This window comes from Abramis brama (assembly GCF_963993115.1).
Source record: "Abramis brama genome assembly, chromosome: 5".
NCBI lineage: Eukaryota > Metazoa > Chordata > Actinopteri > Cypriniformes > Leuciscidae > Abramis > Abramis brama.
Window position 1 is genome coordinate 7,588,560 of NC_139967.1, and position 121,896 is coordinate 7,710,455.

General features: G+C 36.6%; 4 protein-coding genes across 5 annotated transcripts in view; all 4 read right to left on the minus strand.

Moving 5' to 3' along the window:
• castor1 (cytosolic arginine sensor for mTORC1 subunit 1) overlaps positions 1 to 16,398 on the minus strand; it is a 20,442-nt gene extending 4,044 nt beyond the window's left edge. Inside the window, exons 1-8 of the mRNA XM_084115455.1 lie at positions 16,107 to 16,398; positions 9,219 to 9,289; positions 6,464 to 6,657; positions 4,590 to 4,725; positions 3,358 to 3,481; positions 2,217 to 2,327; positions 2,043 to 2,125; positions 848 to 942 (exon numbers count right to left, since the gene is read on the minus strand). Of these exons, the coding sequence (XP_083971581.1) occupies positions 848 to 942; positions 2,043 to 2,125; positions 2,217 to 2,327; positions 3,358 to 3,481; positions 4,590 to 4,725; positions 6,464 to 6,657; positions 9,219 to 9,289; positions 16,107 to 16,219 (927 nt within the window). The 5' untranslated portion in view covers positions 16,220 to 16,398. The remainder of the gene's footprint in view (positions 1 to 847; positions 943 to 2,042; positions 2,126 to 2,216; positions 2,328 to 3,357; positions 3,482 to 4,589; positions 4,726 to 6,463; positions 6,658 to 9,218; positions 9,290 to 16,106) is intronic.
• Positions 16,399 to 19,686: 3,288 nt separating this feature from the next.
• nipsnap1 (nipsnap homolog 1 (C. elegans)) lies at positions 19,687 to 28,292 on the minus strand. Its single transcript, XM_084115692.1, has 10 exons — positions 28,100 to 28,292; positions 26,986 to 27,113; positions 26,539 to 26,584; positions 25,957 to 26,051; positions 24,629 to 24,699; positions 24,402 to 24,542; positions 24,260 to 24,291; positions 24,085 to 24,179; positions 23,915 to 23,998; positions 19,687 to 20,222 (listed from the first exon to the last, which is right to left on the minus strand). The coding sequence occupies exons 1-10, from the start codon at positions 28,177 to 28,179 to the stop codon at positions 20,158 to 20,160; spliced, it is 837 nt and encodes a 278-aa protein (XP_083971818.1). The 5' UTR covers positions 28,180 to 28,292; the 3' UTR covers positions 19,687 to 20,157.
• A 272-nt stretch (positions 28,293 to 28,564) lies between these two features.
• Positions 28,565 to 47,295, minus strand: lrrc74b (leucine rich repeat containing 74B). 2 transcript variants are annotated; one of them, XM_084113801.1, is made up of 12 exons: positions 47,156 to 47,295; positions 46,650 to 46,839; positions 46,331 to 46,434; positions 43,187 to 43,373; positions 40,591 to 40,733; positions 39,623 to 39,755; positions 38,184 to 38,390; positions 31,112 to 31,221; positions 30,244 to 30,359; positions 29,838 to 29,916; positions 29,582 to 29,677; positions 28,565 to 29,502 (listed from the first exon to the last, which is right to left on the minus strand). In XM_084113801.1, the coding sequence occupies exons 4-12, from the start codon at positions 43,332 to 43,334 to the stop codon at positions 29,407 to 29,409; spliced, it is 1,128 nt and encodes a 375-aa protein (XP_083969927.1). In that variant the 5' UTR covers positions 43,335 to 43,373; positions 46,331 to 46,434; positions 46,650 to 46,839; positions 47,156 to 47,295; the 3' UTR covers positions 28,565 to 29,406. The 2 variants fall into 2 exon arrangements, with proteins under 2 accessions (XP_083969927.1, XP_083969926.1); XM_084113800.1 differs by lacking the exon at positions 47,156 to 47,295 and having other exon boundaries at positions 46,331 to 46,677.
• Positions 47,296 to 49,298: 2,003 nt separating this feature from the next.
• On the minus strand, positions 49,299 to 117,437 carry nos1 (nitric oxide synthase 1 (neuronal)). The gene is made up of 29 exons (XM_084113589.1): positions 117,301 to 117,437; positions 114,259 to 114,992; positions 110,808 to 110,934; positions 96,882 to 97,019; positions 85,309 to 85,454; positions 84,904 to 85,066; positions 84,453 to 84,544; positions 82,500 to 82,641; positions 81,946 to 82,085; positions 80,105 to 80,279; positions 79,242 to 79,343; positions 77,198 to 77,392; positions 76,093 to 76,178; positions 74,946 to 75,090; positions 70,143 to 70,247; positions 69,816 to 69,874; positions 69,457 to 69,573; positions 68,149 to 68,323; positions 66,750 to 66,888; positions 66,208 to 66,286; positions 65,483 to 65,676; positions 62,387 to 62,556; positions 61,008 to 61,218; positions 56,353 to 56,440; positions 56,141 to 56,262; positions 54,135 to 54,283; positions 52,950 to 53,144; positions 52,675 to 52,793; positions 49,299 to 51,411 (listed from the first exon to the last, which is right to left on the minus strand). Exons 2-29 carry the CDS (start codon positions 114,963 to 114,965, stop codon positions 51,396 to 51,398), a joined length of 4,296 nt encoding a protein of 1,431 aa, XP_083969715.1. The 5' UTR covers positions 114,966 to 114,992; positions 117,301 to 117,437; the 3' UTR covers positions 49,299 to 51,395.
• Between the last annotated feature and the right edge of the window lie 4,459 nt (positions 117,438 to 121,896).

Consider the following 121,896-nt stretch of genomic DNA (forward strand, 5'->3'; position numbering starts at 1 on the left):
AGTAGTTGGGTAAACTTCTATAGCGGTGAATGGGAGACAACAGAAAACAAACATATTTTGTATTTGCATTAGCAAAAGAAAAAAAAAATCTGTGATACCATTTCCACGACTTTCCAGAAGAGGAAAAAAAAAAAAAGAATGGAGAGAGAGTCATGTCAAATTTTCCGTCACTCCCTCAGCCATTGTAATAGAAACACCCTAAAAATGTTGACAATTTTTTTTTTTACATTTACAGCCAAGGTAATATAACACGAAGTATAGCGTTATAAATGTGGACACAATTTTTTTTATTTTTTAAATATTAAAAACTTTGCTAGATTTGTAATGTTGATAATCACAGTCTGTGAAAAGGGTCCATGCAATACATTTTAATATCAGATGATATAGCTGATGATGAGTAAGAATGACCTGTGACCAATAGGGAACCAGACACAGTTTCTGCTGAAATTCTTATGGCATTCTTATGAAAATGATTTAACACGTGACATAATGGAAATAAACAGAGGCGGTGTTGCAGAAATCGTCTAGTCAGAGCAGATTCTGAAATTCTTCTGTTTGCTGATTATTAGGCAACCACTTGTCCTCCCGTTGGTCAATGTCACGTAAATATCAAAAATTATTAAAATATACTAAATATAAATGCACTAAACTATGCATTCTAGACCTCCACAGACTGTAATGTCAGTAATCACAAAATAAACACAAATTAATAATGCACTTATTTTGTATTATATTGAACATTGGGCACCCTGATCTCTAGATGTGTAGAAAACCCACATCGGTTGACTATTACATAGAGCTCAAACATTATGTGTAACAAAAAAGAGAGAGAAAATATAAAACTTACCAGAGCATGATCAAAGCTGAAGGTGCTGATGTAATACGCTGATATATCACTGTCTGCAAGAGGCTGAGAGATCTGAGCAACTATCCCACATTCATCTGCAAAAGGAGACAGAGAGTGAGATAACAGTCAATATTTGGAATAAATCAAACTTTCTGATTTTATCTATTCTTCTATCGCCCAGCTAAACAAATTTTGCTATTGTCTGGACTAGTGATTGGATCAGAAGGAAAACCATTACATTTATATACATAGGCATCCTAACTAAAAACTTTTTATATTCATTGTAAAATAATCCTGGAACATATGCATCACAGTTTCCACACAAATATTAAGTGACTGATTTACAGTTTCCACACAAATATTAAGTGACTGATTTTGAATGCTCGTCATAGTCAGCAATTATGTGTCATACAAAACGTTAACTACGTGTGAAATGCATGAGAGACTCACAATTTTAGACCGGAGATTCCCAAACTTTTGTTGTCAGCTTAACACCTTTGCCGTCAAATTTTGACTTAATATAATATTTCAATATTTTAATAACACATTTGCAGATTCACAATTCTCTAATGCTGGTTATAGTCACATGACATGCATGTACACAAATATTTAATGGCTTGGTTTCACAGACAGGGTTTAGATTAAGACAGAATTATTGGACTTGGCCTCGAATTGATACGGTAAAACCAACGCCATCGTAACTGTCCATATCACTGTGCAATCAAGTGCTGAGGAAGATCCAGAGCTGAAATTCATATATGGTAATGGGTGTTTGGTTTTCGAAATGCACTGTAAGCGGTAGACCAATAACACCAGACTGGGCCATCTGACCAATCAGAGCAGAGTAAGAGTGGTTTAGAGAGACCGAATCCTTTATAGAAGCGTCTGAGAAAAGAGGTGATGCTGCAATGTATGTTGTGAGGTCATTAAGAGTGTTTTTTGACCTTGGATGCATGTAAACCTATCATAAGAAACTCCAAAACAATATTAGGAACCTTTAAAAACAGCATATATAGGGACACTTTTTCAATTATTAGAATAAAAATAAAATAAAAATTATTCAAATGTGAATTTTTATATTGACACCTTACAATACTGAATTAATTTTTTTCTTTTCTTTTACTGAGCTAACTGTAATGCATTGTGGGATTGTTGATTACATGGTGTCTTTGAATGTGTCTAAAAGAAAGCTCACCGAAGCCGAGAGGCTGCCCTCCTATTCTCACCATCCTCCAGAGCTCACCAGAGGAGCTGGTGAAGAGAAGATCAGCTGGGAATCTGACACAAACACACATTGTTTATTTTTTATTAAAATGTGCAACTAAAAAAGCTTTGATATCACCCATTCATGACTCTGTGAGCGTCTTACTGTCTCTGTGCTTCTGTGTCCATCACTAAGGAGACGTATCCGTCAATCAGAGAGAAGGAGAAGAACTTGATACATTCTATGTCCTGATCAACACTGGCGCCCTCTTTAGGACTGCAGGAGAAAATACATGAAAAAAACTCAATGAAAACAGCACACACATAAAAATGCTAATTTTTGTTATTTCAATAAATGGATCACTTTGGAATGGGATTTTATATGTATATGTATATGTATATATATATATATATATATATATATATATATATATATATATATATATATATATATGATTGTTTTTGAAATGTAACTCGATTACATATTTCACATAATTCAACTTATCCCTTGACATGAAACAGGCAATAATGTTTTTTGGGAGAATTCTTTTTGGCTCACTTTTCTATGTCTTTGTGTTGCAGGTCTTATCTAAAATATAGAACCATTTTACTCAAGATACCTTCAAAGGAGCGAGCAAAGATGAGCATAACTAATGTCCCTCGCATTTCCAGATTATTATCTAAAAGGTTTTTGGTAACACTTTATTTTACAGTGTCCTTGTTACATATGTTACATGTACTTACTATAGTAATAACAGTAAATTATGCATAATTACATGCAACTAACCCTCAACCAAACCCTAATCCTACCCTAATCCTATAGTAAGTACATGTGGTTAATTAATATTACTCAGTACTTAAATATATAATTACACTGTAACAATGACACCTTAAAATAAAGTGTAACCGTTTTTTTTATTTTTCTTCACAATAAATATTTTGATATTAAATCAAAGAAAATGCCAACAAAAAAAAATAACTCTGTAGGTTAGCTGATTATCTTAAAAGTCCATAGATATCGCTGTCAGTTCATACTGCTGTTAACACTTTATTCGACAAGCATTTGTGATGAGACCAGTTTCAGGTTTGGTCATGTGACGTTCGACATATACCCCATTAGACAACTTACAGTATGTAAGTTATACAAGCAGGCAAATTGTGTGATAAACTGAAATTAGTAAAAGACGCCTCTTGGTGGCAGTAAATACCAATCAATTTGGGCCTGGTATTGTTGGTGCCAATCAGGTGGAAATGAAATACAAAATTCAAAGCAGTGAAAACAGCATCACTCACAACATGTTTCATACCTGTTCGAGTAAAACAGAACATCTATGAGGGTGGTGGCGATCGCTGGCAGAGTATCCGGATCCAAACTCATTACGCAAAACTGATTCTCAGGAATCAGCACTGGATGAACCGTTGCATGCGGAACTGAACACACACAAAATAACACTTGAAAATGTCAAAAACAATACTACCACTTGGAATACTAACACTTGTTTAAATGTACTAGGCTGATATTGATAAAGAACGAAAATAAAGAACAGATGCAGTCGGATCATTTCCATAATGACCAACACAATCTACCAAGAGCAGCGCAAATTAGCATCTGGTTTCAGACATGCTTTTTTGGGGCGGTAAATAATGGTGCAGATATCAGTAAATTGACGAGCGCAAGCCTTATTAAATCACCTTGCATGATTCATTTAAATACTTTCCTCCCATACATTTTGCGTCTGAAAGGGAAACTCCTACAAATGCATTTGCAATGCGGTCAGCCGCTAAATGAACCCTGTCCGCACCTTTTCAGTGCTAATTCTTCACTGCGTGTCTTTAGTAAATCCTGACAGTAGTTTTTTTAAAGATGTTGGTAAATCTGCCCCCCAGATCTTTTTATACCAGGGAGGAAGTTTTGAAATATTAAAGCTACAGTATGTTTCCATAGTATAATGAACTATTCTTAAAAAGATACATTTTACAATTTCACATTATTTGTCCTCTTCAAAACAAAACAAAACCAAAAAAAAGGGCAAGGACAAGATGTGTGAATACACTACAATTCAAAAGCTTGGGGCCAGTATGATTTTATTTAGTACTTTTATTCATCAAGGATGCATTAAATTGACCAAAAGGCACAGTAAAGGCATTTACGTTACAAAATATTCCTATTTTAAATAAATGCTGTACTTTTGTACTTTCTACTAGTCAAAGAATACTAGAAAAAAAAATATTACTGTCTCCATAACAAATTAGGCAGCACAAGGGTTTTCAACATTGATAATAATATGATTATAAATGAAGAAATCATCATATTAGAATGATTTCTGAAGGATCATGCGACAATACAAATTGAATACATTTAATTTTAAAATATATTCAAAGTCATTTTTAAAATTGTACTAATATTACACAATAATACAGTTTTTCTGTATTTTTGATCAAATATATGCAGCCTTGGTAAGCATAAGAGACTACTGTCATCATACCAACCCCAAACTTTGAACAAAAGTATATATGCCTTTCCTTTATGCGCTCTCACCCTCTCTTCCGTTTCGCTGAAGGCCGTTGCAGGCGTCCTGACTGTGGACAGGCACTGACTCTCCCCCCTCTTCTCTGAAAATATTAAACTCCTCCACTAGAGTCTCCACCACCACCGACAGGTCTTTCTCTCGCACCTAAAACACAAACATCCAGTTCAGTAAGTTGATCAAATACATTTTTATATAAAAATCCTAACAGCACTCCCTGAGGTGGCCATGTTTCTTTTGTACTTTTTGTAGTTTCTTTTTGTAGTTTTAGCATGTGTTAGCACTTGTTAAAAAAAGGCAAAACTTTATTTTAGAGTGTCCTTGTTAAAGATGTTACAGTACATGTAGTTACTATAATAATAACTATAAATTATGCATAACCCTAAACCAAAACCTAATCATAACACTATAATAAGTGCATGTAGTTAATTCATATTCATATATAGTATAATTCATATATACAAGGACACCTTTAAAGTTGTTGTTGTAGCACCCCCCGGTGGGTGACTATTTGGTGGGAGTCTTCTAAATGTTTTCTTTCTTTTTTTTGGAAATCAAGGTCAAGGATTCAGAAAAAAGAAAAGACAAAAAGAATTCTGATTCTAGCACATACATGTCCAGACATCATCACTTTCATTACACATCTACCAACTTATTAAAAACAAAAGGGGGTCATAAAATTGTAAAACATTTACAACAAGCAGGTGTGTTAGATGTTAGAGCATGTTTCCTTAATACTTCATTTATTAACACTGTTCTGTGTCTCTGGGTTCAGCCAAATGTCCGCCAGCTCCACTTCTGTGTTTGTTGCTTTCTTTGCTTAGTAAATCACATTCACAGCACAAAACTATTTTTCCCCAACAACAAATAAGCAATAAATAAATAAATAAAGTTCACATTTACATTTAAGTTGGAAAGTTTATGGAAGCTCCAACTTCTCCTACTTGAGGGTTGTGACATGTAAAGAATATGTCATATGACATGACAAGAATAAATATGAAGGATAGTCACTGACACAAAACTTCCAGCCTAAACTCATCCAATTATTTCTAGGAAAGTTGCTGATAGGCTTGAATAAGAAATGTGTGTGTTATACGCAAATTTAACTTGTGCACAAAATTGGAATATTGCATAAAACATTTGCGAATAAAGTTCCCATCCCATGTGTTCAAGAGAACAAAACGGTAACTTCCTGTGGCTATTTTATCCTACGTCATAAATGACTTGCATCTCAGAACGCGCAGACGCGCTAAAAAACGCAGAAAATCAAACCTGATCCGATTTTTTTTATGACGGACGAAAGTTTCGGAGGCAGTGTGTAAGCGTGATTGACATAAGGTGAGGTCGTATTTATTTTTTAACGTGCGAAAATTTCGGACTCCGTGTGCAAGGCCTTTACTCTTATCTGTATGACTAAAAATAACGGAGTATTTCAAGTTGTTTCCGCTGTTATAATGAGTGCCAATTTGTGTCGTGGAAGTTCAGTGAAGAAATATGCGAGTCCTAGAAATGGAAACCTCAGTGACTTCTGTGTACCATTACACCCTTGGAATTCAATCATGTGAAACACTTCGGGGAGGGAACTAAACCAAATCAAACTAAATTTTCAGATGCTGTGCAATGAAACTGATCCACTGGTAAGTCCAGTTATCCAATCACATCCACTCTTGAGGAAAAGTCACATGAGTGTTGTGTTGCGCATTCCGTGATTTATTAGGTAAATGTGTTTCCATCGTAGTTTAGGAGCATGTCTTATCTGATAAATATTTAGAATTTATGCGCACCTTGGCGTTTCCAAAATAATTGGCGATAATCCAAAATTTGCAGAAAAATAGGTGGATGGAAACATAGCCAATGATCTCAAAGACACAACACACTCGCTTACCAGAATAAAGTCGGTCTGATATGTAGAGAGCATGAACACGGACACATGCTGCTCAGCCAATGGAGCGATAACGGACTTGGCGATCTTGGTGACACCCACGGCCTGTGAGCTGCTGGAGGCGTTGCCATTGGAGACGACATTGAGCGGGAGCCAAGTAGAGCCCTCCACCTGTAAGTGCTCGGACAGCTGTAGCTCTGGAAGAACAGGATGATGGATCAGTCCGTATCTATCAAATATACCAGGTTTACATTCATTTCCTTAACAATCCAAACACATTTTACAACATTTGTAGAGAAAACACCATCTTTTTAGTGGAGAACTTCATTGAGAAACTCATTCTGCACCGAATCATAGGGTGATTTTTACTTGGTGGATGATAATGCCTTGCATTGAAAGAAGGATTGAGCGATACATTACAGTTTAAAAGTTTGTGGTCAGTAAGATTTTTTTGTTGTTGGAAAGAATTTAATACTTTTATTCAGAAAGGATGCATTAAACTGATCAAAAGTGAGAGTAAAAACATTTAAAACATAACAAATCATTACTATTTAAAGGTAGGGTATGGGATTTGCAAAACGGCCGGCAGATTTTGAAAATACACAACTCAAATGGTCCTACCTTCTTTCCTCCAACGCTGGCCCTGACTCCACCCATTACTCTCTCTCTCTGTCTCTCGCGGTCACGCACGCGAGGGGGGAGGGGGGATGGTACGACCGTTTGATTGACGAACTTACTGTCCAATGATTCTAGGTGGTCTTGGAAATGATTGGCTGGAGTTTTTCGAGTCCTGCCCGTTCCACAGATGATTAAATTGCTTAATTTTCATTTCAGTGCTTCTCACTCAGTGGGTTAGGAATAGGATTTCAAGTGATTTTGAAAAAATGGACAAAAAAGAGAATCACATACCCCACCTTTAAAATAAATGCTCTAATAATAATATATACATAGCAGTAGCAAATCAGCATATTAGAATGATTTCTGCAGGATCATGTGACACTGAAGACTGGAGTAATGATGCTGAAAATTCACAGGAATAAATATATTTCACAATAATATGATGCTTTTTTGATCAAACAAATGCAGTCTTGATGAACAAAAGACTTTTCCAAAAAAAAAAAAACCTTACTGACCCCAAACTTGTGAACAGTAGTGCATCTTGGGATCTTTTTGGACCTTTACCAATAAGCAAACAAACTCTAGCATCATGACAGAGTTTTGCACAAGCAAACAGCACTCACATTTTCTTCAGATAAATGTAAAAATATAGTTGCATTACCCTATGCAATGAAACTAGTCTACATAATTACAGTATGACAGACTGAACCACAGAGCACAATAGGAAGTTATTTCTCAAATACTGAATGTGTTAACACTTTAACCAATCCAGAGTCTATAATTATTCACACAATTACAGCAGGAAGTTGCAAATGTCTTTGTGGGCAGGCATGCACTTTTGACAGTTTAAGAGATCAGAAATGAACAGGGTGATTCTGTAACCCATTAACACCTTGCACAGGATTATACGTTTTAGACATGCAGACGTCTCAAAATGAAAGAAAACATCTCGCTCTCGTATCAGAACACCTGCAAACAAACACTGCCTCCGAAACTTTGTTCCTATATAGTCGTTTTTGCCTTCCTGTAGATTATGAGAAGAGGAAAAGGTTTTTGCTGTAGAGTCGCAGGGGTTTGTCAGCACAGAGGAAACAGCTGTTTGGATCAGAGGCAAAGGACAGGGTTACAGAGGGGCTCGATAATAACAGCCAAGAACTCGGTGTACTGGTCACCTGTTCACTGACCAATGCTCCAGAGTCAATAGAGATCATTTGAGGCATTGAGAATCCTTTCAGGGATCAACAACAACCAGGATATTTTTCTGCTGGTCCAATTGGGTCAGTAGTTCAGATTTGCATTTGCCCTGCTAATAATGATTAATAGATAGATAGATAGATATAATATCATTTTGATCAAAGAAATGTAGCCTTGGTGAGCATGAGAGTTCTTTCAATATATTTATAATTTATAAATATAGATTTAGCAACATATTTTATACATAGTAGAAAGTAATGATAATTATCAATATTTCATGTTTTCTATTAATATTTCATGAAATGAATGATTAGTGTGTGCTGCTAATAGAGCAGATTTTGATCTTACTTAATCAAGAACTGATATTGTTTTGTTCTTTTGAATAATACTTCAAATACAAACAGCATCATTTTGAATAATGAACCTTTTTATCTGCCAAGTAAATCATGGAAAGCATTATTCTGTCCATCTTGTTCAAGCATGTCACATTTCCATCACATTCTTCACGTCAATGCAAGTAATGAATCAAATAAAGACTGATTTTAACTTGAATTTAGTCAAAAAATAGATTAAGTATTTAAATACTGAATATGCTAGCTGAATATTTTTGCCGCTGTATTTATCCAACCATGCTGTTCACACTGCATTTATGCAAATAATAAGAATGTTAACCCACGGTTTAGAAATGTACAGAGTGAAATGTCAGATTATGAATCCCCAGGATCAAATGTTGACAACATATAATCACCACAAACACAGAATTAACAAAGAAATGATATAATTCTCAGTACATTCCATGGCAATGAGTGTCATCATCAACTGAACACAAGAGAATTAGGAGAGCAGTTTGTGTGTGTGTGTGTGTGTGTGTGTGTGTGTGTGTGTGTGTGTGTGTGTGTGTGTGTGTGTGTGTGTGTGTGTGTGTGTGTGTGTGTGTGTGTGTTACCTTTAAATCCCTCCTCATCAAGGACAACGGTGTAATTTTCCGGAGTTTCTGTGAGGCTGAAAAATTTGCATCTGTGAGAGAAAGAGAAAAGCCACAGGAGAGAGGGAAAACAAATAAAGGGAGAGAGAAAGAAAAACAAAAAACAGACAGATCAGACATTGCATAAACAGACAAAAACAATGGCAGACTGTTGTAAAGAGTGTTCCAGCAGGGAGGCGTGGGATGGAGAGAGAAACCACATCAGAACCCGTCGCAGAAAAAGTTAAAGCTGTTTTTTCTCTCACTTAAAGTTAGAGCAAACATCTGAAATTCATTCATCCGATTCTGCACTTCGGCTGATGCTGAACTGGTTTGTTGCGATTGATAAATTTGAGGTGAAGAGTTCTGCAAGATTGTGTTCGTGTGAATTGCTTTCTTCACGATGGGGTTTGACCCAAATATTTTAGGGGCCGGTCCAGGAACCCAGAACAACGTGCTCCACTTCATTCAGTCGTCTATTGTCTAAGAGCCACAGAGCTGAGAAGCAGCTGGGAATCATGAAAAAAAAAAAAAACTCTTGAGCTGTTGAATTGTGCAAATGAAATCTAGACTGTGTCATGAATTTTAACTGAAAACAGAGATAAAATGCAGTAATATTGATTAGTTATGTACAGCAGTCATGTACTCTAATGACGTTAATTTATTAAGTTTAATTTCAGAAGTTTGGGGTCTGTAAGATTTTTTACTTTTTTGCTCACTGTGGCTGCATTTATTTGATAAAAAATACACACACACACACAAAAAAACTGTAATATTGTGAAATATTATTACAATTGAAAATAACTTTTCTATTTTAATACATTTCAAAGTTGAGAAGTCTTCAGTGTCACACGATCCTTCAGAAATCATTCTAAAATTCTGATTTGCTGCTCAAAAACATCTTATTATCAATGTTGAAAACAGCCGTGCTGCTTAATATTCTTTTGGAAATCATGATAAAAACAAATTTCAGGATTCTTGATGAATAGAAAGCTCAACATATTTTTTTTTTTTTAAATATTAATCTTTTGAAACATTATAAATGTCTTCACTGTCATTTTTAATCTATTTAATTCACCCTTGGTTTCTTCACAAAAATAAATTAATTAATTGCTGACCACAAACTTTTAAAAGGTGATACCTTTATACATTTACACTCAACAAAGGTAAACAAAAAGATTGAATAGTTAGGCTAATGAATAATATTATAATTTTTTCTCCATTTTTTTTATCATACTACTTTTGTGACCTCACAACACCCTTAAAGTTCACTCAAAAATAAATTCTAGCATATTTTACTAACCTTCAAACCTATATGACTTTTCCCTGTGCAATGACAATGAATAATGACTTAAAGTGCTTGCAAACATTAGTTTTGTGTAGCAATTTTATTTATTTTTGCAATAGAAACCACTAAGAATCTTTGCTTTGACGTCAGTTCAGTCCGCTAACATGGTGCACTGCACTGTTTAACTTTCACATTAACTACTGCAGTTAAAGAAGACTGAAACACTATCAGATTCAGACCACCAGTGCACCAGCCCATGTTTGAATGAAGAGCTGCTATACACGACCCACAGGCCCAGTGCAGCTGATTCCTGTGCTGTCTGCAACTCAGCAGAATACAATCCGGACCCCAATGACTAAGCACATCAATCCAGGGGCCAAACAGAAGGAAAATAATACATCCCCACCCTCAGGGCTAACTCAGCACAGCAGCATTGTGTCAGCTAGTCTCACACTTCCTAACAACATTTAGAGCTCCCAGGGTTCAACTTCCTGTACGAGTTCCATAACCTTCTGGAAAAAAGAGAAAACATAGGAGTGGTATTAAACCAACATCCTCCAGAACGGTGAGAAGAGAGAGGGAACTATGTATGTTTTCTATATTGGTGCACTCTATTCAAAGAAAATAGATGTTAAATCCTTATTTTACCCTAGTTCTCCTATGCACGTTCATGAGAAAAGTAACAATGGGTATCATTCACTAATAATTATGTGAATTATTTGTATGCGTGTAATTTTACGAATACAGTTACTTACTGCAGAGTGGGGTGTAACAGTTCAAATTACTCACAGTTTGTTATCACGGTTTTAGGGTCACGGTTTCGGTTCGGTATGTGCTATGTTATTTGACTACTGTCAAATAAAAATAAAGAAAATAAGAACAAAATCAAATTACAAGCAACAGCACAAATAAAGAAAATAGAGCAAAGATACAAATAAAATAAACCATGCTTTTCAGGTTATTTAGGTATCTAACAGTAGCTTTCGGGTACAGATATTCAATAAAGTAATCAAATGTAAAACAACACCGCACATAATCTTCACTGTATTTAATTAAAGATTAATCAATATAAAACGTACAAAAGCTATTCAGTCAAGAGTAGTGAGTGATTTTCTCATCTTTTGTTGTTTGATTAATATTAAAAACAGACCGCAGGAATATTAGGCTGCTGTCACTTTAAGAAATAATGCATGGATCCAGTACACGGATACAGATACACATACATTGTCTTTTTTTTTTTTTTTTTACAAAAATTGCGATTTAAAATTCGATTCAACAAAATTCCAGGTTTGCTGTACTTGTTTGTAGGGCTACACAATTTGGCCAAAATTTTGTGATTATATATCAATATGGCTATATCATAAGGTAACACTTTATTTTAAGGCAGTGGTTCTCAAACTTTTTTTGTCACGCCACCCTTTAAACCTTTAAAAAAAAAAAAACCGTTAACCGCTATTCACACACTTGAATGCTGTTGCAACTGCTGTTTATTTTAGTTTTTTCTGCTGATCTCCTGCGCCCCCCCTGCATCCCAACACTTTGAGAACCACTGTTTTAAGGTAAAGCAGTTACACGTGACTACATGTACTTACTATAGTAATAACAGTAAATGATGCATAATTACAAGTAACTAAACCAAACCCCAACCCTAACAGTAACTCTATAGTAAGTAGATATAGTTCATTTATATTACTCAGTACTTATTTGAGTAAGTACAATGAAACTACGTCACCTTAAAATAGTGCAACCATCATTATAATAATAAATATAGCTGCAAGCAGCAATGAAGGGGCCAAGCACAAAGAAAGCATGATAAGTAATGACTGCATGGCTGGGAGCATCAGACAGAAATTACAATTACTATTGTAATATTTCACTGTAAAATAAAATTGCATATTGAAGAAAAAAATTATAATAATCATTTATTGAAGTTAAACCATCAAAGATTTATTTTGATAGAAAACCGCTGGGAGCCCCGGCCTAAAGCTTCTCTTTTGTTGAAAAATGCTCCTCATTTCTAGTTTGGAAAGATGTTGTATTCCCAAATGCATGTTAAAGCGATCCAAAATTTAGAGCTAATTATTTACCACGCCATTTACTGCATCTGCTAATTTACTACAGAGCCAAGGCGCTTTGAACCGCTGCAAACACTGGCGGATGTGTGTAAGAGCACAGAGTCGAGCTTCACTCTGCAAAATATGCATATATTTAATTAAATCAGAGCCCTTGCAATTTGATAATTGCAACAAAGCCATAACCGCAATTTCATTTTATTTCAATTAATCATGTACAGCTGTGGCCAAAAGTATTGTCAATGACCTAAATTTTATGTTTGTAGATTATTTTTCACGTTTATATGGTATACTGGAAATCAATGATTTGTATTTCATAAGTTTTAAAGGCTTTTATTGGCAAAAAAACAAACAAAAAAACATTCAATATATGCAAAAAGTTTGCAATTTGCTCTGGCATGCTGGATATCAGCTTCTGGGACAAACCCTGACTGATGGTGATGCATTCTTGCTTTATTAGTGCCTGGAGTTGATCACAATTTGTGGACTTCTGTTTGTCCCATCGCTATTTGAGGATTGACCACAAGCTCTTAATGGGATTAAGATCCTGGTAGTTGCCTGGCCATGGATCCAAAATGTCAAAGTTATGATCTCCGAGCCAATTCATAATCCCTCTTCCCTTATGACATCATGCTGGTAAATACATGGATCATCACCAAATTGCTCCTGGGTTGTTGGGAGAAGTTGTTCTGCAGGACGTTTTGATACCATTTCTAAGGGTTTTTGGGCAGAACTGTGAGAGAGCCCACTCCCTTGGATGAAAAATCAAACCCACACATGGATGGTCTCAGGATGCTTCACAGTTGGCACGACACAGGACCCATGGTAGCGTTCACCTTTTCTTCTCCAAACAATCAATTTTCCAGATGTCCCAAACAGTCAGAAGGGGGCTTCATCAGAGAAAATAACTTTGCACCAGTCTTCTGCTGTCCCATCCTTGTACCACCTGCAGAATTTCAGGCTGATGTTTGTTTCCTTTGAGAGAAGTGGCATCTTTGCAGCCCTTTTTGACATGCTTATATTAATATTGAGCAGCTCTGCACTGGTGCTGACACGATTCTGTAGCGACTCCTCAGGAGGAGACGTCCTGGCGCTTGCTAGACACTCTGGGACGTCCTGAAGCCTTCTTAACTGCAGGTGAACCTCTCCGCTTGAAGTTCTTGATGATCCGGAAAACGGGTTTCAAAGTGCTAGTTTTTGAAAATGGTCTCCGTGTAAACAACAAAAAGGCGAATCTCTGAAGACGATGACGTCGTGCACATGCGTATCACGTGTTCAGTCTATAGCGTTTCATTGCCATCTAATGGCCTGGCAGCAGAAAATGGCATTTTGAGTCGTTTTCACGGGTCCGTGTGAATGGGGATCGTTTTGACAATGGTGTCGTCTGTACACGGAAAACTCAAAGGATCAGTTTTAAGCATATCTTGTCGTGTAAACGTTCCCTAATACTTGTTCACACTTTACCATGTGCTGATGATATGATTAGTGAAATTATGTTATTATCAAAGAACTTGTGCCAGGGCTAAAAAACTGTGAAATTTGGGTTTTTGTGCTAAAGTTTTTTGGCCAATGAAGCTTTTTGCAATTATTTCAAATGCATCTGATCAAGTTGCACAATAATCTAGAAACAAATTGAATCAACACCACAACAACTGAAGCAGCAAACTTTGTGAAACACAAAGTGTATGTCACTGTCAATACTTGGCCACGGTTGTAGTCTATGACTAAAAGTTTATTTATCCATGTAATATTTCATCTTAACACGTTTAAAACGTTTGAATGCAGATTTTAGTCACTGTGCTCATAGCTGTACATGTGGAGAAAATAACATTAACAGATGAGATTTGTGTGAGCACCCATTCGGACCTTTGAAAGCAAAGTTCACCGAAAAATTTAACTTTTGTCAACACCTACCCTCATAACATGTCACATTTGATTTCAATACATATCAAGAACCAATGCTGCTTGGTGTCAGTAGCTATGTTTCCATCCATCATCTATAGTATTTTTATGTGCATTTTGGGATGATGCATTAAACAAAAATGGATGGAAACGTTAAGATACGCATAAATTCTAAAAAAATATAAAAAATTTAAAAAATCATAAAAAACGTATGCGCTCAATTGAGGAGAATACTTTTTTGTCTGATAAGACGACATGCGCATAAACTACAATTGAAACACATTTAGCCTACCAAATAACAATATGGAACAATATGAGGGTGAGTAAATGGTAAGAGAATTTTTGGGTGAACTATCCCTTTAATTTCTGCATTTTAAGATTAAAAAGGGCTGAGATTTAGGCTTAGGAAGTGACATGCTAAACTCTGGAGCATTATCTGTAGCATTCAAGGTTCTGGAAAGTTCAACATGATATGGCTGAACGAACCAGAAAAGTCATATTGAATACACAAACACAAGCTTTTTCCAAGCTCTATGGGAATCCAATCCTGAAAGTCTCCACAGACTTTAAAAAAAAAAAATTCAATTCAATGACATTAAGCAGGTACTAAAGTCACACAATGCCCAACATAATACTTAAAGGGATAACGTTAGGCCTAGTTCGCAAAAAAAAAAAACGGCACCCATTGACTATTATAGTTGGAAAAAAATTATATGAATACTATAAAAAAAAGTCAAGGCTACCGCCAACTGTCTGGTTACCAACATTCTTCAAAATATCTTCTTTTGTGCTCAGCATAAGAAAGAAACACACAGATTTAGAACAACTTGACGGTGAGTAAATGACAAAAATTTTCCTTTTTGAGTGAACTATCCCCTTTAAATCGGCGACATTCTACAATCACAGAAAGAAAAAGAAAAACAACCCTGCAAACAAGCTTCCTTTTCCATAGATGTCACTTTGGCCATGTGTGCCATTTAGTAAGATATTACCCAAACCCTAACTTTTATTCAAGTGTAAATTGAGAGTATAACTCAACACATTAATCCAGACAAAAGTAATGTTTTGATATTGCAGTACAAATTATGTTTTAACTGTGAAATGCGTATTCCACACTCTACTTAGGAAATGCATTGTATAAATGCATATGAATATACATTGAAAAAGTTTTATTTTGCCCCATGTTAATTTACTCTAACGTGAGGTTTGCATAAAAATGTAACTTTTAGATGCATGTCAAAACCTGCATGCCCAAGTATGTTATCCAGGTAGGTAGCACACTAGGTTTGAGTTACAGACATTATTTCAAGTTATTTACATAGCTGAGCACAAGAAATTGCTCACATAATGAAAACAGCTTCCTTTTAGCTAACGTTATATCAGTGTGCAACTGTAAGCTTTCAAAGGCCTCATCATGTGCATGATTTGACATCATTTGGTTATTTATCATTTATCCAAACTAACCAAAACAGGGTGAGGCTCTTAAGTTGCAGTTGAACGCACTGCAAACTATGTACTTGAATTGGTGTCTAGACTAGATATATTAATTGCATCATCAAACGCGCAATAACATGTTTGCAAACTCATACAGGCGTTGACTGTACTTACCTCGTCCTGTTTCTTAGAAATATCAGTTTGATCAGAGGATGGGTGTAATGTTCCAGACCAGATTTGCTGATACAAGTTACCCTTAACCTGTGGTCCAAGATGTGCAGGTCCATCGTTTTCTTCTAGTCCACCAGGAAGACGCTGTTGAAAATGTATTCTATACAGTGCAAGTGGACGCGTTAAATAACGCTACGCGAGATCCGCCTATGTTATGTTACAAGACCCTGCGATCAAAACGCTTCATCCTCGTGCATTGCTGGTGGCTGACTGGTGGGAGTGACACATTCGGTGTAATTCGATTCGAGAAATGATTGGAAAGTGGATCTAAAGAAATGTTGACAATGGCATTTACAGTTGACTTCCTTCAGGGGGCGTTTGGAGCCTCAGAAAGCTCATTCGAATTCACATAGCTGCACAATATGCACATATTTTTCATTATTATTTTAAAGGCTTGTCACCTGACACATGAATAGATATCTACCCTAGCAAGCTGTTAAAAATGTTTTTATTTTTTGTATCCATATGAAGTCATCACAAGTGATCATGATTACACATGTGATTGGTCGATTCTGAGCCGCGCTGAGAAAAGAAACGGGTATCACGTGACAACGCCGTCTGTATTTCACTTCAGCAAACAATCCAGGCAGTAATTTACACCTGTAAAAATGACATGGAGAAATTGAGAAAAACGTTTATTCTAAAATAGGAAAATTATTATTTAGATCCATCAAATCCTCTTTCGCGAAGCCCCGCCCACCTTGAGACTTCGTTTCACGCTAACTGTCTTTCTACCAGTTCATTTTCTTCTACTTGTATGGTTCGGCAGTTGTGTCACACGCCCCCTTGTTCTTAAAGGGACAGCAGCATTTAAGACGGGCCAATTTCACAAAAATAGCTGCTCATGAGGGGCATTAATATGGAGCTTAAAATATGACAATATGATTTGAATTTGAATTGTGTAAATTTGAATTATTTACAAGTGAAATCTAAGAAAATTGAATTTTAGGTGGTAGTTTAAATAGTTCTGAATTTGATTTTTTTTTAAACGAATATTGAACATTTGAAATTTAACAAATTGAAATGTTTTTATGGCTGAATTTTATAGACATGTATTTTCAAACAGCTAGTTTTTTTGTTCTGAATTCGTATACTGCAAATATTCAGTTTAAAAAAATACAGATTCAAGTTTTCAAGATGAAGAAATTCGGAACTTCAAATTCAGTTTTCTAAAATTCAATCTCAAAAATTCAAGTTCAAAAATTCAGATCTTACAGAAAGTAGGTCACAGGTCATCCACAGGGAAGAGTAAAGGATCTCAGATAAGTCGAACAGAGCATTTTGGCTGCACTGCAGTAGTTTTCTGCCGCAAACGCGGTGGTGGTTCAAGAGAATCCGTGTATCTTTCGTTCAGTCGTTTTTTTATTTAATATTAAGAGTAGAAAAATGAGAAAACAGCTTGAGTATTAGATTTCTAATATTCTAGTAATAATAGTCCGCTGCTGCAGTTGCACGGAGCTTACAAAACGCGTGTATTGCAACTATAGGCTACATTTAATTTTCTCATCAAACAACTAGACTAACGAATGGCTCGGTACAACAGAAGAGCCTAGAAAGGGCTTTTTCTCTGTGTAGACCAGCAGTTGGTCTGAATTTGCTATAACCTATAGCCTATTTTCTGGACTGTATAGGCTGTCACGTTTTATCATGAAACACGCTGTGATTTATTCCAAAGTGACTCAGGCATATATAATGCATTTAACGTTAAATAATCTAAATGTTGACTTTCAAAAGTAGGCGCGCCAAGAAGGCTATTCTCTGTATTTTGGTTCATTTTTGGTGAGCGCCAGAAAGATCTAAAGAGACCGAGACGCGCTAAAGCAGCGCATCATGTTGTTTTATTTATTTTTCAGTGACATGATATTTTGTAGTCATTTTGAATGTACACAAATAAAAATATACATTTTACTGTTTCGAATGATGTCATATTATCTGTATGACTATAAATAACAGAGTATTAAGTTATTTCCCAGCAGTGGAACAAATCCAAGTGATGGCGCTCGCGCATCGCGCTCTCACACAACATAGTAGGCTATCAGTTCTGGCAATGCTTCATATCGCAGACTGTTCATTATCAAAATGAAACACAGTCAACCAAACATATAAAAAGTTATTCTGCCTAATTTAATTGGTCTGTTGTACAATATAAAGGGCAAGCTGTGCCGCACACAGTCCTACTTGTTATTCCAAACATTTCCCTTGCTGTGAAGACGCTGATTTAGCCTATACGTGTATTTTGGGACTCACAGCGTGTTTCATGATAAAACGTGACAGCCTATACAGTCCAGAAAATAGGCTATAGGTTATAGCAAATTCAGACCAACTGCTGGTCTACACAGAGAAAAAGCCCTTTCTAGGCTCTTCTGTTGTGCCGAGCCATTCGTTAGTCTAGTTGTTTGATGAGAAAATTAAATGTAGCCTATAGTTGCAATACATGCGTTTTGTAAGCTCCGTGCAACTGCAGCAGCGGTCTATTATTACTAGAATATTAGAAATCTAATACTCAAGCTGTTTTCTCATTTTTCTACTCTTAATATTAAATAAAAAAACGACTGAACGAAAGATACACGGATTCTCTTGAACCACCACCGCGTTTGCGGCAGAAAACTACTGCAGTGCAGCCAAAATGCTCTGTTCGACTTATCTGAGATCCTTTACTCTTCCCTGTGGATGACCTGTGACCTACTTTCTGTAAGATCTGAATTTTTGAACTTGAATTTTTGAGATTGAATTTTAGAAAACTGAATTTGAAGTTCCGAATTTCTTCATCTTGAAAACTTGAATCTATATTTTTTTAAACTGAATATTTGCAGTATATGAATTCAGAACAAAAAAACTAGCTGTTTGAAAATACATGTCTATAAAATTCAGCCATAAAAACATTTCAATTTGTTAAATTTCAAATGTTCAATATTCGTTTGAAAAAAATCAAATTCAGAACTATTTAAACTACCACCTAAAATTCAATTTTGTTAGATTTCACTTGTAAATAATTAAAATTTACACAATTCAAATTCAAATCATATTGTCATATTTTAAGATCCATACATGAACTGTTAATTTGTTCAGTTCAGATCTTAAATATCAGATCTCTACAATATTAAAATTGTAATCCAATTATTTTACTTACAATAAGGCCTTAATAATATTAAATCCTCCACATTATGCTTTTATGCACTATACACTATTACACTATATTATTTCGGTACAGCCAAAACTGTCACATTTTTTCCTTTTATCACTGTAAAGCTGTTATGAAACAATATGTATTGTAAAAAGCGCTATAGACTATATAAAGGTGACTTGAGTTAACTTATGCAACATTATTGGCATCAACTTAAACAATAGTAAATCATTGTTTCATAGGCAAGTTTTTTTGAATGCAGTGAACTCCAAAACCTTAGTGCTTTCATTTAAACCAGGCAAATACTACACTGTTACAGAAATTTACCATGATAACACTATAACATAATATAAAATCATATAGGATTTCCTTCAAACAGTGTAAGAAGAGACTACAAATCAACAGAAATGTATTCATTTATTATTTATACACCTAAAATTGAGTTTTTTATATATATATATATCTGTGCTCTAATTAAGGACTGATAACTGCATAATTGCAGATAACTGCATAATTTAATTGCAGAAATGTAAAGCTATAGAGAAGCACCAGCATTTCAGATAAAAGTTTCCTCAAAAACAGGCCAAACATGCCAATTGATGAAAGAGAACAATGTCTAAAAACAAGTCTGTCGTTTTTAAATTATACTATATATAAAATCAGATTGCTGTTTTAATTTTACACTCAAACAGTCTGATACAAAGGCACCGGAGTGTGTCATTGTAGTTCTCAGAATGGCATTTACAGCTCTACTCTAACACAACTGTCTTCTTCAAGAGGACCTGAAGACCTTGATCAGTCAGAACAAAACTCTACATGAATTAGATTTCCAGATGGATTGAGTGTCATCACAGGTGAAACACTGTTGATTTACTGCAGAGGGGAGTGTTCCATTGGAATCATAATTCTCGATTCCATCTTCTGGATAAGAGGCACTGTAAAAAAAAAAAAAAACAGACATAAACAAGTCAATGTACTGATCAAAAGCTTTTGCATTGCTTAGATGTGATGTATTGTGTATGAACAGTTCTACTGTAATTCACCAGATGGCACCATTTACAAAGAAAACACTTTGTTAGGAGTTCAAGCACACAGCGCTTGGATAATTTTTCCAAGGATCAGCATTCTCCCCTAAAAGTGATCGGGCAGACCAAACAGTCGTAGAGACTTGAAACTTTGAGGGCTGGTAATACTCACACTGCCTACAACGTCACCACCGCCCGCCGCGATCGGCCAGACGGGGGCGCTACAGCGATCAAAAGATGAGATGAGATGAGATGGCTCATAACTACTAAACCGTTAGGCTCAAGTGTCTTATATCATTGGAATCCTTGGCTTCAAGACGGTCAAAATGCACGCCTCGGATTCGGCGACAATTTTGAGTAATTTTGGATTTTGTGAAAAACCTACTTTTGCGCACTAGTCCTGGGTTTTTGGCCCGATCGGAACCAAACCAGTGCAGCAATATTCTCTGGAGTCTGACTGTCAATAATTATCAAGAAAAGTTGAAATTTCGCTGCACGGTCGCTAGGGGGTGCCAGAATGTTCTATATGTCAGTGGCCACTTTTACAAAAATTGCTATAACTCATGAACAGAACTAGATATTTTCGCCAAACTCGGGACACCTGTATGAGCTCAATCTGAGGTCACTTGGGAAAAAAAAATCGCGACGATTGGCCACTTGGTGGCGCCAAAAAATATAAAAATGTCTAACCACCCAACCATTTGCCCAAATGACTTGAAAATTGGCATGCACTGTCTTTGTACGAGGTGCCACGATAGTCTATGACATTGGCGTAGCTCAAAAAACATGGCCGCCAATTAAATTTGAGTAGCTATCAGACAAGGTTACCGGAGGCTGATCAGAACGAAACTCAGAGGGCATGTTCAACTCATGGCCCTGGAGTTCTGTAAGGATTTTGAAAGAAATCGGCCCCTAGTTGGCGCTAACTAGTTTTATGCCTCTGTAATCACGTTGTTTTTCACACATACACACAATATTCATATCATTTGCTCCATAGACAAAATAACAGCTGAAAAGTAATGTCAAACTACAGTAATAGCTTTCTTTCGTGAAGCAGATTATGCATTATTAGTTTTATTCATTATAGTAAAACTGTGATTCTACAACATAAGAGCCAACAGTTTTGTGGCAATCAGATAAAGTGAAAGATTTAACAAACAGTTTGTGCACAAAAAGTTAGCATCTATGGCATCACTTAGACTCATACAGATATCAAGAATCCCCATATAAATCTCAGCAATGGTGATAAAAGTATTCGTGCTACAATGCATGCTGGGAGTCATGGGTGAGTACCTGTGCTGGTACCCAGCATGCATTGCGACATGAAACTTTTAATGTCACCATCGTTGAGATTCAAATGCTGATTTCTGTGTGAGTCAGCATAATACCACAGAGGTTTTTAAAATCTGTTTGTCACAATGGATATTACAGTATCACATTTCTACTATAATTAATAATACAAAACTAATAATAGATCACCTGTTTAATCAGAGATTAGGCTCTGTGGAAAAGTTCAGTGAGTCAAGTCACTAAATTATGAGTTTTATCATCAAAACACAACCATCAACACCTGATTATATTTTCTTTTGGCTTTTGTGCCACAACAAATGTGTTTTATAAACACACAGTTACAGAAGAATGTTTAACAACAATAATCTGGAGCCATCAGGCCTATAAAGGGGTAAAAATATCTATATCTAAAACACAAAACCACCACACAATAGTAGAGAATCTCACTCATTGTCTCATTCTGCTCTGTAAAATAATTATTTTCAAGGGTTTTGCATTTGAAATCATATTTAAACTTTATGAAATCATTAAAACAACATTACAAAATTTACCTCTTCAATTGTTCATTTTATGCATCATATTTTGCGATATCACATTATGATTGCAATGACACCTGAAAATTATGTTTTAAATGGGAGGCCTGAAATAAGCATTTTCTTAACTTTCGTTTATTTCATTATAATAGTCTTTTTTTTACTACTTACTAATGTGTTTCTATAATTCATATTTAGACATTATAAAATCACTATTATAACATTTACAATCATATTTTATCAAAATCCATCACTTCAAATCTATTGAAACATTAGTTTTGACAGTTGTGCTACATTATGAGTAATCTGAAACCTGGTGTTTTACAGAGGACACTTGCAGTAAACATTTTGTTACCCATCATAATGTGTGCATGTGTGCGCGTAAGCATGCTTAGCATCTATATGAAGTATTATTGTTTAAGCCTTTCATTCTTTTGCGAATGTGTTTCAGCATATTCTCCATCATGGATATTTTATGGTGTCAGGCTGTCAGCCCTACATTTCGGGTTGGCCTAGACCTTAACAGTATAGTTGGCATGTAGGTTTTAAAACGCTTGAACACCGTTAATTTAATATAATTTAATTAAAACATAATAGCTATATTTACGATTGGAATTGCTTACTATTTCTGTAGAACAATATAGTATACTCTTTGTATGCAAATTCCTGTAAGCTTGGAATATCCTGCAATTCCCAAATCTCCTTTTTGATCAGACTGACAAAAGTTAAGACAATTTTACATCATTTAAAAAGAAATAGCAAAGTATTAAAAAAAGGTAATTGCGACTTTTTATCTTAAATTTCTGACTTTTTTCTCGCAATTGTGAGTTTACATATTGCAATTCTTCCTTTTTTTCTCCAGAATTGCATGGTATAAAGTTGCAATTGCGAGTTATAAAGTCAGAATTGCATGATATAGCGCAATTGCGATTATAGTCAGAATTGCGACATATAAAGTCGCAATTGCCTGTTTTAAAGTCAGTCATTTTTTTCCTCAGAATGGACTTTATGACAGGCAAATGTGACTTTTTATCTCCCAATTCTGACTTTATTTCTCCCAATTGCGAGTTTATATCCCGCAATTCTGAGAAAAAAGTCAGAATTGTGAGATAAAAAGTCGCAATTCTCTTTTTAAAAATATATATTTTGTGTTGGAAACAAGCTTCCATTGTATCTATACAGATAGCCGTGGTCACACAAGATTTTGAGCAAGCAAAATTTCTATGGGCACTGCAACGGTCGTGATATGACTCTGCAGCATCTTTTTTATAAACATAAATTCAACATATATCAAATAACAATAAAATCAAAGTAAAAACATACAATCTACTCCACTTTCCCGCAAAAATGTGCATTCTTTTAATTAATTTTAGGTCAAGCCATGGCTTATCTAACTTCTATTAGTCACACGTCTTCACATGATACGAATTAGTAAGTCGTTCACTAAACTTTGGAACGTGCCGAAATACGGAACATCTTTGCATGAGCTAGGTTTCCTGTTTCCTGCATTTGCATACATATAAATGGGAGTCAATGAAATTAAAATTTTAGTGTGACCGCCCATTAACGCGGATGAAAATGAGGCTGTGAGGTATGTTGTTAAACAACAATCCAGTACAATCCATTAAATGCACTGCACTTCTATACCTCACAGCCTCATTTTAACTCCCAACAAAAACTAAATATGGCGCTGCCCTGACTAAGGTCTATTATGCAGTATGCAATAATCAGTATGCTAATATTTTATACCAAACATCGCCTTTCTTTGTTCTTACTCACTTGTATAGTGCACATTTACATCCCAGCCCTCTTTTAACCAAGCAGCGTTTCTGGTCTCTTCTCTGGACTGCAGGTCTTTATAAGCTAAAACACATTAAATATATTCAGTACAACTGAGAGACACTTATTAATATGCAATGATCAGAAGAAGAAGAAAAGGATGTTCTTACCCCACAAATGATGAACAACATACAAATCACCGATCTGTGTGAAGAAGCCGCCCACTGCTTCATTGTTTTCCTGTCTATATTTGATTGCTCGAGCCCTAGAACATGATAAAACAGATTAAATATGCAACAAGGTGATATAATATCAATATTTTTCACAAATCACACATAAACTTACCAATGATTTCCCCATTCGATCATCGTACCAGGCTTGATTGAGAAATTTCAGGACAAACAAACCAAAAAAAAGGAAATGTTAAAAACGGTGTGAAATGCAATGCAATATATTATTAAAAAAAGCTAAATTAAATGGCCTTTACTAGTAGTTGATATGATCTCAGTTCATAAATGTTGGGGCCAGTTCTGGGCGCAGGCTCGTTCCAGAAACTAAACTCCAGAAGAAGCTGGTTGCGCCGAGAGATCAACATTTTGCTCCTTTCTTTTCGAAATGCAAGATACGTCTGTACAGGAAACATTTTGGTAAAGGACACAAATATGTGACAGTATTAAATGCAATTTTTTAAGAGCACAGAGATGTGTTAAATACCGTATTGAGGTTGAGTTTGTGCAAACACTCCATAAGAGCAGGATATCCACCAGAGTATCTCCAGAGATGCACTACAACCACAAAACAGCATGTGTCACTCTAGTACTGTAACATCGTATACAAAACATCCACAGTGCTTGAAAACCAAGTGATGCATCACTGATAAAAACGATAAAGTAAATGCTTAATTCCATATGTGAAATTTACTTAAATGTGAGTGCAAAAACTGACAAAAGAAAAATTAAGTAGATTTAACTTTTTTGTTTCAGTGTATTCAAAGTATAAACTACTTATTGAAAGTTTTTTCTTAGATTTTTATTTTATTTCATTCACTAAGGATGCATTAAATTGATCAAAAGTGATTTATAGTGTTACAAAAGATTTCAATTTCAAATAAATGCTGTTCTTTTGAACTTATTACTTAAAGAATCATTTCAACACTGATAATAACAAACAAATGTTTCTTGAAATCGGCATATTAGAATGATTTCTGAAGGATCATGTGACTCTGAAGACTGGAGTAATGATGCTGAAAATTCAGCTTTGATCACAGGAATAAATTACATTTGATTTATTTTTGTTATATTTTAAATTGCAATAATATTTCACTATATTACTGTTCTTACATTTTTGTTCAAATTAATGCAGCTTTGGTGAACATTAGACACTTTTCCCAAAATATTAAAAAAGTAACTAACCCGAAACTTCTGAACAGTGTATATATACAAAAATAATTGTATTTATAAAGCACAGTAAAAACAACAGTAGTTGACCACTGTGCTGTACAACCAAACTTAAAGGGATAGTTTATCCAAAAATGAAAATTCTGTCATCATTTACTCACCCTCAAATTGTTCCAAATCTGTATGAGTTTCTTTCTTGTGTGGAACATAAAAGAGGATATTTTAAAGAATGTTGGTAATGATGGACCCCACTGACTTCAATGGCATGAAAAATAAAATACTATGGAAGTCAATGGTCAACTGTTTAATTACAAACATTCTTCAAAATATCCTCTTTTATGTTTCACAAAAGAAAGAAACTCATTCAGGTTTGGAACAACTTGAGCGTGAGTAAATGATCACAGCATTTCCATTTTTGGGTGAACTGTCCCTTTAAAAGAAGACACTGCAGACATAAGAAAGTGCATTAAACTACAGTATATAGACCACAATGCAATTAAAAAAAAGAGTAAGCATCAAAACACTTATAAGACACTAACAGTAGCTTAGCTTAGATTTAAATTCAGATTCTGTTAAACTCTGAGACTACTCCACAGTTTTGCCCCAGACAATGGAAAAAGCTAAATACTTTGTTTGTCATCTCACCTGCTTGATCCTGTTCACCATACCAGGTGTTCCAGCTTCCAACGACTTCACATGGATAATCTGCATCACGATGGAGTTCTTTCTGAACCTCATCCCTAAAATTGGACAGTGGGATTTAAAAAAAAAAAAAACATGGTTATTAATTTAAACTTAGCCTATACAATATGGTCAATGGGCTATTCTATCACTGTAAAAAAAAAAAAAAAAAACATTTTTGCTGCCTTAAATTTTTTAAGTACAATCAACTCAGATGTTTGAGTCATTTCAACTTAGATTACATTAAACTGTTTTTTTTTTTTTTTTAACAAATTGAATCTTCTTTAACTTGTAAAAAAAAAAAGTTGACAATTGCTTAACTTATTTTGATGAGTTAAAACAATGTAAAAACATATGTTGTCATAATTTATTGATCATATATTTTTTTTACAGTGTAATGATAACGTATCACTGTCACATGGGACAATCAAGGAATCAAAGTACATCAAATCTAGACAATGCAGACCTGAGAGTGTCATACTGAAAGCAAGGCTACATACGAAGAAAATAGACTTGATCAGCTGTATTATGATTATGATTACTTACGACAGTTTGTTGTATGCCTCCATGCACTCTGGCTTGACATTGTGAACTGGAAGAGAAAATAGGATTTGAAGATGTCAGGAAAAACAAATGGACCAGTATCTTATTTTTGTAACGTTTTGAATTCAGTGAAATCCCTTGTGATTTTATCACTAAAATCAACCCTTATATGAAATATTACCCTCATTTTTCTAAACCCAATTTTCATTACAATTCTCCATGCAGCTAGTCTCCTGAAAACAAATTAAATCTTCAAATAAACTCTTTGGAAGCTGATTTATTAAAGCAATTAGTGTAAAACAAACAGTTTAGGCTGTTTTCTGGAGCCAAACGACAAGAAAGCACATCATTCATGCATGGGAATATTTTTAGCAATTCCTATCAACTATATTTCATGCACAATTTCTCCCAAGGCCTGAATCCTAGAAGGTTTTAGATGGATTGGCTCACATTGGATCTTGTAGAGGTTGCTGGTTTCTTTCTTGGAGAGCAGATTGGAGTGGGCATCTTTCCTGGCATCCACTTTGTGTGCAAACATGGAACTCAACCAGCCTTCATCACTTTTATTTGCAAAACCTCTAAAGATTCACAAGCAAAACTGTTTCAGCAAGTGTTCAATAAATATATAGGCTAAATGATGCATCACAAGCTGCAATGCGCAGTAGTATAAGAAAGCGTGTAAGCACATGGGTAGTTAGTTGATGTGACGTTTCAAGGAGCAATGACATGCTAAATTCCATCTTAAATTATTATTATGCATGCAGTTTTAGTGACTTAATATTAACTTTTAAAGTGCATACGTAGGTGAAAAATTTATGCAAACATTAGATGCATTTTGTTACATAAGATGAATTTTGTCAAGAAAAAGAATACATTTTAATGATAATTTACATGTGGAGAGCTTACTTCGCTATACTTTGGGGACAAATATGCACCCTGTGGAGACCACTGAGTCATAAATTAATGCATGTTTTTTACTCTAAATATGCAAAAGGTTTTCTTTGGTAGAATTAGCCTGTAGATATTATTATTTTTAGCTTTATACAGCAGTCTATGTATGTTAGACAGGTAGGAAAAGTGCAAATTGCTATGGTTAAAAGCATCTGCTAAAATATAATAATTACAATAATAATACTACTACATAAAACTTATGTTGTTTAACGAATAGCCTATACAAACTCTTTTAAAATAAAACTTGTAAGTAAAAAGTTCCTATTCCAAGTTAAAAGTAAGTGCTCAAAGACAGAAATTATTGAAATGTCAGAGGAAATATGTAATGTGAATAATCTAGCAATATTGCATTGTGGGTGCACATTTAGAGATTAGGCTATATTGATTTTTTGCACTCGAAGAAATTCCCTCATCAGAGTGCAGGACTCTTATGCAGCACTAAAACCAACACTTTCGCTTAATACATTTACATGTATATATATTTATAAACTACCCACATACTGAATATGACTGAATTGACTCTAGATCTGCACTTTTACTTGCATTGCTGATTAACTTTACTAGCAACTGTATCGTGTTACATGCATCTCTCTCTGTGACAAAAGCACATTACCTGGCCAGCCATGCTGAATGCACCTTGTTGAGGAAATGTTGCTGTCTCTTGAGGATTTGTAGAGAGCGCGTTGCCGCCATTATTCTCGCTGTTGTTTATAGATTCGCGTCTATATGAAGTTGCAGGAGTTGCAACACACACGCTTCTCTGAGTTAATGTTTGACGCGCGTGAACTGTTGGACTTCAGCTCCATGTGCTCCAGTGATTCATGAAACGTCACTTTTAGAAACTCATTAATCACGACGATTAATCTGCTGATTTGGTCGCTGATGTAGTTAAAATCCAGTCAAAAAAGGAAAGAAAAAGTTGGTTTGCCCGGTTTAACTTGGAATGGATAAAAAAAAAAAAATATAATAATAATGAAATCAGACTAAATGCAATGGGCAAGCACATTTGCTGCCTAAATACCATAGATATATGCTAATTATTTGTAAGGAAGATGTGACACTGACATATGACGTTGTTCACTTGAATAATCTTGCAGGGTGAGGAATAGGTTTTCTATTAGTTTTTTTTAGTTTTTTTAGTTTTTTTTTTTTAAATTCCTACGTTTTAGAAATATTTTATTTAATACTTTTCTGTTTTATTCAACAATGAAGGAATAAATTGATCAAAAGTTGCAATCCAAAGAAATGCATCATACTTTTCACACAAAAAAAAGAGAAAAAAAAATTAAGCAGAACAATTGTTTTTCAGCATTGATAATAATACATGTTTCTTGAAATCAGCATATATTAGAATGATTTCTGAAGGATCATGAGACACTGAAGACTGCAGTAATGATGCTGAAAAATCAGCTTTGCATGACAGGAATAGATATATTAAAATATAAAAGAGTTATTTTTAAATTGTATTGATATTTAATAATATTTACTGTATTTTGAACAAATAAATGCAGTCTTGGTGAGCATAAGAGACTTCTTTCAAAAACATAAAAAATCCTGCAGACCCCAAATTTCGGAATGGTAAGTAGTATAAAGTAATTGGATAAATGTTGTTTACAATGATTTTACACAAAGTCTAGCTTGTCATTGCTCCACACATGTCAACTACCCATTTTGTTAGATATGTTTTAAAGTCTAAGGTCACTAATGCTATCAAACCCTGATCTATACATCATTCTACTGAACCATTGTTCCCTTAACGGCAGAAACCGATCCATCAACTATGACTTGATCCAATTTACCATGTGGGGGAGTGTGAGGCTAGATTCAAATCAGTTTAGAGTCTCAATTATATGCAAGTTCAAAAATACATTTGCAGTTTTACATGCCTATGGATTGTCCAGAATGTTTTTTGAATAAATTTCAGGTCTTTTTCCCACTATGATTCACTTGGAGGTTTGGGAGTGTTTCTTTGGTGCTGTTGAGTAAGTCTTTAAATTCTTGGTCCACGCAAATGTCCTACAAAAAAAAAACGATAGAAATAAAGACCAGTAAATATCAAAGGAAATATGAGAAATGAATGGGAAGGGCCACTCACAGAGAAGTCCAAGAACTCGACTGCAGATTCTGGATTTGCTTGAACCGATTTTAGAATGGCGAAGCATCCCGCTGACTGCATTGGGTTCCTAGACATCTGGATCATACCGAAAACCAACAGAATTAGTCATAATAACAAATATAGAAATGCTGTAAATCTCTTCTGACGCAGACTTGAAAGTTTATACGCTCAAAAGCCACTTTAGTATTACTTGCTTCAACAATTCAGCTGCTGTTCCTATTCTAATGTTTCATACTTTGAGAATCCGTAGAGTTGAGTTCACTTTGAGGCCCAGTGCAAAATGCACGGCTCCTTCAAAGGGTATGCGATTATTGCTGCAGACAAAGAAAAAAAGACAATACTGAAGTATTTTTGGCAATGGAAGTATAAGTGTTTGTCATTTTATTGACTGTTTGCTAAGTCTGGTGTTCTGCAAATAAATCATGAATAAATGTGCATTGTGAACATTCAAACAAATTTAGCAGACAAACACAGAACAATTCCAGCCGTCTACCATCTCATAATTACGGCAATAAATCAAGACAACTGTCCACGTGTGCACGTAGGGAACAATAAGTGAGGGCAGTTTGTGCCTTCAAAACATTGACTCGTCGGTGAGCACAGTTATGATATATAACCATACTATGACGACAGTAGCCTACCTAATGTTCAGATCCTCCAGTGTATTGTTGTTTTTGAGTGCTTCCTCTAGAGCCACGGCACCTTCTTTGCCCAGGCCGTTGTACGACAAATCCAGGGTCCGCAAGAAGATATTTCCCTTAAAAAATCAAATCCAAACAGACTGACTGTAGTAACATATGTGCAGAAATTAAGTGCTCCTTTTTTAAAAGGGTCATATCATATATCAGATTAAAAATAAAATAATATATTTAAGAAAATATAATAATAATTATGCAAATTATATATATATATATATATATATATATATATAGGTCCTCTACATGCAGTCTGGAGGCAATCACATCACTACCACATGGCACAAGCTGATTGGCCTCTGCTGACCCTGCAGCCAATGAGAATGCTTGCTAAACATTTAAATAGTCTGGTTCATTGTTTGCTATAAACTAGTCAGAGTTCCTCAGATACCCTCCACCTCCCCCAGCTCCACCTGCCTAGATCTGCTATGGGATTTAAGTATGTTTATTTATGCAGCATATCTTACAAGGTCACATAAAGTGTCTTTACAAATACATTAACATTGCCATATTCAATGGCATGCTAAACTATTCCAATAGATGTCATGATGGAAATCCTCCTTATTAATTAATTAATTTTTGGACAGGGGAGGAAGTTTCAGTATGTTTTCATAGTTAAATTAACTCTTTTATCTCAAAACATCAAATACACTTTAATTCCTCGTGATGAGACTCCTTTACTGCATAGAACAGAGGATCTAACAGCATTATCTCAGTTGTTAAATCTTGACTTGATCAATGGATTTTAGGCTAAAGTAAATTCTTAGCATGAGTGACTGACTCTGGCAGAGGATGGACTTTATTTTTCTCTTACCCCCAGGCCTTCAGCAAATGCAATGGCTCCTTTTCCTCGAATGCAGTTCCAAGCCAGATTGAGTGACTTCATTCCCGTGTTCTCGGCAATAGCAGCACCCAGGATTTCCCCTGAGGAGAGGAGAAAGAAGCTGAGCAACATGGGGGAGTAACTGTTATTAATTCAGTGTATTATTGTGCCTTCCACTCATAATTTGATTTCTGTATCTGACTGACTAGTAATTTAGGCCCAAAATATAGGGGTCCCCTTGTGAGTGACCCTCTCCCTCAAATAAAAAAGTTATAATATGAGTGACTGCTCATTAAGACTGCGTTAAATTAATAAAAAGTGACAGTAAAGACATTTAAAATTTTACAAAATATTTCTATTTCAAATAAATGTTGTTCTGTGCATCAACAACATCCACAAACATATTAAGCACCACAACTGATTTCCATACTAATAATAATCAGAAATGTTTCTTGAGCAGCAAATCAGCATATTAGAATGATTTCTGAAGGATCATGTGACACTGAAGACTGGAGTAATTAGGGGTGTGACGAGATCTCGCGAGATTAAAACGCGACGAGATTTCTCGTCGAGTGAAATTTTGTATCGTGAGTAAAAAAAAAAATAATAAAAAAAAATAATAAAAAAAAACTTTGTCTCGTGAGTTGTTGTGATGTCAGCGTGAGGGTGAAATTTGTATTGAAGATGCCCCTGCCACTTTTAAATCATTTGTGTGCTGGGCCGCTCACTCACTCACTCGCGCGCACACACACACACACACACGCTCACTCGCGCGTGCACACACGCACACTCACTGTAACCGCACTCTCACTCACTCTCGCTCACACTCAACCCGTCGTGGAGGACCGTTAAAATTAAACATGCTAGTCTTTCTGTTGTGAAGCATCACAGACGCGTTGTCGCCCACTATGACACACTATACGAAATGAAACGATCGAATCTTGCGTCCCGACGCCCGTTGTACTTTACGAGTCTCCTCGAAACGGATCGTGCCAAAATAGTGTAATCTGAACCAGGCAGGTAATAAACATTTGACCTATCACGCAAAGAACCTATTAACCTGTTAAGCTGTAACCCCACTTTTGAAAAATCCCAAGAAATGACATACCCAAACTGAAACAGATACAGTTCATGAACCCTTTGTACTAAAAGCACAAGTATGATCTCATTTGAAAGCTGACACCTGGCAGTTTATTGTAAATGTAGAATTAATTATTGTCATAATGACAAAAATTGTTATAAATAGCTTCAAAGTTTTGTAAAGTTATTAGAAATTATTTTTTATGAAACATCCTCATGAAAAAAAAATTGAAGTTGGCACTGGAGCAATCTAGAAATGCACTACAGCTAATGCCACATGTCTAAACATTTTATGTTTAAAATCTTAAGATAATAAGTCCAAAACTCTGTATTTAGTGAAATGTTTTTCAAGACCATGTCATGTGACTTTATTTTGATTTGACGCTAAAATGCTACTGATGTTTATTGTCATCTTCTAACCATCTATCCAGTATATTGTCTTTATTGTTTTGTGGTGCAAACGAGCCCCATTCAGTCTCAGTCTCCCCCTGCACACATTCACACCTCTCCAGCCTAGTTATTGCTCTAAATATGCATTTCTTTTGTCTGCATTATAGTTACTAACGACTGGCTATTCACAGGCTATTCATAGGGTTTCAGTCACTAATTTCTTTTCTTAAAGTTCACCCTTACATTTTAAACTGTATCAAATGCATTTCTTGAATAAAGAAACATTTCAGTAAGCATTCAAAAAATAATAAAAATATAACTTCTAGGTGGCAGGTGCACCTAGGGCTAGCTAGCATGTTAGCTTAGCACACCATCAATACACGACAATTTATGAGATTAAAACCATGTTTGTGCTTATAAACTTACTTTATAAAGCAAATCGAGTATTTTAAATAATTTTTTGTGATCTAATTTGGCTTCAGATAAAAAATCAGACAGAAAATATACTATTGGATAGTGTTCTGCACAACGATTCTATATAGATTAGCACGGGCGTAATTTCCTATGGGGACAGGGGGGACATGTCCCCCCCACTTTTCAAAATCCCGTTTGTGTCCCCCCCACTTTCCAATTCGTTATGATTTAAAAAAAAAAAAAAATTGCACACCTTCATCGCCACGGAGGAGCAGGACAAAGAAAGCTTGTGGCGATGTTAGCTGCTGCGTCCAGGAACGTCGCGTCCACACTCTAAAAATAGCTCAATGAAAGTTCTAACGAGCAGGGAGCGCTCCTGACGCACACACACGCACACGACGCACAGACAGCGCGCCAGAATCGAACAATAACACACACATTTATGCCAAAATGCCCATTTTGTCGAGTATCCTCACAAGAACAGTCTTAAATAAGTTAAATAAAATCTTAAATGAAAGTCAAGAGTAAATGAGAAAATTAAATGCGTGAAATCCTGTCAGCGGCAGATCTTAAAGGGACAGCAGCCACTAATTCTCTCTGTCAGTAAAGTTAACCAAAGAACAAAGGGAACAGAGAAAATCATTAAGGATTAATCTATGTAATTTATAATTTATGCAGTGCGGACTATTTGATAACCTTATTGAATTTCTGTATAGTTCGTACCTGGAAAGGCACAGGTAAATACAGGGCCGGATTAACCATTAGGGCAACTGGTCACTTGCCCAGGGGCACATGACATCTAAGGGGCCCTGACAGGTAGGAAATACACAGAAATTTAATAAAGTTATGAAACACTTTACAGTCTGCATAAGGTGCATCTACACGGGTTCACGCAGACAAAGTCTTTCCTCCCTCCCCGCTGAACGCCAGCGATTACTAATTCGTGAAATGCACTCCCGCTGGTTGAGTGCGGAAAAAGTTTGTTTTTAGGTTCGATATTAACAGGACATTTGTTCTACAGGGTCGGTAGTCTAACAAAGATATCAATAGCAAGATTACTTTTAACATTATGTGACCATTGTATATCGACATGATGAAAATATTCATTCAAAATCATTTGTGCATTAATGCTGCATAATTATACCTGAGAATGCTTTGACGCGTTTCCACAGCGCACAATGCTTAAGGGAACGTCTGCCAATTCCACCAACTGCGGTAAACGTAGCCTATAATTTCTATTATTTAAAATTACTTTTAACATTTAAAAACAGACGTTTTCAAATTCCAAAGCTTGCAGAAGGTTCCTAATGGCAATACTGACTTAGGCTACAGGTAGCCTTGAGTAAATTAACTAAGAAAATGATTCATAAAACGTATAAATATCAGTTGAGCCTATGTTTACTTTCGTCACTGACACAGACGGAAATGAAAAGACTATCAGTCAAAGTTCAGCTTTAGGAGGGGAAGAAATAGGCCAGGATAAGAATACTGAGAGAATAAGAAGATGATGAGAGAGCAGGTATTGACAAATAATCTAATGACAAGGTTTTAAATAGCCTATTTCTTATAATTTTTTGGCCTTCAAAAGTCCTAAATTACACATATGTAGGTCAAAGAAATCCAAATTTTCTCGGGGGAGCATGCCCCCGAACCCCCCTAACTATGGGGGGCCTTGAGTCTTGATGCCCAGGGCACAGGAAATTGTTAATCCAGCCCTAGGTAAATATGACATTTATTATGGGTTTAAGTGAGGATTGTTTAAAGTTCACTTAAATTAAGTTGTTAGCCTATATTTTTGAAGCCTAATAAATGTTTAAAATTTGGAGGAAAAAATAATTTTCATCGAGACATCGGTAGCTATATTAATATCAGTGATACAGGCCTTCATTCATAAAAAGATGCTATTAAACAATTATTTAAAATGTGCTGTCTTTATGTTGTTTCTACATTACAGTGGAAATTGAGTCTCACTTTATTTCAATTTTATTTACACACAAAACATTAATAGTGAACATATTTGACTTTATAAAATGATTCTCTCATGTCTTGGCAATCGGCCCCTATTAAACAATAAAAAATTAAGACATATTTTTGTTATACAAAGTTTAGTAGCCTACTATTCTTTTTGGCAGAATTGATCATTATAATCAACTTAATTATTTTCAAAATTATTATTATTAATTATTTTGTATCACCATAGTCCCAAAATGCATGTAAATGCAGGAAATGGGATTCAAATCGAAAAAATGTTCCCCCATTTTGTGTCCCCCCCACTTCTCAAACCAAAGTTACACCCTTGTAGATTAGCATTACATTATAAATATAATCTATTATTATGGAAATACCTGGCATGGATTGAAAAACACAGGTAACTCAAATATCATAGCAAACATGTTTATTGTCTTCAAAACTGCATGTTACAGCCATAGTTACAGCGCGATCTCTTGTTAGCTTTGTGTGTGTTCGAGGCTTCCTGGATTGTCACATGATTATGGCACTTCTTCATGTTCTAATACTGTGCACAGGGCGGCGAGGGCGCCCTCAGGCTATTGGTATGAATTCAAAACACAGTATCAGAGTTATGCAAACGCTCATAATGATTACATCGACGCATTTGGGTATAAATTCAATAAATATTATTCCTGTCTATAGAAATCTGATGTAAACCTATGAGAATATATCAATATTTCTCCAAATCTGCACATTTTTGAGCTAAAGCCCTGAGGCACGTTGTTTTGTGTATCGCTGTCATGACGACGGCACGGGAGTTTTTTTATGAATGAAAGCGGCTGACACGCATAATTCATATCAAAGGTATCGACTAATTTTTTCATTTCATAACTCCTGAAACAAATTAAGAAATAACTGTCGCTATAAGTTTCTCAGAATACAATAGTGGTCAAATTCTGAAACTTGAGTCTTATATCTTTTTAATGATGTATAGTTTGTATAACATTAAATCTGATAGTAACTTTGAACTATATATAAATAAAACCGCTTCAGTGCGTCCGCGCTCTGGCAACGGTTAACAGGTTTAGCACTAAGACATGGGAACAGTATAGCTAACATTCACATATCACAAGTCATATCGACATCGCAATATTAAACAATGTTATCGCACATCGCAGCTTTTCCTCATATCGTGCAGCCCTAGTTACTGCCCAAAGGTCTCAACTGCTGCCAGAAATCGTCGACATGCTTATATTCTTGAAAAAGAACATGACCATATCTTAGGCTTATCTTAGTTAATTTATCTCTTTTTCATGCTTGAAGAAAAAAATTGTTTCTGTTTGAACTTGTAGTTTTGAGAGAGCAGTACTTTGATTATGGATACACACTTACTGTTTGCATTTAAAGTGTTATTTCAGTTATTTATATTTATTTTTTTTATACTGTTTTATTTTTTTATGTTCGATTTGTGGAAAGGAGTTAGATTTCTCATGTGAAATCGTACAGGGGAGAAGCCAGACGGTAGAGTTTATAGCAAAATATTTTGCAGTGTTTGCATGTCCTTTACTGCATAGAATTCATTAAAATAGAAGTAAAATAACATTCATTACAAGTTGATTTCAAAATGCACATAAATTGTTTTGCATTTTGTGATTTTCAGTTGAATAAAAGACTATTTTCCATTCATATATTTCATCATTGAGGATTTCTTAAAATTGTGTAAAAATCTCGTCTTGTCTCGTTCTCGTGAACCCAATCTCGTGTCTCGTCTCGTCTCGTGGAGTAAGCGTCTCGTCACACCCCTAGGAGTAATGCTGAAAATTCAGCTTTGATCACAGGAATAAATTCTATTTTAAAATATATTCAAATAGAAAAACGGTTATTTTAAATTATATTAATATTTATAATAATACAAATAAATGCATCCTTGGTGAGCAAAAATCTTACAGACCCCAAACTTTTGAACGGTGGTGTATTACGTACAGTATAATAAATAGCATTTCCTTAAACTGTTTCCATTTTCAAAGCTCTTAAATAAATAAAAACACACAATGAATATCACAATGAATATCATATTTCATTTATATTACTATATCAGGCCTTATTGGCCATGTTTTCAATGGTCACCAGGGTAGCCTGCCAAGAATAAGCAAGCAGTGTATGATTATAAAAGCAAAGCCATCACCATATGCAATATGAACAGAGATGTGCCAGTGGAATCTGTTAAGGCTGTATGAATCATGGCAGGTCATGGAGGAGTTCCTCTTGATGATTATATGCAATATTTTATTGAGGCAATTTCCCTATTTTCACACTGTCATTCATGCTGACAGCTATGGGGCTTTAGGACTATATTCTATATCCCTCATCATCATACTGGGGTTTCTGATCATTTGAGATCCAGCCCTCTGGATATGGAGATGTTTGCAAATAGGAAGATATTGTGCTTGTGTTGAAGCTGAATATCATTTCCAATTTGCATAGCAGTTAAGAAGAGGGCACTTAGCTATAAAAAAACAACATTATTTTGAAAAATTGCTTTTCCATACTTTCTCACAGAAAGATAATCTTTTGGTGAGCCAGATGTGTTTGAAAACAGCAGATCTGAAGGTTTTTATCAGCAAATTTTGCCACTCTGACATAATATCTAGGCTATGTTTGTCAAAATATAAAAAATGTAACAGCGTAAGTCAAAAGTTTGTTTAAAAACAAATGCAAAACCTCTAATTAAAGTTGGCATGAAATGGAAGTTTTCTGTTGCAGGAATGCAACTTCAAAAAGCTCAAAATGCTCAGTACAAAAACGCTAATGTAACCTGAGAGTTCTCTTTTGATTAGTGAATTGAAACTAAATTACAACAATTTTGTGCCTAGACATTTTATTTTATTACACTCAGGAGTGATGAAAAGTCATCAGCATAATCAAAGTAAGAGAAACTGACATATTTAATTTGATTCCCATTGTGGAATATTTCAGTGAAGGTTAATGTTCTTTTATTGTCATGCATGTGTTAGGTCAAATCTCAAACTGTTTTCTTCTAGTATACTTATAAGTGGCCATGCAATAGTCTTCCAGTTCAAGTGTTATGTGCAAGCATTCAACATTAGACAGCCAAATAACTCTAAATGCTCCTTTAAAAGCAAAGTTATTGAAGAAGAGGTCTGCCGTAATCATGTCTAATCTCAAGAAGTGAACCTTTCAAATGCAAGCTTTTCACATCATCTCACACCTGCAATATCTGCGAATCTGTTGTGACTCAGGTCGAGGTGCTGGAGTTTCTGGTTGCCGATCAGAGCTGGAGACAGGTGTCTGGCCGCTCGCTCATCCAGATGGTTCCCGGAGAGGTTGAGAGAGAATAGGGTAGTGTTTTCCAACAGCATGCTGGACAGAGCCCTGGCTCCATATTCACCCATCCGGTTTTCTGACAAATCAATGTCTGGGAGGGAAAAACACAATTAACTGCATAATCTTAAAAGTTTTACTCTTGAATTTACAGCAAAATATCTAACTTTTTCTAATAAGTAATGCAAGTTACTTTCTTCCTATTTATTGACATCCTATTCTTCCTCAATCCGGCAGCAACAATTCAATTCAATTCAATTCACATTTATTTGTATAGCGCTTTTCACAATACATATGAATGTGTCTACATTACAATTTAATGTAATTAGTGTCCAAATAATGTATTTCAGAAATGTACATATATAAGTCACGCAGTTAGCTAATAATGTTTTAATTTAAGGCAGAAACAATGAGCTCATTGAAGTAATTATTACAAGTTGTGAACATAATTAATACAACAGAAAATGTACACAACACAGCAGGAAAATTAGTTTGAGCTGCGCCCTCTACTGTACAGGTGTGAATCTGCATTTCCTTCAACCTGAGGCCTGTTCATTTCACTTTTGGTGTGAAAGGGCCTTAACATTTGCCAAAAATAGAACTTTTGTTTGTTATTAAAAAACAAGCAAGCAAGCAAGCCCAGCTCAGGTGAGAAAAAGTAACGCAAAAGTAATGTAACGCATTACTTTCCATTAAAAGTAACTAAGTAATGCAATTAGTTACTTTTTTGTATGGAGTAACACATTACTTTTAAAAGTAAATTTCCCCAACACTGATGATAAACTGCAAAAAAACATATTTTTGAAGTTGTAAATAAAACAAAGATTATTAGAGCACATTTTAGAAAAATACTATTTCAGATTTTCTTCTTCAAAATTTCACATTTAATTCAATGTCTTTGCTTGCCAATTCTTAGTAATTATTTGTGAAATTTACTAGCAATTTCTGAGTGAAAATTGTTTCAAAGTTAATCCTTTTTTTTCAGTGAAAGTGTGCGTTTAATAACATTCACATCAACAGAATTAACTCCATTTCATAATTCTATTATTTGAACAGGATCATTTCTATTAAATGTTCACTAGCAGTCTAGCACCGTTGTGTGTGCTCAGATATCACAGTGCAGGACAGGAATGATAAAACACCTTGCAAAATACTGGGTTCTAAAAGATTCCAGACTGTCCGATCCCCATGTTCCTACAAAATACATGACAAGACTGTCTCACGGATAAGATCAAACAGACTTGAAGTTCACACTGCTAGTGAATCCCAAATAAAAGTCCAACAGGAAACAAGGCAGTATTGTAAAGTAGAAGCAGTGTGTGTCACCTGTGATGTAGCAGTTCTCTTTGAGCATGTCAGCGATGGCAGCGGTGCCCATTCCCTCCATACAATTATCTCGCAGATTCAGTTTCAAGATGGAGGTGTTGGTCACCAGAGAAACCGCCAGAGCTTTGGTTCCCTATAGAGGAGGGTTTTTAAAATGTTTAACGTTGTTGCATACCCTTTATGCTGTGTATCCACCAAAGCATTTTTTCCTAAGGCCAGCAGTTTTTTATTTAAATGGGAGCGCCGTGTATTTCAACAATAGACACAAGTGCAACAGTCGGGTTCCAGAACTAAAAATCCCATTCATTTTCACAATAGGAGAAGTGATTTTTAACTTATAAACCTTTAAAAAAAGACCTACTGATATGGTATATGGTTTTACTGAAGCCATCAGCCCACATTATTTTAACTTAAATAATCTTGTTTAACGATGGGAATCCTCATGAAAAATGACATTACCCATGATTCTGCAATAAAATCTTGACCAATCAGAGAATTGAAACAAACAAATCATGCCAAATAGAGTGCAACAGTCAGTTCCGGAAGTAAAAATTCCATTAATTTTCTCCATAAGGGAATTGATTTTGAACTATAACTTATATACCTTTAAAGACTACGAAGTTCCCATCAGCTCTTTTTATTTTAACTTATTTTTAAAATAATCATGTTTAACACTGGGTGTAGAAAAATTTAGAAAATTTAGAAAAACTTCATTACCCATGATGCTGTGCAGAAAATTACACCAATCACAGAATCGAAAAAAGCTACAGGCTCCAAATGACCGCCCACTCCAATGAAGCGCTGCAAATGGCGTAATGGATTATACGTATAATCAACATTTGTAAATGAGTAGTTTTATATTTCTCCATCGTTTTTAATTCAATTATGCGGTTCACAGTGCTTCATGGGATTGTAGTTCTTTCCCTCACTAAAGCCATCTGACATTAAACCTGTTTCGTTGTTCTTACCTGTGATCCCAATCCATAATGCATCATGTTGATTTCACTCTGTTTAATATTTCGGAGGAAGTAGGATACAGGAATTACGTTCAGCATCTTACAAGCCTCTTTGTAGCGAGACTGGCCTGTAGGGTCATATGCTTGTTTTTCATCTAAAAAAACAATCAGAATACCTCTCATTTGTTTGATAAGATATCTCTTGTATAAATTATGCAAATTGGTAAAATATTGAGTTGCAATGATGATAAAAGAACATTTTCTCAATCAGTATAGACAAACACAGACAAGAACCAATGCTTGGATGTTATGAATGGTTGCCATTGCATTGCTACTGTATGTGGTTGCTAAAGTGTTCTATGTGGTGTTTAGCATGTTTCTATGTGGTTTCTAGGGTGTTCTTACTAGCCCAAGCAATGAGTCAAGGTTTGGATAGTTAGCATGTCTAGTTAATCATTTCACTTAATGGGTTAGTCCACCCAAAAATGAAAATTCTGTCATTAATTACTCACCCTCATGTCGTTCCAAGTCGTTCGTTTTTTTCATCTTCAGAACACAAATGAAGATCTTTTTAATGTAATTTGAGAGCTTTCTGTCCCTCCATTGACAGCGCAACTAACATTTTGATGCTTCAAAAAGTTCATAAAGAGATCGTAAAACTAATAGATATGAATCAAATGGTTTAGTCCAAATTTTCTGAAGAGACTCGATCACTTTATATGATAAACAGATTTAATTTAGTCTTTTATTCACATATAAACATTCATCAACTCACACATCAGTTGTGGTAAACAGAAGCTCAAGCATGTTCACTTGACGTGCGAGAACCAATGAGGTTCATTCTTGTGTTACGCGGCACGTTTGAGCTTCAGCAAGAACCAATGAGGTTTGTTCTCACATGTCAAGCAAGTACAGTTGAGCTTCTGTTTATGTGCGCTGATCAATGTTAAAGTCTTTGGCTGAATCTGAAATCGCACACTTCCCTACTATATAGTAGCGAAAAACAGTATGTGACAAAAGATGCCCGAATTGACAGTACTCATAAAAGAGTAGGCAAAAATGACCTGGATGACCTACTACTTCCAGCGAGATTCTGAAGTGTGAATACGACGGACACTTTACTATCCTATGAGGCCACAGGAGAGGATTTGTGAATGACAGTGAAGCGAAGCAACTGACGCTGGTAGGGTCACATGACAATGACAACATGGCGAACGTAGTACGTCCGGATTACATTCATACTACACACTCATACTACATAGCACATATACTTTTTTAGCGGTCACAAAGTAATTACTTATTCAGAATAAGTACCTACTCAAGAGAGTATGCCATTTTGACACAGCCTTTGTCAATGTTTAAATGTAAAAAAAAAGCCTAAATTCAATCTGTTCATCATAAGTGATCGAGTTTCTTAAAAAAATTGGACTAAACTGTTCAATTCACATGGTTTAACTTTTTGAAGCGTCAAAGCGTAGGCTGTGAATCAAGGGACAGAAATCTCTCAGATTTCATTAAAATATCTAAGTAAAAATATAAAATAAAATAGTATATTTCTCCATTTATGGGCATTCAAAACATACAGATTTTCTGTAAGCAACGAATAAATTGCAGATATTTCAATGTATTAGTAGATATTTTTGGAGCACTTTTAAAAGTATGAAATCTATAATTTTAGAATATTCTGTAAAAAAAAAAATTTATAATACAATATTATAATTAAGTGTTTTTAAGTGCAATTTTATAATACAATCAATATATTCATAAATATACTCATATACATAATTGTCCTGTGGATGTAGCCCCTGCTTCTAAATAAGTCTAATACAAGAAATACAAATGCAAATATAAATGTAAAACAATAAGTAATAGTAACAATAATCATAAAAAACTACAGCAGAAGATAACATTGAAAAATTGCTAAGAATCTGATTTTCTGTAGCACAAACAGTGCAGGGTAAAGTTACTCATAAAGTTAGGGGTCTACTATTATAGTTATGAGCAAAAATAATAATGATGCTTTCCTCAGCAAGCGCCGTTAATCAGAAGATAACCAATATGGCGTATTCACACATGCAACCTTAGCTCAATTGAGATGAACTGGTGTGACTTTGTAAACCAAATACGACAACAGTGTATCATTGTTTCTCATTGAGATGCGCAATTATCATGAATGTGGAAAATTCCCAAGCCATTCATTAAGCTATGCGGAGGCACACAGCAGTAATCTAGCAGATGGCTATCTCTAATAAGCTGAATAAACAGCCATCAGAGAGATAGTGAGAGATGGATCGAGCCGTGATTTATGTATATGTAGAGGATTGTGTAGGTGTTTCGGTATCTGCAGAACAAGCAGGTGAAAAATGAGAGAGAGAGAGAAAGAGAGAAGCCTGTCTGAAATTACAAGCATGACTCACGGCCGTTTGCCTGTTTTATTCCCCATTGAGTGGAAACATCATATTCTCTGCCCCTTAGCTCTTTGACACCCTCTATCAGAACGTGCATCACCCACGCCCCCCCGCCAGCCCACTCTCTCTCTCTCTCTCTCTCTCTCTCTCTCTCTCTCTCTGTTCATATTCACACTTTCACTTTTAATAAGAACTCTCACTGTGAAATCTGCTGAGTTCCAGGTCTATGTCAAAATCTTGGTCAGCGATGACACACTCTTCCTCCTGCTGCTGTCCATCACCTGGGAGGCCTCGACCTTCATCCACCTCGTCTTCTTCGTGTGTATAATCTTCATCCTGTTGGGCCATTCTTATGCTTTGATTCTGGCTGGGGGATCTAGGCACTCTCTGAGCAGAAAGATGAACATTTTCAGGCAGGGAACATGCTCCGAAATTATGCCTTGTCATTTAGCCGTCGGTCCAACGTTTAATTATTTTGTCTAATAAGTCTTATAAACCCTCAAACTTTTTCAAGGCTTTTTCAACCTTATTCAAAACTTTGTAACAAGACTTTGCTCCATCCATTCATCCATCTATCTATTGTTCACTTATGTCTACAAGTCTTATAAACCTTTCAACTTTTGCAAGGTTTTTCAACATTATTCAAAACTTAACAAGACTTTGTTGTTTCTATATAAAATATTATATGTGTAACATTTCCATCCATCCATCCATCCATCCATCCATCCATCCATCCATCTATCTATTTGCCCGTCCGTCCGTCAGTCCGTCCGTCAGTCCGTCCGTCCATTCATACTCAAAACTTTCCAATAAGACTTTGTCAAGCCAACATTCAAAACAAACTTGTCAAACTTTGCTGTTCCAGTTAAACATTGTTATATGAATTTCTACATTTCACTTCTGAATTGTGCACAATTCTATCATTTTACTTCCACAAAGTGACATATTTCCGAATGAAACATACTGTGAGGAAAAAAAAACATACTGTAGGGTAGGAATTGATTTTTTTTTTTTGGAGGATTGAGTACCAGATAGCAGAATGGAGCTGCAGATGGTTTGTGGTGAGTGGTTGAAAAGTAACTGTGTGTGCCCACTGGTGCTGAGATGAGCGGGCGTTTACAATTCAGTTTCTATGTGAGATGAGCAACGGGCTCATGCGGGGGATTCTGGGATTGACAGCGGTGAGAGCATCAAAAAGTTGAGAAAACCTAAACTATATACAATGACATAAACAAACACTGGTCAATCACACTCCAATCAAGCTCAACATATGCTGATGATAAGAGTGTGAGTTTCTGATGAATTTGGTGCCTAAATGACATCATTATATACAGTGGTGGTCAAAATTGATGGCACCCCTGATAAATATGATAAAAAATGGCTGTAAAAAATAAATCTGCATTGTTTATCCTTTTGATCTCTCATTCAAAAAATTCACAAAAATCTAACCTTTCATTGAAGTAAAAGAATTGAAAGTGGGGGGTAAATCACATTATAAAATAAATGTTTTTCTCCAAAACATGCTGGCCATAATTGTTGGCACCCTGTTATTAAATACTTTTTGCAACCTCCTTTTGCCAAGATAACAGATCTGAGTTTTCTCCTATAATGCCTGATGAGTTTGGAGAATAACTGACAAGAGATCAGAGACCATTCCTCCATACAGAATCTCTACAGATCCTTCAGATTCCCAGATCCATGTTGGTGCTGCTTCTCTTCAGTTCACTCCACTCATCAGGTCAGGGAACTGTGACGGTCATGGCAGAAGCTTCATTTTGTGCTCAGTTACCAATTTTTGTGTTGATTTTGATGTTTGTTTTGGATCGTTGTCCTGATGGAAGATCCAACCACGGCCCAGTATAAGATTTCTAGCAGAGGCCGTCAGGTTTTGATTTTTTTATCTGTTGGTATTTGCTAGAATCCATAATACCATGTATCTGAACAAGATGTCCAGGACCTCCAGCAAATAAATAGGCCCACAACATATAAGATCCAGCAGTATATTTAACCGTAGGCATGGGGTACTCTTCATCCCTGTTTGCACCAAACACATCTGCTGGGTTTGCTGCCAAAAAGCCCTTTTTTTTCGTTTCATCTGACCACAGAATCCGGTCCCTTTTGAAGATCCAGTCGTGTCTGACAATTGAATATGCTGGAGTTTATTTCTGGAGGAGCGAGGAGGATTTTTCTTGAAACCATCCTAAACAACATGTGGGGATGTAGGGGTTGTTTGATAAAAAATTTTTTTTGGCTTTCTGACCCCAAGACTCAAGTCATCTCTGCAATTCTCCATCTGTGATCCTTGAAGAGTCTTTGGCCACTCAAACTTTCCTGCTCACCGTGCATTAAGACAATATAGACACACGTCCTCTTCCTGGCAGATTCGTAACATCTTTAGTTGATTATAACTTCTTAATTATTGCCCTGATGGTCAAAATGGGTATTTTCAATTTAGATTGATTTAGAATATTTAGATATTTCCTTACAGCCACTTTCTATTTTGTGAAGCTCAACAATCTTTTGCTGCACATCAGAACTATATTCTTTGGTGTTACTCATTGTGATGGATGATTAAGGGAATTTGGCCTTTGTGTTTCCTCATATTTAAACTCCTGTGAAACAAGAAGTCATGGCTGGACAATTTCATGTCCCTAGTCACCCTGGTGTGCTAAAAAAGGTAAATATTAATGGGAATATACTTCAGAGATATTTTATTCATAAAAAATTCTAGGGGTGCCAACAATTATGGCCAGCGTGTTTTGGAGAAAAACATTTATTTCATAATGTGATTTACCCCCCAATTTCAATTCTTTTACTTCAATGAAAGGTTCGATTTTTGCGAATTTTTTGAATGAGAGATCAAAAGGATAAACAATGCAGATTTATTTTTTACAGCCATTTTTCATCATATTTATCAGGGGTGCCATCAATTTTGACCACCACTGTACAGTTACTGTCCAAAAAATTGTAGGGGTCTTCTTTTGAAAGAAGTCTATTATGCTCACCAAGGCTGCATTTATTTGATAAAAAATTCAGTAAAAACAGACTAACACTTTGCAATAAGGTTTGATTTGTTAACATTAGTTAACTACATCAGTTAACATGAACAAATTAGCAATGAACAATTCTTCTGCAGCATTTATTAATCTTAGTTAATGTTAATTTCTACATTTACTAATAATTTTTAAGATCAAAAGTTGCATTTGTTAACATTAGATTATGCACTGTGAACTAACAACATTTTTATTGACATTAACAAAGTGTAAGAATATATTGTTAAGAATCTAGACCTTACTGTAAAGTGTTAATATGTTAATATGTGAAATATGAGCATGGACACTCACTTGGCCATCAACACTTCCTCTGCTGTAGACACTTCTGGGTCTGCTGACCGGCCTGCTCGCAATTCCACCCAAATCCTCTTCTTTTCCACCTTCATCTCCATTATCTTCACACACAGATGGAAGAATACTTTCTTTTGTCACCTTTTTACCCGCTACCATTCTATGTATGTTTTGAGACTTTGTGATTGTTTTGTTCAAACTAAATCACATTTGATTCACTCTGCTTTCCCAAGTCAGACAAGATCGATATCCTTAAATGAAATCAAATCTATGAGAAAGCAAATCAGTGCAGTGTTGTCTCCTGTTGCCCCAGACTAACCTGCTCTGTTGGAGGGTCATGTTTGACTGACAGTCACTTTGAATAATGGTAGAGCTGCATTTTTGGACAGTTTGTCCAATCAGCAGTGGAGGCTGAACAGCGAGGGTGGGCTATTGTTCAGCTCACTTGTTTTGTTGACTGGTTTCCATGGTGTTACTTCTCCTCTCACAAAGCCGCACTCAATCTTTTTCTGAAGTGAGTGGTACGAGAGAGATAAACAATTAAATAAAACTAAGAACATACTTCTCCCTTCAGTAAATATCAGCTTCGTTATAAAAGCTAATCAGCTGCTCTCAACACAATTTAAATTAAAAATAATTTCATAATTAATATATATATATATATACAGTATGTGTGTGATACATAATCTATGTACAGTATGGTATGTGTATATATATATAATATATATAGTTTTATGGTGTGTAACTCTGCACCTTTACCTTATTTTTTATAATTCTCAGGTAAGTTGAATCGGATCTAAATTATAAGCATTTTAAAATACTTACAATTCGGACCGAAGACTTCTCCAGGGTCTGTTCTGGCGTATAAATCAATGCCCCAGGAGGCAGACGTTATCAAAATAGTCCATTTATTTATTTATTACAATTAGTATCTATAGCAAAGCAGCATATGAGTGTCACTGTCGTCGTCACAGATATTTAAAGATAAATTAATGACCTCCCCAAATGAGGTCATCTAGACTGAACGCCCCCTTTAAAAAGGCCTTTTTTATGTGTTCTCCTCCTCATTTGGCGAGTTCCTCACTTCTTGTCGGCATCACTTTTCATTCAACATAAAAAAGTTGCTCTAATACATGTTTTTTCTCTACTTTGAGCGCAAGTTATCTGTAGAGTGATATGTAGAGTGGTCTCATCCTTATCTCTCTGACCTTATATTTAACTCACTTCTGTACTTGCACACATGTATAACTCTGCAACACTCTCCAGCCTAAAGGTCACAGCACTACTGGGAGAATATATTCATTATATTCTAATTATAGAATATAATCTATATTATATCTGATTAAATTAATTATATTAATTTTATTATAAAATAAAATCCCCATGTAACAGTTACATCATTACCTATATAAAAAGGCTTTTCAGAAAAAAAAACAAAAAAAACCCCCATTATACATAATATATTAGCTAAATACGTCAAACAATGAGGGTGATTGTATTATTGTGCATATTAAACAACAATATATTCATTCTATGTTTTTAAGGCCTATATATTTTATTATATTTATTTTTAAATAATTTGTAATCCCCACCATTTATTTATATTTACTAAATAGTCTTTATATAATAAAAAAATGTATCTAAAATGTCTGAAATAAAAATATTTTTGTTTTTAAAGATTTTTTTTCTTCATATTTAGTATGGTAGCATTTAGTATGTGTCTTTTTCTCCAAAGAAATTTTAAAATGAATATCTAAGACCAATTTGTCACTTAAAGGCACACTATGCAATTTCTGCTTTTCTCAAACAGCGACCCCTAGAGTCGCTGTGGAGTACTTGTATTTAAAGTTACTGTTGTCAATACCACTCACGCAGAGCTGTCTCTGCACTCTTCGTGCTCTCTTCGTCGACTCTGCCATGATTCACGTCTGAAATGCGTGCTAGTGTCTTCCATAGAGGCTGCTTCATATGTTGTTGATGTATGTGACGTCGTGCCGTAAAGAAAGTCGTGATTCTCGCGAGATTTGGTGGGGCGCCACCTCTGAGATTTAAGGGATAAAATTGACTGCAGTGGGACTTCAAATTATTTAAAACTTGAAGGCTGATGTAAGGCCAGCTTAAGCGAAAAAATCCTGCGCCTCTTTATTCATTCGCCTCGGCCCTAACCTCTAACTGTGCTCTTCCTCCTTCACTTTTCCTCCAGATCCCCCTTGATATTTTTAAGTCTGGGTCTGTGCATCAAACTTTCGAAACAGTCCTATTTTGTTCTTCGCTTAGAAGTAAAAAGTTGAAAATACCTTTGCAGCAATATACTGTTAATGAACAATCCCGACGCCTAGAGCGATTATGTATAAGCTTTCCTCTCAATAACAAAATAAATATACAACAATGACAGTGGTGAGAAAGCAGCAGTTAAGAAAGCATCTGATCGTAGCAATGTGGATACATTTGTGGATTCACACTGGCATCATGTCGACAGATGAGGTCAATTAAAATTAGTTATGTAAAGTATGTTTGAAACTAAAGACTACATAGATCTGGCTATGTGAGACTATAGTTCTAATTAATCCCTTTTTTTGTAGGGTATATTGACATTACAGTACAGAATAGCTCTTTCGCCATTATCCTGAACATTGTATAAGCATTCATTTCATGTGTCATAAGGAATAGGCTCTCTGGAGCGCACGTAACGTCACATCCTTTTGATTTTCCCAGCAAAAATGTCCCGAGTCCTTTTAATAAAAATCAGTCGACAGGCTTACATAGACAACATAGGAAGTCAAGGAAGGATTTGTTTAAGTTTTGTTACAGGCCATTCACACATTGTCAACAAAAAAGCGATTAATACATTACATTTTTCTCTTTACATGACACACCATAATCTCCTAAACTCAAATTGTCACATATTCTTTTCTCCATTACAATTTTCTCAAATGAACTTTAGAAAAAAACAGCAAAGAACTTCAAGTTTTGACATACAAATGTTTTTTATTATTAAGTAGATGCAAAGTTCTTGCAGTATATGCATTAAAATGGCAAATGTTTCAATGTTCAAAGTTCCACAATAGAAGATTCACAGCGGAAATTGATCGGAACAGTTTCTTTTAGCAGCAGCAAAGAACAAACACAAAAACAGTAAACAAAATCCCGTAAGCTTCTTCACCGTCCAGTCACAGAGGAAGGGCGCGATCACAACAGTTAAACAGACAGTGCAGGATAAGAGAAAAACAAGACGGTAACATCATGCATTCAGAATAATGCTTCAGGTTCCCCCAAACCAAGTAAAGATTAGACCTCATATATTCACATAATATATTACAAGCAACTCAGAGGGACAAAACCAAATCAAAACCCATAATCAAAATACATTCTTAAAAAATTGTCATATATATTTAGATATTTACTGCACCCTTTAATATATGCATGTGTGTGTTTCTTTTTTGCCAGACTTTTTATAATCACAGAGTTTAAACGGTGCAAAACCCAAATGCGGGGAAGGAAACATTCAGTGTTAACAGCATACATAGAACAAGAATATTCTCCTACAGAAAGACAACAGAAAGCCCCTTGAAATCAAATTACCTCATATAATATTTTTCATGCCAGAGGCCACTCATAACCCAAAGCTTTCCAAGCAAATCCAAAACGAGCAAGGATCTAACCGAACATACATATCAGAAGCTTAAAGGATTCATCTCCAGAAACCCGTCCTTTTAAAGCCATCAAAAAGGCATTGCATGCAAAAAAAAAGAAAAGAAAAAAAGAACTATGCGCGGCACTGATTTTTTGCTCTCTGTTACAAGCGTTTACCCTTTAATATGAAACTACAACTACAACGGTTGATCTTAAATCTAAAGAAGAAATCCAGGTCTCAGTTAGATTCAAAGAGAAGGGTCATCACAGCCATGTCTCAGAGAAGCAAGGAAAAGGGGATATAGAAGTATAATAATACAAAACAGGTGCATCACCTCTTTCTTTTTTGTCAATTCCACCTTTATACTGAAGATCAGAGCTTCAAGGACGTTTCATAAAAGCCCAGCCTAGAGAGATTTTTAAAACTCCAGAAATCTTTTCTTACACTTAGCTTGATTTAAATGCATATTGAATGATATTTAAAGTGGCCTCATCTTAGTTTTATTGAGCTTAAAATCCAACCCGTTTTCTTTAAATCCACAATCATTAATTTCAAAAGCGAGATGTTTTTAGTGTATCAAGAAACAAAAAATACCCACTCTTTTTTTCCTTAAATGTCATTATATTTAATTTCATAATTGAGGGTTAGTTGTTAACAAGACAAACGTTTATAACGAACTGCTTTAGCACGTTCAGATGCACAGTAACCAGTGTGCAGTCAATTAGCAGTGCGTGTCATTTACAAGTGATGATATCTTAAGGTGTCCTTGTTCCGGTGTAATATAATAAAGTGATAATATATAAAGCATGGTTTTCTAACTCATCTGCTACACAGCTGACATGCTGGCGTATATTAACTCTTTCCCCACAGTCGAAAGCGAACTGGGTATCTCTTGATCTGTGTTTGGCTCTTTTAAAGATGACTCACCCTTAGTAAATGCTAGCACAACCTCTCTTTTTAGCATGGACAGAGACTTGGTCTTTGATGAAAACAGATCGTAATGTGCGCAATAACCTCAAGACTCACTAATCAAACCAAATACTTCCCATCTCTGAATGGTAAAGTCAATATCTACGCATGTTTGTACATCAGGAAAGCCACTGATCTTGCTTACACGTTTAAAAGGCAGGCCATGTCTAAGTGCGCGCAGCCCATTATTGAGGACAAAGCATAACGACACACAAAAAAGTGCATTCAGAAATTCAAGTGAAAGGTAGTTGTATTAATGCAGATTTTGATCATAGAGAAGCACATCAAACAAGACCTAGCAAAGAAAATGAAATATTCCATTTAAAAGAAAAGAAAAAAAATAACCCTTTTTTTTTTTAAAGACAAACTTGGCACAGTTTTCCCGACTCAATCTTGGTGTCCCATCATGCATCTGGTTGGCTGAGTATGAGCAAAAACCAGCGATATGGACTGATAGTGAGACTATGAGCAAAACACCCTGTAAGAGAAAGAAAATAAAGATTTCAAAAAAGAGAGAGAAAAAGGGGAGGGTATGCATACAGTATATATATCAATCACAAAATCTAATTTATATTTTTTATTAATAATAATTAAATGCATTATGCTGCAATTAAATATTTGCATAAACACATAAATGTATTCCACAACTTATTTATGCTCACAATTCACTGTATTTTTAGTTATTGAGTGCATTATTGAGTGTGTGAAATTCATGATGTACACTACAGTTCAAAAAATTGTGGTCACTAAGATTTTTTTTTTTCATTGAAAGAAAGAAATACATACTTTTATTCAGCAAATATGCAATGAATTGATCAAAAGTGACTTTTACGTTCTTACAAATAATTAAAAAAAAGTTTTTAACATTGATAATAAATGTTTCTTGAGCATAAAATCAGCATATTAGAATGATTTCTGAAGGATCATGTGACACTGAAGACTGGAGTAATGATGCTGAAAATTCAGCTTTGATCACAGGAATAAATAGTATTTTAAAATGTATTCAAATAGAAAACTGTTATTTTAAATTTTAATAATATTTCACAACATTACTGTTTTTGCTGTATTTGATCAAATAAATGCAGAAGAAACTTTCTTCTTTTTTTCATTTTACATAAAATGTGGCCTGTAATTGTGATTAATTTGATTAATTAATCTGCATTTGATGAAAGTGATTTGAATAATAAACACCTTTCATGCTTCATTAAATCACATTCACATTTAATATTTGGATGCATTAATTGCAACGTTCCATGATCATATTTAATTATGTCGTGATATATTAATTCATCCAGTTTTGCGCACTAGATGACACATGGCGAGAGATTGTAAGGTACCTCTCGTCCTCCAACTCAAGGACTTTCATCATAAAACATCAAAATAAGCGACACCTCTCACAGGAACTACGGTGGCCATGCAGTGAAAAGGCCAGTTAAGCGCGCTACGGTTAAAGCACTTCTCCCTCCCTCCGCTCTCAGGGCAAGTGTGCGATGAACAAGCTCTTATCTGTAAGAGCACAAACAGAGAATAGCACAGCCACTCTCTTCTCACTAATCCTGTTACTCTGCAGCCTCTTCTCAGCCTCCGTCTCTATGGTTACCGCTGGCATTCAGTGATGCTGGTCCAGAGGCAGTATCTACAGTAATCTACACAACACAAGGTCCTCCTACAAGCATGGATAACCCCAAAGGCAACTCAAGGAGAGACGAGGACGGATAGAGAATAAGCAAACAGGACTTACTCATCTGTGTCTTTCTTGCTCTCTTCGATGAAAGCAATAGACTCCGACCTTAGACGGTTGGTGACCTCGTAAGTGCGCAGGGTCACGCCGAAAATGTCCTCGTGGTATCGATTCTCATCCTTCAACAAGAAAGAGGAGAACACAGTTTGAAAAAGTAAGTGGAACTTTTCAGATGACCTTGTACTTGATTTACCTTTGCAAACAAAAGGTCAGTTTTAAATAAATGGCTGAATAGCACCATTAACTATAGTGTGAATATAAAAGTGCGATCTAACCCTTAGTTTGCTGATATAGAAGCCGGCGTCCTCCAGGGTCATGTTTCCGTGCAGTTTGAAGATCTGCTGGACTGTTTTCAGTACGTCTCCAGCCATGGTGACGTCCCCGCAGACGTAGATATGTCCTCCTTCTTCTCTCAGATACTTGTACACTGTTTCAGACAGCTGCTCGCGAAGCACATCCTGGACATATTTCTGAGAAAAGAATATGAAGTAAGAGGTAAGGGATTAAAAAGACATCTATGAACCAGGGGTTGCACAGACTAGTCGACTTTAAAGGGCTAGTTCACACAAAAATGTAAATTCTGTCATTAATTGCTCACCCTCATGTCGTTCCAAACCCGTAAGACTTTCGTTCATCTTCGAAACACATCTTTTTGATAAAATCTGAGAGCTTTCTGTCCCTCCATTGACAGCTACACAACTCTCACTTTGATGCTTCAGAGATTGTAAACCTAATTTTAGTGAGACTGTCGCTTTTTCGATGAACAGATTATCATATTATTATATATTGATCAGCAAACATAAACAGAAGCTCAACCTAATCTGCTTGACATGCGTAACACGAGAATGAACCTCATTGGTTCTTGCTGAAGCTCAAACGTGATGCGTAACACGAGAATGAACCTCACTGGTTCTCGCACGTCAAGTGAACATGCTTGAGCTTCTGTTTACCACAACTGATGTGTGAGTTGATGAATGTTTATATGTGAATAAAAGACTAAATTAAATCTGTTCATCATATAAAGCGATCGAGTCTCTTCAGAAAATTTGGACTAAACCGCTCAATTCGTATGGATTAGTTTTACAGTCTCTTTATGAACTTTTTGAGGCATCAAAGTGGTCGTTGTGTAGCTGTCAATGGAGGGACAGAAATCTCTCAAGATTTCATCAAAAAGATCTTCATTTGTTTTGCGAAGATGAACGAAAGTCTTACGGGTTTGGAACAACATGAGGGCGAGTCATTTATTCCACTGTTATCTGATCAGTCAGAAAGCCTTTGCTTTGCTCACTGAATTAAAAAAAAGGAAAAATCTGAGACTTTTTTTTCCAAAAGGTCCATTTTCATTTTCACATTAATCTCTATGATTCACATGGGCAATCTAGCTAAACCTTCACTAATGCTGGAGTATAAATGGATTTGAAATATCCGCAGTGATATTTGCCAAGGCATCATATTCTAACCTTTGGTCTCCCAGGCTCTCTGGAGTATGCGGTGAAAAGCTCTTTAAACACTTCCTTGTTCTTCGCCTGGATGGTCTCTTCCTTGTAAATGTGGTCAATCTGTGACTGCCGACAACCGAAAACCAAGATCATGGGACATGCCTTGATTCCTGGTGAATTTAAAGATGCCAAAATTAAGTTTTAACTCAATGACAAATGCCAAAGTATATTAATCATACATAATTACATTAATTGCATGCAAATTATCAATGTATCCTAAAATTATCAATAAATTAATAAAAAAAAAAATTATATATATATATATATATATATATATATATATATATATATATATATATATATATATATATATATATATATATATATATATATATATATATATATATATATATATATATCCCCTCACCTAAAGGATTATTAGGAACACCATACTAATACTGTGTTTGACCCCCTTTCGCCTTCAGAACTGCCTTAATTCTATGTGGCATTGATTCAACAAGGTGCTGAAAGCATTCTTTAGAAATGTTGGCCCATATTGATAGGATAGCATCTTGCAGTTGATGGAGATTTGTGGGATGCACATCCAGGGCACGAAGCTCCCGTTCCACCACATCCCAAAGATGCTCTATTGGGTTGAGATCTGGTGACTGTGGGGGCCATTTTAGTACAGTGAACTCATTGTCATGTTCAAGAAACCAATTTGAAATGATTCGAGCTTTGTGACATGGTGCATTATCCTGCTGGAAGTAGCCATCAGAGGATGGGTACATGGTGGTCATAAAGGGATGGACATGGTCAGAAACAATGCTCAGGTAGGCCGTGGCATTTAAACGATGCCCAATTGGCACTAAGGGGCCTAAAGTGTGCCAAGAAAACATCCCCCACACCATTACACCACCACCACCAGCCTGCACAGTGGTAACAAGGCATGATGGATCCATGTTCTCATTCTGTTTACGCCAAATTCTGACTCTACCATCTGAATGTCTCAACAGAAATCGAGACTCATCAGACCAGGCAACATTTTTCCAGTCTTCAACTGTCCAATTTTGGTGAGCTCGTGCAAATTGTAGCCTCTTTTTCCTATTTGTAGTGGAGATGAGTGGTACCCGGTGGGGTCTTCTGCTGTTGTAGCCCATCCGCCTCAAGGTTGTGCTTGTTGTGGCTTCACAAATGCTTTGCTGCATACCTCGGTTGTAACGAGTGGTTATTTCAGTCAAAGTTGCTCTTCTATCAGCTTGAATCAGTCGGCCCATTCTCCTCTGACCTCTAGCATCAACAAGGCATTTTCACCCACAGGACTGCCGCATACTGGATGTTTTTCCCTTTTCACACCATTCTTTGTAAACCCTAGAAATGGTTGTGCGTGAAAATCCCAGTAACTGAGCAGATTGTGAAATACTCAGACCGGCCCGTCTGGCACCAACAACCATGCCACGCTCAAAATTGCTTAAATCACCTTTCTTTCCCATTCTGACATTCAGTTTGGAGTTCAGGAGATTGTCTTGACCAGGACCACACCCCTAAATGCACTGAAGCAACTGACATGTGATTGGTTGATTAGATAATTGCATTAATGAGAAATTGAACAGGTGTTCCTAATAATCCTTTAGGTGAGTGTATATATATATATATATATATATATATATATATATATATATATATATATATATATATATATATATATATATATATATATTATTTATTTATTTATATTGATTATTATCTTATTATTATTATATTTAAAATTATGTTCAAAAAAATTATATATACACAAAACAAAATAATAAATAAAAAGCAAAAATTAATAAAGAAATTTAATTCTGAGTTTGTATTCAAGCAATTAAAACAAATGACAAAAATAAATAAATGTTCTACAAAAATTAGAACACCTATAAATGTATTAAATAACAAATTAACAAATCATTCAAACAAAAGATGCTTTTCTTTATCAGATCTGTACATTTAGAAGCACAATTTAGACTTCGAAGCAATCAAAAGCCTACCCTTATTTTCAACATCATACAGTCTCTGCTGCCAGAAGCTTCTGAATGGAGCAATTCCAGTGCCTGGGCCGATCAGAATACACGGAACCTGGCTGTCTTTTGGCATACGGAATGTTGGGGCCCTGAAACACAAAATACATCCTTTGATTCAATCAAATCCACAAGAAAACTACCCTCAGTGGACATATTTGAGAAGTGTATGAACGCTTTACCCTCTGACAAAGCACGGCACTGTATCATCTTCTTCCAAGCTGTTGAGCCAGGAGGAACACACTCCATGGTGTACGGGACCCTCTCCATCTATCCGGAATAAAACGCATAATCCTTTAACCTGACACCCTCCGACACTGATCTAGCGCCTGGCAATTCAGGACTGCACAGGGCTGACATCACTTGCTTCAAATGGAGTGAAATTGCTATATTTTAACCACCAATTACGCCATTATGCACATAATTACGTGTTTACAATGCATTAAAAATGTGGAAAAGAGATTAGATCACGGTTTCTCTTTTGCGCATGTTAAAAAAAAAAGGCTTAACAGCAAATGAGCAGATCTAGAATTAATTTGATCTTTTAATTTTGATGTAGTCCCTATCTTTAAAATAAACGAGCAGTTATTAGATGAACAGTCTAATACCGCAGACAATCAGCCTGGTTTCTCTTCTGACATTACAGATTATTCACAATTCATTAGGCACTTCAGTCAAATTGCTAATTAAGTTCATAGTCTCTTATTAAGCACCCAATTATTCATACGATACCGCTGTTGGGGAAATGTGAGTTTTCAGGCCATATGTCATTGTAACTATTGAAAGTGAGAGGCTGTTTAGTGTGACACTCATAGTTTGAAATGAGTGACGAAGAAGCACTGGAAACGTTTAACACATCAGGTCCTGTTTACACATGCTTTAACATCTGGTGTTAAAGTGATCAGCTGAGATACATTACTGTTGACACCTGGTACAAACATTCTGGTGACCATTAGCTTTCGTCAAAGAGAGGGTCTCTGAAAGACTGCTCGAATCACTTATTACATCAGTGTATCTCCATGTATGGATATATAAAAAAAATATATATATTTTTATTATACAGTTTAATATGAGTTTGCTAATGCTTGCTGTGTTCAGATCAGCCAAGATAACAAAATCTGCAATCTCAAGATATCTGAATATGAACTCAAACATTTCTCATCATATTCATCCTAAATATATGGATGGAATATATATGGAATTTGATGGAATATAATAAAATTAGACAATAGCTAATGTAGAGTATATATATACACTGTACATCAACTGTTTTTTTATTCTATTTTTTTCTGAAGTCAGTTTTTAGAAGTAATTTTACATCTCACTCTAAAAAATATCCTGTTAAAACGGATAAAAACTGCAACTGTGTTTAATCACCATAATAATACAGGTGGTAAAACAGATTCATCAGATCAGATTCATAGAAAATGTGTATAAATGTTCACAGTGTCATGCAATCAAAGACAAAAACACCATCAGTCAGTGCAACACACGAGACACTAAAATAATGCAATAAACATTAACTAAATAACAGCTGGTTGGTTGGTTGGTTGGTTAGTGCTTTAACACCATGTCAGCTTCCTTGGCTATCTTCATGGTGAGTAACAAGTTAAAAAACTGTAAAAGAACAATTTAAAAACCTACTGCATAGAAGGGTTTTAAATTTTGCTTTAGTCAATAAAAATTCTAAAATGGATTAAAAAAATGTATTCTAAAGTGCTTGCAGAATAATATAATTTCTTAAGAGAAATTATTTAGTAAAATATGTTTAAGAGATACTGAATTTTTTTTTTACTGTAAATTATATAGTAATTCAGTTTTTGCTTGCAAAAACATACATTTGAAAGTTTATTCACAGTAAAATATTTAAATATATTTATAAATAAAATACATTGCATTCAGTGCTAGAGAAATTTATGTTTAAAAATAATGCATTACAATATTGTGCTAATCCCTAAAAAAGTAACTAATCGTGTTACTTTTTATGCAAAGTATCACATTACATTACTTTTGTGTTACTTTTTCTCACCTGGGATGGGCTGAGCTTGTTGTTTTTTTATATTAAAAAACATTATTGGCAAATGTAAAGTAGGGTGACCACCCGTCCCGCTTTGCGTTGTACCGCACAGCATTTTCACCCCTTGACCCGCACACCGCATATTGAGAAAATGTCCCACATTTTCATCAGTCTGTTGGTTTTTAATTATCATATTAAGAAAACATGCATGCGTTCTTTTGCCTTTTTAAGAAAGCATTTTATTTATTCTTTTTGCGGCGTAGTTTTTCACCTATATTTAACAGAAGTACAAATACAACAGCCGTTTTTTAAAGCCACACCGTGTAACTTTTCAACCTTCATAATATATTTCCAAGACCCTTGTGATGGTACATCGACTTACAATAGGTTGAATGACACGTCTGCCATAGCCTGACGGGGTCTGTATCGCTTTTACTGGCACTATGTAACTTCGGGGTTCGGGTAGTAACCAGAGCACAAAAAGAACTACAAAATTCGACTGCTTTACGGCATACGTCACTTCCCCCACCACTTCCTCAAATTCGGACGTGAGCGTTTATATACTGTCTATGGACGTGAGAGGCCAACCAGCGTTTGTTTTCGGCTTTCGTGCGTATGTTTTTGTCATGGGGGCTGTTGTGTTTAGACCTGACCACTTCATGCGTTTTCTCAGATCGGATAGCTATCCGATCGTGAAAAAAACAGGTGTAAATGCCCTCTGAAACGCATTCAAGACGCTCAAACCACTTCAGGAGGAGGTCTGAGACGCATTCCAGACGAAAGTGAACAAGTGTAAATGCATCTGGTTGTTTAAACCACATATGTAAATTGTACTCCTCCCAAAAATGCTAAAAAATAAATAATAAAAAAACCGTGTGAGAGCGTGTTATAGGCTATATGTTATTGCCAGATATGACGACGCGCTGGAACACGTATCACCGCAGATGAGAAGCTGAGCATCAGATCATCAAGCCAACGTGCAAACTATCGCAAATCAAAGTGAAAGTAAGTCGCAGATGCTTAACACACAATCATCATCATCATTAAAAGTAAAGAAACAAAATGATCTTACCAGGGCTGTTGCTGCTGCTCTCTCTTATTGCAGTCTTTGATTTTGAAATTTTAGCTGATGATCAATAAAATGCAGCTCATATCTGTTGCTTTCGGTGACGTGCACTCCATTAAATCTGCATATAGCGCGAGAATTGAAGATCGGATTTAAATCTGTTTCGCAAAAACACATTTATGTGACCAGGTATAAATAGAATCGTTTTGATAAATCTGATAGCTATCCGATCTGAGAAAAGTTTTTTCTGAGAAAAGGGGTATTTACGACAGTGCAAGTATTCCACAGCGACTCTAGGGGTCGCTGTTTGACAAAAACACAATTTCTCCACAGTGTCCCTTTAAATCCTAGCCAATGGTTGAAAAGAAAGGAATAAACACGGTCACTAGTAGGTCGTGACGGCTGTCAATCAAAATGTGGAGCGGTGATTCGTTCCATGTGTTCCCTGTCAGAAAACAAATGGATAATTCGGTAAATTAAAATTCATATTTAACAGATTTTATCAACTTGTTGTCTGCCGTGGTTGTTTTAATTCACATCCTTTCTAAAAAATATGAACGTTTTTGGTTTAATATATTCTTAATATATAAGACTGTCAATGAACAAATTTCATGTTGCTTTATATTTAATTTTTTTCATTATTTATTCTGTTGGATTTTAGTTGGACTTGGTCAGAACTGTTTCAAAAATAGTTATATGCATGATGCCTGCTGCCTTTGGCCTCAGTGATGTTGAATTAATGTAAAATAAAGTCATTTATTGTGATGTAATGGTGTTTTCTGGAAGGGACTAAAGAACATTTAGTATTTTTATCAGCTGAAAAGCAGAATGCAAATGTTTTTTATTAAGTTAGATAGACATTATTTAACAGTTTCAGATTATGTTTTAGTGTTGGTAACGTCCCACACAAACTTAGTAATCGTCCCACATTTGGTTTGCTTGATGGTGGTCACCCTAATGTAAAGGCCCTTTTACACTAAAAGTGAAATGAATAAGCTCAGGCTGAAGGAAATGCAAATTCACGCCTGAACAGTAGAGGGCGCAGCTCAAAACAAACCTTTCAGCAGTGCTGCCATTCTGGATTGCATAAGAATAGGATGCAGGAGAAGAAGAACAACACTCTTAATTTAGCAATAAAAAATTTGATGTTTATCCAAGTCAATTTTGCTTATCAGTCTGGTTGAATAGGATCATTGAATGTCAGCAACAAAGACAGGTTAATCAAGTGAGATTAAATGCATAAAGTATATGTTTCATTTAACATTTATTTATTGCAGGTTTGCGTAAAATTCTGAGTTTGCATTTCACTGTTTTTATTCATTTTGAGAAATACTGAATCTGTTTTTGTGCCAGTGAGATATAAATGCCTGCTCACATTTAGTCTAGATCTACAATAACCATCATGTTCAGGAGAGGTGTACTGTAGGTCAATAAATGGGAAAACACATTACTTTTACATTTTCAAATAAATAATGCAAGTTACTTTGTTACTTTACTCGTTACTTGAAAAAGTAATCTGATCATGTAACTCCTGTTACTTGTAATGCATTACCCCCAACACTGATTGCATGACATATGTTCACCATATATGGCAAGGTAACTTACAGCTAACCAATTAACAGGTTTTTACTGTAGCATTTGTACAATTTTTTTTTACAGTGCTGATATAAAGCTGAAACTTAAATGAACACAATTAGGTACTCAATTAAGTTTCCTGGTCTATGAAAAAGCTTTTTTTCCCATTTTTTGTTTACCTTTGGGCCGATAGGACACCACTGCCACAGTGAGGTGGATCTCTCCTGGATGGAGGTCTGGAGAGGAGCTGATGGAGTAGTACCGTGGCTGTAGGAGGGGTAGCTGGGTCAAGAGAAGGGTGGAGGGGATCTGGAGGGACGGGAACTCCTCCAACACCTCCACTATGGTGGGGTTATTGGACCACTTCCACTCCTCATACTCCTGCAAACCCTGAGGAGACACCGAACGAAGCACATGACATCAACATGATGTTCTCAGTAGCTCTGGTTTGGCACATGAGCTCTGGATGAGTGGCAGTGAATGGCAAACGTTCAAAACATTCTGCAAGCCGTGAACTGACAGCAAGAAGCGAGTAAAAAAAAAAAAAATTGTCAACGCTGTAATTTGCCTAAAAGTGTTAGTCATGTGTAAAACAGAGCCAGAAAGGATCTTTTTCAGATCTCTCTTTTTAAAGAGAGAGTTCTGACACAATGTATTCAACATCATATCACTCCTAATCTACAGTATGTGATATTTTGAACAAATTATTAATTAATGTTCTTTTTTATACAATAAAAGTACTTTTTTACTAGAGCTGTCAAGCTACAAAAAAAGGGACCAAAAACTTAGTTCATACAAACTCTACCATTATTGCCTTATTGACTGGAGTAATGATGCTGAAAAGCTTTGTCATCACATTAGTAAATTACATTTTAAAATATATTAAAATAGAAAAACAGTTAATTTAATTCCTTATAATATTTCACAATATTCCATATTTTTACTGTATTTTGATCAAATAAATGCAGCTTGGTGAGTATAAGAGACTTTCTCAAAAACATTCATAAATCTTACCGACCCCAAACCTTCGCTAGTGTATTCCAAATAAACTATTAAAATATACAGAAGTAAATTGTATGTTTATTTTAATCAAGCAGAGAGACACTGTGGGGAGTTGCCATCCTCACTGACGTGAACCCTTTTGTCTTTCTCCTCTGGTTCACTCATTTGAACCAGAATGGATGACTCACTAACTAAGCAGCCATTTTTAGCAACATATCGAAAAATTGTTTCAGTGGGAAGCAATGAAAGAGAAATATTTCCTTGTTTTCATGTTGACACGGAGAGGCATGTGTGAGAGAGCAAGGAAAAAAGGAAGTGGGGAGGAGGGGGTTGATTTTCAGAGGTAATAAGTTATCAAACTGAGAAAATTACTGCCGATTTGAGGCGGAAAAGGCAGGGACACATGTGGAGACGTGACGCCTTTTGTCTAATATGGAAAAGATGTATGAAAATGGGTTTTAGATCATTACTGAGCTTTAGTATTGATGCAAATAAATGTCTTGCATGATAATTAGAGAAGCGCACAAGCGTGTGAAGGCATGCAGTGTTTTCTTACCTTGCTGAGCACCTCTAGTCTCTTTCTCTGTTTCTCATTAGTCACTAGAGGAGCAAACTGTTGCAATAGTTGAGGACTAGGAGGGGTGGTTATGTCCAGGAAGTATTTGAAAGCCTGATAGATGGTACAGGGTGGAATACGACTCTCATCCGTCCAGTTGCTTATCACACCTGCAGAAGATGAAGGGGTTCAGATGGGTTAAGAATGCAGATATGACCAAGTTTTTTTATTTTTTTATTTAATCCTGATTTAGGCAGTGGTTCAGTGGCAGTGGTTTAGACTAGCAGCAGATACTTCACACTGAGTACTGCAATACTTAAACGGATAGTTCACCCAAAAACAAATATTCTGTCATTATTTACCCATGCACTCCCATGTTGTTCCAAACCTGTATGACTTTCTCCATACAGTAAAAATATGAAGGCAACATGCATTGATATCAAGCTCCAAAAATGACCAAAAAAAGCACAATAAAAAGTATAACCGTGTGCACTGTATTTGACTCATATTAAAGGTTTGTGTGAGGAAAACACTACAATTTAAGTCTTTATTTGCTGAAAACCTTGGTCTCACTGTCGACTAACTTAATGTGACATTCAGATATTCACAAATGCAAATTATTAAACTATTATATGCCTTCAGAGGACTTTGAATATAGCGTACAGGTAATTTGGACTTCTTTCATGGTGCTTTTTTTTTTTTAATCATTTTTTGAGACCTAAAGCCTTTTCCATTTGTATTCCATAGAAGAAAGAACATCATATGGGGTTAGAAGGATGAGTAAATGATGACAGAGTTTTCATTTGTAAGTGAACTGTACCCTGATAATGTGTCCAACGCACCTACTTTTGTTAAAATAACTCTTTTGTGAACAATGCAGGCTTCAATGAGACCACATCTGTAATGATGATCAAGAAGAAAGAGTTACAGCAACCTCATATTCCCTCTGTAAAGGTCACTAGCCAGTTATCAGTCATACTGACATATTTCTCAACAAGGAAGGGTGAGAAATCTCACTTGAGCTAACCCTTTTAAAAGATACTGAAAATAAGGTCCTACATGATAGGTCAGTACCACCAAAAACACATAGTATCTCTTTAACACCTTAAAAAAAGGGGGCATCCTTTCATTTCCATGTTATTGTGCCTTAAGCATCCAGAGCGATATTTCTTAAACAAAAAAACATTTGCTCTGTTTATGCATATTACTGTACTTCAAAGCCCTATTAATAGGGACAGTATGAAGATGAAAAGCAAATACATGGGGCAACAAAAAATAAAAAAAAATAAAAAATTGGCCAAGCTCAAAATGGCTAAACATTAAGCTTTTAATTGTCTTAACCACAAATTATTAGTCAGGAAATGAGCAAAATTTAAGCAAATGCACTACTTAAAAAGCCACTGACATCAAAGACAGAATTATGTTTTTGGCGGAATATGGGAAGTTGTGTGTTGAGTGATGAATCACAATGAAACATGAGTTGCATAACTAAAGAATGATTAAATGTTGGTTTGTTTTCAATAAGTCAATGCTCCTGCCCAAACTGCAGAGACCACCAAGAAGTGGCTTGAGAAAAAGTCCACCAGGCTCATGTTTTGGCTGGTCAGAGTCCAGATCTAAACCCTATAGGCATTTTTAACTACTCATGAACTGTTTGAAGCCATTGACATTGAGTGGAAAAACAGTCACTCTTCTTCCTGTAAAAAGCTGTCTATAAGTTGGGGAAGGCTATTCTGTGCTACAGTTAAAGTTACTTTATCTACAGTATGTGTGCAATTCCTGCCCAGTGATATTTGATTAAAATGGTTAAGACCATTTTTGGCTTGTCTAATTTTTTTTGGCCCAGGTGTGTAGTTTCAATGCAAGACAACTGTAAAATAATCATAAGTTTTCTCATGCACAGAGGCAAGATAAATAACCTTATGATGAGGAAAAACTTTAACAAAAGAGAACAAACAGAATGAAATGGCTCAAATGGGGAAATGCGCCTCTAGCACAAGAGATGGAACCCTAATAGATATGTAATTGAAAGCACATCATTTGGCATCAAAAATGTTTTTGATTCAGTCAGATTTGCAACGGAATCAAAGAATAGCGTGCCAGCATCAAAATCTTTCCCTGTGGGTAAGTTAATCCCAAGATTGTCTATCTATTCTAAAGATCTCTGTCATAGATTATAATGAATACAAAGCAAATAAATCCTGCATTCATTCTTTAACATTATACTGTATGTAGATATTAAGTTGTCATGTGGTATCTAAATTATGTTTTACAATTGATTAATAATTTCCGACAACTGCAATTCAGTATGCAAATGTTACAGTGAGCGTTTACACGCACACTGCACTGATAACTACCAAGGCTCAGCTTATTATAAAAACCTAACAATGCAAGAGAATTGCATTTACATGAAATGTATTGTTCAATTTATTAACTGAATAAGCCATCATAATGCCAGTAAAGTTAAAGAAAAAACACTTTTTGTCATTTTTAACTATTTAAAAAGATACATTTACATGCATGCACACCTTACACATTGTCAGGTTAAGCATGAGTTTGTGAATGCAAATGTACTGTAAATGATGTCAGCGCATACATTGAGGAGTGAATTGTATAATTTATAAACCCTCAGAATATACTACAGGATCTGGTCTCCTGATGGATATAGTAAGTGTTATTGAGAGTGATATGATTGAAAGCTAGCTCACTCTCCAGTAAATGTGACATGATCAGCACTATGGACCAGGTTACCCTGATCCTTGACTCATCATGAACACCAGAACACCTGATGAACACACTGTTCGGCAGACAATGGCATACTGAGAAAGCCTTTCCTCTGTGTTCAAAGGGAAAAAATGTTTGATTGGGGGGCTGGCAGACTTATTTGGACTTATATGGTCATTTCAGATTATTTTCCATTAGATACCAAAGCAGAAGTTTGAAAGACAAGTTATTTTGGTAAGTTAAAATGCTTTGAAGCTAGACTGTTATTCTAGAAATGTATTATTATTTGTTTTACATTTTGGTTTAGTGTCAGATATTTGCATGTTTTTATTATGACAAGAAAAAACATATTTGCATGCATTTCATAGTTACCCAATGCTGTGTTTCTTTCCTCTAAGAACTCCACTTTCACAATTTGATTGACAGGTGGTGCATCTTCCAGTTTTTCGATAAGAGTCGTAACTAGATCTTCGTTGTTTCCGGGGTAAACGCCTAAATGGTCACCAGGCAAGTATTTCAGGTTCTCGTGGTTGTTGGCATCAAGACGCACAAATATAGTCGATCGGCTGATAGACAGGAAGTGAGAATTTTATTTGTACATTGTAATACGAAACAGTTGTAGTCATTATTTAAGAGATTATAAAAGATTTATTCATACACAGAGCAATTCGCTAAGCTTTTGCTAGAATAGGCTGAAATGAAGTGAAATTGCAAAGCATTTTATCTGCCATTTCTTTTACATTTTACAGTGACATGATTAACTACTCAAGACCTAGAAGGAAATGTGTTTTTTTCTTATTGATTTTCTTAACTTTTTTAGGGTTTAATAAACAATTGCTACAATATAGCAATAGCATTTTATAATATTCTTTTGAAAAACTCAGTTTAAACCTATCCAAACACACCAATCCTCAATAGATTTATATAATAGAAAAAGGCAAAAGCTCCTCAGAAAATGCTGATGGCAACTATTGCTGAGGAAGGATTGGCAACCAATTGTTTAAGGCAAAACTCAGTCAAGGGTAATGTGAAAGACTTTCATGACAATGTAATTCTGAGAAATTAAAAAAATGGACAGAATATTAGCAAAAACATACTTCGATCTGGCACTTTGTAGGTTCTGTCTCAGCAGAAATTTGGCCCCGTAAACTTTCTTCTTATGGATGCTGTAAAGCGCTGAGAGTGGATACAAAAACCAATCAACAGTTAAAAACGTGCTGCGTGAAATCAAAAATCAAAATCATTTAGCGGCCCAACAACTTGATTTGCTATAAAACTCATGATGGAGCCGAGCCGCCCATTTAAAGATCATTTAGAGGACTTTAGATGCAATAGTAAAAATCAGATGGAAGCCTTAAATGCATTGTTTACACTTTCATCAATTGAATAAGGAAGTGTTTACAATCCTCTGGGTAATGCTAACACGACGCTGAGATAATCCGTATCAAGCTAATGAGCCACTAAAATGGCAGTCCCTTCAAGAGTCAGTTGGCATGCGTCATAAATTTTGAGGCAAATAAAAAGAGCTTTGCCATTCACAGGGGAAGACTTTAAGTATCATTTAATTTGATAAAAGCTTATTGGCTTTCTGAAATGAGTCATCCCTTAATAAATGGAAGGTACCAGAGCAGCAACGTACCTTGTGTTAGTGTCGGTGCCTCCACCGTGTATGTCATCCGGAACTTGCTTTTCTTCCAGCTGCGATCGTTACAATTCAATGAATCGTTCGCTTTCTCGATATTAACATCGTCGCCGACACAGAAAACGTCACATGCCGCCTGGGACAAAAAGGATTAAAAAGGATCAAAACAGATTCTTGGCAACTTTTTATGATGTATCATGAACATAAACCATATGTACAAGTGCAGTGCAAGAAATATACACTGTAAATCTTTTTTTTAGGCTTAAAAATGTCAAAATAATAATAATATAAAAAACTAAATCTAAATGAAATGGTTTTCATTTAACCCTGTAAAGCCTGACATATGAAATAAGTTTAAAAAAATGCATAAATGGAAAAGGTCCATTTCAAGTTCCATAAAACAAAGTTTGCATGTGTGTTTTTTGTGGAGTGTCATGTTTAATGCATCATTTTATTTATGGTTCATATAGTATGATATAGGAGAATATGGAGTTCGCTTTCAAGGAAAAAAACATATCAACTTTATTCAGAAGCCCAAACCAAGCAAAAATATTCAATTTAGTGCAGTTGCGGATATTTATACGGCCAAAATGAATACTTTAGTTTATAGTTTATACTAAAAGGTCTTTCTAACTAAAAGTTAATTCTAAAACTTAATATTCAACAACATTACTGATCTAAATGTACTAAAGCTGTTGTATGAACTGAGCTTTTATTTTTGCAGAACTGCTTAATAGATGAAAAGAACTAATAATTGATGATCTTTACAACAGAACTGAATCAAATTCAGCTGAACAACAGGCAAAATACATCATTTTCCTGTTTATCACTGTAAAGTTGCTTTGAAACAATCTGTATTGTATACAGCGCTATAGAAATGAAGGTGACTTGACTTAAAAAAGCATCTATCAATCAGAGGGCAGAAGGTATGCAAGTAAACAGGTTTTTAATAAAAGCTGATCATGTTAATCATTTAGAGGCCTAATAAATTTGCGTATTAAATATGATACAGTAGCCTTTATATGGTTAAGTAAAAAATGAATATGACTGAATCAACCGGACAACTAAATAGATCTTTGAAAGAATAACTGGCCCCAACATTTTTACCATTATTTACTTTTGTTACAAAAATGTATTCTGAGCAAAATTATTAGTATTATTTTTTTCTTCAAATAAACAATCATTGATTGTTAAGCCCCAAAAAAGCACCATAAAAGTAGTCTATACTACATTTTGGGTTGTTCCTCACACAAAGCTGTTGTAAGTAATTATTTAACAACTGCAAATGTATCACATTCTTCAGTGTAGTAATTTTTTTTGTCAAAAGCATTGATAAACAAAAACAAACGATACATTTCAGGTAGTGACTGCAGCCCACAGTTGCTTAGGGCAATACCTTGAAGACCTTCTTGGCCCATGTTCTGAAGGATTCCTCTTGGCCGCAGAGTTCGTCTCCCTCTCCCATGCGCATAATTCGTTCCCCACCAAGCTCTTCGAACAGCGTGTCCACTGCGTGGGCAAACGCACAGAAGTGTGGGTATGCCCGAGAGCCAAGGCCAAACACAGAGAATCTGTATGGGAGAAACGGAGTATTGAAAACACTTGAAGCACAAGAACACAAACAAAAACAATAGCACACACACACACAAAAAGATATGCCATATATACAAAACCAAGTGTATTAAAAGAGTGGGATGGTTGTGGACATCAGGCCAAAGGCTGTGAGCTTTGATCGTGAAACTATGAAAATTCAAGGCTAGAGTGGATGTTATGTTACGCAAGCATGTGCACACACATGCAAAGACAAGTAAAAAGTGTGAAATTTCTTTTGATTGCTTTAGGATGGAATTTCTTTTCAAAACTAAATTTCTTTTATGCTTTTTGTATTTTAGTTTTGAAGAAACTGATGAATTTAAATTACGTTACAGCCACTAGAAGAAACGCACACACGTACATAATGGGACAATGTCACCACAAAGTTGGAGATGGATATATATAGGCAAAAAAATAAATAAATAATTATATAAATAATTATATAAATATACCACAATGCAAAAAAAAAATATATATATATATGTTTTGCATTAAAAACCACAATGAAGCATATTTCCCAAGAGAGAAATACAAAAGAAACTATAGGAAAATAAGTATATTAATTTTATGAAATGTAGGCCTATTTAAGGACCATTAAGAATTTTTGCTCTGCAACATTTTCCCTTAATAACGTAATCATTTGTGTAAATGATTTATTTATTTTTAGTTATCAATGAAAGAATAAAAGTACAATAAAAATTCTCGTGATCAATAAATACTTAAATACAATTTAAAAATATAGAATTGTTTTTTACATTTCAGTAATGAGAATGTAATAGTGCTTCATTGGGCTTGTCAATGCAAAAATATTTTTTTCATTGCATTGCATAATTCATCTAACATCCTAAAAAGCCTAAACAAATCTTAAAATATGTCAGTGCAATTATTTTGTCTCAAGATGCAAAGCAGAAATAGTTATTTTTCTAAGGCACATTTATAAAAGCTATTAGCATTTAGGTAAATTTCGTAATTCAATAAATTTCATAAAATTAAGGCCTAATCCTGGCTTAATCTAAGCCCTGTCTGTGAAACCAGGCCTAAATGTTTTTCCAAAGTATACACATCAAATCTACATAAATTCACATACATACACATACAGGCACCACAGTACCTGACATTAGCAAGTGGTCCAGTGCTCTCAAAGTTGGCTTTGGTTTCAGGTTCGTCGCTGGAGGATTTGCGGGTATCAGAATATGAAGAAACGCTGTTAAAACGCACTTTGTATGTCCTGAGAGAGAGAGAAAGAGAGAGAGAGATTTCTTTGTGGATTTTTGTGAATGGTTTGATTGTATAGAGAAGAAATGCATGTAATGCGTAAATGTGTATGTTTGGTGCATATATGTTAGACTTTGTGTAGGTGTGTGAACTGAAACACTGAAAAAATATTAATTATGGGAAAGCAGATTGGTGGGAGGATGAGAAGAAAAATCACTCGTTTGCTTCTCCACTCGCGCACACACACACACTCACTTTCTGTCCTCTACGCTGGTGGTGGGGTGTCTCATCTCCATCAGAGCCGCACCAAATTTCTGTAGTGCGGAAAAGGGGAGAAAGAGAGAAGGAGAGAAGTTACTGGCCCTTCCCACGCATGTTCACAATCACAAATTCAACCAGGACCTGCCAGCATACTGCAGGTTCTCCATTGTACAGTGTATGTGTGAAGTCCTTTATCATCATGATGAGCACATTCTGTTGTGTTGTGAAGTGTTGACAATTTGATTCAAAGCAGAAGAAAATGATTGATGTGCTCAGTGAAACACTAGCGCATTAAAGCAAACTTGTGCTTTAATAACTCACCTCTCCATTTTCAGGAGGGTCTCCATTGCCGAACGTGCTTGTCACCACTAACACAAGGGTCTCATGTTCCAAGTCGACTGTGTCATATTCATCCATGGACGTCACCTGCAGGATCATATAATACCGCATTATACACATGACACAATGCTGCTATATGTACACTCCCAGTCAAAAGTTTTGGATCGGTAAGATTTTTTATGTTTTTTAAAGAAGTCTCTTCTGCTCACCAAGGCTGCATTGAATTGATTATAAATACAAAACACAGTATTATTGTTAAATATAATGACAATTTAAAATAACTGTTTTCTATTTTAATATCATTTAAAATGTAATTTATTCCTGTGATCAAAGCTGAATTTTCAGCATCATTACTCCAGTCTTCAGTGTCACATATTCCTTCAGAAATCAAATTTGATGCTCAAAAAAAAAAAAAAAATTCATTATTAGTATCAATGCTGAAAAAAAAAGAAAATGCAGGATTCTCTGATGAATAGAAAGTTCAAAAGAACAGTATTTATTTGAAATCTAATCTTTTGTAACATTATAAATGCCTTTACTGCCTTTCACTTTTGATCCATTTAATTAATCCTTGATGAAGTACTGATTTATTTTATTTCTTTCCCACAAAAAATAACTTTTGAACGGTAGTGTTTAATATTACAAAAGCTTTCTATTCATCAAAGAATCCTGAATAAAAATGCAAATAACTGTTTTCAACACTGATAATAATGAGAAATGTTTCTTGAGTATCAAATCATCATATTAGAATGATTTCTGAAGGATCATGTGACACTGAAGACTGGAGTAATGATACTGAAAATTCAGCTTTGAAAAAAAAAACAAAAAAAACAAAAAAAAAACACACTTTACTATATATTCACGTAGAAAAAAGCAATGTTTTACATTGGAATAATATTTCACAATATTACTGTTTTTTTAATCAAATATATACAGCCTTGGTGAGCAGAAGAGACTTATTTTGAAAACATTACAAGTCTTACCGATCCAAAACTTTTGACTGGTAGTGTACATGATATCATGACCTCAGTAAACATCATCCATCTAAATAGTTGTATTAGTACTATTGTTGTGTTTTATGCTACTTTTCATCACAGACATAAGAGAGAGGAGAGAAGACATTACAGTAACACTTTACAAAAGGTCACACTTTTGTTTTTAACTGCATTATTTAACATGAGCTAACAATTAAAAAGTGCTACTGAAATTACATTGGGGAGAGTCAGGGTTGTCAGCAATCATGTAATCTAGTTACTAGTACTGTTTTCAGGGCCGTCGTTAGTGGGGTGAAAGGTGGTGACAATTATAGGGGCCCCCACTGCCCAGGGGGCCCCACAAAATCCAGCAGTTATACTATATAGGCCCCTGTTGTATGAAAAATTCTAATATTTATATTAGTTGTATGCCTGAGATTTAAATGAAAACCACAAAAACATGCAATTTGGTTAAATATTTTTTCCAAATATCTCTTACCTCCCTATAAATGGTTTAGTCCGATCTAAAGTATTTATTAATTATTCAGTCAGTGACAAACATCAGATGGACCCAATAAAATAGTAAGTCCCACCCCAGCTCGTGAACAGAACCAATCAGAGTTGAGGCGGCAGGTCCTGAAGTTAACGATGAACTTGGTGGAAGAGCAGGAGATTGACTGACAAAATGTCGGGGAAAAGAAAACATAAATCAGGGTACCAGAAACTATGAAAAGAAGGAGAGGGAGGCCAGGAGAGTTGTTGTATCACAGTCGATCAAGACGTTCTTAAAGACAGGTTCTATTGTTATTTCGCTGGGAATAAGAAAACTACCGTCTACAGCCTGCCGGTACTGTCACTCTCCATTAGCCTATCGGTGCGCACCACAATCGACCGAATGATTACGTGGTAAAAATTCCTATCTTTTTACACTATTGTAAATAGTTAAAAAATTGACACGAGTCACGACGCATTGCATTATGCACCTGACCTGCCGGCTGATGATGTATTTATTAAATCAAGAAAACACAAATACAACACACTGCACTTGAATGAATAAATTTTAGCTTTATTTAATAATATTATCTTTATTAAAAAATAAGACAATAAATGACTTTATTTTTTAAATTTGACTGCATTCTTGTCAATTTATAAATGTTTACTTTTTGATTTATGAAGTATAACAGACTGATGGGGGAAAAACATTATTTTGCTGCTACTTTTTAAAAATTGGTTTTATTATTATTTAACAATTTATTTTTATTAGTTGTAATTTTTATATACATTTAACTTTTAAAATAAAGGTTTTACAACAACATCACCATCTTCTGTTATATGTGGGCCTCCATACTCATCTATTTACTATATGTTATCGGTGGAGGGTGGAGGGGGCCCACATCAATATTTTTTCAGGGGGCCCCGAATCCTCTAGCTACGGCCCTGACTGTTTGTGAGAACATGAATAATGCTTTGATGTGACCACTTTGATGTGATTGGTTTTTCTGTCTCATTTGTAAGCCAGGAGCAAAAGTTTGGCTATTAGATCAGCGTTCGGAGAGATTTTAGGCAAAGTTTTCGAGTGTGAAAATAATCACACAATGTGCATCAAGAATGGGAGGCACGTTATCTCTTGATCCTGACGTACCGCCAAAAGGGGTGTAGCGGTAATGAACAGTTCGTACGGCGCCTAACGAGCAGCTAATGCGGCATGATACAATTAACAGAGTCGACGCATCAGTGCGTGTGGCAGGGCAAACGCCTTCAGGACATGCAGAAAGAGAGAGGAGCTGCATGTAAATCACGTAATAACAAGCGCACATGAACAAGATTGATTATTCTGCTAGATTATAAAAATAACTTTGCATTTAAATGCTATCCCAAGGCTAAACACTTGGACTCAATATGCTTGTTTTAGATGTCACATAGCTTGGAGTGTAACGTGATCTTAACTTTACCTACAGATCAATGCCTGGGTGCAATGATTCTTGACATTTTATGGCACTGGTGCAAAAGAAATCGTGAGCAAAAGACATTTGCGTAAGCTCTCGCATAGCACGCTTTGGTGTGAAAATGGCTCTCTCACTCTGCAATCTGTAGCCTCGAATCGGAAGAGAGATTTTGGTTGTGAAACTAAAGGGATATGCGGATATACATATCTTGCGCCAATATTCTTTGTCATTTTGTATACATCAATGTTTACGTGCAAATCCACTGGAGGCATTGATCTTGGATGAGCCTCCTGGCTCCCCTTCGTTGGAATAAACTCCCACTCCATATAAAACAGTCCCCTACACCAGCGGCCTTTTTTGCGCCACGGACCGGTTTAATATCAGACAATATTTTCACGGACCGGCCTTTAAGGTGTGGCGGATAAATACAACAAAATAAAATTATACGACCGGCATAAAAACTGGGGTATTTTTTAAATATAATAATAAACGTGAATTCAATGTGAAGGCCTACTCGCAACTTTATTAGCAGCGTCCTCGTAACATCGCGCCTAAAGAAAACTGAGAAAGCCTGAACACAAACAAAATGCCCCCAAAAGAAAAAAATCTCCATGTTTTCGGTGCTGATGCGTTCATGTAACATGTAAGGGTGGCGCTGCCAATAAAGCACCTAAAAGCTGTCACAACGAACCGGCAAAATTAATGATTATGAATATGTAAAATATAGCAGGAGACATTTTAATTGTTTACTAATACACCAGTTTTTGTTATGTCAGTGTCGGCTGGAAAGATGAAGTTGACGATGCTGACTCGCGATCTTCGCATGTAGTGAACGCGCCAGAGAGAAATGCACACTTCATACGGATTACATAAGCAGAGAACAGTCTGTTTTCTTTCGTTTTGAATTGTTCTGTTTAAAAGTAGACATTTCAAGCTTTTTATATATGTCTCAGGTCTGTGAGGCAAGTAGGCTACCTTATACGCTGAGTTTTGGTTAATTTATGAGACCAGCTCCAGCTCACGCGCCGGCGCCTCCGTGTCGTGATTATCTATTTTTTAATATATTTACTTTTTATTTATTAAATCCAGACAATTGGTTGATGAAACATTGATTAAAATTAAGATACAATTAATACAAAACGAAATTAAATTTAAAGACAGGCTTTGTGCTTTCTGTTTGAGGTCTCTGTGAAAGTTTTAAAGCAGTCTTTCAGTGCCGCTTTCAGAGCGCTCACGTCCGTAACGGAGAACTGTCCTGTCTGTAACATTGTTGTTGTTTTTTTGTGAAATAAATTTCTAAATAAATGCGACTTATAGTTCAGTGCGACTTAGGCTATATATGTTTTTTCTTCTTCATGGCGCATTTTTTGACTGATGCGACTTATACTCCGGAGCGACTTATAGTCCGGAAAATACGGTAAGTTATTTATTATTTCTGTGCGGCCCGGTACCAAATGTCCCACGGACCGGTACCGGTCCGCGGCCCGGGGGTTGGGGACCCCTGCCCTACACTACGCAGTTTTCGCTCCGCCCTTAAAACTCAACTTTTCACCCTAGGCCATCCCACTGCGTATCCTAGCCCCTAACCCCCGGTCAGGACTCTGCTTGCTTGCCCAACCCTGCCATAGCCTCTGTTCTCACTGTAGCACCACCGTACTTGCTCACCCTTGCCCAATAAACGTACCTTCTTCCTTCAGCCTTTTCTTTTCAATGTACCGCTTAGTTTAAAAATTGTTCAGCGACTTGGTTAAAGGCGCTATATAAATATAAATAAGTAAATAAATAAATGAATGGGAAGGGTTTTAAGAATCACGCACAGATGTCAATCTATTATGTGCGGTTCAATATAAGCCCGTCATTCTTACCTTGGCATCAAACGCGTGCTTGAAAATCTCACAGAGCGTTTTTGCATAGTCCTGTGATTTCCCAGTTTCTGTGGCGAACAAGATGGTGGCTTTGACTCTCTTGGCCATGGCCTGCCCCATGAGCTTGGCGGAGAATTTCACAGCCCTGCAAGTCGCACACAAACATGTCAGTCGCAGATATGTCAATTTCAATATGTCATTGCTGTGTATAACGCTTTATGCAATATAGATTATTTCAAAGCAGCTTCACAGTAGTAAACAAGAAAATAACAGAAATTCAAATTCTGATGTAAACCAGCTCTAAAAAGACAATAGTGTCATTATTCAACTCAAGTCAGGGTTGATTCAGTTCAGTTCAATAACTTTGTAAAGTTAATTAATTATGAAACAAGTTCATTTCAGCTATCAGCAGCTCTACAGAAGACAATAGCGTCGTTATTCAGCTTGAGTAAGTTCAATGTTGCTTCAATTCAGTTCAAAACAGTGTCCGTGTTGCAAAATTCATCAATTATGAAAAATTCTAAGCTCTACATAAGGCAATAGTGTCATCCTCAAGCTCAATTCAGTTAGGGTTAGAGTTAGTTTTATTCTCATTCGATAGTGTCAGTGTAGTCAAATCACTAATATTCCTGAATATTCCGTGTCTTTTTCCTGGGTTACAGGTTATAATTTCGGCAAGGATGAACTGTGACAATGTGCACCGCAATTCCTGAATATTATCTCTTAGCGAGAGTTTAACACACTAACAGATCCTTTCCCCTCTTTTCCGAGACCACACAATCACATAAACGTAGCTACTTATATCCTGCGGGCAATTACTGTAATAGCACAGAGGCTGAACGTTAAAGAGACGCTGAAGGAAACCTGATTACACCTGAGTGTGATTCAGTGAGTTAAACTCAATTCTCAGCCATTCCAGTATTATTGTGAGGAAAATACACTGGAAAGCACTCTTAAAAAGCCATTAACACAAACATTTGCTGACGTTCCCGAGCCATGGGTAAAACATACAACAAAAGGTTGGCAAAGGTTTGGAGCGCTGCAGATGGCCGACCTCGGAAGCATCATATGGGTTTAACTCAACATACACTTTGCGCTCAAGACAAAAACAAACTGTGCGTAGGTCTTGAGCTCTTCACCCACTCACTTGGCAAGTTTCTTGAATCCAATCGCTCTTTTCTTTGTGGGTGTTCCATTCACACCTTTCCACACGTGAGTGTTCCATGGGTCAGCCTGGAGAGAGAGAGAGAGAGAGAGAGAGAGAGAGAGAGAGAGAGAGAGAGAGAGAGAGAGAGAGAGAGAGAGAGAGAGAGAGAGAGAGAGAGAGAGAGAGAGAGAGAGAGAGAGAGAGAGAGAGAGAGAGAGAGAGAGAGAGAGAGAGAGAGAGAGAGAGAGAGAGAGAGAGAGAGAGAGAGAGAGAGAGAGAGAGAGAGAGAGGCTAATTGTGATCAAGTGATTGTAATACAAGAAAAGAATCATAAAACCCGGAAACAAGTTCGTATTTTTCAGTGTCTGGTTTCAATCATCAATGGGTTATTTTTTAATGGGTTTTTGGTTAAATGGCTGAATAAGGTCTGTGGTTCACACAAACTCAAGATATTTTCACGTCTATTCCGTTTTTTAAGCTTTCATGTATCTTGGAAACAAGTGGCTAAATGGGACAGAGGTTGGCGAGACATTAAACATCATCACGCCGAACAGGTAAACTCATCGACTCACTAGTCCACTATTACAGCCTTATTGCGTTTATACTCGCAGTCTTGCAAACTATTCTAACTCAAACTTTCCAAGATGTCGATTTTAAACAAATATTGAAAGATTTGTTGGAAGCTTAGTGGTGGTGACGTTAAAGTCATGTGACAGTAGTGTAGTTTCTTTATAGCAAAACATTAGCTTTTTACATCTGCCGATTGCATTTAGGCTTTAAAATTCATAAGTTGTCTTCATTTGTGAAGATTATCTTGATGAACAGAATGTGTAAGAATCATAAACTTCGGTGTTACCGTATCAGTTTGAGCGGATTTAAGTGGATTTGCTTTTGCAGCGCAGAAAACGGCGTCTTCGTATCAGACAGTTCGGAATCGGTTCTTTCTTTTGCAGACATTTTACATTCACAAATATCTATATTACTCACTACATGAAAGGTAATATCTAAAATAGGGGGCAATTTAATGCTTATGTTATGTATGATTTTACAAACAATCAATCAAAATATTGCTATGACTTCAACTTCAACTGGACAAAAGACTTACCTGGTACTCGAAGGAAGGTGTTAGGCGATAGTTGAGCATCTCCTGATGGAAAACAGGTGTAATGCTGCCTGACATGGGCGGCACTATCCAAACCCAGTCACCCGGGCAGCCTCCCCTCACTCTGTACTCATTCTCCATGTGCTTCATGAAGGACTCAGTGGCCGAGTGATGGTCTACTATGGTAACCTTTGACATCTATAAAAGGAAAAATTGGAAAGAGTGAGGCTGCTTACATCCTGGCTGGGGAAAAAAACTGCTCTGAAAAGGCTAAAACTAAGATTAAACTCAGCTTGTGAAGCTTGTGCAATGACTTCAGCTAAATAATGGCACTATTGTCTTTTTAGAGCTGCTTTACAGCAGAACTGAACTCTTGTTCGTATTATTGATCATTATTTTCATGTCTATCAATGCAAAGCTGCTTTGAAACAATCTGTATTGTATAAAGTGCTATGTAAATAAAGGTGACTTGACTTGAATCAACCAGTATGGTATTTCTGTTTAAGCTTGTAATCTAATATCATGCAAAAACACAACATAATGCTGACCAACAATGTAAAAACTTAAATGAAGATTTTTAAAGTTTAAATGAAGAAATGAAAATGAAGATTCTTAAATGAAGAAAATAGTTAGTTTTTGGGTTTACTTAGTATTCTAAAGTACCTGTTTTTAAAAGTATTTTGTCTTTTACTATAATATACAATTATCAGATGTTCTGTAATAGAATCATGAAGTAAAATGCAATAAAATGCCAATGCTTGACAAAGGAAATGTCCGTAATATTGCCCAATCCCAAAATGATGCAGTACAAACAGTAATAATGCCCATAATTTTGTGCATTCGTGGATATGGTTATTTTCAAATGTGTTTTAGATAGCTTGTAATGCTTAATGCAGCATGTTGACGCAAGTCAATACAACCGGCTATTAAATCCTCAGATTGGCTTGTACTGCAGCAATTCTAGTTTTCCAAGTAGATTTAATTGTTATCTGTCATTGTTTTGACTCCATCCGCAATTATGAAAGATAAGAAACCGAACACGGCTACTTACTAACGTCTAATTAGTTTATCAGTGTTTAAACCGTACAGTAAAAGCCTTTTTAGCAAGGAATAAGGACTTGTGGGTAAACAAACTGCAGGGGGTGTGTAATAAATACCAATAAACATGCTCCTTCAGTCACAGGAGCTTTCAGTTAAATGTCCAAGGTGCTTAACTCCAATAAATAGAACAGAAGGGATTCAGCCTTTTGATTTGTGAAAGCCGGTTAATGTTTTGTCTGCTCGCACGAGTCTCTATGAATGCTGTATAAATGTGAACGCAGGGATTTGCTTTTAGCCTCTTGGGGAAGCTGTGTAAAGAGATAGACTGAAAAAATTTGATACTGGCAAATATAAATAAACGTGACCGAAAATAAGAATGAGTGTAAGATTATATGTGGGTGAACCTCACACAGCTTGTCAAAAACATGTCTGGGTTGGGTTTGACAACAAAATCAAAAGAAAAAAAAAAAAATTAGAAATTATATTTTGTATAAAGACGATGAAGTCTATTTTTAGGGGCTTTTTTAACGTTGTGACGTTTTATATAGATGACATGTTTTTACACAAAGTAAAACATTTAAATTGCGGTAGTATTTCCTGCACTGCTTTTGAATTATACTGATTTTATTTATTTTTTTAAACTATAAACTGTAGAGAGTTATGTATAGGTGTATATGTATGTGTGTGTGTTTATTTAGTATCATTGAAATATTGAGATACTAGTTATATTCATATTTTTAATCATTTTTCATTTTTCTATTTTAATTTTTCGTAGTAATTTTATTGTGTATTTTTGACATTTTTAATTGTTTTTTTTTAAAAGGTGTCCATTTAATTTTTATTACTTTTTTATTTCAGTTTCAGATTTAGTTGTTTTAGTACATCAAGAAAGTCACATTGTCCAAACTCTAAATGATCCTAAAATAGGCTGTATTTTCTTTATGATTTTAAATATGATTCTGACATGTTTTCATGAGATTCATCCATCCATGTGTGTTCATCCTACCTGGAAGCTATAAAGGACTGCGATGTTGATCTCCACCAGTGCCTGGTCCTTCCACAGGGATGAAGTCTTCCTCGTGTCCAGCCCCATCATTGTAGCTACTTCCTGAAATGAAGGGAATTAATCATACTGTACAGGGAGACTATTCATACTGTATTCTCTCTGGATCTGAACCGAGGTTAATAGAACTGCCACTCGTGATCTGCCTCTATAGATATGGAAGATCTGGCGCGACCAGCAAGACTCTCTAAAAATACATTTCCAGTCAAAAATGGACACACTTGACATGAATATGTATTTCTCATGATCTTAAAAACCTTTTGATCTGAAGGCTGATTCTTACACTTTTATAAATTAGTTTCGGAGACAAATATAAAATCATTGATTTTCAGGTGTGGAATAACATGAAATTGAGTGAATGATTAAAGATTAATTTTTTTTATATGATTAGAATTATATTTGGGTATTTATTTTTATATGTGGTAAACAGTTGGTATGGTACTGGCTCATTGTCTTTTAGAAAGTATTTCATAATACAATGGAAATGTGGAGGAGAGATTGTAAAATTGAATGAGTATAAAAACTTTATGAATGAAAGTAGCATGTTTGTTAATTAAAATTGGCTTAAATTACAGAGAGCAATTCAAAAAAGGATAAACAATGTGTAATATACCATATAATTAACTTAGTCCATTATAATGAATGATAAAACACAAACATGTCTTTCCCAATTTCCTGCTGGGGTACAATATCTAATTCATATACATGTTAATGAACGAATGTAATGCAGTTTGGGTTCGAAAGTGTGATTTGTTGAGACATTCTCAGTGGTGCAGAGGTGCTTTATGGCTGTCTGGTTAGGGTACCTCAAGTATGTTGTATCGAGAGCTGTCGCAGAAGTCTCTGACACCGATCTCGGTCCCCATGTACCAGCCGCTGAAGGGGCAGGCGGTGAACTCCAGTCCTCCGACCTCTAACAGCATGCTTGACACGGCAGGAAGGCCGTACCACTTTAGATTCAGCTCCTTAAACCATTCAAACCTAGACAGACACAGACAGGAGGGTGGACAATATTAAACCCAGCACAGAGAGAAAAGTTACATGCAGCGAAAGGTTCTTGGGGTTTATTTGCATAAGATAATGCAGTCAGCAGAATATCTTGGCATATGCAGATGTACACCATTAAGCTTGGAGAGTATACCACTTAGAGTTTATCATAATTTCTCTGTAAGCAAATGCAAAAACATAGTAAGCACCGCCAAAACTGTCATTATCTCTAAACCAGCACCTGCAAGTGTCTCAGGTGTTGTGCTAAAAGGCAAATTTCACCTGTCTGTTACAAAAGCAGAATTGCTGATCTACCCAGAAGTATTCACACAATTTTTGCGTTAAATATTGCCGTGATCGAGTCCATTATTGTCACAGCATAATACCAGCAATTTTCCCGCAAACTAAACCATATGCAAATGCATCTCCTCCATTTAGATATGTTTGTTTGGCTGGTCAATTCCTTTGAGAGTTTTGGGGAAAACTGTCAACAATGGGCATTATATCAATGCGAACGTTGAGTGCTGAAAAGTTTTAACTGTCTCGTAATGGTAGTATTTCTACCAGTGCTTCAGATTTCCTCAGAAGGTTTGATTTGTGTGCATTTGACTTTATAATGTCAAAATTGCTCGCATATAAAAACCTCCCACACATTTTAAATCACAGGAACATTGCGGGTATAAAACAAGCATATTTTAACCGAACTTCAACACATAATTCAAGGTTTACTCCTAAAGAATGGCCTAATCACAATATGTGTTGCTGACATGGTCATTTTGACTTGCGCCAGAAAAGTCTAGTGGTTTATTTCACATTCGCAAGTGGCCAGAAGAGAACGTTTTGTTTTACTTAGTCACTAGAACATGTAGCTGACTTGTAATTACTTATTTTATTGATATTGTTCATAATTTTCATTCAATTTAATTGCATTTATCCACTTTTACCACTTCTAACACTTTTTAAAGGTTCAAAACGTTTTTTTTTTGTTTTTTTTGCAGCAATGCCTTAAAACCATTTTTTTATTCCCTGAAGAACCTTTCAGTGATCAGTTCTTAAAAGAAACATCTTTCTCTTAGTGTGAAGTAAATTCTATTAAGAACCTTTTTTCCACAATGAAAAGGTTCCATGGATGTTAAATGTTCTTCATTGAACCATAAATGCCAATAAAGAACTTTTATTTTTAAGTGTTTGATGAGAAGTTTAACTTCATCTGCATGACTTATGAGATCTAGACCTATGTCATACAAAGTATCTCAGGACCCAAGTATCTGACCATCTCTGACCCATATCAGTGTCAAACTGACAGCATTAAACTATCAAACTGAGGCAGGATCTGGAAAAAGGGCAAGTTTTATGCCAAATTAGCCCACGTTCCTGAATGTACGTGCATAAGAGGCACTCTCCCAGCTTGAGGTCTCTGTTGCTATGCATCCTGAAGCTCTGCACATTACAGCCTCTCTGATTTGTGATTTCCCTTTGGTATGTACTGCATGACGCATTATCATATTCTGGGTTGATGGACATTTTAGGTGCAAAGCATTTTAAGCACTGAAGTGATTCAACAATGTTCCTACACAACAATGTTCCTATACGTGTTTGATGATCATCAAACAGACTGACACCCCCAAAAAAACTCTACAATATGATTGGTTCTTCTTACTTTGGATGTAAGATGGGAACCTCAAGTACAAGATCATCAGGAATCTCAAAAAGCTCAGGATCATTCCCATTGGCTTGGAGAAGAAGGGGCAAAACATCAAACCGGCTTTTTGGAGCTTTCCATCCTTGCTGTATACAGATCTGCAAGTCAAAAACAAATAAGAATATAACTTCTATAGGACCATCTAACAAAGTAACAAGACGAATTCCTGCTGGAAAATCCAAGTTTAAAACTGTTAACTGTGGTCTTTGGCGGGTAGACCATATTGCACCAGCTGATAATTAGTTTAGCTCAGCTAGAAAACAGCTATGTTCCAAAATACATTTGGCACTGCCCTAAAACAACTCAAACACAATAAATAAATAAATAAATAAATAAATTTAATAAATCCCAATAATGATAAGAAATACCCATGATGCCACAAAAAAAAAAGTCTTGTATGAATCAGTTTGACTCTTTATTCTTGTTTGTACTGGTAACATGAGTATGTCAGTAGGATGCTTTTGTGATGCCTGTGAAAATCAAAGCTACTGCAGAATAGCTTCCCATCTCACCTCTGTAAGCTCCACGGACGCTGGATCTCCAAGAATTGATCCATCAGGCTGCTTGTAGCCAGCGTACCGGATCAACTGGTTGTTCCACACCCGGAAATCATGATTCACGTCTGTCCTCTGGGGGAAGATGGTAATAGCCGATCTACACATCAGAGACAAGAGCATTGGGGTAATGCTGAGATCCCTCTGGTGGATTTACAGCTCTAATTCTCTAATTCAGGCAGTTTTACAGACTCCATTAAACTTTATTTACAGATATGTCAAAGTTTATAATATCTTAATGTCTTCATGCCTTATAGTTGCATTTAGCAGATTAAAGCTGGGCATTAATATAGTTCAATTTGCCTATGTATATATGAGGGTAAATTTGTAATGTTTGTATGTATGCGTGTAACGGAGGCAAGCTAGTAAGAGCTGTGTGGGTAAACCTCACTCCCCTGATCTCAAGAGGCGCACTAGCGACAGACACTAGAGGATGCAGTCTTTAAGTGTCCTTGTTAGCGTGCCTGCCTCCCATGCCAGAAACGCTGGTTTGAATCCTGCTCGGAGCAGGGCGAGTTGAACCTGAGGGGTTTAGTTGGTGCCGTGACCCAGATGGGAGTGAGGTTTAGGCGAGTAGAACCGAAGCAGTTTTATGTGGGTAAAGTTGGATATGCTTATATATCCACCTTTATATAAAAAGGCGTGCGATAATAATTTAGTGACAGTAGAAACAAATCATGCAGACGAGATTTGCTATATAGTAAATATAGCTTTACATGAGTATACTGCATGTATGCGGACAACATTGGATGTACTACATATCCAACTTTAAATAGCTTTATACTGCTGTTAGCTTTGAGGTCATACTAATGCACTTCACAATGAAGAATTTTACAGTAATTCTCTTCTGGAAAATAGATTGATAATTCATTTTGTTAGGATGAAAAAAAAAAAAAAAAAAAAATCCATCAAAATGCTGCCATTGAGAAAAACAGGAATGCTAATAAATACTGCTTTTCAGATATAACGAACTGAAAAACAAAAATCTGATTTGCAAGCTAGTTTCCTAGCTAACAGAGTTTAGGAAACTAGCTGACAACCCAGCAAAAAAAAGCTTTGCCAGGCTGGAAGACCATCCTAAAGACTAAGACCAAAACATTTAACTGTACTATATAATTAGCTATATTAGCAGGATAATGTATAAAATCACCTTTACCCTGCTGAAAAACAACCTTGACTGGTTTGCTAATCTTAACAGTGTTTTTTTTTCAGCAGGGTAAAGCTAATTATTTAGCATTACCATCCTGATAATAGTAATTATATAGTAGAGTTTATCATTTTAAGTGCTTTTGAAATCAAACTACCCAATCTGTTTCATAAGCAAAAAGAAACGTGCTTCACTGCTGAAAATACATGGCATTGACGTCACTTTGGGGCTCCAACAGTGTTGAGGTGCCTTTCCTTGTTTACTGACTTCAACAGTATGCTAAGAGCGCAAAGTGTCAGTCCAACTAATCTAAATAACAAGTTCCGTCACTCTCGAAATACGACTCTGGAGGAAATTTGGGTCACCAGCCTGTTTGCAAAACCTCTGACGTTTATTCTGGCAGGTCTTGATGATGTAAGAAGCAAGCGTGGGGGCTTTTGCCTGTATAACAGCGTTTCCTCTCTTCTTGTTTTAATTTTCCCTTTTCCTCGCCCCTCTCTTTCACTCTCCCAGGCTCTAATCATTCTGTTAGACTGACGCTAATTAAACAGAACAGATAGTAAGTGTCGTGTATGATTAGCTTTGTAACGTGGCAGCGGTGCCAGTGCTCGGCAATGCAGTGGCAGGTGCTGTACTGAGGGCTGTGGAACAAGGTGACAAAGAGAGAATGGGAACACACACTTTGACAGGCAAGTCGCAGAGAAAAGGAGATGCAGAAAAAAGACAGGAAGAGAAAGGAGCTGGTGAAAAACGACCACACTAACCTGAGGTTTCCTTTGTTGGTGGCATATTTGATGTGGTTGCAGATGTAATTAAACATTCCGTGAGCGGTTGTGCAGTCTCGAGCGTCAAACACCTCATCGAAGAGAAATTTGCTTTTTAAGACACAATCTTTTTTCTATTATCACTGCATTTCAATAGGTATCACATTGTTATAGCTCTAGATGAGATGAAGGGAATGGTATATTGCATTTCTGGAAATACATTTGATATTAGACTAATCTGGAGATAGACATTAAACATAGTTAGATTTACATTTAATGTTTGTATAATGGAAACTTAATGTAATTTACTTAAGTATGGCATGCTTCTGGAAAAGAAATTACAATTTTCAGGTTAAGATTAGGGACTGGGTTTGGTCAGTGGTTGTTGATAGTAATGTTGTTCGAGAACCATTCAGGGTTCTAGGACGAGAAATAAAAACTAGCTCAATACCTGTAATTTGGACCACTGGATCCGTCCCACACAGCGGGCTGCATTTCTCCATGCGTGTTTGGCCCCATAGATTAGCTCTGTGTCTTTCAACTGATATGTTCCAGAAGTTTCAATCTCTTTTTTGACCTCTTCTAGCCGGTCAACATGAGCCTTTGAGCCGCATCTATTCAGACAAAACCCAAACAATTAGAGGTGCATTTATAAGAAAATTATTACAATTAACAAGGAAAGTTATGTTGCATAAAAAAAAAAAATCAATCAGTATTTTTTTTTCTTGAAAAATATCAAAAAATCCCTAAAACAAGATGTATATTAGAGATTTGTTTTTGGATAGTATATCTTGAAATAAGTGTGTGTAAGGATGTTCACATATTTGTATGTATTCAATTTAAGTTGTTCTCCTACCTTTTGATTGATGTGAAGTACTGGTCAATGAAATCTGTTGCAAGTGGTAGCAGCTCGTCTTTTCTTCGGACTTCACCTGGTTTGCGAATGTGCTGGTTTGGCGTCATAATAGAGCCTATACAAACACGCTCGGTGCAGATCGGAACCTGCTAATAAAAAGCAACTAGTACAATAAGAAAACTGAGTGTGCAAATTCAAACATGCTACATCACTCACAGAAATGTGCTACAGATTGTATTGTGCCTGTCTCACACATATTGTGTCCATAGGAGTTAAACTGCAATAGCAGGCAGAAGTTGAGACACCTTTTCTGCTCTGCAACAGAAGTGCAGCTCTATACAGAAAATAAGGTGATGTCTGGGTGAGCACATTGAGTACTTCCTTTAATTGCCACTATAAATAATAAAATGTCATGAATTTTAAGTTACATAAGAAGTTACAAATTTACATCCAAATGGTATTATTTTTGTTGTTTGTTTTTGTTTTTTTTCTAACAGTTTTAGGTTGCTGCCTTTATTTAAAAAATGCATACATGTATATATTTCAATTATGAAAACTCTCTAAATAGTTTTAACATGTTAATGAATATGGCAATAAATTTGGTCCTGGTTGACTAGATCTGCTATGCTGCTGCTGCTGTTGAGTAAGTATAGAATTAAGTATTTTTTTTTTTTTAACCATAGATACACAGACAAGCTGCTGTGAGCATGAAAGATATGCTGCTGCTGCATAAATAGACACATAAATCCCATAGCAGATCTAGGCAGGTGGAGCTGGGGGAGGTGGAGGGGTTCAGAGGAACTCGGATAGCGCACAGCAGAATTAGTTTATAGCAAACAATGAACTAGACTATTTAAATGTTGAGCAAGCTACTCACTGGCTGCAGGGTCAGCAGAGTGTGGTAATGATGTGATTGCTTACAGATTTAATTTAAAGGACCAATCAGCCTGCGCCCGCTAGAGTTTCATGACTCTAATATACAAAATAAGTCTTAATTGATAATCTGGTAGTGAAAATGGTACATTTTTGGATTTTTACAAAAATGTCAGTAGGGGCACGTTTTTCCATGTTGCTTCTTACACATTGCAACTTGTTAAAATGGTTACAGAAATGAAAAAGGCAAATGTTGTGTGTCACTCACATGCTGCAAAACGTAGCAAACATGCAATAGGACCCTTTTAAGGCAGTGAATATCATATTCTAATCAAATATTGGGCATGTGAAACAAACACACAGAGCTACAGCATTTATTTTGTGTGTGTTTCATGAGCATATTAGTTGAAAATGTATGAAAAAAACATATTGCTAAGTGATAAGTTGCAGGCTTCATCAGAGCTTGATAAGAAGAAGCAAAGAGACAAACGGAAGTCGCTCATTGCCTTGAGGAAAATACTCATATGGTCACTATAATCAGATTAGGTTTGAAGTGCACTGTCACTTTCTGTAGCTGCTAATATGTTCACTGGATTAGGGGTGGAAAGACAGAGCTGAAAAATAACAACAAGCCTGTCCAAAGCTAGAGCTGTTTAATTAAGGACTGACTTGTTTTTATGTCCCAAATTGCCCTATCAGTCTGGTGGAGCATTTAAACCATTGACCCATAACGCTCAACAGTTTCAGAGTAGCCACCCCAAAATCCCTTTAAAGCAAGTCAGTTCACTAGGTGGCCAACGTGGTAACACCCTCGTAATTACTGTATGAGCTCACGTCATAAACAAAAATTAGCAGTCCAACCAAAACAAAGAACAAGAACAAAATGCATGGTGTCTACCAAATAATAATTAATGTGCATAAAGCAAACCACAAAGGGTGAGTTATTAGTTTTATATTAATATACTATAAGATTCCTAATATTCCTAATATTATTGAAATACTGTACAGCGCTGAAATGAAAAATTATGTAAAATGGTTCACTAACCACAATAGAAGTTTAATTAAAGGGGTTCTATGATGCCTTTTACGAAGTCTTGATTTTGTTTGTGGGTTGTATTAGAATATGTTTCATGCTTCATTGTTCAAAAATCATTATTTTTCACATATTTTACATTATTACAGCGCCTCTCTTCCAAGTCTGGCTCAAACGTGCCATTTAGTTCCTGTTTCGATGAAGCCCCTCCTTCCGAAATGTGCTGTGATTGGTTAGCTGGCCCGGTGTGTTATGATTTGCACCACTAAGCGTGTGTTTGGGAAAGTCCCACCCCTCCATAATTGCGAGTTCTGCTCTGGTGTAAATAATTAAGGATGGCGTCAATTTCAAACCAATTCGAGCCTAATTCAGACCCCGACAATGTTAAAGGTCCCGTTCTTCGTGATCCCATGTTTCAAACTTTAGTTAGTGTGTAATGTTGTTGTTAGAGTATAAATAATATCTGTAAAATTATAAAGCTCAAAGTTCAATGCCAAGCGAGATATTTTATTTAACAGAAGTCGCCTACATCGAACGGCCCGTTTGGACTACATCCCTCTACTTCCTTCTTTAATGACGTCAGTAGAACAGTTTTTTGACTAACCTCCGCCCACAGGAATGCTCCCTCAACTCTACCGAAATTCGTTTATGTACTTGCGCACTTCTTATAACTTACTGTGTTTACTCAGCTCTTACGGTGATTTTCTGAAGTAAAACTGACGCTTCATCTTTCGTGTGATGTACAATAAACTTTATTAAACTCATCAGTATATGTTTGATCATCATTCGGACCTGGTCCGAAACAGCAGACTTGTAGGCTATTAATAAATAATGGATACATACAAGCAGATGACAAATACGTTATAATAACCGTAATTAAACTACTAAACTATACCTGTTCCATCTCTATACAGCACTCTGACTCTGTAGGCATTATTGTCCGACTCGAAATGAACACCGTTACTGAGAGTTTCTGATATTATCATCATTCCGTGAGATGAAATTGTCCTGAGAGACTGAGCGCGAGCTCATGAAGCTCCGCCCCCTGGGTCGTCCAGCAGCAGCTTATTTGCATTTAAAGGGCACCCACTAAAACAGCGCGTTTTTCTGAGCCCCAAAAAATGACAATTTAAACATGCTGTAAAAAATGATCTGTTGGGTATTTTGAGCTGAAACTTCACATACACACTCTGGGGACATCAGAGACTTATTTTACATCTTGTGAAAAGGGGCATAATACGGGACCTTTAACAAAAAGAACGGATCGCGCAGAACAGATTTCAAGCACTGACTTTGCAAGCACTGACTTCACAGGACGTTTCAGAGTGGTATGTATTTTATTTTTATTTTTTTCTTATGGATTATAGATACACTGTTATCCACCATTTTATCATATTTGTCAGAAAACTCTGGTAATACAAACAGTAATTGATCACAAAATCATGGACAATTTTCCAAAGCGGCGGTGAACAGTCTTACAAAAGCAAGAGCTTACAAAAGATACAGTGAACACTACATCAATGCTGTAATGTTAGCTAGCAGGCAAGCGGAGGCAAAGCTTTGCCCCTTTGTATTTACATCATAGCAACTACATAAAACTGTTAATGGAAAACACAACTACAAATAATAAGACACCGCAGCTCAACCAGGTCTCGCCAACTTTTTTTGCGATTACCATGGGTGGAGATTATTTAAATGAGTAACGTTGTGGTTCACAAGATCCTGAAAAAAACGCAATGTTGTCTAAACGAGCTGTTTGTTGTAGTTCTTGGAAAGTGAATTCTGTTAAATAAAATATCTCCCTTTGGAGTGGACTTTAAGCTTTGTAACCTTGCAGATCTTTTTTATGCTCAAACAGCAACATTACAGACTAACTTAAGTTGAAAAAGTGATAAGCATAATAGGACCCCTCTAAAAAAAATGGTGTAGAAACAAATTTCTCTCAGAAATTGCTAGAACATTAACAAAAGAAATGTCAAGTAACACATTGGGCCCCATCATACACCCAGCGCAATGTGGCGCTAGGCGCGACGCTAGTGTTTTTTTTGCTAGTTTCAGCCCGACGCAGTTATCATTTTCACGTCCTGCGCCACGTTGTTTAAATACCAAATGCATTTGCGCCCATCTGTTCACCCATGGGCTGCTGGTTTGAAAACGATGTGTGTTCAGGCACATTGTTGGCGCATTGCTATTTTGAGGCAACTGAAATAGACCGCAATATAATTTTTTATTTATTTAAAGAGCGTGTTAGTAATGTGCGCCTATAGGCGGGTCCACAACACGCGTACACTCTGCTTATTACACACACAGGGATGCGCAGCAGCACACAAACATGGCAAATATTAAAAATAAAAGGATTACAATGTAAAAGATTAATATTGTGTAAATAAAGATATGGTGGAATCCGGCTTGTCCCGTAGATGGTCTGCTTGCGCGCTTTAGCAAATCCGTTTGCTCTCTGGAGACGCATTTAGTTTTTCCGTTTCCATGTAAATAGCGTTTATTGCACGTTACGCCCAAAACACACCCATTACTCATTAAGAGAATAGGGACAACCCTTTTAGAACATGCGCTGGGCGTGCTAGCAAAAGCGTTAAACTAGCAAAAGTGGATTCAGACACGACCTAATTGCACTTGCACCATGCGCTTTAGACCATGCGCTTAGATAGTTAAAATAGGGCCCATTGAATTACACATGAAATTGTGAAGCAGAAAAACTGCAATAGTATGTAAAATATACTGTTTTCTGCTGTATCATCCTACATCATCCTCCAACAACCATATTGAATGTTTCAATTTCTTCTATTAATTAAATTTTTCTCCTACCCTTATGCTGTCTCTAAACTTACTCAGGGTACAATGACCATTACTTGCCCCAGCGCAGTATAACTTACCCATTTATCAAATCATGTGGCATGTACTGGGACACATGTGTGACTAACCAAACAAGCACTGATGGCGTTTATCATAAGAATGTTAAAAATAAAATAAGACTTTCATTAGTTTCTTCGCATTCACCCACCATAAGGGACTGTGAATGCAGTCTTGCAGCTGTCACATTCTGTAGAGTTGGAGATTCAACCCAAAAATCCTTCAGAATGTGATATATTATAAATTATACCATCTGTAATTAGCATCAATTAGCATGCAAAGCCATCCTCTCATGAAAGTGCGCAGAACTTCATAACCCCCTCTTGGACGGATGATTCAGATTTAGAGAGATGTTGAGAGTTCTGCAAACATGTTGTCATACAGACTTATGTCTACAGTGGAAGGCAAAAGCTAATTTTAAACCTCAGTTTGTTCACGACATATGGATTCCATTCACCTTTTTCCTCACTTCTCCGTGGGGAGCACCATAGCGGCGAGTGACTTCCGGTAAGATGCTCTCAACTTCCGTTTAGTAATTATCAGCTAGACGACGTTACTGGTGATGGCTAATAGTGGAGGCTTTGGTATAATTTGTGCCGTTAAACTTGTTACGACCACAAGCCAACAACAAGAGCGGAATGTAAATGCCCAAAACCATTTAAATTGCACAGGATGCCATCCGACGACGAGGGCAAAAGACAATGGCTCGCAGCACTTAATTTGAAATTACCGCCCCGTAACATCCATGTATGCTCATTCCACTTTGTGGACAGACAACCAACAATGGAAAATCCATATCCTGAACTTTGACTTGGATATGATCGTCCATTAAGAAGAGTAGACGACGAACTGAGTGGGGGTTCAATCTTCAGCTGGCTGGCCATTTGACTGCTTTAATTGGGATAAAATTCTCTAAAATGACAATCATACAAAAGAATAAATGCATGATGAGATTACATTCATAAAAAGAAAATATATTTCCTTGGAGCCAGAGTGACAGACAACGCGTTATACGCGCAGTTCAACCGCGGCTGGCTGGATTGAGCGTCCAGCAAAGCGTCAGTAAGCAACCAGTCGTGATCACGGCCATTTGACTGCTTTAATTGGGATAACCGGCCCCAAAACATCAATCATACAAAAGAACATAATCATATCAACAGATGCATATTAAATGAGCTAGAGAAGGTGGAACACAAATCACAAAAACTGCCAGAAATAAATGGTTTCTGAAACTTGCCAAGGCAGATTGCCAGCCAGCCACTGACAAGGTCACGTGACATGCCAGAATCAGACTGCCAACTGCCAGCCAGCCACTGACAGGTCACGTGACATGCCAGTGGCGGCTCCTGAAGATTGAACTGTACTGACGAACTTGTCCGGAGGAAGGTGAGACTATTCATTAACATTATTTACAAGGCTAACGTGCGGGTCTGCACAATTAATCGAAATGTGGCTTATGATACGGATACAGTGTTTTCAGTACCAAGTTCTCATGATGTGTGCTTAAACGTCTTAAGGAAACAAGCGTTTCCTTCAGCACTTCAATATGTTAACTTGTAGCATACCGGTAAGTGTGTTCATTTAACAAATGACTATTTAGCATCAGCTCTTTAAATGAACCATTCTGACTCCCACACTCGTGTGTTATAGTGTTTTGATTCAGTATGACGAATCGTTTAAATGAGTCAACTTCACGCTCGCAATGTTTAACAAAATAATACCTATCAGTAATTGTTTATAAGTTCATTACGGTATGCAGGAAAAACTCAGTATTTGGTCCTTCGTACATGCCATTTAAAAGTGTATTAGTGCTAAACTAAAATTCTGCATGATTTTATTCTAAAATATATAAATTTATTATTGACTAACTTTTTTTTTATTGTATACAATTTTCAACAACAAAAAAACAAAACAAAAAAAAATCACTCTTTTTGAAATAGAAAATATAATGACCAAGCTAATTATAGATATGGTTATAATGGTTTGTCTGTTTTTACAGGAGCTGGTGTTTACCAAGAGCACACTGTAATGGACGAAGAAGAGAGTCTTGCATCTGCCCCCAGCCCCATGCAATCAAATGTTGATGACCACGGCTGTACATCTAAAAACTTTGCCTCTGTTGGAACACAGTGGGGAGACCTCATCTTCGGGGAGCATTGTTATATTAAGAGACAACACAGTGTAACTTATGTAAACCAGTCAACACAGTGTGATACATTCAAGCATCCTACTCTGATGAACGACTCTGACTCAAATCTGTACACCGGGCTCCCACTCCACACATTTCATACCCTTGTAGCTGTTCTGCATCCCCATGCGAATGTGGCATACCAGGCTGAAGTTGAACAGCAAATCTTGCTCACACTAATGAAGCTGAAATTAGCCCTTTTGATAGAAGACCTAGCCATTCGATTTTGTATATCAGTGAGTCAAGTGAGCAGGATCATTTCTTTTTGGATTGACACCATGGCTGTAGTCTTGAAGGATCTGATACCATGGCTCCCCAAAAAAACAGTAAGGGCCACAACACCAGAGGCATTTAAGCAATATTATCACAATGTTACCTGTATCTTAGACTGCAGTGAAAGTGAAATCCAAAAACCAAGAAACCTTGACTCAAGGTCTGAATCATACAGCCACTACTATGCTTGCAACACTATCAAATCCTTAGTGGCTATTGCACCATGTGGTCTAGTAATGTTCATATCAGCAGCATATGGGGGCCGCTGTAGCGACACATTTATCACGTGTGACTCTGGCATTCTTGAAAACCTTAAACCGGGTAATGAAGTGATGGTGGATAGGGTTTTTTTGATAAGAGACTTATTGTATGAAAGACAAGTCAACTTGATAATACCTCACTTCGCCAACAAAACACAGCTTTGTTCAGACTTGAAGAAAGTCACGTGCAGTCGCAGGATTGCAAATGTAAGGATACATGTTGAACGTGCAATTAGGAGACAGAAAGTATACAAGGTGTTGTCAAAAACCTTGCCTATCACCCCTTATGCCAAAAATTGATAAAATTCTGCGTATATGTGCAGCTTTAGTGAATTTGCATGGTGACCTGATCAGTGAAGCAGAATATTAATGCTCAGACTGCATGTAATCTCAATACTTCACATTTTTAATTCTAAACAAATCTCCAAATCTCTTTCAACGTATTTGCTGTATGTTAAACCAGGCTAGCAGTGTTGCTCTATTTATAAATACCCACCTTCCACAACACAGCAGTGGCATGGCTACAAGACCTACCAGGGCCAGCTATGTAGGAGCATCCAGCTGTTTCCACTACTCCGCTATTTTGTAACATAACCCATGCAATGTGATTGGGTTTATTTATAGTCTGACTCAGCTCTACCTCCGCTTTTAAGAATGTGACTTGCTGATGATTATGGCAAAGAATTCGTCCAATTTTATTACTAAGTAATTGTATGCTTCCGTGCTTTTATAATTTCTAAGCTCCTTGCCGTCGACACCCTCAGAAAAACCAAGATAATTGAATATGTCAACATATGTGACTGATGGCCATTGTGTCATATCATCAATCCAGGAGGTGGCGCTTGTCAACTTCGTAGGATGAGGGACAGACAAAGTTACGTTGTTTTCGGTCTTCGTTAAATAGTCTTGCCCATGCTGCCACCGCAAACTAATGTTGCCATTGCTTGTTGCCATTATGGACATTAAAATGAAGTAAAAGATTACAACCTTCGTTTCAGTACTGTCCAATAACGCCTACCTAAACGCATCAAGCTGCGAACCGGAAGTTTCGAGCATCCTGTTTCGCATCCCATTAAAAAGGTGAATAGGAGCAGCTAAATTGCAAGCAAATGCAAATAGCAAAAGTCAGCTCTAGTTCCCTGTCATGTCAGAATTACCATAATTATGAGTTTCCGACTTTAAAAATGGCTTATATTTTTGTTGAATTCATTTTTATAAATAATCTGAGTTCTCACACTAGTGTTGTGACATCATGTAAAAACAACCAAGATGGTAGCAGCTAAAGCTACTTTGTTGACAACCTCTGTTTGATTTTGAACCTCTAGCACTACCTTAATTCACCTCTTGCAAAATATTTAAATGCCAAAGTATTTTTCACTCATTACTAACAAAGCCACACTTGGATCCATTTTAGTGTTATGAGTGTTACCATAGAAACAGTTCCTTCTTGTGTCTGTGTCTTAAATCTCAGAGTTGTCATTTACGACATGTAATTACGGTAATTCCGACACAATGTAAATGCTGCATGAACCTCTCACACTGAACCACTCCTGATATTTCTTTTTTGTTGTTAAAATATCACTTTGGAAACACCGGAATAAGCAATGGGCCTAATGATTTTGATCACAGAAAATGTATTAAGGTCCCTTTCTGGTTACAGAGACTGAAAAAACTACAGAAAAATAACAATTGTAGCTAGAGCCATGGTGTACCTATCGATCCATTTCATATTTTTCCTAATCAAATTGTATTTTTTTTTGTTAGAAAAGGCTACGTTCCTTGCGCATGCGCTACTTTCCATCAATCACCATCAGCAGACTGTGTGCAAAAGTGTGCGTCAGTAAACAAATGTAAGTTGCCTGTTTATCAAGTAAATGGTAAAGAGTGAATACAATGTTATCCTGTCACTAAGCGATGAGTATTTATCAGTGTTGAAGCTGTGTATCGCACACGTGAATGTGCTTTCCTATTATATTATTACTTGCAATTCGTGGTATATACAGTGAGGAAAATAAGTATTTGAACACCCTGCTATTTTGCAAGTTCTCCCACTTGGAAATCATGGAGGGGTCTGAAATTGTCATTGTAGGTGCATGTCCACTGTGAGAGACATAATATGATTTTTTAACTATTTATTTGTATGATACAGCTGCAAATAAGTATTTGAACACCTGTCTATCATCTAGAATTCTGACCCTCAAAGACCTGTTAGTCTGCCTTTAAAATGTCCACCTCCACTCCATTTATTATCCTAAATTAGATGCACCTGTTTGAGGTCGTTAGCTGCATAAAGACACCTGTCCACCCCATACAATCAGTAAGAATCCAACTACTAACATGGCCAAGACCAAAGAGCTGTCCAAAGACACTAGAGACAAAATTGTACACCTCCACAAGGCTGGAAAGGGCTACGGGGAAATTGCCAAGCAGCTTGGTGAAAAAAGGTCCACTGTTGGAGCAATCATTAGAAAATGGAAGAAGCTAAACATGACTGTCAATCTCCATCGGACTGGGGCTCCATGCAAGATCTCACCTCGTGGGGTCTCAATGATCCTAAGAAAGGTGAGAAATCAGCCCAGAACTACACGGGAGGAGCTGGTCAATGACCTGAAAAGAGCTGGGACCACCGTTTCCAAGGTTACTGTTGGTAATACACTAAGACGTCATGGTTTGAAATCATGCATGGCACGGAAGGTTCCCCTGCTTAAACCAGCACATGTCAAGGCCCGTCTTAAGTTTGCCAATGACCATTTGGATGATCCAGAGGAGTCATGGGAGAAAGTCATGTGGTCAGATGAGACCAAAATAGAACTTTTTGGTCATAATTCCACTAAACGTGTTTGGAAGAAGAAGAATGATGAGTACCATCCCAAGAACACCATCCCTACTGTGAAGCATGGGGGTGGTAGCATCATGCTTTGGGGGTGTTTTTCTGCACATGGGACAGGGCGACTGCACTGTATTAAGGAGAGGATGACCGGGGCCATGTATTGCGAGATTTTGGGGAACAACCTCCTTCCCTCAGTTAGAGCATTGAAGATGGGTCGAGGCTGGGTCTTCCAACATGACAATGACCCGAAGCACACAGCCAGGATAACCAAGGAGTGACTCTGTAAGAAGCATATCAAGGTTCTGGCGTGGCCTAGCCAGTCTCCAGACCTAAACCCAATAGAGAATCTTTGGAGGGAGCTCAAACTCCGTGTTTCTCAGCGACAGCCCAGAAACCTGACTGATCTAGAGAAGATCTGTGTGGAGGAGTGGGCCAAAATCCCTCCTGCAGTGTGTGCAAACCTGGTGAAAAACTACAGGAAACGTTTGACCTCTGTAATTGCAAACAAAGGCTACTGTACCAAATATTAACATTGATTTTCTCAGGTGTTCAAATACTTATTTGCAGCTGTATCATACAAATAAATAGTTAAAAAATCATACATTGTGATTTCTGGATTTTTTTTAGATTATGTCTCTCACTGTGGACATGCACCTACGATGACAATTTCAGACCCCTCCATGATTTCTAAGTGGGAGAACTTGCAAAATAGCAGGGTATTCAAATACTTATTTTCCTCACTGTATTTTGCAACCAGTATTGGATTTGTATGTATAATTGTATTTATGCAATGTTTTTGATTACGTGCAGTTCATTTAAATTACTTCGGTTTTAAATGTTTTACCATTTCTGACCACAAACCTATAACCCTGTGTAATGCTGTGTTGTGTACAGCCAGAAGAGTCTCGACGAAATCCAAACACAAGTAATCAGAGGAGATGCATTTGAAACGCATGTTAGTACCTGATGTAAACAGCAATGCGTCTTGGCTGACCACTTGTGATCGGATCACCAAAACAAATCTTAATACCAGGTAGAAAAAGAGCTTTTCTTAAGCTAACTCGATTTCCGGGATATTGTATATAATTTGCGGGTATCAGCCGCTATCAATATGTGGGAGACTCCCAGAACTTCCAAGAAAGGTGGGATGTCTGAAAATATATTCATATGCTCAATTAAATGGCAAATAGATCATATACAGGTACAAGGCCTTCCTTAAAGCTTTGAGGTCAACATCAAACATACCGTGCTGGAGCTGTGATGTAGAGTATCATTGTATAAACCTCCAGTTTCCCAATTCTTCACTTTCATGAATCTGGGACATTTGGAGGGACTTCCATTCTGTACAGTCTTAGTGGGGGACACACTTCCATGGGTTTGCGGCTGTGGAGGAACAAACATTACACCTTATTAGCAACTTGTTTATTAGCAAACACTATTATCCAAAATGACTCCCTGTACACTTATAACAGGAACAATTCCCACAACACTCTCTAAGAACAATTCAAACGAACGTTTAGGTTATCAACACTGACATTTAACGATTTTAATGTAACATCTTCTACTAAAATACATTCAAATAAAACAATGTTTTATTTATCAAAATTATTTGCATCACCAATAACATATGCAAGTATCGATTAATATACTGATATATTCATATAAGCATGAGAGTTGTGCTAAAAGGAGATCAAACATAGCATTTTCTAAATCAGTCATAAAAAAAGCATAATAATGATAATACATATTAAACAAAACAAAAAAAATATATATTTCTTTAAAATAATGTTTTGGGTATCAACACAGACATGTAACCATCCTTATCAGGTCACGAAGCAAAACCGGCCTTTTAGGTCTCGAAAAGATCGTTTTTATGTTTGACATTAATCAGAGTCTATGGAACTAGAATTCTGCGTGAAGACAAATGATGTTGACACCAATTAACTTTCTTTGCAAAGTTATTTATTCTTAAGCTATTTTAACAACCAGCAGGTTAAGGAAAGAAATTATACTCAAAGTGTCAAAGGGATAATCAGCATTATTAAGGAAAGTTTAATTGAGCTTTGATTTTCAGAGAGAATAAAATACTCTCATTGACTTTCCATTCAAAAGATGACTGTAATTTGCTTCATGTACAAATGTATCAGTTGCTGACATCTTTAATCCAATGGAAATCAATCTAGCAGCCATTATATTCCTTATGAGGACCTAGTTCACAGGCCGACGATTTCGACTCCACATCACTCGCATAATTGTGGTGGTTTCTGATGATATGAATGCAAACTTCAATATCAGCCTTGGCCCATTATGTTCACTGTCCCCTGGAAGAATAGTGGGCGTCCCTCAACTCAATCGATTTGATTCTCCTCAGAAGACAAATATGTCTCTGGCTACACAACATACATGATTATTATTTCAAAGCCACCACGCTACACTTGGCTGGCACGGAAAACACCACGCTCAATTTTGCGCATGTGAGACATCTGAAGTGAAACGGATGAGAACAACAATCTTGTCACAAGTGAAACATGAGGACAAAAGCGGATATGATACACCCTTACATATATACAAACGTACACCGTGACAGGAAGGCAGTGTAAAAGAAATGGTGTAAAATTAAAAAAGGAAACTTCAACTGAGGATTCTGTGTACATGACAGCGTCGCCCCGAGCAACGACTGACACACACACGCGTTCGAGTGGGGTGGGATAATCGGCAACATCACGACACTTGGAGACCACTTACCCACACAGGAGCACTTCAGAAACAAGCACTCGATACACTCACGCAACATTCACAGACCAGCAGAGCACACCTTCACTGCTGCAACTTTGCTTGATAACAGACACTGCAGGGGAAACTGCTTTGTCTACGTCTCATCCTTCTCGTAATACAGCTGTATTAACACAAGCTGCGCACAAAGCTTCATCGTGTAAAAGAGTAACATGAGCTGATTTGACAAACTAATTTTACAAGCTGCTAATAAATAAAACATTGTGGAATGACTAATCAGATGAAAAGATTGTGTTTCTTTGGATGTCATGGAAATTGTCTGTATAAATAGGCCTACCTAATATTAGCTTTATATACGTCTTTCCTTCCTTCCATCCATCCATCCAATATTTCTTATCCATCTTCCGTCTATCTATCTGTCCGTCTGTCCGTCTTCACTTTCATGGAGATAGATTGTACTGTATGAATAGATCTACAATAGCCACTGACCAATTTTGGGATGTATATTAAATGGCATCAATAAATGTAACATCTCCTATTAAAATACATGCTTCTAAAACACTGTCATGTCAAAATGATTTGAATCACCAATCATAAGTATGCAAATATTGATTAATATTGCAACATTCATAAAAGAGGGCTGAAATAGCTTAATTGATGTTTTATTGATGCTTAAATTGCATCAATAACGCAAAATCTCCTTATAAAAAACCTGCAAAAATAAGTGTCAGTTCTTTGCATCACCAATCCTAAATATGCAAATATTGATTAATATTGCAAATATTCATAAAAGAGGGCTGAAATAGCTTAACTGATGTTTTATTGATGCTTAAATTGCATCAATAACGCAAAATCTCCTTATAAAATACATGTAAAAATAAGTGTCAATTCTTTGCATCACCAATCCTAAATATGCAAATATTGATTAATATACAGTATTCACATATTCATACAAGTATGAGAGTTGTACTAAAGGTTGTCTACATTATAGCTAAATTAGTCATACATAATAAAAATAAAAATAATAAATAAATAAATAAAATTAGTAATAAAGACAAATTTCTATAATTTTTGCAAGCAACTATGGAAAAAACATCTTTTAGATGCAAAAATGTAAAAGTAAAACTTAATTTTTTTTTTTAGGTGTTTTCTAACACTATTATCAGTTTTTAACAATTTTCTTAAAACATGCATCTGCTAGAAAATACAGCCCCTGACATGGTAAATAATAACTGAAGGTTATTTTATGGGTGCTGTGAAGTGATACACAATAGCTAAATATGCATTTAGTATCATAGCAATGAATCAATCACATTTTTTTTAACTGGTAAAATGCTGTATTGACATAAGCATCCAGGAGAAGAACTATCTGTTTTAAAATTTAACTTATGAAGGCATGGAATAAAACAAAAATGTAGATGATAAAATAACACTGCTCATTTTTCACGCAGAGCTTCAAAAGCGGCAACATCATTGTTTAATGATGTTAGCAGCTCATCTGTCCAACTGCTTCACACCACTTCCACTGGGCAAGTGAGCCTTATTAGTGCTTAAATTATGCAGGGCACTGCTGTTAGCCTTGGAAAACTCAGCACATTTCTAAAAAACCTCAACCACATCAGACAGACTGAAAGGTTATTATCATCTCAAACATTTCAAAATGTCGCACATGTGTTGCTTTAGTGCGTTTGCTATAACCAAAGCAATGAAACATGCATTCTGTCTAGTGTCAGCAAGGTTAACTTTCCAGATTACAGACACTTCTTACAAAAAAACCAAATGGAACAAGCTGTTCCATTTACAGCATGACAGAAATGTAAAACAAGTTTAAAATTGTCTAAAGCAACCTAAAGAGAATGCTCACATATCTCAGCAGGAATATTCTTTATATCTAACAGTGTGTCAAGAATATTCTGGGCATTCTCGAGCAAATTCATTACCCACCATTGTGTGTCAGTGTGAATATGCTAAAAGTGCAAAATGTCAGCATTCACTTCTGTTATAACAGGTCAGGTTATTATCAGGTCAGAGTAGCCAAGGTCTCAAACTGTCAGAGTGAAGTGAAGATTGGAAGGTACAAGGGAATGTGTTATCGACCCTTAGCCTTTGCAGATAATGTAATATCTGGCTAGCCATTTAAAGTCAATGTGACTGAATAACACACACTTAACCCTTATGCGCAGTTCGTTTATGCCTGCTACAGACTGTGCGATTTCGGCAATCCTATAAGATCATTACCAATCACACTGTACGACATGGATCTAATAAACTTGGGTACGACATGCATGTAGACTGTACAATGATGACACCTATGGAATTGTAGGCTACGACGCTAGTTAGTATACAAGAATAAAACTTCAGTATGCGCTAGTGGTAAACCAATAGAGCAAGATGAATCGCACTTTGGAAATTGTGGTTTTTATGTAAGCTGAAAAAAAGAGGAGTCATTACTAGAGAAAAAAGAACGATTTTTCAGAAAATTTCTGAAACTGTAAAAAAATGATCACAGGCTATCTTTGGTCGCAAGACCACGAGAACAGCTGTCTTCGAACCTCCCTCACTGTACCACAGAAATCGCCACGATTGGTCATCTTTCGTCTCAGACCGCCGGAAATCGTTCAATATGTACCAGGCAATTGGGTGTACTCTCAGGATGTTAGGGGTCTCTCAGACCCAGTGTAATGTAATTTTGTAACATAAATGTTTGTTTTTTTAACAAATGTAATATCACTCAATTTATTAATGTTTTTACTCTCATGTTATGTGTGTTATTTGTGTGTATATGTGTGCGTGTTTGCATTTGTTCTCCATCGTGGAGGTGTTGTGGTGTCACTCCATTTCTTTCATTCATGATTTTTATTTTGGACAAATTATGTAACAGAGAACATCAACTTGTCATCTCACCCTTTCATTTCTTATGAGTGATCTTGTGGGTTTGGAGGGAGTTGGGGTTGTTGGTTTTTTGCTTTGTAACTGACTTTGACAAATTATGTAACAAAGCATTTTTTTTTTTTTGTAAGTCGCCCATTGATTCCTATGGGTGATTTTTTAGGCTGGGGAGTTGGAGTTTGTGTTGTGTGTTGTGTGTACGAGCGTTCCACATTGTGGATGTGTTCTAGTGTTGCCACTTCATTATTTCTGTTCTGTGTTGTGGCTGATTAAGTGAAATTAGGGTACGTTTACACGAATTTAGAGAAATTGCCGAATTACACTTTTAAACATAAGTATTGGGTTTCAGGTTACTCAAATATCTGATACAAATGTAAAAAAAATAATAAAAAAATAAAATCCCATTCAAAAAAGTATACATTTGATAATTTCCCCATTCATTTTAATGTGAGGTCTGGGGAGAACAATGAACAATGATCAGTAAACAAACCATTAACAAACGTTGATTAATAAAAATGGAAGCTTTAGCGCAAGTTCTGCCAGGAAGACTCAATTGTTACGTCACTTATTACTTTCTCATCTAACCAATCGTGTTCTCAAGTCAAGTCAAGTCAAGTCAACTTTATTGTCAATCAAACCATGCAACATTACATTACGCAGCAGACTGAAATTGTGTTTCTCCCATACTCCAATGTGCAATATTAAAACAAGATTTGACACATACTAAGCATAAACTAGACATACGGCTAAACATAGGGCACCACTAAACAAGTGCAAATAGATATTCAACAGATAGACAGATCAACATAGCATATGGCATACAGTGAGCTTACAGTTACCAGACTATCACAGAGTTTCAGAATATAGTCAGGTTAAGGTATTTTACTGTAATGCAATATAAGGTGCAATATGGCAAAGTGCAAGTAGCAGCATGGAGATAAATAAGTTTTGTAATGAAGGGTTACAAATTTAAGAATCTATTTCAAATATGCTACTGTACATAACATCATGGTAAAGAATCTTTTAAGGTTAAGATCTCAGCAAAGTTGCAATTTCTGTTCTCTCCTTATTGTCAGACTGATGGGATTAGCACACGAATGATTCACTGAGAATCTCACCTTTTGTTCTGCAAATGACTTCCGGACCCAAATGGCTCTTGGAGCCTTATGCTGATTGAATTAGGATTGGCCAGACCCTCACAGTCTAGGGTATTACCTTAACCTGTATACTCATTTACATGCTTTGTTTGAATTTGTCTCCACCTTCAAAAGTCCCTCCTCCTAAAATGCCTATAAGACACCATGTAAATTTATATACTTTAGATCATGTTGGAAGTACTACAGCAACGTACAGCGGAGTTCTCAATAAAGAATAACTTCCGTTGAACTTCCCAACTGTCTCCTGGTCTCTGCTTCGATGAAAGAAAACTTTACAACAGATGGTGCCGTGACCCGGATGGAGAAAAAGGAAACTCAAAGAACTTCAAGCTCAAAGAACTGAATCTTGAAACTTCAAGCTCAAAAGATCTGACAAAGATTGCCAGACTGAATCTTTCCAGCTTCCTTCAGATTGAAAACTTCAAGCTCCAAAAAGATCTCAATGCCTGACTGAGTTCCAGACTGAATCTTGAAACTTCAAGCTCAAAGATCTCAACAAAGCTGACTGAGTTCCAGACAAATTTTTTTCTGTACAACCAACGATTCGGTGAGTTTCACTCCATTCAAAGAACCAATGCAGACCAGTACAAATGTGTTTTTCCTCTGCGCCGTTCAGAGAAGAAGTTAACAAACAGCTGTAGAGTTTGGTTAACTAAAGATGAGCCTCTAAAAAAGTTTTTCCTTTTAGAGATGAAATTTATCCTCTGTTGTTGGCAGGGAAGATTAACAGTTACATGTTAATATTGTGTGTATGCTCTTGCTAGAGAAGACCTATTCTCTGTAAGCTAGAGACGACTAGCGTCATGTGCTAATAAGATTGTACCCTCTGTTTGTAAGACAGTAGAGAGAAGTTTTAGTGTTTTGTGATTGTGAAGTAACAAAGGAACTCACAAAATGGTTAGAAGGAATGCGAGACTATTTCCCACAACTGAAAAAGCTGGACGAGCTACACCTTTATGGTCAGATAGGGAATTCAAGTCTTTGTTATCAGAGCACATGGACTCCATCGTGACTGAGAAAGTCAGATTGAATTTAACAAAGAAATTTGGCATTGATGCAGACAAAGTATGGTCAATTGAAGATTGCAAGAAAGTGTTGGGTGCATGTATCAGGAAGAAAAATGTGAAAGGCATTATCTGTTGTCACAGAGAATTTAGCTTATCCATTGCACAAGAACAAGCTCAGTGTATTGCGAAGTTAAACGATCAGAACAAACAATTGCAGACTGTCTAAATGTCCTGTCTCAAGACAAAGGTGGGCCATAACAAAGCCTCAACCAAATGTGATGTAGAAGACCAACAGTCAGATGAAAGCTATCCTGATTTACAGTCTTTTGATAGAATAGAGGACAATGTCAATGCAGATGTAAATGCAGTTGAAGTGTGTGGAGCTAGACAAAAGCCTCAGGGAAAAGGTGTTGATACAGTTCCATTTGCAACCCCCATACTTCAGGTACAAGCAGTCAAAACACCTTTAGGTCCTAAAGACATAGAGAGACTTGCTGAAAGTTTGCCATCAGTGCAAAGAAATTTTTCTGAGTTTAGAAGAGAGTTGTCCAAAAAGATGCGGCTCTATGAAATGTCTCTATCTGAAATCACCCAGCTAATATCACAGATCTTGACTGAGTCGGAATTCAATGATTTTGAAAGTGCTGTAAGCAATTACGAACTGCAACATGTCAGTAAAGGTGATTTGAGAGAAGGTGTTTTGAAAATCCTAAAGAATATCTTAGGACCCAAAATCGATTGGTCGAAAATGACCAATTATGTACAGAAGAAGGGTGAAACTGTTTGTGAGTACACAGAAAGATTTTGCCAGACCGCTGCCGCTTACAGCGGAATTGCTGACACGCCAGAGAAGGTTTTAGGTGATAATGGCCCTTTGGTTCGCACATGGTTTCATTGTCTTTTGCCAGAACACAGAAAGGCGTTGCCTTACTTAAACATCACATGGTGTACAAGAACCCTGCAAGACAACTTGGACAGTTTAGTTACTTGGGAAAGAGACTCTGATGTCAAAGAGAGAGTAAGAATTGCAGCAGTTTCTATTATGGTCAACTCAGAGAAGAAAAAGAAACGCAAAAGTCCTAGAGAAGCCAGTTGTTCTTACTGTGGCAAGCACGGACATTTTGGAAAAGAATGTAGAAAAAACAAAAATAACTTAAGACAAGTTAACAATGTTATGCAGCTTTTACTACATTTGTTTGCTACTTTGAAGCAACCCCTCCCCTCGTCATTGGACTCGTGGGTAAGCTTTTTGAGGTGTTAACCATTTGGGCTGTGATTGCTTAATCTCCCCAGTAACTTACAACAAAGATGAAAGACTTATTGACTGTCACAGCCTTTGTTTGGGGGACATTCAGTATACTCGCAGCCTTAAATGTTATACTGCAGAACATTACAATCAGACAACCATCCTCTGTTATGATGCCTACTAGGACTGATGTTTCACTGGAGAATGGAAATGTGCCAATTTTCTCACACACTCTACAGTGTGCACACAACACAGGGACAGATTAGGACACACGGACAAGTGCGGAGCCCATGGAAGAACCGAAGTGCAACAGGCCTCGGGGGTCAGCCATGTGGTGAAGATTTCCTCATCCCCCACTTATCCCCACCTCACTGGTCCATAGGTGTCAAATAAATTAAGAAATAGGGAAAGAATGAAACAACAAAAGCAGACTCTGAAAACGATACAACCCGTATTTAAACAAATACTGCTACAACCCTAGTGTTTGAAGAAATACTGCTCTGTCGTCTCTTGTTTTCTTTCTTACTCTGTGCAGATAAACTCTTTTCTGAGATCCATATGCAACGACGTCTCACCTGCGTATGAAGCCCCAACCTCAAGAAGACAATGCATTGTCTTTGCATTGACCATGCAATTACAGATGAACAACACAGATCATGCTTGTGCCTGTAACTTTTTCAAGTTACAAGAATGAACTTTTAAAGTGTCTAAATTTGTAATTTTGTGAGAGTTTTTAAGAACTCTCAAACGGTGGACTGAAGGGTTACAAATTTAAGAATCTATTTCAAATATGCTTCTGTACATAACATCATGGTAAAGAATCTTTTAAGGTTAAGATCTCAGCAAAGTTGCAATTTCTGTTCTCTCCTTATTGTTAGACTGATGGGATTAGCACACGAATGATTCCCTGAGAATCTCACCTTTTGTTCTGCAAATGGCTTTCGGACCCAAATGGCTCTTGGAGCCTTATGCTGATTGAATTAGGATTGGCCAGACCCTCACAGTATAGGGTGTTACCTTAACCTGTATACTCATTTACATGCTTTGTTTGAATTTGTCTCCACCTTCAAAAGTCCCTCCTCCTAAAATGCCTATAAGACACCATGTAAATTTATATACTTTAGATCATGTTGGAAGTACTACAGCAACGTACAGCGGAGTTCTCAATAAAGAATAACTTCCGTTGAACGCGATCCCAACTGTCTCCTGGTCTCTGCTTCGATGAAAGAAAACTTTACAACAGTAAACTTGTTACATTCTTGTGCAAGGGGATATTGGCATATGTGCATATGAGTATTTTGCAAACATTGAGTATGCCTTTTCCACAATCTCACAGGTCTTTGTGTGTGTGGGTTGTGGGGGGAGGGGGGGATGGGGTGTTATAATCCAGTTTTCATGAGTGAGTTGAGCAGTCTGATGGCTTGTGGGAAAAAGCTATTGCTGAGTCTGGTAGTCCTGCAACGCACACTGCTGTAGCGCTTGCCAGATGGTAGGAGGGTGAACAGTTTGTGTGTGGGGTGGGTGGGGTCTTTGATGATGTTGGTGGCTCTTTTGTGGCAGCGGGATGGGTATTATGACCTGGATGGATGGTTGGGCTGATCTGGTGATCTTCTCAGCTGACCTCACCACCCTCTGTAGAGCTTTCCGGTCAGCAACAGAGCAGCTACCATACCAAACTGAGAGACTGCTGGTGAGGATGCTCTCAATGGCACCCCTGTAGAAGGTAGTGAGTGCTGGTGGGGGGAGGTTGGCTCTTCTCATCCTGCGTAAGAAGTGGAGGCGTTGCTGAGCTTTCTTGACAAGGGAGGTGGTGTTGGTAGACCATGACAGGTCATCAGTGATGTGCACCCCCAGGAACTTGGTGCTTTTCACTGATTCCACAGCGCTGCCATTGATGGTGAGGGGTATGTGTGGCCTGTGATTTTTCCTGAAGTCCACAGTTATTTCCTTTGTTTTATTAACATTAAGATGTAAATTGTTAATGTCACACCAATTGATGAGTTGGTGTACCTCATCTCTGTATGCTGAGTCGTCGTCATTGCTGATGAGGCCCACCACTGTTGTGTCATCTGCAAACTTGATAATGTGGTTTGAGTTGTATCTGGCACAACAGTCATGAGTCGTCAGTGTGAACAGCAGAGGACTCAACACACATCCTTGAGGGACCCCAGTGTTCATGATGGTGGTCTGTGAAGAGTTTTTGCCAACTCTTACTGTCTGTGGTCTGTTGGTGAGAAAGTTAGTAGCCAGTTGCAAAGTGGGGTGCTGATGCCTACAGCCCTGAGTTTATTCACCAGGTGTTGTGGGATAACTGTATTGAAGGCAGAGCTGAAGTCGATGAACAGCATCCGCACACAGCTGTTTTTGTTCTCCAGATGAGCCAGACTGAGGTGAAGTGCTGTTGCTATGGCATCATCAGTGGAGCGCTTGGGACGATATGCAAACTGGAAAGGGTCAAATGTGGCAGGTAGGCTGGATGTTATGTGAGCCTTGACCAGTCTTTCAAAGCACTTCATCATAATGGGCGTGAGTGCTATAGGCCGGTAGTCGTTCAGTGTTGTGGCTGGTGATTTATTTGGTAGCGGTATGATAGTAGTGGCTTTGAAGCATTCTGGTATGATGGCTTTGCTCAGAGAGATGTTGAATATATCTGTGAGAACATCTGTAAGTAAGTTAGCACAGTCTCTAAGCACATGCCCAGGTATATTATCAGGACCAGCAGCCTTCCTGGGGATCACCTTTTGAAGAGTCCTCCGCACGTCAGCAGGGTCAAGTTGAAGAGTTACATTGTCCAAGCAGTGTAGAGCTTTTGTCGGAGTGGTGTTGTTATTTTCCTCAAAACGGCTGAAGAATAAATTGAGTGAGTTTAGGAAGTCTGTGCTGTCCTCACACGGTAAGGGTGTAGGCCTGTAGTCCGTTACTGACTGGATGCCTTGCCATAGGCGTCTAGGGTCTTTTGTATCAGTGAAGTGTGACTGGATTTTTTGTCCATAGGCATGCTTTGCTGCTCTCAGGCCTCAGTTCAAGTTGGCCCTGGCAGTTCTGAGGGCCTCTTTGTCTCCAGACTTGAAAGCCGCATTCCGTGCTTTTAGGAGCTCACATACCTCCCTGGTGAACCATGGTTTGTTGTTTGCCCTTGTGGTGATGTGTTTTATGACGGTCACATCTTCCATGCATTTGGATATGTATCCCGTCACAGACTCAGTGTATTCAGTTATATTGACATGCTGATTGGAAGTAGCAGCCTTCCTAAAAACAGTCCTATCTGTGCAGTCAAAACAGTCTTGGAGCGCTGAGGTAGCCCCCTCTGGCCAAGTTCTAATCCACTTCACAGATAGTTTGTTCCTCACCAACAGTGGCCTGTAAAATGGCATTAGCATAACAGAAAGATGGTCCGAGTTTCCCAGGTGGGGGTGTGGAACAGCTCTGTATGCCTGTTTGATGTTGGAATAGACCTGGTCCAGAATGTTTTCTCCCCTGGTTGCAAAGTCCACATATTTATGAAAGTGTGGGAGTACTGTCTTCAATTTGGCCTGATTGAAATCGCCCCCGAGTTTATACAGGCAGAGTCCGGGTTTGAGTCCTGCATTGAGCTCACAGATTGATACAATGTAGAAAGTGCGTCTTTTGTGTTCGCACTGGGTGGTATGTACACGGCTGTAATAGTCACGGCTGAAAATTCTCTTGGCAAGTATACTGGACGGCATTTGACTGTTAGAAATTCTATGTCTTCGGAACAGTGTCTTGAGATGACTTTAACATTAGCTATTTAGCTTTAACATTGAAGCTAGTGTGCTCCAAAACAATGACAAAATTTGCATTTAGAAAATATAAGCATTCAAAACTTACTCTCACTTCCGCAAATATTGATCGATGATTTGATTCTGCACTTTAGCTTCTCATTAGATTTTCTGTCCAATCAAATGCTCTCTAGAATCTACAGGCCGCCCGACAGGCCGCCACCCAGAGTTTAGGAGGAAACTGCGGCTTTACCGAGATCAACGGCCGAGCTGTGATATAAACGAAAAGCTATTGGCTATTTTTAAAAGGGGGAAGAGCTGTTCGATATGTCCCGCCCTGTCGTCAATTACGTCAACTCATTGAATAATGCTGAGCATTTCAAGGCACATCAGTTGGCCCTTTAAAAATTGGGACCTTATTGTAAATCGTTACCTAAGAAAAGTATCCTAAAAGTAGCTGGATGATACATTACATTACTTCTAAATGGTAGGACTTTTGACTTTTTGACTGTTGGTTAGATTTTGTGTAGAGGTTCTCATAAGAAATTAATTTTAGTACAAAAACAAATGAATATAAAGATGCAAATTATAGTTGACAGAATTAATTTAATGTGATCAGTTCTAAAAAAAAAAAAAAAGAAAATCTGCAAAAATACCCCAGACCACCTTTTTAAGCAGACTTGGTTGCAATTGTCTGGTCTTCTTCAAAACCTGTAGTGCAGAGGTGCCCAATCCTCTTCCTGGAGATCTACCTTCCTGCAAAGTTCAGCTCCACCAACCCTGATCGAACACAACTGAACCAGCTAATTAAGATCTTCAGGAGCTCTTGATAATTACAGGCAGATGTGTTGGATCAGGGTTGGATCTGAACTCTGCAAGTAGGTAGAGCTCCAGGAACAGGATTGAGCACCCCTGCTGTACGCACACACATACACAAAAAAAAAGTAGTTCCTCATCAGGAACACCTGTGCAGATCCATCACTTTAAAACTTCAGCTTCTTACAGTCCAAACCAGATGCAAAGAAACGCAGCAACAAGCGATAAAGGCCATTTCTTTGATGTAAATCTGACATCTTGTGTAAATCTTGACATTTTGTTGATCACACACATTGCACTACATAGCCCTAATATATTCAGTATTATTCATTAGATGTTGTCTGATTGGCCACAGAACTTTGTGCCTGGTAGGACATGCTCTAAGGGTTCATATATCATCTCAACAGTCATTGCATCTTTTTGTCACAAACAGTGTCAAGCATCGTGCACAACAATCACATGCTAACTATGTCCCATGTTCTTGTCCTTCCATTTCTCTTGTACTCTCTCACTCCCCCCCTTCCTCGTCTTACTCACTGATGATTAATCATCCACCAGACACTGTAATACACAAAAGAGAGAAAGAGAGCAACTCCGTCTTGGACCACACAGCTGCATCCATTCATTCCTTTGCTTTCTTGGATCGCCTCATCCATCCGGTTTCTTTCAGAGGGATAATGCGTCACAAGAGGCCAGATGAGAGAGTCATGTGCTGATGTGAAATGTAAGCACTGCTACCCCCACAACCAAGGCTGTAGAAACACATGCTACACCAGCACTGCTGGCAGGTACAGAGAAGACCATGTGACAGACGCTAGACTAGAAACAGGCTTTCATACGGTTACTTGCAAGTAACCCTACTTGAAGTACTTGAAGCACTGTTAATTCAGCTTGAACTTCTTGACATGCTTCTTGACTTAATTTAAATCTTATTTTGTAGATCATTTCAGTCATGGGTGTGATTTGTATTTTTGGTTTTGGTAAACATTGTATTTTTTAAATATAAGGTTAAAGTTTGAAAATCTAAAAGTTCTTGGCAGCAAAGGTGCATTAGATCAGCAAGGAATCCCTCAAGAAACCCATATAGTTTTTTCTACAAGGTTCTTTTGAAAACATGCTTGAAGTTAAATTACAGATTCTTCAGAACACGTTATATATGTGTGTGTGTGTTACACTATACTTTCTAAATGGCTCTTGCATTTCGATTTTCATATATGCATACCTATATGGTTAGTTGCATTTTATTAGCAGTAATAAGCATTGATTTTCACTGCTGTCCATGACCCAAGAAAATAGACCTATTGTGATCCATGAGTTAAGAACCTCTGCTTTAAATCCTCAAGTACATTTTACAGTAAAGTACAGTTCATCACAGGAATTAGCAAATAAAACGATGTATGTGGAACTATGTCCTGTATTTAAGAACCAGCTGTCAAGCAGATCAGGCCATATTTACAGTATAAGTACAGCTTCAATATTTCTGAACTTGCACCTTTAAAACAGAAAAAACAAATACTGATAGATTACTGACTCACTCGCAGTCCTTCAAAGCCAAATGTGAAGCCATTTAGACTGTATTTTACCTTGTCACTATCTGAGTATGGGTTGTTAAGCACCATCGGCATGTTGTCCTTTCTCCAGAGGTCATCAAACACTCTGTCGTTATCCGACGCCAGCTGGGTGTTCTGTCCATTTCCCACACCAAGGTCTCTGAAAGTCACAAACAGTTCAGGTCACACCTCAAACATCAGCCAGAAGGAAATAAGTCTAGATGTACTACTCAACACACATTCGGTTATTTTATTTATTTATTTGTGTTGTAAGTGTATTACGTTTGTGTATTACGCTTGTTAATCAACAACATGCCTCAGATGCTATCCATAAAGCTTAACTTGAATTCCATTAAAACATTCATTTTTCAAGGCTACCAATGTGCACTTAATTGTTTAAATGAAATGTTAAATTGCCTCAATTCCATTCATACTCATATTATTTCATAATCAAATTTAGCTAGTGTTCAATAAACCATGCTATCAGATGCATAATGCACATTTAAAAATGTAAACAACAAACACTTACAGAACATTTTTTCTAGCTGACTTTGCATTGCATGATGGGAATTATAGTAACACACTCAACACAAATGTGAGAAAAAAGTGAGAGAAGCATAATTGGTTTTGGATGAAATACTGCCATCTCACTAGTCAGATTGAAATTCCAAGCACAATTATAATTTGTTTAGTAATATAGAAAAGAAACCTGGTGAAGTGTGCACTTTTTCCAAATGATAAAACACTTTCTAATCATTGCTTTGTTTGTTTGAGCATCCAGACTTGCCCGACAACAGCAACAATGATTAAACCAATGGTGAGAGTTTGGGGCGGGACTATTGTTTAACTGACCAATGGCAGAAGGGAGGAGAATGTTTGGGAAACCCATTTGGAAACAGTCATTATTTTTACACACTTTTTGCACCCTCAACGGGGACAGCTGCTATTCATGAATCACAAAGACTAAATCTAATCAGTTTTGTGTAATGAAGCATATACAGAGTAGACGTTCATAGATCTTCACATTTCAGACCGTAAATGACTCTCATTCGGTTAAACAATATGACAACACTACATCACTAGAGTGAAACAAATGATTTAGGAATAATTAATTCGAACCAAGTGGTGTACTTTGAAAACTGGGGTGTGATCACAAAATGAAAATAATATTTATGTCTATATATACATCCATTCTGTTATTAATGTTGCTGTAAGCTTCTCACACTGCCTGTTAGTACTTCCTGTTCACTTAAGCGTAATATGAACATTCAAAGCAAGAGTAATTTCAAAGACTGAATGGAATAAATACACTGTACAGATTCACTCACTTTCGGCTCACCAAATAAACACAAAATGCACTTGTGAAAAACTGAACTTTCCCAAAAATTATAGTTTTTGAAGCAAGAAGCATCAAATAAAATCTGGCTAGCTATTTGTAAACCATATTGCCATGTAATGAAAATAGAGGAAATAGATTGAGGTTCGTTGTCACACAGTCTAGACAATACATTTTAGACAAAACACAATAATGGTGGCAATGTTTAGCAGATTTTTTTTGGAGTACATATGCAGGAATAGCTTAAATTAAATAGTCAAATTAATTCTAAGAACAGGATGTCTTCTCGATCTGTATTGACAACATTAAACCAATAATGCTTTGAGAGAACACTTTTCTTGAGTCAATAGCGCTAATGTAATTAGCTGTAGTGTTCTTATTACTCATGTTCAGTTGTTTCCAGAAATATCTTGTTCTAAAAGCTTCCAAGTGGTAGCGCATGGTTTGTAGGCTCATCTTTGCTTCTTAAATGCCACTTCAGAACTTTAATTCAAAATGAAGAATGCAAGCATAACCTATATTTGCACATATATTGAAAAGTTTAGAGATTTCCTGGAATGCCATATATTTTGTACCCTAGTGAATGTGAGGTCGCCCAGTACGCCTCCTAGCGTGGGTGGAGGAGAAGGAGAAACTAATAAAGTTAATATTTGAGTTTGAGTAATATTTTAACGCATTTAATTATTGCAGGTTTACATAATATTCTAAGTTTGCATTCCAATGTTTGTATTCATTTTGAGGAATACTGAATCTGTTTTTGAGCAAGTGAGATGAGTAAATGCATGCTCACATTAGTATAATCATGTTTACTCTGCACTTCCTCACGATTTCTCTCAACATGGGGACAGGAGACGTCACTCAATAAATGGGAAAACAAAGTAACTTGCGTCACTTATTTGAAAAAGTAACTAAGACATTTTGTTGTAAATATAAAAGTAATGCATAACTTTACTGGTTACTTAAAAAGTAATCTGATTACGTAACACCTTCAGCCGTGACTTATTCACGATACAGCACTAGCCTCGATTACCTTATCGCTTTTATAAAACGGTTACCACACAATAAAAATATTAAAGCCAAAAAATATGTATCAATGCAACTTTCATTAAGTAAAATCACTAAAAGCCTGTCTTCCGCTGGGGAAAAAAAAAGTCCCTGGCTGTGAACAGCAACAGAAGTTACAATATTTCACCATTAGATGGCAGCAGTCTTTATGAGTGAGTCTGTCAGTAGAGAAGACTTTTATATTGAAAGGACTGAACTTGTGAACACAGAGAAGCAAGACACAAATGATTAGCATGTCTGGGCACGGAAAACCCCTTAACTGTAAAAAGGACAAGATATGGCTGCGGCCATTAAAACGGATTTTTATTACAAATATAGGACTGACCTGAAGGAAAATGCTACATCTACTGTAAATGCAAGTATACTCGCTTACTCAATCTCCCACAATACTCTAATGCTCTATAAGCTTCAATGAACAATATCAATGAGAACATGTTTACGCTGCTAAGAGTGGTTGCTAAGGGTGTTGTGTAGTGATACATAGAACCGTTGGGTGAAGCGGTCATAGCCGTGTTTTATCATGAATAAAACACAGCTATTGACCAATCAGAATCAGGGACTGGAACTAACCGCTTTATAAAATGCGTTAATCCCAACACTGATTGTAAGTGCACGCTGCAGTTGTGTCGTCAGTCGCATTAAAGCAGGGTGGATTCTGATTGGCTGTCAATGTTTGATCGTTCATCAGCTGGAAAAATTGATTCCAATTATTTTAATTCTCTGTGCCGTTATCATTACAGTTGTGGTGTGAACTATTCTTTTATATTCAGAATGATTTTTAGAACTAAATCCTCATGGTTATCATTATAGTTATAAATCCTGGTTTGAACAGGCCTTAACCAATATCGTTAACGTGAGATAAAAACACACTTGCTAAAGCAACCCTGCCATTTTAACTTGGTTCTAGAAGTCTTTGAATTTTATCTTAACTCATTCTTCGCAGTACCAGAGCGCTTCACATTGCAAGTACAATGCTGTACACAAGGTGAGCTAACAATTTACTACATTATTTTTTTTAAATTAGTTTACAGATCATTCACTATGGTAAAAGAGGTCATAACATAATTTTGTGACATCACTCACCTCCCCACCTGCACCTCGACATCCTTCCTGTCTACGACTCTCTGACCTTCTCCATTTATCTCTTTTTTGCTGTTCTTGATGAGCTTCAGCACCGGCTCAATCTCCTTCAACAGGTCGTTGTTCTCCTCCACCCCATTGAGGAGGAGGGCTGAATGGCCTCCTTCTCTGATCAGAGTGTCCTGGGCCAGCAGGGGAATCAGGGGTTTGTTCTCCCACGGTTCTTTCCCGGGAGTGTAGGCAGAGGACAGGTTCTCTATCGCCCTGAGCTCTTTGGGCACGTTGGGCGTGAGGGGCGAGCATCGTTCGCACGGCCTGCTCTGAGGGGGGTTGACGGGCCTGGTGACGCGAACCGTTCTGGGTTTACCGTCGCCACTCAGCGTGGTCTCCAGGTGAGTGGTGAAGCCCTCGGGTCCGCGGAGGATCAGGATGGCGTGGCTTTCGGTTGACACGTTCTTCAGGGTCTCGAGCGCACGTTCGTAGCTCAGGTCCACCAAAGGCTTGTTGTTCACGGCCAGGACAATGTCGCCGACTTGGACCAGCCCACATTCCTCTGCCGCCCCGCCCCGAATGATGTCGGAGATGATGACGGGCGGCTTGCACACACGTTGTTTGACCAGAAAGCCCAGCCCACCGATCTTTCTTTTGAAGAGGCGCACTGAGATGATGTTGGGCTGCAGCTGACACACGCTGGGCTCAGATTCCTGCATTGTGTCTTCCTGTGCGTCAGCGCTGATCTGCAATTGAGTTGAATGTGACAAAGGAGAGCAACATGTCAAATGTGTCAGCCAAGGCAGGCAAAGACATGCGGAGAAGCAAAACAATACAGGCCAGTAAAATTCACATTTTCATTGTACTGATGGCATCCTGTGACATTTAAGAAAATATTCAGAGTCTCAATTAGGTCCAACTATGTCTGGATATAATAAGTATTGTAAGAACTGGTTTAAATTAATAGTTAAACAACAAAAAAACTTGTATTCTTTCATATTTCCATGGAACAAAAAGCATAAACAAATTACATGAAAGTAGTCCATACAACTCATGCTCGACATCAGGGCTACCCAATCCTGCTCCTGCTGATCGACTGCCATGCACAGTTCATCTCCAACCCTAATCAATCACACCTGCCTTTAATTTTCAAGTGATCCTAAAGACCTTAATTGGTTGCTTCAGTTGTGTTTGATTAGGGTTGGAGATGAACTGTGCATGACAGTCCATCGGCAGGAGCAGGATTGGGAAGCCCTGCTCTACATGCTTTGATCGGTCTGATTTGTGAATGAATTTTGAATTTTGTCAATGAACTCTTGATCTGGTTCACAAATCAGACTGAATGATTCGATCACAAATCTATCTGACTCAGTGATCAGGACCTTGAGTTTTCAGCTCACTGAAGGGGAACTTCAGCAAATAATGAACATTATTCAATTCAATTTCAGTCTAGTTCTCATACAAAACTATTGTACAGCTTCAGAACAATTTAAATATAGAGCATAAGTTGTGAAGATTCCTCCAAATTCAGTTTCTGTTCTACAGAAATATAATAGCATAATTTGGGTTTGGAACGACATGAGGGGGAGTAAATAATGACAGAATTTTCTTTTTTGGAATGAACTATTGCTTTACTTTGAATGAAAGTCATTATTTCTAAGAAAAAGCCATTCAGGTCAATTCGTCACAATATATATATATATATATTTTTTTAATATAATTTCAATGATAGAGTGGTGACTCATTTCACAGTGTACAAGCTGTGAACTTCAATTCACTCTTTCCTTTCTGTTGACAAGCCAGTAGCATTTCCTTCATGAGCATCATGCTCAGTCTCAATTAAACGTTCATGTAAGAAACACTTATAATCTACAGTCCTCCTGCATCTGGCCTTTCTTGGCAGCATGAAACGCATATGGCCTCGTGAGAACAACTATTGTCCAGTTCTCTCAAAATGAGACATAACTAATTCAGATTTAGAGTCGTGGAAAGAGACATTACAATTGCAGAGACTGCTTTGTAATAAAGAATCGGGAAAAAACAACTACTAACAACCTTCAATTGCTAAGCAGCTTCACAGCATGTTCTAATAACTTTTTGTTTATAATACACTTGATTTCAAGAACTATTTGTGGATGATAAAATAACAAAAAATGCATTTGTTATAGATTACAATGACATTTCCCACTGAGAAAATCATGCACTATACATGTCTAAGATCTTAAAGGAACATATTACATTCCTCAATTAGAATAGACATATTGACATTTTGCTGGTAAATGCTGCACTGTGAATAATGTGCTTAATTTTGGTTACTTAACTGGTTTTATTCCAGACAATATTCTATTTAATATGACTGAATCAAGGTGACTACATTTGGTTTCATTAATGAAAGCAATTTAACTGTCAGAGCTCATGCTTTGCCAAAAATATTAATTCAAACAGTTAACATGTATTGGTGAATCTTGTGATAGTATCCTAATAATAGCATCATTTACCAAGACATACGTTACAAAAAAAGCTTTCGTTTTTTTTAAAATAAATAAAAAATGATTAAATACAGATGATTTGCACACATACTGTGGTAATTTTATTAAAAAAATTAAGTCATGAAAATCAGTAAACAGTTATGTTTAAATAAATCTCATGCACAGATATTTCTGCTATAAAGCAGAAAAAAGGGTAAATGACTGCTACATAAAGTGCATGCTTCAAACCTTTTCTTTATATAAAAACACACTGACAGTTCTCAAAAGCAGGCAGAACTTCACATACACAAAGACACTCAATCAATTACAGCCTATAGACCTTTTTTAAAACCAAATGATAATAAATATGCGTTAACTATATGCAGGAGTTATCAAAAGCACTGACCTGCAGCCATGCATGCATGTTCAACAGGACACACCAGTTGCATCATGAGCTACAGCAACTCCACATGCCCATTTCACAAAGCATCATCGTGTATACAGTATGCATTTCGCAAAACATGTCGAATTAATCATAAAATATACTTTCGAGAGTAAAAAATATAAATAAAGCAACGCAACTTACCTTTCCACTTTCAAAAGCTATAAAAATCGCCTCACACAGTGCGGTTATCACCTTTTCAATATTCCGATGGAAGGTTCAGACTTTTCCTTCTTGATGTCCCACTCAGAAGACGCGTGGCATGTCTGCGCGAGCCGCTGTATAAACACGCAGCGCGAGAGAAGCTCTGCGCTCCTGCCGCTCCGGTGCGCGAGCATTTATTCCGCGCGCACTGCTGTCATTCTGTCATCCATCCCTCCCGAGGCTCTGCCTCCCTCAATGGGAGGGTTTTACAACCCCCACTGCACTCACATATATGGAAAGGAATCATATTTGCACAGTAATATGTGTACATCTTCAGATTAACTGTTAAAACATTTATAATTAAAGCAGAAATCATCATTATTTGAAATATGGGAGACCGGAGAGGATTATAAATTAACGCCAAGTTTAACCAAAAATATTAGCTAAACGGGTGAAATCACTATCATATACATGACCAACACAGTATAAGCTGTGAGTAGATAAAGTGGAGTACAAATAACTATACAGCATTTGCAGGATAAAAAAACTATTTTGAGGCAAGACAGCAAAAGGTCAGGTCTGGTTTATAATTTGATTTATGATGAGACGTTCTGTTTTCAGATATGCACTATGCTTTTCTTTGTGTGTTAGCAATTTAACTTTGATTTTGAGCAACCAAATATGATTAACACAATAAATCAATGCACAAATGCATTTATGTTTTTTATTGTTTAAACTCACCCTGGTCGTAGGGTAGGTTCACTTTAAAAAAAAAAAAACATATATATTTATATATATGATCAATAAGTTAAGGCAACATATGTTTTTACATTGATTTAACTCATCAAAATACTTTTTTTTTTTTAATAAGTTATACAAGATTCAACTAATTTTTAAAGGCAGTTGAATGTAATTTAAGTTGAAATGACTTTAACATCCAAGTTGATTGTACTTAAAAATTTAAGGCTGCAACTTTGTTTACAGTACTTGTTAACATGAATGTATACTGTTTAGTTCTAGATTTCTAAACTATTTTAAATTGAAGTGGACAAAAATGCTACATCAAAGTTTGAGACACTTAGCACAACAAATCCCAATTTACAGGTAAATCACTCCCCAAAAATCATGACATTTCATGCATGTTGCAGTAATAAGTAAAATCAATGTTTCAGTGTCAAAGATCAATTCTGAATTCATATGCAACATGAAGATCTGTTGATCAAAGTTTTATTTTTCATTTTTTATTCAATAAAAAAAAAAAAAACAGCTATATGCCAAGCAAGAATGCTTTTATCTGTGGACCTTCAAAGATAAGTGTTAAAGGTTTCCTGCATTACATGGTCAAGCAGCAGAAGAGAAGAACACACCATGAACCACACACACACACAAACACAGACTTTCTATAACAGATTACAAACATACTGTAGTGTTAATTTCCACACTAAGCTAAAACTTTTCACCGCAGGATACTAAAAGCTCTAGAACAAATTATAGAAAATGAATAATAATTATGCACACTGCATTATGAAGTTTTATCTGCCAATTTTATATTTGAGTACAGCTTGTATATTTGAGTTTAGAACTTTATTTTAGCAACGGCCACACAATGTACAAAAACATGTTTTCATTTAATAAGAGGTTGAACCTAGGTCATATTTAAAATTCTTGTTGATGAGATGCTTTTTCTACTAAATAAATCTCTCGATGCAGCATGACAAACTGAATCTAGTCTTCAGAACCAGTCATAATACATTTGAATGAAGGTTTCTGGTGTCAACGCCATGCATACATTGCAAGCTAGATGTTTTTTCATAAGCCCTAATATTGTTTTGCAGTGTGTCATTCTGACAGGATCTTCATTTATACAGGCAGCATAAACAGACGAATATGAATTTGCACCGCAGGAGGAGAGACACGCTTCAGACTGACCACAGACTCACATCAGAGATTCTGATTACTTTAATAAACAAGCCCGTATTTAGTACAAACTAAACTTCATTTAGAATAAATAAGCTATGTGATGTGCATTGTTAATGCATGCAGCGCAAAACAGCAAAAATAATAGTATAAAAATATTTTTTTAATCAAAATAAAAGCGTGAGACCACCAGATAATGTCTTACTCATCTACTAACATTCAAAATAACCCTTAAACTTCATGTTGACTAGCTATAAATGTAGTATATATATTTTTTAATCTGAAGGGATTCTGTTGTGCATTGGCAAGCGCAGTCGAAATTTTCAGTCTCTGATGTGAATAAATGCAAACACACACACGGCCTGTCGGCCTGGTCGAGCCATTATGTCAGTCACTTCCGACTTGAGTGCTGCCATCTGCCCTATAATGAAACCGTGCACTGTGGCTCATCACACACACACACACACACACTCACACACACACATGCATACACACTTTCTTCTTACACTCATCTAATTCACACACACACAAAGCAGCAGCAAACAAACATTTACACATGCAACCTCTCAATGAAAGCTGCAGAAACTCAAGACATTTAGCTAAAATTACAAATGTTACTATTTTGGCATTTCTTTTTATAGCCATATTTTCAGTTTGCGAGGGATTGTGGGTAGAGTCACATTGCAACGAATTGCCATTGCCAATTCTTGTCTGTGTAAAGGTGATATATAGTACGCACACACACACACATACATATACATATATATATATATATATATATATATATATATATATATATATATATATATATATATATATATATACCCATAAACCTAACTAGCCATAACATATTATTCATCTACTGTATCATTTCCCTCTGCTTTTAGGAATAAGAATGGTGTAGAAGCCCCTAAACCTTGTTGTAAGCCTAAACTTCACATTAACTATAAACCTATCCCTCAAATCTGATTGGTTGATTGGAATATATATTAGGCTATATATATAGTCCAATGAAATACAATTTAGCCTGTTTTGCCTCAGATTTCACACAGGTAAACACACACACACACACACACTTGTGAATGTATGATTTTATGTGAATGTATGATTCTTTTTTGCCTCTGGTTGCCATGGAAACTTTTTCATTGTTTGTTATGTTGTTCTTTCTCATACAGGGTCAGAATCTTTAACACAGCAAATATTCAGTTTGCAGAACAAACATTTTTCTTGTTAACCATGTATTATTATTTTGATTCAGATTACTTTTTAGAGTATCTAATAATAGTTTTCATTGATGGGTAACTCACAAATAAACTAAAAAATAAGTGAAATAGTCTTTAAATATATGCAAATGTTTCTAGTGAAAATGATTCTATTTTGTATTATTCTCTAATGGAATTTTCGTTCAATACAAATTATATTATCAGCATGACATTCATTTCAATGAGCGTTTTGTAAAATCTGACCTTTTGTTCAAAGAAGTTCACATGGCTCATTACACCAATTTGAGTGCTATTTTAGTATCACTGAAATACTATTTTACTATTATAAATATTTTGATTTCCTACCTGCCTGTCAACATAATGTATTTCCATTGCGCAGACATCACACGTCAGACAGTTCATCCTGAACCAAAACAGCGAGCTTATGCTGCGTTCACGCCATGTTGTAGGCTAATTACCGTAATTAAGAGACGGCAACCCATGAGGTTGTTCATGTCCTTGGAATTGTGCGTTTCTTTGGCAACTCTATCAACGCTGAAATTAACTGAAGCAGTCAGGTGTTACAACCAGAGCTCTGTAAGTTTTTTATGTTCAATATTATTGTAATGTTATGTGCTTTCATGTTTTTTGAAGGAGGCGTGGCTTGGAGACTCTCTGATGGGAGGGTGGGGTCTCATGCTTTCAAAGCTAGCTTGCTAATGCTAGCCTCTCCGAAATTGCCTAACTTATTATTTATTTAAAGCTACAGTACAAAATGTATTTTTTTCGCCGCCAGAGGTCGCATTTTCAAAACAATAACAAAGACGAAGCTTGATGAAGCTATGAAGGAGAGTGGAACGATGGGAGATGTTGTTTTCAACATCCAGATAAGTATAGTATTCACGAATCATATAAATTATATATCAGCTAATAAATTACTTTTTGTATTACCTGTACATTTGATCACACTATATTATGTCATCGTAATGAATTAGCTGCCAGGTAGGCCTACTTGAAATGTAATGCTATATTAGCCTGTTACTAATATGTGACTATTTGTCAAATTATTTGGTGGGTTAATGCTGCACAGTTTTACACGTTTAAAACAATCGTACTAAAAGTACATTTGAACAAACCCACAGTATTTGCAAGTAATGGCTAAATATTTTTGTGCAACACATGCTTAATTTCACTGCCATAGACTTGGTCACCAGACTTGATAAAAAGCGTTCTCTTTCATCATCTCGTGTTCGAGATCCACCTATGGGAAGGGCATCCGTACCTGACCGTTACTGAAGTACAAACAAAGTGCAATATAACTGTAGTGTACAATATATTTGCTTACCTGTCTATTAAAACACATGCAAGAGCAGAGTCTCTGTGGACAGATCAAGTCCAAGTTTGTCGTGAACTCTTCCCATCCTGAAAATGTCACGCCCTTCCCATCCAAAAATTGATCCTTGTTTTATTTCTCAGT

What these genes read in the sequence shown, in the direction of transcription:
- nos1 (XM_084113589.1), bottom strand. Translation starts at nt 114,965, where the DNA reads ATGCAGGAATCTGAGCCCAGCGTGTGTCAGCTGCAGCCCAACATCATC. An exon ending in GGCACCGACACTAACACAAG is followed by an intron (nt 66,287 to 66,749) that starts GTACGTTGCTGC and finishes ATCCACTCTCAG; the next exon opens with CGCTTTACAGCATCCATAAG. An exon ending in GACTAGAGGTGCTCAGCAAG is followed by an intron (nt 61,219 to 62,386) that starts GTAAGAAAACAC and finishes GTGTCTCCTCAG; the next exon opens with GGTTTGCAGGAGTATGAGGA.
- nipsnap1 (XM_084115692.1), bottom strand. Translation starts at nt 28,179, where the DNA reads ATGGCGGCAACGCGCTCTCTACAAATCCTCAAGAGACAGCAACATTTC. An exon ending in CATTCAGCATGGCTGGCCAG is followed by an intron (nt 27,114 to 28,099) that starts GTAATGTGCTTT and finishes GTGAATCTTTAG; the next exon opens with AGGTTTTGCAAATAAAAGTG. An exon ending in TGTAAATGTGCACTATACAA is followed by an intron (nt 20,223 to 23,914) that starts GTGAGTAAGAAC and finishes TTTTTTTTACAG; the next exon opens with TGCCTCTTATCCAGAAGATG.
- lrrc74b (XM_084113800.1), bottom strand. Translation starts at nt 46,489, where the DNA reads ATGGTAGCGGGTAAAAAGGTGACAAAAGAAAGTATTCTTCCATCTGTG. An exon ending in GGAACTCAGCAGATTTCACA is followed by an intron (nt 40,734 to 43,186) that starts GTGAGAGTTCTT and finishes TTGTTTTTTTAG; the next exon opens with ATGAAAAACAAGCATATGAC. An exon ending in ATTATGGATTGGGATCACAG is followed by an intron (nt 39,756 to 40,590) that starts GTAAGAACAACG and finishes CCTCCTCTATAG; the next exon opens with GGAACCAAAGCTCTGGCGGT.